Source organism: Canis aureus, chromosome 3 (genome assembly GCF_053574225.1).
Source record: "Canis aureus isolate CA01 chromosome 3, VMU_Caureus_v.1.0, whole genome shotgun sequence".
Taxonomy (NCBI): domain Eukaryota; kingdom Metazoa; phylum Chordata; class Mammalia; order Carnivora; family Canidae; genus Canis; species Canis aureus.
Genome location: NC_135613.1, coordinates 45,964,576 through 46,108,754, shown reverse-complemented (window position 1 = coordinate 46,108,754; position 144,179 = coordinate 45,964,576). Strand labels below are relative to the sequence as shown.

The 144,179-nt window shown below is 39.5% G+C and overlaps 2 long non-coding RNA genes and 3 pseudogenes across 4 annotated transcripts; 3 read left to right on the top strand and 2 right to left on the bottom strand.

Moving 5' to 3' along the window:
• The first annotated feature begins 26,445 nt into the window (after nt 1-26,445).
• Nucleotides 26,446-47,971, top strand: LOC144310772 (protein MIS12 homolog; annotated as a pseudogene). The gene is made up of 2 exons (XR_013376451.1): nt 26,446-27,153; nt 42,189-47,971. The product of XR_013376451.1 is annotated as a protein MIS12 homolog (transcript).
• Nucleotides 32,545-115,095, bottom strand: LOC144310771 (dihydrofolate reductase-like; annotated as a pseudogene). Its single transcript, XR_013376450.1, has 5 exons — nt 114,824-115,095; nt 83,679-83,737; nt 61,463-61,616; nt 56,616-56,707; nt 32,545-33,221 (listed from the first exon to the last, which is right to left on the bottom strand). The product of XR_013376450.1 is annotated as a dihydrofolate reductase-like (transcript).
• LOC144310773 (T-complex protein 1 subunit delta-like) lies at nt 40,898-45,170 on the bottom strand (annotated as a pseudogene).
• Nucleotides 54,626-64,521, top strand: LOC144310774 (uncharacterized). Its single transcript, XR_013376452.1, has 4 exons — nt 54,626-57,140; nt 57,453-57,571; nt 63,099-63,206; nt 64,426-64,521. It is a non-coding gene; the product is annotated as an uncharacterized LOC144310774 (long non-coding RNA).
• A 50-nt stretch (nt 115,096-115,145) lies between the features above and the next one.
• On the top strand, nt 115,146-132,158 carry LOC144310775 (uncharacterized). Its single transcript, XR_013376453.1, has 3 exons — nt 115,146-115,278; nt 117,215-118,279; nt 126,223-132,158. It is a non-coding gene; the product is annotated as an uncharacterized LOC144310775 (long non-coding RNA).
• The last annotated feature ends 12,021 nt before the right edge of the window (nt 132,159-144,179 follow it).

Genomic DNA, 144,179 nt, shown 5'->3' with positions numbered 1-144,179 from the left:
TTTTTTTTATGTTCCCCGAAGGAATGAGACCATATGTCTGTCTTTCTCCAGTTGACTTACTAACTCAGCATAGTTCGCTCCAGTTCTATCCACGTTGAAGCAAATGGTGGGTATTCGTCAAGTGAAATGGCGGAGTAATATTCCAGTGTATATCAGACCACATCTGTACCCATTCATCTTTCGATGGACACCGAGGCTCCTTCCACAGTTTGGTCTTGTGGACATTGCCGCTAGAAACATCGGGGTGCAGGTGTCCTGCCGTTTCACTGCATCAGTATCTTTGGGGTAAGTCCCAGGCAGTGCAATTGCTGGGTCGTAGGGTAGTTTTTTTTTTTTTTTTTTTTTTAACTCTTTGAGGAACGTCCACATAGTTTTCCAGAGTGGCCGTACCAGTTCCCATTCCCACCAACAGTGCAAGAGGGTTCCCCTTTCTCCACAGCTTCTCCAACATGTGTTGTTTCCTCTCTTGTTCATTTCCAACATCCTCACTGGTGTGAGGTGGTATCTCCTTGTGGTTTGGATTTGTATCTTCCTGGTGGCAAGTGATGCGGAGCATTTTCTCATGTGCTTGTTGGCCACGTCTGTGTCTTCCTTTTGGAAATTTCTATTCCTGTCTTTTGCCCATTTCATGATTGGATTGTTTGTTTCTTTGCTGTTGAGTTTAATCAGTTCTTTATAGGTCTTGGATACCAGCCCCTTGATCTGATAGGTCATTTGCAAATGTCTTCTCCCATTCTGCAGGTTGTCTTTTAGTGCTGTTGATGGTTTCTTTGGCTATACGGAAGCTTTCTATCTTGATGAAGTCCCAAGAGTTCATTTTTGCTTTTGCTTCCCTTGCCTTCAGAGATGTGTCTTGCAAGAAGTTGCTGTGGCCAAGTTCAAAAAGCACAGTTGCCTGTGCTCTCCTCTAGGATTTTGGTGGATTCTTGTCTCACATCTAGATCTTTCTTCCACTTTGAGTTTCTCTTTGTGTCTGGAGTCAGAGAGTGGTCTAGTTTCATTCTTCTGCACGTGGCTGTCCCGTGTTCCCAGCACCGTTTATTGAAGAGACTGTCCTTTTCCCAGTGGGTAGTCTTTCCTGCTTTGTCGAATACTAGTGGACCATAGAGTTGAGGGCCCGTTTCTGGGTTCTCTCTATTCTGTTCCGTTGATCTCTGTGTCTGTTTTTGTGCCAGTACCACACCGTCTAGAGGGCCACAGCTTTGCAGTACAACCTGAAATCCGGCATTGTGATGCCCCCAACTCTGGTTTTCTTTTCCAATATTCCCCTGGCTATTCGGGGTCTTTTCTGATTCCACACAAATCTTAAGGTGATTTGTTCCAACTCTCTGAAGGACGTCCATGGGCTTTTGATAGGGATTTCCCTGAAAGTGAAATTTGCCCTGGGTAGCATTGACATTTTCACAATATTAATTCTTGCAATCGATGAGCATGGAATATTTTTCCGTGCCTTTATGTGTCTTGCTCAGTTTCTTTCAGAAACTGAGTTCAGTGTTCTGTAGGGGCAGCCCCAGTGGCGCAGCGGTTTAGTGCCGCATGCAGCCTGGGGTGTGATCCTGGAGACCCGGGATTGAGTCCCACATCGGGCTTCCTGCATGGGGCCTGCTTCTCCCTCTGCCTGTGTCTCTGCCTCTCTCTCGCTCTCTCTGAATGAATGAATAAATAAATAAATCTTTAAAAAAAAAAAAGAAGTGTTCTGTAGTGTTCAGGGTATAGATCCTTTACCTCTTTGGTTAGGTTTATTCCTAGGTGTCTTCTGCTTTTGGGTGCAGTTGTAAATAGGACTGACTCCTGAATTTCTCTTTCTTCAGTCTCATTGTTAGTGTATAGAAATGCCCCTGATTTTTGAGCATTGATTTTGTATCCTGCCACACTGTCGAATTGCTGTATGAGTTGTAGCAAGCTTGGGGCGGAGTCTTTTGGGTTTTCTATGTATCATGTCATCTGCAAAGAAGGAGAGTTTGTTGACTTCTTTGCCAATTTGAATGCCTTTTATTTCCTTTTGTTGCCTGATTGCTGAGGCTGGGACTTCTAGTACTATGTTGAATAGCAGTGGTGAGAGTGGACATCCCTGTCTTGTTCCTGATCCTAGGGGAACGGCTGTTTTCCCATTGGCAATGCTATTTGCTGTGGGCTTTTCATAGATGGCTTTTACATTGCTGAGGAATGTGCCCTGTATCCCTACACTCTGAAGATTTGATCAGAAATGGATGCTGTATTTTGTCAAATGCTTTGTCTGTATCTTTTGATAAGATTTTCCTTGCTTTTCCTCTTGATAGGATTTATGATTTTCCTCTTGTTGATATGATTTATCATGTTGATTGCTTTACCCATATTGAACCAGCCTTGCTTCATGGGGGATAAAACCCATTTGGTTATGGTGAATAATCTTTTTACTTCACTGTTGGATCCTATTGGCTAGCATCTTATTGAGAATTTTTGCATCTGTGTTCATCAGGGATATTGGTGTATAATTCTCCTTTTTTGGTGGGGTCCTGGTTTTGGAATTAAGGTGATGCTGGCCTCATAAAATGAGTTTGAAATATTCCATCCATTTCTATCTTTCAGAACAGCTTTAGTAGACTAGGTATTCTTTCTTTCTTTTCTTTCTTTCTTTATGATAGCCACACAGAGAGAGAGAGAGAGAGGCAGACACATAGGCAGAGGGAGAAGCAGACTCCATGCACCGGGAGCCCGACATGGGATTCGATCCCGGGTCTCCAGGATCGTGCGCTGGGCCAAAGGCAGGCGCTAAACTGCTGCGCCACCCAGGGATCCCTATTGTTTCTTTTTAAAATGTTTGTTAGAAAGAAAGAAAGAAAAAAAACATTTGATAGAATTCCCCTGGGAAAACATGTGGCCCTGGAATTTTGTGTCTTGGGAGGTTTTTGATGACTGCTTCAATTTCCTCCCTGTTTATTGGCAAGTTCAGGTTTTCTATTTCTTCCTGTTCCAGTTTTGGTAGTTTTGGTTTTCCAGAAATGCGTCCATTTCTTCTGGATTGCCTAATTTATTGGCGTATAGTTTCTCATCATATGTTTTTTTAAGATTTTATTTATTCATGAGAGACACACAGAGAGAATGAGAGAGAGAGAGAAAGAGAGAGAGAGAGAGAGGCAGAGACACATACAGAGGAGAATCAGGCTTCATGCAGGATGCCTGATGTGGGAGTCGATCCCAGGACTCCAGGCTCACGTCCTGGGCCAAAGGCAGGGCCAAACCACTGAGCCACCCAGGGATCCCCCCATCATATGTTTTTAAAATTGTTTATATTTCCTTGGTATTTGTTGTCATTTCTCCTTTTTATTCATGATTTTATTAATTTGAGTACTTTCTCTTTTGTTTTTAATAGGGCTGGCTAATGGTTTTTCTATCTTATGAATTCTTTCAAGGAACCAATGCCTGGTTTTGTTGGTCTGTTCTACAGTTCTTCTGGTCTCTATTTCATTGAGTTCTGCTTGAATCTTTATTAACTCTATTCTTCTCCCTGGTGTAGGTTTTTCTTTTTTAAGGATTTTATTTACTTATTCATGAGAGACACACAGAGAGAGGCAGAGACACAAGCAGAGGGAGAAGCAGGCTTCATGCAGGGAGCCTAATGTGGGACTCGATCCCAGGTCTCCAGGCTCTCACCCTTGGCTGAAGGCGGCACTAAACTGCTGAGCCACCCAGACTGCCCTTGGTGTAGGTTTTATTTGCTCTTCTTTCTCCAGTTTCTTTAGGTGTGATGTTACCTTGTGTATTTGAGTTTTTCCAGTCTTTTTGAGGGAGGTTTGCATTGCAATGTATTTCCCTCTTAGGACAGCTTTTGTTTATCCCAAAGATTTTGAATAGTTGTATCTTCATTTTCATTAGTTTCCATGAATCTTTTAAATACTTCCCTTATTTACTGGTTGACCCTTTCATCTTTCAGCAGGATGCTCTTTAGCCCCCATGTGCTTGAGTTTCTTCCAAATTTCTTCTTGTGATTGAGTTCTAGTTTCAAAGCATTGTGGTCTGAAAATATGCAGGGGACAATACGAATCTTTTGGTGTCGGTTGAGATCTGATTTGTGACCCCAGTATGTGGTCTATTCTGGAGAAAGTTCCATGTGCACTTGAGAAGAATGTGTATTCAGTTGTGTTTGGATGTCACGTTCTGTATCTGTGAAATCCATGTGGTCCAGTATATCATTTAAAGCTCTTGTTTCTTTGGAGGTGTTGTGCTTAAATATCTACCAATTGCAGGAAGTGCCATGTTCAAGTCTCCCAGTATATGTGTATTATTATCTACGCATGTCTTAACTTTGTTTATTGATTGATAGACTTGGCAGCTCCCACATTAGGGCCATAAATATTCATAATTTTTAGGTCTTCTTGTTGCATAGACCTTTTAATTATGATATAGTGTCCCTCTTCTTCTCTTACTACAGTCTTTGGGATATACTTTAATTTATCTGATATGAGGATTGCTAACCCAGCTTTCTTTTGAGGACCAGTTGAATGGTAAATTATTCTTCACCCTTTCTTTTCAGGCTGGAGGTGTTCTTAGGTCTAAAATGAGTCTCTTGTAGACAGCAAATAGAGGGGTCTTGCCCCCTCTAGAAGAACATGGCTGCATGTTCTTCTAATTTTGGACCCTGAATATATCCTGCCAGCCCTTTCTGGCCTGCCAGGTCTCTGTGGAGAGGTCTGCTGTTAATCTAATATTTCTCCCCATATAAGTTAGGGACCTCTTATGTCTTGTTGCTTTAAGGATTTTCTTTTTATCTTTGGAACTTGCAAGTTTCACTATTAAGAAACAGTCAACAAAACCAAAAGACAACCAGCAGAATGGAAGAAGATACTTGCAAATGTCTTATCAGATAAAGGACTAGTTTCCAAAACCTATAAAAAACTTACCAAACTCAACACCCAAAGAATAAATAATCCAATGAGAAATGGGTAAAAGACATGAACAGACATTTCTCCAAAGCAGAATGACATATGGCCAACAGACAACATGAAAAAATGGTCAACATCACTCAGTATCAATATCATTGTATTTGATATGTATATGATATTGATATGATATTTGTATCATATCAAATACAATCATATCAAATGCAAATCAAAACCCCAATGAGATACCACCTCATAGACCAGTCAGAATGGTTAAAATGATCAAGTCAGGAAATGACAGAGGTTGGCAGGGATGTGAGAAAGGGGAACCCTCTTACACTGTTGGTGGGAACACAAACTAGTGGAGCCACTCTGGAAAGCAGTGTTGAGGTTCCTCAAGAAGTTGGAAAGAGCTACCCTATGACCCCACTATGGCACTATTAGTATTTACCCAAAGATAAAAGTGTAATCATCCGAAGGGGCCTGTATCCCAATGTTTATAGCAGCAATGTCCACAAATGCTAAACTATGGAAAGAGCCCAGATGTCCATTAACAGATGACATAAGTTATCCATAAGGTGGATAAGGAATATATGTGTATATACACAATGGAATCCTACTCAGCCATCCCAAAAAAAAAAAAAAGAAAGAAAATGTTGTCATTTGCAAAGACATGGATGGAACTAGAGGGTATCATGCTGAGTGAAATAAGTAGAGACATAATTATCATATATCACTGGACATTAAGGAGGGTGCATGATGTAACGAGCACAGGGTATAAGACTGATAAGACAAAAAAAAGACGATAAGTCACTGAACTCTACTTCTGAAATGAATAATACATTATATGTTAATTAATTTAAATTTAAAAAGTAAATAAAAAGAACAATGCTGGAAGTATTACCATACCAGATTTCAAACTATGCTACAAAGCATAGTAACCACCCAGCTAGCTCAAGTAGAGCACGAGAGCTTGGATCTCTGGGTCGTGAGTTCAAGCCCCACATTATGTGTCAAGAATATTTAAAAAGGAAATCTTAAAAAAAAAAAGAATGGTTATGACACTGGCCCAAAAATAGACATGGAGATCAATGGAACAGGATATAAAGTCCAGAAACAAACCCGCACTTATATGGTCAATTAATCTATGACAAAATAGGCAAGAATATACAATGGGAAAAAACAATTTCTTCAGTAAACAGTGTTAGAAAAAACTGGATGGCTGCATGCAGAAGAATGAAACTGAACCACTTGCTTTCACCATATACAAAAATGAACTCAAAACAAAGACCTAAATATAAGTCCTGAAAGCATAAAACTCCTAGAAGGAAACATAAGTAATAATCTCTTAGACTTCAACCTTAGCAGTATTCTTCTGGATCTGTCTCCTAAGGCAAAGAAAACCAAAGCAAAGGTAAACAGTTGGGAGTACATGAAACTAAATGGATTTTGCACAGTGAAGGAAAACATCAACACTTATTCATTACTAAACAAGTGAAGATAGAAATAAGTCATATATCCTAAAGGTGTTAATATCTAAAATATAAAAAGAACTCATAAAACTCAACAGTGAAAAAAATCTCAAACAATTAAAAACAGGGAAGAAGGCATGAACAGACATTTCTCCAAAGACGACATCCAGATGGCCAACAGACACATGAAAAGATGCTCAACATCAATCATCATTAGGGAAATACAAATCAAAACCACAATGAGGCATCACCTCATACTAAGAATGGCTAAAATAAAAAACACAATACACAAGTGTTGGTGAGGACGTGGAGAAAAGGAAACCCTTGTGCACTGCTTGGAATGTACAGTGGTGCAGGCCCTATGGAAAATAGTATGAAAGTTTTTCAAAAAACTAAAAATAGAAATACCATATGATTCAGCCATTCCAATGCTGGGTATTTATCCAAAGAAAAAGAAAATACTAATTCAAAAAGATATATGCACCCTCCATGTTTACCGCAGAATTATTCACAATAGCCAAGGTATGGGACCAACTCAAGTGTCCATCAATAGACGAAAGGATAATGAAGATGTGGTGTACACACTTACATATAGAAGATTATCACTCAGCAGTAGAGAAGAAAGATTTTGCCATTTGTGACAATATGGTTGGACCCAGAGGGCACTGTGCTAAGTAAAATAAGTCAGACAGAAAAAGACAAATACCATATGATTTCACTTCTTTGTGGAATCTAAAAAACAAAACAAATGAATAAAATAGAAACAGACTCATAAATACAGAGAACAAACTGGTAATCAAGAGATGGGAAGAGGGTAAAGGGATGTTAGGTAAAACAGATGAAGAGGTTTAAGAGGTTCAGACTTCCAGGTATAAAATGGGTAAGTCACAGGGATAAAAAGTACTATATAGAGTATACAGTACTATCGTACTAGCTTTGTACAGCGACGGAGGGTAACTACACTTATCAAGGTGAGCATATCATGACATATAATTGTTAAATCACTACGTCATACCCCTGAAATCCATATAATCTTGTATGTCTATTTCAATTTAAAAATAAAAATTGTCAGAATGTTGCCAGCTAGCTATCTCCACAGTAAAGCTACTTAAAACAGTCTTGAGTTAACAATGCAGCCTGGTGATAGTCTCCAGAATCCCTGCGTTTACTGATGGAATGCACATGAACCATTTATGTGCTTGGCTGAGGATGCAATGGGACCAAGCTAGCATCTGTGGGATTATGACTGCAAGCATCTATGTCAGAATCCCACCCAGGCTGAATGATAACGTGGTGACATGAAGCCTCAACAGCCAGCCCACCAAAGCCACACACATGCACTGTTGCTGGGAAACCTGGTACTAAACCCTTAGATAGCTGACCCGCTTCTGAGCTGGGGTTCCCTCCACAGCAGAGGACCTTCCTGATTTTGATCCAATCAATCATAATCAATAATACAAAGACAAATGCAACTGTTTGAGAGTTTTTGAACCTAAATACAAAATAGGTTTTTGTTTATATTCTGACAGTGTAACTCTCCCAGCAACACTTGAGTTAGAAAATGGGAGGAGAAAGAAAAAGGAAAAGCAACCCAAAGTTCTCTTAGGAGGGGGTTTCGAAAGGAGATAATGAAATTATTTGAGGGGACCTGGGTGGCTCGGTTAAGCATCCACCTTTGGCTTAGGTCATGATCCCGGGGTTCTGGAACTGAGCCCCATATCAAGCTTCCTGGTCAGCAGAGAGACTGCTTCTCCTCCTCCCTCTGCAGCTCTCCTCTGTGCTATTTCTCTCTCATGCTTTCTCTCTCTCTCTCTCTCTCTCTCTCTCCCTATCATGTGCTCTCTTAATAAATATTTGAAAATTTAAAGAATCATTTGAAAGCCCCATCTTATTGGCACCTAAGAGAAACAAAAAGGCAACAAAGTGCCCTGGTGGGAACATGCTGATGTCATCTCAAATAATGGCTGAAAAACATCTGAGAATGAATTAAGGAAGAGAAAAAATGCCCTCCAAATAACAGAAAACTGGCATCCCTCATAGAATCTAAACACTGATTTTAAAATGCCATTATTGTATGTGCCACGAAGAAAGAGAACATTAAACTATGACATATAGTAACTATATGACACATATTGACTTCAGAAGTGTTAAAATATGAAAAATGTGCATCTTATAATAAATTTTTTTTAAATCAAAGAAATTCCAAATGCTTAAGGAGGGAAGATGGAAGGGAGAAGGGAAGAGCAGGGATAAATAGTACAATAACAATGTTGAAGGGGTGCCTGGGTGGCTTAGTCGGTTAAGAATCTGCTTTCGGTTCAGGTCACAATCCCAGGGTCTTGGGATCAAGGCCAGCATGAGGTTGCTTGCTTAGTTGGGAGCCTGCTTCAGCCTCTAGCCCTCCTCTCCACTTGTGTGCTCTCTCTGGCACTATCATCTCCCTCTCTTTCAAAGAAATAAAATCTTTTAAGCAATTTTTGAAAATGATAAAAACTATGTAAATATTAAATGAAGTAAATATTTTAGAAACCAAGAATATTAGCCATTACGTTAAGTGTTAAAGGATTAACTAGTTCATCCAAATGGCAGATTACCAGATTACATTAAAAAGTAAAATCTACCCACCCCTGAGTGGCTTAGTGCATTGAGTGTCCCAACTCTTGATTTTGGCTCAGGTCATGAACTCAGTCATGAGATCAAGCCCCACATCAGGATCCGAGCTCAGAATGGAGTCAGCTTGTCCCTCTCCCTTCCCCTCTGCTCCTCCCCAACCTCCACCACCACCACCACCACCACTTGTGTGGGCTGGCACACACTCTCCTTCAAATTGATAAAATCTTTCAAAAAAGTAAAACCTAGCTACATACTATTTATTAGAAACCCTCTAAGCAAATGATAAAGAAAAATGTAAATGGGATGGAAAAGAAGGTAACAAGTGTACACAAAATACAAAAGACCAAGGGTATCAATACTAACATACAAAGAAGTATTTAAGGTTAGAAGCTGCTAAGCAGGATTTTAAAAAGGCAGTATTACTAATAAAGTACTCTCATTAATGAGGTTATACTTCTATAAACTTATATGCAGTAAATAGAGCAGAGATGTACCTAAAGAGAAACATCAGAAGTGCAAAGATAACTTGGTAAAAATTCAATTAAAACTGGAGACTTTGAGGGCTACCTGAGTGTCTCAGTCGTTGAGCACCTGCCTTTGGCTCAGGTCATGATTCCAGGGACCTCGATCAAGTCCCACATCAGGCTCCCCACACGGAGCCTGCCTCTCCCTCTGCGTCTATCATGAATAAGTAAGTTTAAAAAAAATCTTTAAAAAGTTGGAAACTTTGGCTTATCTTTCCTGCAATTGATACACCTAGTACAGAAAAATAAAAGAGATCATATGAGATACCTGGGTGGCTCAGTTGATCAAGCAGCCAAGGCTTGGGTTTGGATCAGGTCATGACCCCCAGATTGAGCCCTGTGTCAGGCTCCCTACTCAGTGGAGTCCTTGCTTCTCCCTTTCCCTCTACCTCTTCCCCTGCTTGTGTAATCTCTCTCTGTGTCGAGTAAATAAAATCTTGAAAAAATAAATAAAAGTGATCATAGAAGTATTGAATAAAGTACTACATATCCTAATAGCTTCTTAAAACTAAACATTCCTCCAAAGAGCACATTTTGTGTTCATTTTTATGTCCCTGAAACACACATAAATATACACTTTTACCCAAAATGTTTAGAAGGGTTGGATTTTTCATACCAAACACGATGATAAGCCTATAAGGTTAGACATTAAAAAGAAGTAACGTCAGAAAAGATGACAGAGGAGAAAGCACCAAGAATTTCTCTTTCTACCTAGACAAGCACTGTAATGCCCTGGCAAAAATTTCTGAAGTAACTATTTTGGAACTCTGGAATCTATTTGAACAATTACAGCTACCAGAGAAAAGCTTGGCTTTTCAAATTGCAAATATTTACAACTTGCAAATTGCAAATTATTTGCAAATTGCAAATAATGTCCGTCACTTAGGATTCAGAAGGATCACGGCTACCTGAACCCCAAGGAGATGACTGTGTGGAGGACAACACCTGTTTTTAGTATGGTTTGCTGGAGCCAGAGAAGCAGAAAGGATTTATGTCTCCAATTACCAAGTTTCTGACTTGACTACAGACTGCTGCTTCTGATTGCAGAGCTTCAGGCACGGAGCCTGGTCAACAGGGATTCAAGCCCCATCAGCTAAAGTGCCCTCTACCATATTTAAAGGGTCACACCTATTTCTTTAAACATTCAAGAATAACCATGTATAGAGGAAGTTAAGAGAACTGCTGCACATGCCCAGGAAAATATACAGGCTAAGAAAAGACCTGTAAAACCTTAACTTTCACCATATGCTCATCCCTGCATAGACATACTCTGTAAAAATTACAGAGCAAACCCTAGAGAAAAAGGAGATAGTGATTTCCAGAGTTATCACAGGAGATTGGAATGTCCAGTTTGCAACAACAACAAAAAATCACAAGGCACACAAAGAAACAAGAAAACATCCTCCATTCAAAGGAAAAAAAAAATAAATCAACAGAGAACATACATGAGGAAACCTGTATATCAGACTTATGAAATAAAGACTTTGAAAACAACAGTGTTAAAGATGCTCAAAGAGCTAACAGATAATGTGGACGAGCAAGAAAATGAACAATACATGGAATGTGTAACAATAAAGAGATAATTTTTAAAAAGAGCCAAAAAGAAATTCTGGAGCTGAAAGGTAAAATAACTGAAGTGAAAAATGCACAAGAGGGGTTCAAAAACAGACATGCACAAGCAGGATAAAGATACAGCAATGGACTGGTACATTCAGAGTGCTGAGAGGGGAAAAATACTTAGCAATCAAGAATCTTATATTTGGTTAAACTTTTTTTTTTTTTAAACAATGAGAGAAAGGGGGCACCCAGGTGGCTCAGTTGGTACAGCATCTGACTCTTGATTTTGGCTCAGGTCATGATCTCAGGGTTGTGAGATCGAGCCCTGTGTTGGGCTCCATGTTGGTTTGGGCATGAAGCCTGCTTCAAATTCTCTCTCTCCCTGTCCTTCACTGGCACATGCACATGTGTACAATCTCTCTCTCTAAAAAAAAAGGGGGGGGAATTAAGATTTTCCTAGATAAACAAAACCTAGGGAGGTATATTTTCCACTTACATGTGGATCTTTGTTTTGATACAATACAGAGTTGTAAGTGTATTTCTCTTATGATTCTCTTAACATTTTAAGCTTTATTTATTGTAAAAATACAGTATATGACATATATAACATATAATTTTTTTTATCCCTCCTCATTTTATCAGTTAGGCTTCCAGTCAATAGTGTAGGCTATTAAGGGGCAGCCCGGGGCTTGATCCGGGAGACCCGGGATCCAGTCCCACATCAGGCTCCCTTCATGGAGCCTGCTTCTCCCTCTGCCTGTGTCTCTGCCCCCTCCCCCCCGGGTGTGTGTGAATGTGTGTGTGTGTGTGTGTGTGTGTGTGTCTATGAATAAATAAATAAATCTTTAAAAAATAGTAGGCTATTAGTAGTTAAATTCCTGGAACTCAGAAGTAGGGGATTATAATTTCTGAGTTCCTTAGATATCATTAAGGATAGTCTTGCCAAAAAGAGGACAGAATGTTGTCACCTCATGGTAACACAAACTGCATGATCTTATGAAATGGGAAAAATTAGACCACTAATGAAATAATGGAACATACTGTACGGCTGACCCACAGGTAGGAATTTCCCCCCATCCAAGCATCAAAGCTTTAATGGAAGTGCTCATTGCACACTGTCTGGAGCCTCAGCAGACAGAGGCCAGCTCTCACCATCCCTCCATGCTCGATGCCCTCCTTCAAGCACAGCTGAAGGCTTCAGGGATTTGTGTTTGTGGGGCCTGAATGCTCCTCCAGAATCTGGCTATCTTATGATTAAATCCTCTTTTAGAAGGTGGACCAGAAATGAATCACCAGAAACTGTTTTTACTTAGACTTCAAAACTTCAAGAAACTTTTAGAATGTAACTCAGTCAGAATTTGGGGACTTCCCTCAGTAGGTATAAGGAGATTCACCAACCAGAATTCCACCTTACTTTATACTCATCCAAGTATTTCCTTTATTTCCCTACTATGTTTCATGAAGGAAGATTATCTTTGTATGACCGACAATACCGAGTTCCATACCTATCACCAAGAAGGTACCAATGATTCTTTTTGTTAAAATGGCCTGACCAAGATGCTAAGCAATTTGTGAGTATTCAACTAAAATATTGTTTTTAATGAGAAATAATTGCTAACTAGAAAAATAATTATAACAGAACAAGGTCCTTAGCCTAAAGTTAAATGACCATGGATAGACAGATTTATAAAATTTACCAAATATCACAGTTTTGACAAAATCAAGATTAACAAATCATTCTCATTGTCTACCTCTAATCAGCTGAGGGCTGGACTATTAACTAGGTATATTAGAATTATGACTCCATACTGTCAGATGACTATACATATGACCAAGCACCCATAGCACTGTCCTAGAAGAAAAAAAATAATCCATTGACTCAAAACACTTGTTCCAGTTACCTGAGGCAAGAGGCTTTGTACTGTATTTGCACATAACTGGTTCTTTGGATTAGTAAGAAATTTTTGAAAGTGATGCCTAGGCAACTTCAGGATAAGTAATATATTCCTATATATAATAAAGTACTATGCTGTAGGACACAATCTGCATAATAAGAATTCAGAAAAACAAATGTAGTCCAAAGTTCCTGAAAAGTAATCAAGGACTTCATGAAAAATTGGAAAGATGATCAAAATCTGGATTGGGAAAAAAAGAAAACAAAATAGGAACAGGGACTTGTAGAAGCAACATACAAGAGAAAAACAGATTAATATGGGGCCAAATTATAAAGCATTTTAAGGATTATTAACTTGAAACTCTGAGGCATAGAGAATATTTATATGTATTGTATACAGTAAAAGCCACTGTACCAAGACACAGGCAGAGGGAGAAGCAGGCTCCATGCAGGGAGCTTGATGTGGGACTCAATTCCAGGACCCCACGATCATGCCCTGAGCCAAAGGTAGATGCTCAACTGCTGAGCCACCTGGGCTTCCCAACAGTTGGCCTTTTTACTTAATGTTCTGATGCCAAGCTGAAGAACTTTTCAAATGAATGACATAAATGCAAGTCCATAAACATTTAAATTTAAGAAACTGTATATCATTGTATATTTAATATAATCTTAGTGATCTCAAAGATACATACACACACTTAGAACAATGTTTCCCTATAGCTAATAGTTAATACTATTTATACATTTTCCAGAAATCAGCAATTGTTGCTTTGAAAAAAACTGATACGATACAAAAGACTTTTTATCGTTTTCATAGAAAATTTGAAGAAAATACATATAAACTTATTCTGCCATGATGTGGGACAATACCCTACAAACTCTCTTCCTTCTCTTGGTCAATTCCCAGAGTACTAGAAGAAAATGATAATACACCACTTATGTGCCTTCTACTATCTCCAGTATCTATGAAATTACCTGAACAAGAAAACAAGTAATAGAGGAATGCCAAAGTCTCAGTAATATAATAACTGCTTCTTGCCACTCAGTTTTTATGAAAACCTAGTACTTAGCAATCATATGGCAAATACAGCAATTTGCATATAAGAAAAAGTAACAGTAACAGGCAACAGTAAATGTGACAAACTTCGACCACACAGAGAATTAATTTTTAATTCTCAAATGTCTGAATAAAACACAGCCATTTGTAATAAGGAATGCAAGCAATACACACTACAGTATTCCTAATAATCGAAATATTATTTTTACTTACTTTTCCTTCCTCTGCAGAAAAATTGAATATCACAGTGAACATGTGTATGCCCCTCATCCAGACTAACCAGTTGTTAACATCAGACCATTTTTATGTTTTCTTTGTTCCTCCATGAATACTTTTTTCCTGTATCATTTAAGAGGAATTTGCAGGTATTTTGATATTTCATCCAGCTACTTTGACATTTTCTGAAAAACCATAAAATTGGGACATACCTGACATGGATCACTAAATGAACCTATAGGTATGCAAAAGGGAGGGACTCCAAGGATGACAAGGGGGGAGAGAAACAGACCCTCATACCAGGCATCCCAGGCACAAGGAAGACAACCCCCGCCCCATGACATTTGGCTTTGAAAACCAGAGGGGCCAAATTTCACAAGTTCTTACAATCACTGGGCCATAACACCTGTAGCTTTCAAAATCAGTGGGCTTTGTAATTTCTAATGGCTGAGTAATATTCCATTGTATACATACCCACCATTTGCTTCAACGTGGATGGAACTGGGGGGTATTATGCTGAGTGAAAAAAAGTCAGAGAAGGGCAAACATTATATGGTCTCATTCATTGGGGAATATAAAAATTAGTGAAAGGGAATAAAGGGGAAATGAGAGAAAATGAGTGGGAAATATCAGAGAGGGTGACAAAACATGAGAGACACCTAACTCTGGGAAATGAACAAGGGGTAGTGGAAAGGGAGGTGGGCTGGGGGAAGGGGTGACTGGGTGACAGGCACTGAGAGGAGCAGTTGACGGAATGAGCACTGGGTTTTATGCTATATGTTGGCAAATCAAACTCCATTAAAAAAAATCAGTGGGCTTGGCTCTGGCAGAGCTGAAAGGGCAAGAGGAAAAGGAGTCCTTGCCTTTAAAGAGACAACACAACAAACAACCCTGCAGAGATACAATATAGAAGCAACAATTTGAAAACCACCTAAGGTATGTGGGAGGGAGATTTGTTGACTAATTTGGGGGCATGTGCTAGAGAAGCAGGAATCTCTGGGAGGCATCAGGAACAAAGGAGCTGGCAGGCACTACTTCCCTTTCCTACTCCCCATCCTAAATACACAAACACTTCTGGGAACCAGTGGGGCAAAGACACTCAGTATGTAACCTGCTAACAGTGCACACTGCCACACGTTCTTCTGCAGACACACTCTTTCTGATATGCTCCTGGCCAGAGCCAATCCAAAGTAGTGCCACAAGCTTAGCACTATGCAAACAGTCCTGACAAGGCCCACCACTACTCCAAAGTGACCTCTGCTCCACAGAGGAAGAAAGATCACCACACACATATCAACACTGTGGTTCCAGCAGTAGGCTGAGGACAGAGAGCTGATTTGACTGCAGATCCCACCCATCAGTGAAAGCTAAGGGGACAACATGGGGAAAGTGCCTACCATCACTCTGGCAAACATGTGGTGTGAATCAACTTAAGCCCAAAGCATCCCCAGACTGCCACATTACAGGGAACACATCCTGTCCACAACAGAAAAAGAGAAACTTCAGATGGCTGCAGTGGAGGCAAAAGCAGCTCAGCCACACACAACACACACAAGAGATACCACTTAAGCACCAGGGTCTGGAAAACAGGGAAACTGCACTGAAGGCAGTTCAAAACCTCTTCTTAATAAGGCCACTACTTTAAAAGCAGGACATGTCGCTGATTGTAGAACCACTTAGAAACAGACAGAGTCAGACAAAATTAGGAGACAGAGGAATATGACCCAAATGAAAGAATAGAACAAACTCAAAGAATAGACCTAAGTCATATTCTTATGGACAATTTAAAGTAATGGTTATAAACATATGCACTAGACTAGAGAAAAGAGCAGAGGACACCAGCAAAACACTTAACAAGGATATAGAAAACATAAAAGAACCAAAGATAAACAATTTAAGGACTAAAATTGAAAATACATAGAATGAATGGATGGAATAAACAGATGAGATAAAGCAGAGGAATGGATTAGCAACCTGGAAGACAGAGTAATAGAAAACAATCAAGATGAACATAAGAATGAAAAAATAATAATACAAATGGGAAAATAGGGATGGCTGGGTGGCTCATTTGGTTAAACGTCTGTCTTCAGCTCATCTCATGATCCCAGAGTCCCAGGATCCAGCCCCTGCTTCCCCCCTCCATCTGTAACCCCCCCCATCCGCTCATGCGCACTCTCTCTCTCTCTCCCAAATAAATAAATAAAATCTTAAAGAAATAGTGAAAATAGACTTAGAGAACTCAGCGATACCATCAAATGCATTAACATTCACATTATAGTAATCCCAAAAGTGAAAAAGAGAGAAAAGGGGGCAGAAAATTTATCTGAAGACATGATAGCTGAAAACATCCCAAATCTGGGGAAGGAAACAGAAATCCAGATCCAGAAGGCACAGACAGCCCCCAACAAAATCAACCCAAGGAGGTCCACACCAGGACACACAGCAATTAAAATGGCAAAAAAAAAAAAAAGTGATAAAGAGAGAATTCTAAAAGCAGCAAGAGTGTTGGGGTGTCTGAGTCACTCAGTCATGTAAGCATGTGGCTCCTGATCTCATATCTCAGCTTAGGTCTCAATTTCAGGGTCAGGAGTTTAAGCCTCCTGTTGGGCTCCATGCCTTAAATAGATAAAAAATAAGATAAATTAAAAATTAAAAAAATAAAGGCATCAAGAAAAAAGAAAACAGTTACATACATGAGAAACCCCATAAAGGTATTAGCAGATTTTTCAGCAGAATTTTGCAGGCCAAATTAACTGGCATGAAAATATATTCAATGTGCTGAAAGGGAAAAAAACATGCAGGCAATAATACTCTATCCAGCAAGACTATCATTCAGAATAGAAAGAGATAAATTTTTCCAAACAAAAATTAAAGGACTTCAAGACCATTAAACTATAAAGAATCATTAAAAGGCAATTCTTCAAGAGGAAAGATCATGAGTAGGAGTAAGAAAAGTAGGAAGCACAAAGCAGCATAAATAAGTGTATCTATAAGAATAGTCAAGATATCCACAAAATAAAAGGATGTTAAACATGATACTTACCTAAAACACAGATATACCTAAAACAGAGAAGGGAGAGAAGGAAAGAATGTGTTGAAACGTAAGGGACCATCCAATTAATGGACTGCTATATCCAGAAGATGTCATACAAACCTAATGATAATCACAAATCAAAAATCAGTAATAGATATGGAAATAATAAAGAAAAAAGGAATCCAAGTACATCACTAAAGAATGTCAGCAAACCATGAGAGAGCAAAAGAAGAAAGTAACAGAGAAAAAGTACATAAACAGGCATAAAACAAGTAACAAAATGGAAATACATACTTCTCAATAATGACTTTGAACGTAAATGGACTAAACACTCTGATCAAAAGACACGTGTGGATAGAGTGGATGAAAAAGCAAGAGCCATCTATATGCTGCCCAATCAAAGACTTATTTCAGACTTAAAGAAACATGGTCTGAATGTCTAATGTTCTAAAGAAACAGATTGAAAATGAATTTATCAATGCTTCTTTGGAAGTGAAAAGAAAGCCAGGGCAGCAATACTTATATCGGACAAAATAGACAATAAAACAAAGACTGTAACCAGACACAAAGAAGGACACTATACAAACATAAAGGGGATAATCCAACAAGAAGATATACCAATTATAAAAATATATGCACCCACAATAGGAGGACCCAAGTATATTAAGCACCTGATAAATATGCAAAATGTAATCAACACTAACACAATAATAATGAGGGATTTGAACACCCCACTTACAGCAATGGGCAGATCATCCAAACAGAAAATCAGCAGTTACTTTGAATGACACACTGGACCAGATGGACCTACAGATATATTTAGAACATTTCAGCTTCAAACAACGGAATACTTTGCAAGCGCACAAGAAATATTCTCCAGAATACGTTACATATTAGACCACAAAACATGTCTTAACAAATTCAAAAAGACTGAAGTCACTCATACCTGAAATATAAGAAATATTGAAAGGGATTATAAGGGAAAGGAAGGAACTGAGTGGGAAAAATTAGAGAGGGAGACAAACCATGAGAGACTCCTAATTCTGAGAAACAAACAAAGGGTTGCGGAAGAGGAGGTAGGTGGGGGAATGGGACAGCTGAGTGATGGGCACTAAGGAGGGCACTTGATGGGATGAGCACTCGGTGTTATACCATATGTTGGCAAATTGAATTTAAGGGAAAAAAAAGACTGATGCCACACAATACATTTTTTCTGACCACAATGCTGTGAAACTAGAACTCAAACACAAGAAACTATTTGCAAAGAACACAAATACACGGAAGTTAACTGACATGATACTAAGCAATAAATGAATCAACCAAGTAATCGAAGAGGATATTAAAAAATACATGAACAATTGAAAATGAAAATACAACACTCCAAAATCTTTGGGATGAAGCAAAAGCTGTTCTAAGGAAGAACTTGATAACAACACAGACCTACCTCAAGAAGTGAGAAAAATCTCAAATAAATAACCTAACCTTACAAATTAAGGATCTAGATAAAGAAGAACAAACAAAACCCAAGACCAGTACAAGGAAGGGAATACTAGAGTAGGAATAAATGAAATAGAAACTAAAAAAACAACAGAGCAGATAAATGAAACCAGAAGCTGGTTCTTTGAAAAGATCAGCAAAATTGATAAATCTTTAGCAGTACTAATTTATTTATTTACTTTTATGATTTTATGTATTTATTCATGAAAGACACATACACACACATAGGCAAAAACATAGAGGGAGGAGAAGCCAGGCTCCATGCAGGGAGCTTGATGTGGGACTTGATCCCTGAACCAAAGGCAGAGGCTCAACCCATTAGCCACCCAGGCATCCCTAGCAGTACTCATTTAAAAGAGAGGGGGGTGGGGGACTCAAAATCAGGAATAAAACAGAGAGAAAAAAAGTGACACCAAAGAAATACAAAGGATTATAAGAGACTATCATGAAAAATTACATGCCAACCAACTGGGACAACCCAAAAGAAATATACAAATACTTAGAAACATAAAACCTCCCAAAAGTGAATCAGAAAAGAACAGGAAAACTGAAAAGAGCTGATTACCAGCAAAGAAACTGAATCTGGGGCAGCCTGGGTGGCTCAGCGGTTTAGCGCCACCTTCAGCCCAGGGCGTGATCCTGGAGACCCGGGACTGAGTCCCACGTCAGGCTCCCTGCATGGAGCCTGCTTCTCCCTCTGCCTGTGTCTCTGCCTCCTCTCTGCTTCTCTCTGTCTCTCTCTGTGTCTCTCATGAAAAATAAATAAAATCTTAAAAAAAAAGAAAAAGAAATTGAATCTGTAATCAAAAAACACCCAATGAAATCTAGGACCTGACAGATTCACAGGCGCATTCTACCAAACACTTAAAGAAAAGTTAGTATCTGTTCTTCTCAAACTATTTAAAAAACTAAAATAGGAAAGAAAGCATCCAAATTCATTCAAACATTACCCTGACACCAAAATCAGATAAAAACACTACAAAAAAAGAACTACAGGCCAATATGTCTGATGAACAGAGATGCAAACATCCTCCACAAAATATGAGCAGACTCAATCCAACAATACAGTTTTTAAAAATTACTCATCAGAATCAAGTGGGGTTTATTCCTGGGATGCAAGAATGGGTTGAAATTCACAAGTCAAACAACATGAAACATCACGTTAACAAGTAAAAGGATAAAAACCATATAAACACTTCAATGGATACAGAAAAAGCACTTGACAAAGTACAGCATCCATTAACGGTAAAAACCCTCCACAAAGTAGGTTTAGAGAGAACCTGTGTTAACATAACAAAGGGCGTATATGAAAAGCCCATAGCAAGCATCACACTCAATGGGGGAAAACTAATAAAAGCTCTCCCCCAAGGTCAGGAACAAGACAAAACGTCTACTCTCACCACTTCTATTCAACATAGTACTAAACGTCCTAGTCACTGCAATCAGAAAACAAAAGAAAAAAAAGGAACCCAAATTGGTAAGGAAGAAGTAAAACTTTTACTATTTGAAGATGACATGATACCTTATGTAGACTATCCGACTCTACAAAAAAAAAAAAAAAGAAACACACAAAGTATTAGAATTGATCAATAAATTCGGTAAGGCTACAGAATACAAAATCGATATACAGAAATCCACTGCATATCTATACACTAATAATGAAGTAGCAGAAAGAAAAATTAAAAAACGCATTTATAATTGCACCAAAAATAATAAAATACCAGGGAATAACTCAGCCAAGGAGGTAAATGACTTGTACTCTGACAACTGTAAGACATGATGAAGGAAACTGAAGACAAAACAAGCAAATGGAAAAATATTCATGCTCATTGACTGGAAGAACATTCTTAGCATGTGCATATGAGCAAAAGCAACATGTAGATTTAATGCAGTCCCTACTAAAATCAATATACCAACAGTGTTTGTCACAGAGGTAAGGACAAACAATCCTAAAATTTGTAAGGAACCACAAAAGCCCCCCAATGGCCAAAGCAATCTTGAAAAAGAATAACAAAACCAGAGGTATCACAACCAGGATTCAAGATATACAGGATGTATATACAGGATTCAAGGATTCAACAAAGCTGTAGTAATCAAAATTATATGATACTGGCACAAAAATAAACACACAGACCAAGAGAACAGAATAGAAAGCTCAGAAACAAACCCACAATTATATGGTCAAATAATCTTCAACATACGAGCTAAGAATATGCAATGGAAAAGATCTCTTCACCAAATGGTGTTGTGAAAACTGGATAGCAACATGCAAAAGAATGAAACTGAACCACTTTCTTACACCAAACACAAAAATAAACTCAAAATAGATTAAAGACCTAAATGGGAGACCTGAAATCATAAAAATCCTAGAAGAGAACAAAGGCAGTAATTTCTCTGATATCGGCTGTAACATTTTTGTAGGAATGTCTCCTGAGGCAAGGGAAACAAAAGCAAAAATAAACTATTGGGACTACATCAAAATAAAAAGCTTCTGAACAGCAAAAGAACAATCAACAAAATATCTGATTAAACAAGAAGATCTAACAAGAAGATCCAACAAGAAGATCCAACAATTGTAAATATTTATGCCCCTAACATGGGAGCAGTCAATTACATAAACCAATTAATAACAAAATTAAACACATTGATAATAATACAAGAGTAGGGGACTTTAACACCCCACTGACTTTAATGGACAGATCACCTAAGAAGATAAACAAGGGCTTTGAATGACACACTGGACCAGATGGACTTCACAGATATAGTCAGAGCATTCTATCATAAAGTAACAGAATACACATTCTTTGTAAGTGCACATAGAACATTCTCCAGAATAGATCACATACTGGGTCAAAATCAGGTCTCAATCAGTGCCAAAAGATTGGGATCAATCCCTGCATATTTTCAGACCACAATGTTTGAAACAACTCAATCAGAAGAGGAGATTTGGAAAGAACTGAAATACCTGGAAGCTAAAGAGCAAATGTGTCAACCAGGAAATTAAAGAATTTAAAGAATTCATGGAAGCAAATGAAAATGACAACACAACCGTTCAATACCTTTGGGATGCAGCAAAGACAGCCCTAAGAAGGAAGTATACAGCAATACAAGCCTTTCTCAAGAAACAAGAAAGGTCTCAAATACACAACCTAATCTTACACTTAAGGGAGGTGGAGAAAGAACAGCAAATAAAGCCTAAACCCAGCAGTAGAAAGTAATAAAGATTAGAGCAGAAATCAATGAAACAGAAAGCAAAAGAATGGCAAAAGAGATCGCAAGACTGGGAGCTTGAAAAAAATTAATAAGATTGATTGATAAGATAAGATTGATAACTCCCTGGCCAGACTTATCACAAAGAAAAAAGACCCAAATAAGTAAAATTACGAAGGAGAGGAAAAGTCACATACAACAAAGATATACAAACAGGGGATCCCTGGGTGGCTCAGCAGTTTAGCCTCTGCCTTTGGCCCAGGGCGCGATCCTGGAGCCCCGGGATCGAGTCCCACGTCAGGCTCCCGGCATGGAGCCTGCTTCTCCCTCCTCCTGTGTCTCTGCCTCTCTCTCTCTCTCTTCTCTCTCTCTCATAAATAAATAAATAAATAAATAAATAAATAAATAAATAAATAAATAAATCTTTAAAAAAAAGATATACAAACAATTCTCAGAACACACTATGAGCAACTATATGCAAGCAAAGTAGGCAATCTGGAGGTTATGGATGCATTTCTAGAAACCTAAGCTACCAAAACTGAAACAGAAAGAAAGAGAACACCTGAACAGACCCATAACCAGCAAAGAAATTGAAGCAGTCATCAAAAATCAACCAACAGACTAGAGTCCAGGGCCAGATGGCTTCCCATGGGGAATTCTACCAAACATCTAAAAAAGAAATAATACCAATTCTTCTGAATCTGTTTCAAAAAACAGAAATGGAAGGAAAAGTTCCGAACTCTTTCTATGAGGCCAGCATTGCCTTGATCCCAAAACCAGACAAAGACCCCCCAAAAAGGAGAATTACAGACCACTATCCCTGATGAACATGGATGCAAAAATTCTCATCAAGATACTAGCCAATAGGATCCAACAGTACAGTGAGAGGATTAATCACCACAGCCAAGTGGGATTTATCCCTGGGCCGCAGCAATGGTCCAACATCCACAAATCAATGTGATACATCACCTTAATAAAAGAAAGGACAAGAACCATGTCATCCTCTCACAAATGCAGAAAAAGCATGTGACAGAGTACAACATCCTTTCCTGATTAAAACTCCACAGCGTAGCGATTGAGGGAACATACCTCCACATCATAAAGGCCATATTCAAAAAGCCCACAGCGAGTATCATTCTCAATGCAGCCTTTCCCCTAAGATCAGGAACATGACAGAGATGTCCACTCTCACCACTGTTGTTCAACACAGTACTGGTCATCCTAGCCTCAGCAATCAGACAACAAAAAGAAATAAAAGGCACCTGAATTGGCAAAGAAGTCAAACTCTCACTCTTTGCAGATGACAAAATATTCTTTTGCATGAAAACCCAAAAGACTCCACCCCCAAATTACTCGAATTCATACAGGAATTCAGCACAGTGGCAGGATAGCAAATCAATGCACAGAAATCAGTTGCATTTCTATACACTAACAATGAGACAGAAGAAAGAGAAATTAAAGAGTTGATCCCATTTACAATTGCACCCAAAACCATAAGATACCTAGGAATAAACCTAACCAAAGAAGCAAAGCACCTGTACACAGGAAACTACAGAACGCTCATGAAAGACATTGAGGAAGACACAAAGAAATGGCAGAAACATTCTGTGCTCATGGAATGGAGAACAAAGATTGTTAAAATGTCTATGCTACTTAGAGCAATCTATAGATTCAATGCAATCCCTACAATTACCATCAACTTTTTTCACAAAGCTGGAACAAACAATCCTAAAATTAGTATGGCAATAGAAAAGACCCCAAATAGTCAAAGTAACATTGCAAAAGAAAACCAATGCTGGGGGTATCACAATTCCAGACTTCAAGCTGTATTACAAAGCTGTGATCATCGAGACAGTATGGCACTGGCACAACAGACACGAGGATTAATGGAACAGAACAGAGAACCCAGAAATGGACCCTCAACTCTATGGTCAATTCATCTTCGGCAAAGCAGCAAAAAATATCTAATGGAAAAAAAGATGGTCTCTTTAACAAATGGTGTTGGCAAAATTGGGAGGCCACATGCAGAAGAATGACACTGGCCACTTTCTTCCATGGTACACAAAAATAGACTCAAAATCGATGAGAGATGGAATCCACCAAAACACTAGAAAATGCAGGCAGCAATTCTATGATCTTGGCCACTGCAACTTTTTCCTAGATATATCTCGAAAGGCAAGGGAAACAAAGGCAAAAGTCAACTATCATCAAGATAAAAAGCCTCTTTTAAAAAAGTAGAATATACCTAGAATTATAAGGAAGAACATAAGCCTGTAATCTTACTAACTAGAGAAGAGTTTTCGGGCACCTGGCTGGCTTAGTCCATAGAGCATGCAACTCTCAATCTCAGGGTTTTGAGCCCCAGGTTGGGTGTAGAGAGTACTTAGATATGAGATCTTTAAAAAGATAAGAGAATAGTCATTGATGATCTATTTATAGTTTTCCAGATTGCTCTCTTTTTTCTTTTCTTTTTTAGATTTTATTTGAGAGAGAGAGAACACGAACAGAAGCAGGGGAGGGGCAGAGGGACAAGAAGCAGACTCTCTGCTCAGTGCCAAGCCTGACGTAGGGCTCGATCTCAGGTCCCTGGGATCATGACCTGAGGCAAAGTTAGACCTTAACCGACTGAACCACCCAGGCACCACCTCAGACTGCTTTCTAAACACCTATACATGTATATATTAATTTTTTGCAAATATGGGATTGAATTGTATATACTATTTCTAGCTTTTAAAAATTAGTATATTATGTTCATTTTTCAATTATAATAATGTAGGTATATGTCATGTTAATGGCTGAACTACATTAGGCACTTTAGATTATTGGAATTTTGCTATTATAAATTTACTGAATTTTATTTATACATTTGGACACCTAGCAGATTACTCTAGTCAGGTAAATTCCTAGGATTAAATTGCTGAGCTAATATTTAAAGACTGTGACATATCACCCCGTTGCTCTTTAGAATATTTGTACCACTTTACAGTCCCACTAGAAGATGTACATGAGAACACCTACTTCTCTGAGCCCTCTCTAACATTTGGTGGTATTTTTAATCTTTGAGTTTAGAAGTAAAAAAATTTGTACACATGCATACATGCCTAGAAGAAAATCTGGAAGGCTATAAACCAAAAGGTATATGGTAGTTACCTCTTGATAGTGGTATTACAGCATTCTTAAAGCTTCCTGTGCTTGAATTAATGGAGTATTTACAGAATTATTCACTACTTATATTTTTGTTGCGAATTTGCTTCTTGCTAATATGCGGATATAAGTGCTTTCTATACACTAAAGATGTTAACTCTTTGAATACTCATTCATTCCATGTGTATTTTTTTCCCATGTGTATTTTGCACCGAGTGTCTGTGTGCCGGGTACTTCTCTAAGTATTGGGAAATGCCAAACAGACATTAAACAAAAAGACATTAAAAATGTACCAGTTTTTTTTAAATGTACCAGTATTATAGTATATTTGAAGGGAAAAGTGCTAGGACAAAATAGAACATAAGGAGGATAATTGGATGAGCTGAGGGAGTCGTCAGCGTGGGCCTCATCAAGGAGTGTAAAATATGAGCAAAGACTTGAAGGAGGCATAGGGCACCTGGGTGGCTTAGTTGGTTAAGCCTCTGCCTTTGGCTTTGGTCATGATCCCAGTGTCCTGGGATGAATCCTGCACGGCTCCCTGCTCCACCGGGGGCCTGCTTCTCCCTCTTCCCCTGCTGCTCCCCCTGCTTTGCATGTACGTTTGCTGGCTCTCTCCCTTATTCTCAAATAAATAAAATATTTTTTTTAAAAAAAGGATTTCCCAGGCTAAACTTCAGGCAACCAGGTGTATAAGCAGGAAGTTTTGTGGACATTAATTGGTTATCACCCATGGCAGCTGTAGAACACACCATTGTTTGTACGTAAACAGTTATAATTTGTTGGGGTCTGCTTTGTGCCCAACGTTTTGAGAGTAATGAGGGTTTTAAAACTAGAAAGACCTAGCATCTATATTTATTGTCGCATTTTCCTGAGTCAGTGCTTAATGTGACTGACAATCCACTCTAAATAGATGAGACAACGAGTGACACCAAGGATTTGCAAAGTTAAGTTTAAATTCAAAATCCATGCCCAACGTAGAGTCACTAAACAGTTGAATCTCTTCAAAATGTAGCGTAAACGTCGAAACTTTTTGAGGTCATATTAGAGCAGATGAAATGAGACACAAGAACGGCAAAGATTGAAAAATCAAAATAAAAGATTACAGAACATTTGAGTTATTTCAGGAGGTGACCGCGGTTACTGACGACGATCCGGGTCTGGGAGGGGTAGACAGGTCCATTTCCACCCATTTGCGTGGAGAAAAGCCCACCCTCCCTTTCCTTAAGCGGAGAGGCTCGGGGATGCCAAGGTTTCAGGGTGGGCAGCCCAGGGCTGGGTTAATGCTGGTCACACAGCGTCAGTAAGTGGCTCTCCGAAGAGAAAAAGACAGTCCCTCCTCCCCCCCCTGCACTCCAGTCGTGCCCTCCGGAGCCGCTCTGGACCCCGGCCGGTTTAATCTGTGTCCTTCTAACGACAGGACCGTTACGGGAAAGAACTGCAAATCAATGAGACCTAAGCTCCCAGCAACAGGGCTCAGCCACACATCCACCCCATCCCGGGCAACACCCAGGAAGGACGCCTGGGGCGGGGCGCGATTGTTTTTTAAGATTTTATTTATTTATTCATGAGAGAGAGAGAGAGAGAGAGAGAGAGGGAGAGGGAGGGAGACAGAGAGAGAGGCAGAGACACAGGCAGAGGGAGAAGCAGGCTCCATGCAGGGAGCCCGACGCGGGACTCGATCCCGGGTCTCCAGGAGCAGGCCCTGGGCTGCAGGCGGCGCTGACCCGCTGAGCCACCCGGGCTGCCCCGGCGCGACTTGGAGCCAGGTCCGCGCCCGCCATCCGCCGCCCCCTCCTCGGCGCTAAGCCCGAGGCGCGGCTCCTCAAGCCCAGGCCCTCCCCGGCCCCTCCCGGGCTCCTCACCCGCTCCCCGCTGGGGCTCGGCCGCTCCCGGCCCGAAGGCACCAGCCCCCGGACGAGGAATGGGCTGGGGTCCGGCGCCCGCCGCCGCAGCCACCCCCAGGCCGAAGCCGCCGGAGAGTTCGCTCGGGGTCTGGTGCGGCCGCAGCGCAACGCCGCCCCCGGAGGCGCTGCGGCAGGGGCCAGCTCTGCAGAGTCCCGCTCTTCGGCGCGGAGGGTAGGGTCTCCCCAGCCACGCACCCCTCCTCGTGGGATGGCCCGGGGCGCCGGGCGGGAGGTAGAGGGTGGGAGGCTGAGGCCAGCGCGGGGGGGTGGCGCGCGCCCGGGGGGGGGGTGCAGGAGGCGCGGGCGTGGGCGGGAGGCGCTGGGCCCTGGGCCGGGCGCAGGGGGCGAGCGCAGCGAGAGGCGCACCGTGGGCGGGGGCGCCTGTCCCTGCTGTTCCACCTGCTTCGCTTGTAGGCTCCCTCGCTTCCTCTCTCCCTCTCTCTCAAATGAATACAATCTTAAAAAGGAAGCACTTGAAGGAGGCGGCTAACCACATAGACGTTAGGAGGAAGAGGATTTTAGGTGCAGGCTGCGCTAAGGTAGGCGCATACCTGTGTTCAAACAGCAGGAAGGAGGCCGCCGCGGGGTGAGCAAGGACTTTGGGAGGTGGAAACCGTTAGAGAGTTATGTCTTCAAAGGTTCACTCTGGTTACGGTGGAGTGAATAGACTGACGGGAGGCAAGTCTGGAAGCAGGAAGACGATTTAGGAGGCTGGATTATCAAAGGGGTGGGATAGGTGGGAGGAGCACCAGGGCCTCATGTTGGGGGCACTTCCATGTTTGCTTGGGAGCAGGGATGGGAGTGGAGACTAAGGATTCGCTGCGGCTGCGGCCAGGAAGAAAACAGAGTCTCAGAAGCCACAGAAAGAACTTCTGTAAAAGAAGAGAGAGGGATCCAATGTGTCCAATGAAATGAGGTCTAGAAGTGACCATTGGAATTAGCACAGGCTAGGTCGTTGGGAACCCTGACAAGTGGTTTTGGTGAAAGAAGGAGGAGGCACAGTAGCCTAGGAGAGCGGGTTCAGGAGTGAATGAGGGGTGAGTATTCGAGATGGTGAGTTTGCTGCGGAATGTAGTGGGGCTTTGGTGGTGGGAGAAGTTACTGCATATTTACGTGGTCATAGGAATGATCTGGAAAAGGAAAATCTGATTCTGTAAAAGAAGGGAATTGGCGGAGCAATGCCTTTACAAAAATAGGAGAAGCCGGGACCCAATGTGCTGTGGAAGGAAATGACTGGAGAGGGAGGACCGTGGATAATTCCTCTTTGTTAGCAGGTAGGAAGGCAGAATGTGTGGGTACATGTGGTGGTAAAAAGCTGGGGAACTTGTCTTTTAGGGCTCAGGGTCTCTCAGTGCAGTAGGAGCCGTGACATCCACTCAGGGTAGAGGAGGAGTAGGGGGGTGTAGACAGTCTTGGGGTGTGGGAGAGTGAACGGAGAGGGAAATAGTGGCATGTCAGACAGCATCAGGGGTCTTCGGGTTGTGTCGTGGATCTAGTGTGATTGTGATGTTTTCTCCAGACCCATTCAGCTGTAGGGGTGCTGGCAAGGTACCAGGGGAGAGTTGGCTTTAAGTAGGCTTGTGGTTTGATGTGAGCAGTGAGGGATGAGGAAGTTGAGGGTGTGTGATTGGCTGTGGGATTTAGGTTGAGGAAGAGGCGAGGATAGCAGAAGGGCAAGAGAGTGTGAGATGTGGTGGTAGGAGTGGATTGGGGGCTTGGGTTGCATCAAAGGATTACAGAGTTGAGGTATGAAGGCAGATGACATGAGGGGTCATAGGTGACTCCAAGCTAGGAGGCTTTAGTAAAGGTGATCTGGAAGTTGCACTGAGGGGACATGCTGATGGAGACACACATTCCATCTCCACGTCAAGTGATTCCAAGGCTGTGGGAGAGACAGACAGTCCCCATTTGACAGTGTTTAAGGGGGGCAGCGTCCTCATAGGACATCCCAGTTTTCCCTGGAGTGCTGAGGTGAATGGGATGTTCACTGGGGGCCTCACAAAGAGCAAAATGGTGCTGATCCAGAGTTTGTTGGGCTGGGTAGGGGGGCTGTGCTTGTGGATCTTCAAATGTCAGCAGTAAGGAGTCCTGGGCTTGGTGAAGGGCATCGTGAAGTTGGTCCCAGTGAACAACTGATGTTGGCAATGAGACAGGAGACATGGGGGCGGGGGTGCGGGGAAGAGAATATTGGAAGTAACCTCTTGACTCTTTGACGTGGGCCAGGAGGTCTGGGACTCGGTCTTGTCTCTCACTGTTAATGGAAGATAGGAGACCCACTAAGGTGGTGTCCTAGATGCGCTGTACTGGTCTCGCTCTAGAATTTCATTGGGTAGAGGTGAGTGCTTTGGGGCTGTTCCTTGCCTCCACTGAGTAGTCTGAAGATGGAGATTGTTAGCCTGAGAGCCAAGACTTCCTGTGGCTGCTGTGATGGTGGGTGCACAGCCTGCAGAGGCATGTTCTTAGTCCATATGTGAAGGATGGCTTCTGTGGCTCCTTCGGGGAGAGGGTAGAATTTATGTTTTAAAAATATCCTTATTCTAACTTTGGAATTAACGAATATTTTATCTGAAGATAGGATTTAAAGATGAAAATAACTTTCACAAAATTTTGAAGGCATTATTACATAGTGTGAGAACCCTGATGTCATTTTGGTACCTGACCATTTGTAACTGAACTTTTTTCTCCCTGGAAACTCTTAGAATCTTTCCTGAGTCTGTGGTGAGTGTCCCCCCTCCCCCGAACTAAATTCTAATTGGCATCAATCCAGAGATTTGTGTGCTTTCATTCTAGGTGATGATTATTACTTTGGTAATTTTCTATTTTTCTTTCTGAGACTACTGTTTTGGATTGCCTGGGTTGGTCTATTTCCAGTATTTTTCCTTTTTTTGTTTGTTTGTTTTTCTTTTGTTTCAGTGCAAACAGACAATGTTCTAGATAAAGTTTCCAAGTTTTTTCCTACTCTTCTATTAAATCATTTGGCAGTCATAATTTTCAGAGCTCTTTTTTTCTGGTCTTTCATTTCTTTTATAATGGCTCCTTTTTGTGGATGTAATAGCTACTTCAATGTTTTCTGAGAATTCTAATTGAGATATTTTTCAAAGTTCTAGAAATTATCCTTGTCTCGAGTGTTGTTTACTTTGTTCATCTTTATTTTTATCTCTCAAGCTGCTCCTTCTCCTGCATTTGATTTATGGCTGTCTTTTAGGTTGCTTGTGTGGGCTCGTGGGTATCCAGGTCTCATTTCTGTTAGGTCCTCATGTGAGCTGGGCGGTTCTTCTGGATGGCTTCATTCAAAAGGGCAAGCAGGCTGAGGAGCCTTACATTCATGCCAGGTGTTTAACGCTGGTGTCACCACCATAGCTCCACTCTGCATGGCCATTTCATATGCCTTTTCTGGAGAAGAGCCTTCCTAGGTGTGCAGCATCATGTTGACTCTGCTGTTTTGTTTGTAAGGGTTGGGGAGCAGGAGTGGAGTACTGCCCGGCATGGGCATCTGACAGACTTTCACTCAACCCCTCCCTCTGGACTCCCTCCTGCCTTGCCTTCCTACTGTAGTCAGGAAACATTTCTGCAGTTCTTCCTGGCAAATTTGTTTTCTGCTTCCAGGCCCTTTTGTTCTTGTTTTGGGCCACAGCTTTCATTTCTTCTACATACCCCATCTGCTTTTCAGATTCTAGAATCTGAGGTAAGCTTGAGCTAGGACTGGTGGCTCGCATCCAGATTGCTTCGCTTTGTTAGATGTCCTTACTGTCATTTTCATGCACTCCTAGAAGTTACTCTTGCCACTTTTACTTGAAGCTGATTTTACTTAACATATGACTTAATTTGAAGAACTTCGATGGGCTAATAAAAGTAAGTGATAGCTATGTACAGTTTTGAGGAATTGGATTTAGGGGGAAGTGGTTAATTTAACTGGCTCTGTTCATCATAATGTTCTAATGGTCAGAACTACAGTTGACCCTTGAACTGCATGGGTCCACTTATATGCCGATCTGTTTCAATAAATATATAGTACTGTAAATGCATTTTCTCTTCCTTATGATTTTCTTAATACATTTTCTTTCCTTTAGTTTATTGTAAGAATATGGTATATAATACATACACAAAGTGTGTGTTACTTGACCGTATATGTTACATGTAAGGCTTCCAGGTAACAGCAGTTGAATTCAGTAGTTAAGTTTTGGGGGAGTCAGAAGTTAGACATGGATTTCTAATTATGCAGGAGGTCAGTGTCCCTAACCCCCATCTTGTTCAGGGGTCAGGTGCACATGCTCTTCTTGGAATGGGGGTGCTTTAAATATAATATAAACCTAAATGTCATGACTTGTTTATTTCATGTCACCATCTTGCCTCCCCACCAGCTTTTATTTATTTATTTACTTATTTATTTTTTAAAGATTTTATTTATTTATTCATGAGAGACACAGAGAGAGAGGCAGAGACATAGGCAGAGGGAGAACCAGGCTCCATGTAGGGACTCGATCCCAGGACTCCAGGATCATGCCCTGGGCCGAAGGCAGGTGTTCAGCCACTGAGCCACCAAGGTGCCCTGGGTCCATCTCTTTATTTAGGATTAATTTCTAGAAGTGGAAGCCCTGGGTCCAAACCCAGAATATTGTGAATTTTAATTGATATTGCTAACTTAAACTCTAAAAAGGTTATGTTAATTTACAAGGCAAAAAAAAAATGCTATTTCTTTGGATACCTAACAATCCACATCTTTGCTAACATGATGGGTAAAATGTGTTTTAATTTTCATTTTTTAATTCAGCGAAGTTTAATTTAGTTTCCATCTTCATAATTTTGGTTTCTAGCATTATCTATTTTAATTACCTTCTTAATTTCTTTTTTTTAATATTTTATTTTATTTAATCATGAGAAATACAGAGCAGGAGAGAGAGAGGCAGAGACACAGGCAGAGGGAGAAGCAGGCTCCATGCAGGGAGTCCGATGTGGGACTTGATCCCGATCTCCAGGATCACACCCTGGGCTGCAGGCGGCGCTAAACCGCTGTGCCACTCGGGCTGCCCACCTTCTTAATTTAGCCATGTGCTGTTATTACTCTTTTTTATAAGGAACTGCCTATTCTTCTTACATCATAACATCCCATGGAATCTCACTGAAGATCTAAAACAGTTTTTAGAGGTCTCAGACATTTCTTTTTAACCTTTAGAAAGGTAGTGTCCTACCTGCCTCTTTACTGTCCCTATGGAATTATTAGAGTTCTCAACTTACTGATTTCCTACTCAGGAAATCAGAACTTTTTCAGAAGTGTGATATAGAGAAATCAAAGTTCCTATTTTGATCTAATTTTCTTTTAATATTTGAGCCCTAGCTTTTCTGTTTTTAACCCATTTCTGAGTTTTGAACAAATCTGTCTAGTCCTATCTTTTTAAGTCCTGGTTTCAACTCATGCTATCAGGGATTGTCTCTCTTTGGCTCTTGGTAGATATGTTACCCTTGGCAGGTGCTGGTCCTTGATGGGCAACACACAGTTATAGCAAGAAATGTTTCACAAATGATGTCTGATATGGTCTAGTTAAGATTAATAAATTCACACTGCTTAGAATTATCCATTGACTTAGATTCAACAAAAGTTTTTTTTTTTCTAATATTAAAATACAGATAGAATTGTTTGGCGGGCGGGGGGGACTAACTTGAAATAAATCAAAAAATATCTTCACATTAATCTTTCTTCTCATATACTTCAAATTTGTACTTAATGCCTTTCTCCTCCTGGACATCAGAAAGAACACCTGGGTATTCTGGCGGAAGTTTATATTTCTCCAAATCAATTTCTGGGAAAAATGTGTCACTTTCAAATTCATGCATAATCCTTGTCACAAATAGTCTAAGATGGCCTGGTTTGTTCATGGCTTCCTTATAAACAGAACTGCCTCCCACTATCCAATCCATGTCCACTTTATTTGCTAATTCTGGTTGCTCAGTAAGTTTTAAAGCATCATCCAGATTTTGGCAAGAAAATGAGCTCCTTGTGGAGGTTCCTTGAGGTCTCTGCTGAGAACTATATTAATTCTGTCCTTTAAAAGTCGATTCTTCTCAGGAATAGAGAACCATGTCTTCCAACCCATAATCGCCAAATTCTGTTTACCTTCCACAGAGGAGTTCGTGGTCATTCTTTGGAAATACTTGAATTCATTCCTGAGCGGGGCCCAGGGCAGGTCCCCGTTCCTGCCGATGCCCATGTCCTGGGACACGACGACGATGCGGTTCAGCGTGCTACAAAAATGAGGGGAAATTGTAAAAAATAAATAACTTACACTTGTGCTTTCTGATTGCTTCTAAGTACTCTATGTTCTCTTTGTCAGAGAAATTAAAGCTAGGTATTTTAAACTATATATTGTATTTTCTGTAGTGAAGATAGCATGTCATTCCAAACTATGTGGTTCAATACTTAAGCCCATGTTATAGAATTGAAGAGTGAAAGTACTTTTGTATGTTTATGTTAAAAAATCTTAATGGATGTTTGTATTTCTCTTGATGAAAAGTGTCAAATATGTATGAAAATAGTGAGAATGGTATTAACTCCCCACACTTAGAAGCAATAAAGGAAAAAAATGGTAAATTGGACTTCTTGAAATTGAAAGCATTTGTGCCTTGAAAGACTTATAAAGACAGTGAAGAGGCAACACAAAGATGGAAGAGAATATTTGCAAACCACATTTATGATAAGGGACTGGCATCCAGAATACATGTGTTACAATTCAATAAAACAAAAAATCAATACTGTAAAATGGGCAAAGAATTTCAATAAACATTTGTCTAAAGAAGTTGTAAAATGACCAATAAACACGAAATGATGTTCAACATCTTTAGACATCAGAGACATATACGGGATCGAGTCCTGCATCAGGCTTCCTGCATGGAGCCTGCCTCTCCCTCTGCCTGTGTCTCTACTTCTCTCTCTGTGTCTCTCATGAATAAATTAAAAAAAAATAAAATCTTTAAAAAATAAATAAAGTAGGTTTTAAAGCCTTGATTAGATTAATAGTCAAGGGTTTTTGGGCATGTGTGTAATTTCTCATACTTCCCGACCCTGACAGTTTTTTTTTTTAACTGACCAGTGATAAGTTCCTATACCATTATTTAGAAATGCTGTATTCTACTTAATGGAAAAATATGGTTAGTTCATTTATTTGCTATTTTTAGGGATTCTTGGGTATTTAGTTGATAAAATAGTTTGGTCTCAATGATTTTTGTTTTCTCAAGCAGACTCACCTATTGATGTTTGTTTACAATCCTGGATAAATAATGAGAACAAGGTAATCTTTCATATGTTATCAATTTCTGGAGTGTTATTGAGAGAGTGCAAGTTTCTATTTCACATGTGCAAGTGTTAAACAGTAGTAATATTAGAAGTCTTGTACTTTAAAAGCAGAAATCCAAGTTAACTGCTTCAAGTAACCAGGATGTGAGTAGTCCCAGTCCAGGGCTTCATGTGTCATCAGGACTTCACCTTTGCCCTACTTCACCCCTTGCTGGCTGCCTCTAGAACAATAGCTCCAGGAGGGAAAGTGTTTCTCTTTGTTTCATTTATTGTATCCTGAGTGCCTGGCACCTGGTTGGTACTCAGTAATTGGTTGAATGATCAAGAGGCTGCCTTCATTTGTGGACAACCGAAGCCTATTCTGTAGGTTGCTTTGAGTTCTGTTGTTTCCTTCCCTGTGCAGAAGCTGCTTACCTGGATGAAGTCCAATAGTTCATTTTTGCTGTTCTCTTGCTTCTGATGATGTGTCTAGTGAGTAGTTGCTACAGCTGGGGTCAGATATGTTGCTGCCTGTGTTCTCTTCTAGGATTTTGATGGATTCCTGTCTCACATTTAGGTGTTTCATCCATCTTGAATGTATTTTTAGGAATGGTGTAAAAAAAGTGGTCTGGTTCCATTCTTTTGCATGTGGCTGCCCCATTTTTCCCAGTATCATTTGTTGAAGAGACCATCTTTTTTCCATTGGATCTTCTTTCCTGCTTTGTCAAAGATGAGTCGAGCAGATGGTTGTGGGTCAATTTCTGGGTTTTCTGTTAAGTATTGATCTATGTGTCTGTTTTTGTGCCAGTATTATACTTGATGACTCCAGCTTTGTAATAGAGCTTGAAGTTTGCTACTGTGATGCTTCCAGATTTGCTTTTCTTTTTCAGGAGTGCTTTGGCTATTTGGGTCTTTTGTGATTCCATATAAATTTTAGGATTGATTGTTCTAGCTCTGTGAAAAATGCTGGGGATATTTTGATAGGGATTGCATTGAGTAATGTAGACATTTTAACAATGTTTGTTCTTCCAGCCCAGGAGCATGGAATGCCATTCCGTTTCATTGTGTCCTCTTCAATTTCTTTCATAAGTGTTCTATAGTTTTCAGAGTACAAATCATTTACCTCATGTTGGACCCCTTTTGGTATCTGAATCTGTTGATAAATGTCTGTAATGAGCACAGTATAAATTTTGGTTTTGGTATATTGCTTAAAATTGGTTCATATATAGTTTAAAAGAGTACATTGAGTACTTTATAGTCTGATGGTTCATATAATCATTTATATCTACTACATAATTATTTCCCATAAGGTTTTGGAATAAGTTATGAAAGGCAAAACTTATGGCTCCTCTGTTACTCATTTTTAAAGGAAATCTGAAGAGAAGAAATTCCTGTGAAGACTATCCAGGCTGCTAATGCAAAACTTAACCCTGTTTATGTTCATGACACAAATGCCAATAAAGGTCATTTTGACTTACTGGGCCTTTTGAAGTGGATGCTGAGTCTCTTCATCAAGATAAGCATTTGGCATCTAATTCAGAAACAGTTTTGCCTATGGATAAACGTTTAGACACTGAAACTCCTAAAGTGATCCATTCAAAAATATGTGGACAAAGCATCTTTGAAGCCTGTTGGTGGCAATGGAATTAATTCCTCTGATAGTCTTTGGTCACCAACTATTAAAAGGCAAAAACATATGAATGTTACAAGTCCACTGATAAAAGTGAAGAACGTAAGTAGGTTTTTAAAAAAAAATAAAAGTAAGAAAATGTATAAAATGTGTATACATTTTGGATAGAATATATTTTCAAGTGGAACATGCCTAATCTTTTGTATTAAAACAGTAAATGTTTTATGGATTAGAAATTGTATCTTTATTCACAGATCTAGTGGAAATGTACTACTCTAAATCTTAGTTTTCTTTTCCATTTTTCCCTGGTTCTCTATAATGGATTTTTTTACTGGGTTATGGCTGGCTTCCCCACCATGAGGGAACTTTTCTTTTGTGGGAATGGATTTTCTTTTTTCTAATTAGTTTTGGGCAGATTTTAGTTCTGCTGATATCTAAGATAAGTCAACTAAGTAAAATTATTTAAGACTATTATATAATTTTGTTTCATGTGTCATTGGATATTTTTGGAATTTTTTAGAAATGGCTCCATCACCGAGTGTGGTCTATCAAAATGAAGAGGACAGATGGGTCACTGACTTGGCATATTACACATTTTTTAATACAGAGCAAGTTTTAAATATGTCTGTAGCTAACAAGATGAATGAAGAATTCATATCTGTTTATAAGTGTATTGATAACCACACTGTTGTGCCATTTTTCGTTGCTTTTGATGGTATTGTGAGATGACTCTGTATATATTGGCTAGCTACACCAAATCACTTTTGGAGTATACATTTGAACCTTGAACAGTGTGGGGGGTTAAGAGATACTCCCTGTGTATTTCAAAATATGTTGTAACTTTTGACTCCCCAAAATGTTAACTGACAGTTTATTGTTTATGTTATTGCTTAAGGCTTCTGGTAAACAGTCAATTAACACTGATTTTGTATGGTACATGTATCTTATATTATATTCTTACAGTAGGGTAAGCTAGAGAGAAGAAGTTAAGAAAATCATGAGGGAGAGAAAATAATACTATATGAAAAAGAAAAATCTGTGTGTAAGTAGACCTTTGCAGTTCAGATTCATGTAGTTCAAGGGTCAGCTCTAATACTGAGCTTATCAGCAGTCTTTATTATTATTTATTATTTTGATTACATTTCTTTTTTTAAATTCAATTTGCCAACATATAGTATAACACCCAGTGCTCATCCATCCCATCAAGTGCCCTCCTCAATGAACATCACCCAGTTACCCCATCCCCCTACTCACCTTCCTTTCCTCAGCCCTTTGTTTGTTTCCCAGAGTTAGGAGTCTCTCATGGTTTGTCTTCCTCTCTAATTTTTCCCACTCAGTTATGCTCCTTTCCCTTTTGGTCCCTTTCTCTATATCTTATATTACACATATGAGTGAACTTATATGATTATTATCCTTCTCCAATTGACTTATTTCACTCAGCATAATAATCCCAGTTCCATCAACATTGAAGCAAATGGTGGGTATTCTTTTCTGATGGTTGAGTAATATTCCATTTTATATGTAGACCACATCTTTATCCATTCCTGGTGAAGGACATCGTGCCTCCTTCCACAATTTGGCTATTGTGGACATTGCTGCTATGAACACTGGGGTGCAGGTGTCCCAGCATTTCACTACATCAGTGTCTATGGGGTAAATACCCAGTAATGCAATTGCTGGGTTGTAGGGTAGCTCTATTTTTAACTTCTTGAAGAACCTCCACACTATATTCCAGAGTGGCTGTACCAGTTCACATTCCCACCAACAGTGCAAAAGGGTTCCCCTTTCTCCACATCCTCTCCAACATTTCATATTTCCCGTCTTGTTAATTTTCACCACTCTCACTGGTGAGAGATGGTATCTCACTGTGGTTTTGATTTGTATTTCCCTGATGGCAAGTGATGCAGAGCATTTTCTCAAGTGTTTCTTGGCCATGTCTATGTCTTCCTCTGTGAAATTTCTGTTCATGTCTTTTGCCCATTTCATGATTGGATTGTTTGTTTCTTGTGTGTTGAGTTTGATAAGTTCTTTATACATCTTGGATACTAGCCCTTTATCTGATATGTCATTTGCAAATATCTTATCCCATTCTGTAGGTTGTCTTTTAGTTTTGTTGGCTGTTTCTTTAGCTGTGCAGAAGCTTTTTATTTCGATGAAGTCCCAATAGTTCAGTTTTGCTTTTGTTTCCCTTGCCTTCATAGATGTATCTTACAAGAAGTTGCTATGGCCAAGTTCATAAAGGTTGTTGCCTGTGTTTTCCTCTAGGATTTTGATGCATTCTTGTCTCACATTTAAATCTTTCATCCATCTTTAAAATAAATTTAATTTTTATTGGTGTTCAATTTGTCAACATATAGAATAACACCCAGTGCTCATCCTGTCAAGTGCCCACCTCAGTGCCCATCACCTACTCACCCCCACCCCTCGCCCACCTCCCCTTCTACCACCCCTAGTTCGTTTCCCAGAGTTAGGAGTCTTTCATGTTCTGTCTCCTTTTCTGATATTTCCCACTTATTTTTTTCTCCTTTCCCCTTTATTCCCTTTCACTATTTTTTATATTCCCCAAATGAATGAGACCATATAATGTTTGTTCTTAAGTCTTTCATCCATTTTGAGTTTATCTTTGTGTCTGGTGTAAGAGAGTGGTCTAGTTTCATTCTTCTGCACGTGGCTGTCCAATTTTCTCAGCAACATTTATTGAAGAGACTGTCCTTTTTCCAGTGGATAGTCTTTCCTGCTTTGTTGAATATTAGTTGATCATAGAGTTGAGGGCCCATTTCTGGGTTCTCTATTCTGTCCCATTGATCTGTTTTGGGGCAGTACCATACTGTCTTGATGATCACAGCTTTGTAATACAGCTTGAAATCCAGCATTATGTTGACCCCAGCATTGGTTTTCTTTTCCAATGTTCCTCTGGCTATTCAGGGTCTTTTATGATACCATACAAATCTTAAAATGATTTGTTCCAATTCTGTGAAGAAAGTCCAAGGTCTTTTGATACAGATTGCATTGAATGTGTAAATTGCCCTGGGAAGCATAGACATTTTCACAGGTTTATTCTTCCAATCTATGAGCATGGAATGTTTTTTCCATCTTGTTACATCTCCCTCAGTCAGTTAAATGTCGAACTCTTGATTTTGGCTCAGGTCATGATCTTGGGGTTGTGAGATTGAGCCTCAGCTGGGGCGCTCAGCCACTCAGTGTGGAGTCTGCTTGAGATTCTCTGTCTCCCTCTGCCTCTGCTACTCCCCCTGCTCATTTGCACTAACTCTTTCTCTCTCAAATAAATAAGATCTATAAAAGAATTATTATTGCTTAGGAAGGAACAAGCCTGAAGCATAAACACATCAAAGATTCTGCAGCTGTGCTCCCTGCTAACAGTGCATTCACCCTGAGCTATTCACTCTTGGCAACTATTTAAAACAGTGAAAGGACATGAACCACCTCCTTCAACCGTAGGTGTTATTTTCAGAGAACAAGAAAATGACTGCTTTGCTCACACTCTGTCTTGAATCAGGTAGTGCTAAGCCTTCAGATTTGGCCATTGCATATCCTTATGCATTTTTAAATTATTTTGTTAATTTTAAGACAATATTGCTTGGACTTTGTAAGGGCATTGAATATATAGATCAATTTGGGGAAAATTGGTGAGATGTTGACTCATGACCTCTAGCCAGGCATAGTTCCTCCTTTATGCAGGTCTTTTTCTCTTGACAATGTTTTGTACTTTTCAGTGTCACACATCTCTTGCCTGATTTAATGCTAAATATTTCATATTTTTTATCTTATTCCAAATAGTATTTTAAAACCCTAAAATATTCTTTGTTATTATTACAAAATGCAATTCATTTTTTGTCATGAATATATATTTCTAAGTAGATTTTATTTTTTAGAACAGCTTTAGATTTACAAGAAAGTTGAGAAGAGAGCACAGAGAATTCACATATATCTGCACCCAATTTCCATCACTGCAAATAACTTGTGTTAGCATGGTACATTTGTCACAATTAATGGATCTATACTGAGGCATTATTATATACTGTAGTCCATAGTTTATTCAAATTTCCTTAGTTTTGTTTGTTTGTTTTTCCCCAATGTCCTTTTCCTGTTCAAGGGTTCCATCCAGAAAACCACATCGCATTTTGTCATGTCTTTTTTATCTTTTCCTGGTTCTAACAGTTTCCCAGACTTTCCTTGTTTCAGATGAATTCAACAGTTTTGAAGAATATTGGTCAAATATTTCGTAGAATGTTCTTGGAATTCAGTTGGATTTTCCCTGATGTTTTTCTCATGATGAGACTGAGTTTACTGAGTTTTTGGAAGATAGACAATCACAGAGTAAAGTGCCATTCTCATCACGTCATACCAAGGGTTGAGCCTATCAACATGAGCTATCATTATTATTGTTCCCTTCATCACCTGGCTAGGGCAAACTTTATCAAGTTTCTCCACTGCAAAGTTACTCTTCCCCCCCCCCCTTCCCCATATTGGACTTTTTAGAAGGAAATCACAGTGTGCAGCCCACCCTTAAGGACTAGAGAGTTATGCTATCCCTACTTGAAGGAAGAGTATCTACATAAGTTTTTGGATTCTTTTGCATGACGAGTTGTCTCATCTTCCCAGTGTATTTGTTTATTCAATCATTTATTTATATCAATGTACACTCATGAATATTTATTTTATGCTTAACTGGGTTATAATCCGATACTATTTTATTTATTTTATTGCTCAACTTTTAGTTTTAGCCATTGGGTACACACATCTCTTTGACATGCCTTCATCAATGTGGATTTGTTGCTCTTGTTAGCACTTTCTTACTTTCTGGTATTTATAAGGTGCTCCTGGAATCTCTGGTCTATTTCTTGTCCAGTCTTAGAATTAACCATTTCTCCAGGGAGTCCTGGTTCCTTTTACTGGAGAATGATATTAGAAGCCAAAATATGAACAATAGGTATAATTGATTTTCTTTTGAAATCAAACATTTAATATTTTAATCAAGTTGTATCAATACAATTTTTCAAGCAAGTGCCAACTGGAAGACCAGGCCTAGGGATTCGTAAAGGAAACAAATCTTCCAAAGAGCAAGAACACCAAGGTGATCTTCTACTCCAGACTCATTGTTAGTGGCCACAGCAGCACCAGTTGACCAGTGTTAATCCGATTACTGAGTGTTTACCACATCATCAATTTTCAGAATGCTCCAGACGGTTTCAGTTGCTAGAGTCAGTGCACTGACTGAAACCAACAAAGGCTGGACAACCAGTTCCTCCAAAATGTTGGAAATACCACCCTTTCGGACATTAATGCCGGGCATTTTTTCTCCTTGGGCATGTCAGTTTCTTAGTTCTGTTACTGTAGAAATGGGATTCAGACCAGCATTTTCAGCTAGTGTAGATGGAATGACTTCCATAGAATCTCCAAAAGCACGAACGCAGTAGGATTCCATCCCACTCAATGTTCGTGAATATTCAGTTAACCGCAGGGCCAATTCTATCCCTGGAGTACCACCTCCTGCAATAAGAGCTCTCTTCTTCACTAAACAGCGAATAACACATAGGGCATCATGAATAGAGTGCTCAGCTTCTTTAATCACCAATTTGTTAGATCCACCAACAACAATTCTGTTTTTCCCTGGGCTTGTACAGCCTGTAATCTTAAGCAGTTTGCCAGAACCATTTAAATTGACCTCCTCAGCTAACTCAGCTGATCCCAGCATGTCAGCAGTGAATTGGTCAATATGAGAGCAACTGGCTTGGTTCCAATTGTCATAAAAATGAATTCAGTGTCTTATCTTTCAATATCCTTAACCACCATAATCTTCATCTTGTTCAGGAAATGTAATGCAAGATCACTAAGAGCATCTCTCAGGATAGATTTCTGTATGAGGAGGACATTACAACCTGTTTTTTAATTTGCTTCACTAAATTGAGAATATAAGCTCTCTCCTCCCGAAGCACTTGATCCATCTGGACGTAGTCAGAAACTACAATTTGATTATCCATATCCGTTTTGGGAGCAGATAAGCAAAACTGAATAAGCCCAATCTTAGCCTTTTCAACTCTGGTTATGCCAGAATTTGCCACCTTCTGAGTAAGTACCAGCCCTTCCACCAGCTCACAGTCATCAATTGTCCCACCAAGTTTCTTAACTATTTTAATGTCTCTAAGATCTACACTAGTGGCGGTGGCTGGGTCAATCACTTTCATCACTGCATTTACACTCATTGGAGAAAGCAGACTGAATACTGAGACACAACCTTTGAGTTCAAGGAAGTGGTAGCACTATTTAATAAAGTTTCTCTGTCACTCAGTTCCACAGGTCGAGACATGTCAGTCAAGATTTCTATACCCTGGTCGGCATCCGGGAAGCCAGCGGCCCCGCCTCTCCGCAGCTGCAGGCGCTGGTTTAAAGGCGGTGGCAGGAAGCCGGTGCACGGTTGGTGTCGTCGCCCTCGCGCCCGCTCGGATTTTTCATAGTCAGAATTAACCAAACAAAATAAGCCAAGATGTCCGTGGACCCGATGACCTATGAGGCCCAGTTCTTCCGCTTCACAGTGCAAACTTGCATGCTGAGAATCTACATTGCATTTCAAGACTACCTATTTGAAGTGATGCAGGCCGTCGAACAGGTCATTCTGAAAAAGCTAGGTGACCTCCCAGGCTGTGAGATCAACCCTGTCCAGGTTCGTAAATGCACAGAGAAGTTCCTCGGCTTCATGAAGGGACGTTTTGATAACCTTTTTGGCAAAATGGAGCAGCTGTTTTTACAGTTGATTCTGTGCATTCCCCCCAAACATTTTGCTTCCAGAAGACAAACCCCAGGAGCTGCATCCTTGTAGTGAGGAAGAGTTCCGGCTCCTCCAGGAGGAAATTGAACAGTTACAGGAGAAGTATAAGACCGAATTAGGTGCTAAGCAGGCCCTTCTCGCAGAATTAGAGGAACAAAAAATTATGCAGGCCCAACTTAAGCAGACTCTGGTTTTGTTTGATGAACTCGAAAATGCTGGCCGAGATCACGGGACTAGTGATTTCAGGGAAAGCCTGGTGTTCCTGGTCCAGAACTCCAGAAAACTACAGACTATTAGGGACACTATGGAACGGGAAGGCAAGAGAATGAAAATACTGTAATTTCTAAGTAGTGACAGGAACCCGTCAGAAAGTAGAATAGGAAGGGATTGATGTGAATGATATTCTGGTGAACTGAATTTTCTTATGGGATTTCATTTATTGGCTCTTTCTTGTACTCCGCACTTCCCTCTGTCTGGCCACACTCTGCTAGGGCATCTACACTACCCTGAACTAATCCTTTGAGCTCATGTTCCCTAGAGACCTCTCACAGGTGGGAAAGGGTTCCTGGTCCAGCAGCATGTCACCGGGCACCAGGACTGCAGCAGCAGAGCCCTCCTGGGCTGGTCAGAGAGATCTGTAAAAGCAGTTCCTTGATCAGGGGCTCCTTGTAACCTTGATCCTTCTAACTTATTCTTTGGATGCGATCAAATGAGAAAAAGGTTAAGTGGGCGGCTTCGTTAGGAACCAGCGACTGCATGGCCGGATGGGTGCTGGCACCACCCGTGGCCTGCTCTCGTCCACGAATTGCCTTACACAGCAAGTTAACCGATAGGAAGAAGCAAATAGAGAAACACCACCCGTGTGATCCTTAGTAAAGAGGAGAGAAGTTGTTTTCGTTCCTAAAATAAATGCTTTCTGTGATCATGGTGTTGGAGATGTGGAGCTGTTTGCTCTGTGGGAGCCTGGTTGGGAAGACCATGGACACAGAAGAGGCAAGTGTGACTGGAGTGGAGGGGCAAGCCTAGAACAGCCGGGAGCAAAGTATCTGAACTGACCACTAGGTATTTATGTCATTTTCCTCCCATACTTTAGTTTTGCCTTGTCCCTAATATTTTTAACTTACTTATTCATACTCCTACGCATCAAATATTTAGTACCCACAGTGCGAAATTTTAGCTGCCTCATACTTGGATTTAGTGGAATCTAATATTTTCTTCTGAAATTAATCCATGGAAGTGTTATATCACCCAGAAAAAGAGCAGAATATCAGTAGCTGCTCCTACGGTGTTGCTTACTTTCCATGTCTTCCAAAAGAACGGGATTTCGAGTTTCTCCTTTATGTAGAAGAGTAACTCAGGGCGTTAATACTTGGAATTAAATATTCATAGATTTAAGATGCCTGTATTCACCTGGAATCTGTTTATTATCAGAGTCTTTTTTTCCAATCCTATACTTGAAATATGTATATATATTGTAAAGGCTTTTGTTTTCAATCTGCTGTTATTATTTTAAGTAATCTCTACGCCCAAGGTGGGGCTTGAACTCATGACCCTGAGATCAAGAGTTGTATATTCCAGGATGCCTGGGTGGCTCAGTGGTTGAGCATCTGCCTTCGGCTCAGGGCGTGATCCTGGGGTCCTGGGATCTAGTCCCGCATCGGGCTCCCTGCAAGGAGCCTGCTTCTCCCTCTGCCTGTGTCTCTGCCTTTCTCTGTGTCTCTCATGAATAAATAATTAAAATAAAGAAAATCTTAAAAATATTGTATACTCCACCAACTGAGCCAGCCAGGCGCCATGTTCGTAGCTTATTTAAAATTTCCTAGTATAGAGGGGCCTCTGGGTGGCTCAGTCGGTTGAGTGTTGAGCTCTTGGTTTGAGCTCAGATCATGATCTCAGGGTTGTGGGATCGAGCCCTGAGTCAGGATCCGCACCCGATGGAGAGTCTACTTGAAGATTCTCTCTCCCTCTGCCCCCTCCCTGCTCACATGTGTGTGCATGCACACTCTCCCTAAAATAAATAAATCTTAAAAAATAAAAAAATTTAAAAAAAGATTTCTATACCCTTTTCTAAAGCCTTCTGGAATGACTCAGAAATGATGGTTGGATGAATCCCTTTCTGAAGAAGCTTGGTACAGGAATCTAAGAGCCAGCAATGATGACCACTGATGTGGTGTCATCTCCTGCTTCTATATCTTGTGCCTTAGACAGCTCCACCAGCATTCTGGCTGCTGGATGTGACACTTGCATTTGTTTAAGAATGGTGGCACCATCATTTGTAATGAATGGTCACATCGCCTTTTCCATCTTGAATCATTTTATCCATTCCTTTTGGTCCAAGGCTTGTTCTAATAGCATCAGCAACAGCTTTGGCTGCGGAATGTTGCTGAAGCGGATCTGGGCCGGCTTGTCATGGTCCTGGTAGGTGGTTTTGCTGTGGCCGCCAGTGGCTGCAGTGGGGCTCCCCTCCAGTGGAGCCACGTTCTCGGGCATGGCCAACTCAGCTGGGTCTCGGTATAATTGATTTTTATTCTTATTTTTTTAAAAAAGATTTTATTTATTTATTCATGACAGACACACACACACAGAGAGAGAGAGAGAGAGAGACAGGCAGCGAGAGAAGCAGGCTCCATGCAGGGAGCCCCACGTGGGACTCGATCCTGGGTCTCCAGGATCAGGCCGTGGGCTGAAGGCAGCCCTAAACCGCTGAGCCACCTGGGCTGCCTATACTTTCTTTTTTAACCTAAGTGTATTATCTGTGAAGAAAGATAGTTTTACTTATTTCTCTTCAATCTGGATGTCTTTTATTTAATTTTCTTTCTTCTTTAAGTCTTAGAGGTTCTAAAATATGTTGTAAATAAGGATATGTCTTTTTATTACTGAGGAAAGTTTTAGGAAAGTATTTAATCTTCACTTTTAAGTATGATGTTTAACTAGAGGTTTTCCATTGATTCCTTTTACCAGGGTGATAGCTTAAGAGTTGTCATTATGAATGGATGTTAGATTTTTGTCAACTTTTTTTTATCAGCTGAGATGATCACATGGTTTCTCTATTTTAGATTGTTAATATGATGAGTTACATTGATTGATTTTCTAATGTAATCTTACACTAATCACTACTAAGTTAATGGCTATGTCCTCCACAAGGCTGCCCTCACTTAAGATGCCAGCCAAACTTTGGGGTCTTTAGGCCACCTGCACTTAGACCAACTGGCTACAAATCCAGAAGGTCCCCACAACCTTCCTCAAGTTCAGTAATTCATGAGAATGACACATACAATTCAGGAAAACTGCTATTATGAGTACTGCTTTACTATAAAGCATGTAGATTAGGACTAGTCAAATAAAAAGATACAGAGTAAGAAGGTCTTGAATACAGAGCTTCCGTGTTCTCTCCCTCTGAAATCAGAGCATCAAGTTCTGTTTTCAACTTATTTTGAGTTTGAGTTTAATGTTGTCTTTCATTTCTGCTAGCCCAAACTATATTTTCTAATTTTCACTATTTTTTATATTTTTTATATTCCCCATATGAATGAGACCATATAATGATTTTCCTTCTCCTATTGACTTATTTCACTCAGCATATACCCTCCAGTTCCATCCACGTATACCCGACATTTTTAAATTCACTTATAGTAAGCATGAACACAGGTGATGATTAGGATGTTTCCACATCTCTGTCAGTTCTGTTGGAACAAGTTGGCAGCCAGCTGCTCAGGGAGTCAGCACCAGAGACTCCATAGCCAGAGCTTCTGAATGTGACTCTGGGGCACAAGCCATTTGTTTGGTAGAACATGGACAAGACTGGATCCTCAAATACAGATTCCATCAAGAAGTGGGTCAGAAGCAAGAAGATAAGTTCTAGGACTATTTCCAGTTGTATTTGGTCCAAAGGAAGCTTTAGCCAAGAGGTCTCATAGACTGGTTTAAAAATATTCATATGATATTGGTCATCAGTCAAGTATCCATGTTCAAACTGGGTAAATTCTAAGAATCAGAGGGGGACCTATGAAATTTTTGCCTGAGATAATAGTTCCAGGCAAATCTGTGTATGTTGTGCTGGTCAGGACACCAGCATGCTAGAAGAAGACCATCTAGCACCTCAAACAGTATTCTCTTCTTTCCCAGAAGAGGGCAATATCCAGTGCCCACTTCAGGCTTCTGCAAATTGTGTGTGTGGGAATCACCTCCATTTCTTTTGCAAGTTCAGGAAGCCTAAAAGACATCTCAGACTTTTGAGTGTTAAGATCCAGAATGATATTATTTATATTTTAAGTTAGAAGAAAGTCCTAGTGTCTTGGTTTCAGTTCAATAGTCTAATAGCCTGAAGCCATTCACATTAACTTTCCTAAGTATCACTTTGCTCATCTGTTAAATGGGGGTAATCTTTCCTGTCTACCCACTCAGTGTTTTTCTGAGTCAAATAAAACAAAGCGGGTTAAAATTCCCCATGAAGTGCATACTGTTGTCAAAGATAAGAGCCCATTTGGGGACATCACTCATTCTTGGTATTAGAGCAATTGAAAGGAGGAAGAGGGTGTGTGTGTGTGTGTGTGTGTGTGTGTACATGCGCATGTGTGTAGGTGTGTGTGGTTGTGAGCTCTGTGGATATCACAGAAAAGACTCAAGCTCTTCCGGTTGAAAGCCTTGGTAGGGGAGGTACTGAGGAAAAGAGAAAGATAGAGATAACAAGGCAGTTCTTCTCCCTAGGACTCCTGGCTCCTGGAAGGACAGTGGAAAAGATGAAGCACTGCAGGAGCCACAGATGTGCAAACAGATGCTCTGGGGTGCCAGTATTTTGTATACTAAGCCAGTGGTATACACCCTGTCCTTGGGATAGAGATCATTCTTTCCTTTTAGGTTTTACAACACATCAGAGAGATTATGGGGGATGATCTGATGCACATTAGGTCCAGAGAACTTCAAAGATAAGAAATGTGCAAAAAAGTGAGACAATTTCAAAGGCCAGGGAAGAAAGAACCAGAAAGCAAGGTTAATAGTAGAAAAATGAGAGGCAAGAAATCCCTTCCTTTGTTTTGGTTCTAAAAATAAAGACCTTTGGATTCCTAACAATAAATTATGAAATAAACTTAAATTCACACTAGAATATCATATTGAATATTGTTATGCAAAATGCTCTGTTTCATTAAGGCTTGGTTTTTTAAAAAAAATATTTAGGCAGAGACAAATTGGGAAGTTCCAGCCATTGCTGAAGGGAGAGGCAGATTGTATTTAAATATTCAATACACTCTTTTTGAGGATATCAATTTCTCTCTTCTTTAATAATAAAGATTTAATTATCAGTTTAAGTATGCCGTACATAGATTTTTTTCTCCTTCATCATGTGGAAGAAAAGTCATTAGAACTTATAAGAATCAAAGCTTGGAGAGAGCAGGGTCTGACAGGCAGTCACAGCAACAAGAAGAAATTCCTCAAGCAACACTGCTCGGAGCCTGGAAATTTAAAGTTTCTAAGCCAAGTTCTTCTGAAACCATGGAACTGAAGTTGCAGGAGGCATTTACTACCTTGATAGACTTTATGACAAATTTTAAGAAAAATGTGGAGGAAGGAAGATTGGAAGGGGAGCACGGTAGCCAAAGCCTGATCTTAAAGCTTTGGAATATATTAAGTGATGACTGACAGACTAATAACAAGAGTTTATTGAGTTCTTATTACCTGGCAAGCTCTGTTCTGTGTTCTTTATATCCATTATCCATTGGCTTATCACAACTACTCCAGGAGGTTTATCTATAATTGGCACCATTTTAGCAGATGAGAAAATTAAGTCTTATGGAGGGCAAATAAAATTTCTAGGTCCACAGAGATAGTAAATAGTAGGACTGAGATTAGGAACCCAGAGGCCATATTGTTAACCACAGTGATAAGCTGTCTTCCATGACAAAAACTTAGAGAACAGGAGAGGATACATTTGATTTGTTATATTTAAGTCTATCTTGAAAGAGGAGGCAAGATGGAGGAAGAGTATGAGTCCTTATTTCATCTGGTCCCCCAAATTTAGCTAGATGACTTTCAAACCACCCTGAACACCTATGAATTCAACCTGAGATGTACAAAAAATAATTGGAATGCTATGGAGAGAAAAAGTGGTCCTTTCTCAAGCCATTCTGCACTGGACAAAAATGACTAGAAGGAAGAATTCACCGCAAAAGAAAGAACCAGAAGCAATACTCTCTGCCACAGACCTAATGGATATGGATTTAAGTACCATGTCAGAGATACAATTTAGAAGTACAGTTATAAAATTACTGGTGGCTCTAGAAAAAACCATAAAGGACTCTTAGAGATTCTCTTACTGTAGAAATGAGATCTAATCCGGCCTAAAGTAAAAAATACTTTAACTGAGATGTAGTCTAAACTGGATGCTCTAACAGCTAGGGTTAATGAGGCAGAAGAGAGAGTGACATAGAAGACAAATTGATGGGGAAGGAAGCTGAGGAAAAGACAGAAAAACATCTAAGAGCCCATTAGGAGAGGCTCTGGGAATTAAGAGGTAATTTGAGAAAGAATAATGTTCGTCTTATTGGGATGCAGAGGGTGTGGATACAGAGGACCAGAAGGTATGTTTGAACAAATCATAGCTGAGAAGTTCCCTAATCTGGGGAAGGAAATAGGCACACAGATCCAAGAAATAGAGAGGACCCCCTCCCCCCATCTACAAAAAGCAATCAACACTCTGACATGTAAGAGTGAAGCTTGCAAATTTCGGAGATAAAAAAGAAAATCCTAAAACAGCTTGAGACAAGAGATTCCTAGCTTACATGGAGAGAATATCAGACACAACCTCTCCATAGAAACCTGGCAGGCCAAAACGAGCTGGCATGATATATTTAGGGTAGTAAACAAGAAAAACATGCAGCCAAGAATATTTTATCCAACAAAGCTGTAGTTCAGAATACAAAGAGACATAAAGATCTTCCAGGATAGACAGAAACTGAAATAATATGTATCCCCCAAAGCAGCTCTGCAAGAAATATTAAGAGGGACCCTGTAAGAGAAGGAGGGAGCCCAAAGAAACAATATGCAGAAACAGGGACTGTATAGGTAATACTATGACACTAAATCCATATCTTTCAAAGTTACTCTGAACGTGAATGGGCTAAATTATCCAGTAAAAAGACACAGGGTATCAGACTGTATAAAAAAGCAAGACCCATCTATATACTGTGTACAGAAGACTAATTTTAGACTTAAGGACACTCATGGACTTAAAATAAAGGGGTAGAGACCCATTTACCATGCAATGGTAAAACTCTTTTCTTTCCTCAAAAAGAAAGCTGAAGTAATAATCTTCATATCAGATAAATTAGATTTTAAACCAAAAACTGTAGTAAGAAATGAAGAGGGATACTATATCATACTTAAAGGGTCTATCCAACAAGAAGATCTAACAATTATAAATATTTATGCTCCTAATGTGGGAGCAGCCAATTATATCAACCAATTAATAACCAAAATAGAGAGACATTTGGTGATAATATAATTATGAGTAGGAAACTTCAACACAACACTCTCAGCAAAGGACATATCACCTAAGCAGAAGATCACCAAAGAAACAAGGACTTTGAAAGACACACTGGACCAAATGGATTTCACAGATATATATAGAACATTCCAACTTAATACAACAGAATACACATTCATCTCAAGTGTACATGGAACTTTCTCCAAAATAGACCACTTACAGGATCACAAATCAGGTCTCAACTGATACTAAAAGAGTGGGATTATTCCCTGCATATTTTCAGACTGCAATGATTTCAAACTAGAACTCAATCACAAGAAAAAATTTGGGAGGAACTCAAACACTTGGGGGTTAAGAGCATACTACTAAAAGATGAATGAGTCAACCAGGAAATTAAAGAAGAATTAAAAAGATTCATGGAAACTAACGAAAATGAAAGCACAACTGTTCAAAATCTTTGGGATACAGCAAAGGTGGTCATAAAAGGGAAATACATCTCAATACAAGCCTCCCTCAAAAAAATTGGAAAAATCTCAAATACACAAGCTAACCTTGCACCCAAAGGAATTGAGAAAAAAGAGCAAATAAAGCCTAAAGCAAGCAGAAGAGAAATAATAAAGATTAAAGCAGAACTCAATGAAATACAGACCAGAAGAACCATAGGACAGATCAACAAAACCAGGATCTGGTTCCTTGAAAGAATTAATAAGATAGTTAAACCCTCAGCCAGATTTATTAAGAAGAAAAGAGAAAAGACTCAAATTAATAAAATCATGAAAGAAAGAGGGGAGATTACAATCGATACTAATGAAATACAAATGACCTTAAAAAAGTGCTATGAGCAACTATATGCCAACAAACTAGGCAATCTAGAAGAAATGGATGCATTCCTCCAAACCTACAAATTACCAAAACTGAAAGAGGAAGAAATAGGAAACCTGAACTGATCAATAACCAATGAGGAAATCGAAGCAGTCATCACAAAAACTCCCAAGATTCACAAGTCCAGGGCCAGATGGCTTCCAAAAGTAATTATACGAAACACTTAAGAAGAAATAATACATATTCTACTAAAGCTGTTTTGAAGGATAGAAAGGGAGGGAATACTTCCAAACTCATTTGATGAGGCCAGCATTACCTTAACCCCAAAACCAACAAAGACCCAATCAAATAGAATTACGGAACAGTATCCCTCATGAAGGCAGATGTAAAAATTCTCACCAAGATACTAGCCAATGGGATCCAACAGTACATTAAGAGGATTAATCACCACAACCAAGTGGGATTTATCCCTGGGATGCAAGGGTGGTTCAACACTCGTAAAACAATCAATGTGATAGATCACGTCAATAAATGAAAAGACAAGAACCATATGATCCTGTGAATAGATGCAGAGAAAGCATTTGACAAAATACAGCATCCATTCCTGATTAAAACTCTTCAAAGTGTAGGGATAGAGGGAACATTCCTCAGTATCATAAAAACCACTTATGAAAAGCCCACAATGAACATCATTATCACGAAGGTAAAACTGAGAGCTTTCCCTAAGGTCAGGAACACAACAGGGATGCCCACTCCCACCACTTTTGTTCAGCATAGTACTAAAAGTCCTAGCCTCAGCAATCAGAAAACAAAAAGAAATAAAAGGCATTCAAATTGGCAAAGAAGAAGTCAAATCCTCCTGCTTCACAAAAGGCTCCACCTCAAGATTGCTAGAACTCTACAGCAGTTCAGCAATGTGGCAGGATACAAAATCAATGCACAGAAATCAGAGGCTTTTCTATACACTGACAATGAGACTGAAGAAAGAGAAATTAAGGAGTCAATCCCATTTACAATTGCACCCAAAAGCATAAGGTACCTTGGAATAAACCTAACCAAAGAGGTAAAGGATCTGTACTCTTAAAAACTATAGAACACTTATGAAAAAAATCAAAGAAGACACAAAGAGATGGGCAAAGATTCCATGCTCATGGATTGAAAGAATAAATATTGTGAAAATGTCTACTCTACCCAGAGCAATTTACACATTCAATGCAATCCTATGAAAATACTGTGAACTTCCTTCACAGAGCTGGAACAAATAATCCTAAGATTTGTATGGAATCAGAAAAGATCCTGAATAGCCAGAGGAATGTTGAAAAAGAAAACTAAAGCTAGGGACATCACAATGCCTGACTTCAAGCTATATTACAAAGCTGTGATCATCAAAACAGTATGGTACTGGCACAAACAGACACATAGATAAATGGAACAGAATAGAGAATCCAGAAATGGACCCTCAACTCTATGGTCAACTAATATTCAATAAAGCAGGAAAGAATATCCCCTGGAAGAAAAGACACTCTCATCAATAAGTGGTGTTGGGAAAATTGGACAGCCAAATGTAGAAAAGTGAAACTAGATCATTTTCTTTTATCATACAGAAAGATAATCTCAAAATGCTTGGAAGATCTAATGGGAGATGAGAATCCGTCAAAATCCTAGAGGAGAGCACAGGCAACAACCTTCTTGAACTTGGCCCTAGTAACTTCTTGCAAGATACACCTATGAAGGCAAGGAAAACAAAAGCAAAAATGAACTATTGGGACTTCATCAAGATAAAAACCTTCTGCATAGCAAAGGAAACAGTTAACAAAACTAAAAGGCAACCTACAAAATGGGAGAAGATATTTGCAAATGATATATCAGATAAAGGGCTAATATCCAAGAGCTATAAGAAACTTATCAAACACCCAAGAAACAAACAGTCCAATCATGAAATGGGCAAAAGACATGAACAGAAATCTCACAGAGGAAGACATAGACATGGCTAACAAGCACATGAGAAAATGCTTCGCATCGCTTGCCATCAGGGAAATACAAATCAAAACCACAATGAGATACCACCTCACACCAGTGAGAATGGGGAAAATTGACGGGAAACAACAAGTGTTGGAGAGGATGTGGAGAACAGGGAACCATCTTGCACTGTTGGTGGGAATGTGAACTGGTACAGCAAATCTTGAAAACAGTGTGGAAGTTCCTCAAAGAGTTAAAAATATAACTATTGACCCAGCAATTGCACTACTGGGTATTTACCCCAAAGATACAGTTGCAGTGAAACACTGGGACACCTGCATCCCAATGTCTATAGCAGCAATGTCCACAATAGCTAAACTGTGGAAGGAGCCATGATGTACTTCAACCGATGAATGGATAAAGAAGATGTGATCTCTATACACAATGGATTATTATTCAGCTATCAGGATGGATACCTACCATTTACTTTGACATGAATGGAACTGGAGGGTATTATGCTGAGTGAAATAAGTTAATCAGAGAAAGACAATTATCATACAGCTTCACTCATATGTGGAATATAATAAGAAATAGTGAAAAAGACCATAAGAGAAAGGAGGGAAGCTGAGTGGGGAAAAATTAGAGAGGAAGAAAAACCACGAGAGATCTTTAACTCTGGGAAACAAAGGGTTGCAGAAGGGGAGGTGGATTGGGGGACATGTTAACAGGCATTAAGGAGGGCACATGATGAGACGAGCACTGGGTGTTATACTATATACTTGCAAATTCAATTTAAATAATATATATATATATATAAAAGAAAAACAAGAGAACTGGGCAAAAAAAATCTGTCTATATCATCCCATCTTTAGATATATGTTATAGTCAAAATCATTTATGGATACAAACATTAACAAAGTTTATTTTAAAAATAATAAAATTCATATACTTAATCTAATCCTATAGCAAATGAATCTTTTACTTTGGATCTTGAAGCAAGTGCTTGTTTTGGATTCTTTAATATTTTATTTCAGATTTTTGAATCAGTATTTGTGATATTAGCCTATAATTAGTCTGTAATACTCCTTTTCTATGGTTATCAGATTTATATCAATGTTATATTTGCTTCATAAATAATTTAAATATTTGTGTTCATAGGTTAGAACAATTTATTTAGCGTTAGAATTATCTGTTCTTTGAAGATTTGGTGGAACTCACCTATGAAAGCATTGAGGCCTGATGCTTTGTGTGTGTGTGTGTGTGTGTGTGTGTGTGTGTGTTGGGGTGTAGAATCTGGATGATTTTCTATATTTGTTTTATTAAAATTAATCTATTTTGGGCACCTGGGTGGCTCAGTTGGTTGAGTGTCTGCCTTTGGCTCAGGTCATGATCCTGTGCTGTGTTCCTGGTTCGGGGGAGTCTGCTTCTCCCTTTCCCTCAAATAAAGGGAAACACTTGTGCTCTCTCTCAAATAAATAAATGAAATCTTTTTAAAAATTAATCTATTTAAACTTTAATTTCCTGATAAATTATCTATTTCACTTTTTCTTTTGTAATGGTAGTCAATTTTAAGATTTCCTCTGTCAGTTGTTTTATACACACATGCATCTATTCTTTCTCAATGTTAATGGTTTATTTATTTGTTAATGTATTAATTAGAGGTGATTTCTTTCTCCTTTAAAAACATAATTAGTTTCTGATTGTGTGTTCAAACCTCTTCCCTTTTACTTTTTTTTTTTTAAAGATTTATTTATTTATTTATGATGGACATAGAGAGAGAGAATGGCAGAGACACAGGCAGAGAGAGAAGCAGGCTCCATGCAGGGAGCCCGATGTGGGACTCGATCCTGGGACTCCAGGATCACACCCTGGGCCAAAGATAGGCGCCAAACCGCTAAGCCACTCAGGGATCCCCTCTTCCCTTTTACTTACGTAAGAATTACTTTTTTGTTATTTTCCTATATTTTTAATTAGAAAGGTAAGTTATTCATGTTCCATCTTTTACTTAAAATGAAGAATTTTAGAAGGTTCAAGAATGTGGAAGGAAACAAGTTTGTTTCTGATGTGAAATTCTTGGTGGAAGAAATGACTACAGGACTATTAAGTACAAGAATGTCTAATACATTATTTATTAAATAATTAATTTAGTTTGTTAGATTGACTAAGTTGTAACCTCCTCTGTGACTCTCAAATCCTCAGTAAATGTCTCTACATTTAATTGGCGTATGTATTAGTGTTTTGGAAAAAGCATGTTAAATGTCACTTAAGGATATTAAATTCCATGGTCAGTATGTCAGAGGGCAGAGGGAAGCAAAGAAATTAAAACGATAGATAAATTGCAGAGGAAGTATTCTGAAAGAACAGAAACCAGAAGGGGGGGAAATCATGGGAATTCACCAAAATGTTGAGAGCTGAGCATTGGACTTTGCACAATAATTAAGATAGAGGATGGAAGGATTTTTACTTGATTATTAAAAGTACTTGGTGACCTCGTGAAGACATCTAGGTTACTAGGTCATGCCTTGCACAAACCCTTCACTGTCTCCAAAATGGGAAGTGTTATTTATGTTTCTATATTCATGGTGTTGAGATTAAAAGTCCATAAAAAATCTAATCCTGGCAATCTTGCCACCAATTCCACATTCTCTTAGTAGATGTCTGAGCTATCTCCTGCCAACTACAGGAGACTAAGGGACATTGTAAACTACATGAGAAATTATCATTTATCAGTAATTCTGAGGAGATTCCATATAATTGGGAGTTTAAAAGAGGCTCTTTGGTAATAGCAAAGTAGAAAAGTACTGGTGTATTTTTCTTCTAATTACTCATATCTCAGTTCAGTTATTTAAAAAAAAAAGAAAATAAATGCTGTCTCTCTGAGCCTATATACAGTTTTTCTACTTATCGATGTCCTGTTTTATCCTCCTCAGTATTAGTTCCTATTAACATCCTATATCCCTACATGATATGTGGAAATAAAGATCTGATCTGTCAGAGGGGCTAATTGCAATTATCCTAACAAGCATCACCCACTGTCCTCTCTGCTGCTTCCTCTTGGCCCCAGCTCTTAGGCATTAGTTGCTTGCACAAGATTGTTCCAAAGCCATCGCCAGAAAGGTAAGCCAACTAGTACTTGGTTCCAGAGGCTTGATACTACCCAATGCTTCTTGCAATAAATCACTGCTCAGTATCTCTGATGGGCCTGCTACCATGCAGGTCATCTCCCTTCCTGACCTTACCTCAAGTCAAGACATGGAACCCCTGCAAGCCTCTGACAAAGGAACAGGCATTGCTCCAAACCCATTTTCCTGCACCATAATTCTCCCAAACACATTTTTATACTTCTCCTAATTTGCAACTAACTCATATCCAACCCCTCTGGATATACTTTCGAGGTCATTTCTTCCACATTTGTATGCACAAGAAAGTGTAATTACCTTGAATCCTAAGTTCTTAGAGATGTATATCTAGTGCCTAGGTATTTCAGTTGGTGAACGCCTTTTCTTTGGCCACAAATCCAGGCTGATCTCAAATTTGTTCTTTCTTTTCACTAGGAAAAATTTAGTTGCATTTTAGGAATGAAGTCTGTTTTATAAGAATCCAGTCTTGAATTGTAGTTCTAGCTCTATTATGGATGTGGAATACGATTCTAACTGTCTTTAAAAAGAGCATTAAAACCTGATGGGTACCAAGGTCTGCTTCCACTGTGAGATCTCCCCATCAGCAGGACATTCCATGGGATCTGCATGCTAAGTGGCATTGTTCTCCTGAGAACTTAGACCTAGGACAAAGTCAAGGATGATAGAGATACTGGATGAGTGTGTCCTGGTCCTCTTTCTTCACTGCATTAGCTGTTCACACTAAACCAGACAGGATCTCAGAACAAATGAGATAGGACTGATGAATCTACCCTGCCATGCTGCCAGCAAATTCTAGCAAAGGCTTACCCACTGCAACCCTGCACAGGACCAGTGGAGGCAGGGTGTAATTGAATACAACATTCTTTTGGAATGCGCAGGTAGGTTCCTGTAGAACAATGCTGTGGTCCATTATTCACCACTCAGCATTTTCCTTTATTAGTAAAGAAGCACAGTTACTTCTGAGCAAGAATATGTTGGAAAAAGGTTCTCCAGAGATTAAGATGTTGTAACCCCAACACTGACCAGATTTTCACTGTTGAAATCTAACCCACGCTTCAAGGCTGAGCTCAGGAAGTTAGTCATGGCTATTCATTGATTCCACCTTTCTTTGAATTCCTATATTGTTTTTTTCTATAAACAGTTTATTTTTATATAAATTATAGTCTGATTTAGATTATTTAGATATTTCAGGGATTAATTAATTTAGTTTCATTCTCTAGACTACCAGTTCTTTAGGGCAGGTAGGATATGCTATCCTTCAGCAATCCTTCCTCTTCCCATACACATACCTCTTAGCAGAGTGATTATGATTAGGCAGTGTTTGGTGTGTACATGTTGAGTTATGCTAGGTTGAATGACTGATTGTCCATTGTGACCACTCACCAGACTGATGAGAGAGGGCGTCCTTCTGGGGAAAATTAGTCAAGCCACTGGAACAAGTCTGTCCCAGATAAAATTACTTTCTTACTCATGTGGAGCTTTTTTTCCCCATCTCAACCATTACGGTAGGTGTGTGGTGGTATTTCATATAGTTTTCTCTGATGGCTAATGAGTATGATATGTTCTTATGTCTATCAGCAATAGTATTCTCTTATGAAGAATCTCTTCATGATTTTTGCCCATTTTTAAGGGTCATCTGTGTTTCCTCTAATTAGCATTCTAGATATAAGCTCTTTTTAGATATGTGTATTGCACATCTGGGTTATATTTCACTCTTAATGGAGTATTTTTTGATAAACACACAGAAGTTCTTAATTATAATTTAACATCTTTTTTGCTTGTTTTCCTTTTTAAAAATCTTGCATAAGTCTTTGGGAAATCTTTCTCTATTTTAAGATCATGAAAATGTTCTTCTGTGTATGCCTCTTAAGTGCTTTATTCACTGGTTTTAAGATTGAGTCTGCAATCCACCCAGTATGGCCATTTTTTTGTTATGGTTTATGGTGAAGGTAAGGATCAGACTTGCCTGACAGTATGGAAATGTCTCTGACTTGCAGGTCCAAAGTCTCCACATAGATGTCTGACTGTCTCAGCAACATATATTAAAAGAATATTAATTTTCCCACTGTACTGAGTGATGCTTATATCATAAATTAAGTGATAATATACTCACGTATCTAATTCTTGGTTCTATTTTGTTCCATTGGTCAGAATATCTATCCTCATACCACCAATTTACTGCTAAACAAGTATTGCTTTACAATAGACCTTGATATCTACAAGAATTATTTGGTTTTGCTCTTCAAAATTACCTTGATTATTCTTTGTCCTTTATATTTCTATATGAATTTTAGACTTGTCAGTTTTACAACCTTCTGGGAGTTTGATTGGTATTGTTTTGAATCTGTAGATTAATATGGAATGATGGCCCTGCTTTCGTGCTGCCCTGTTTCATATAAACAAACCTTTAGAAAAGACAGTTTAAAGCAGAGGCACTGCACATATTTGTTTATAGGCCCATTAGTACACCAGGACTGTGAGCTCATTAAGATAAGCAGACAAAAAAACCATGTGGCTTTATAAACAGCTTGTGCTGACTGTACATGGCTGCCCAAGACCCTGCCTGCTGGCTTTTTACTTTTGTTCTTTTATTTTCTTCATTTGCCAAACCATTAGGGGGATTTGGAGATTGTATTGTTTCAATGAGAACTCTGAATTTGAACCCCAGAGCAGGCCCCCCAAAGCCATTTCAGAATCCCTATTGGAAATATTTCATTGTTGCCGTTGCCTTCAAACCATTTAAAAGCAGTTCATGGTAAAAACAGAAAAAAAGGTCAGCCCAAGCATCAAGGAGCAAGACATATTACAGTTATCTTTAAGAGAGGTAGCAGAAAGAAACTTAACAGAGCATACATACCCTTCCTTGCAAATGATCTTCTGAGCTATGCTCTATACTTTCCCAGATTGTTACTTTTCCCTTGCTAGACTGGCAGATTGCCTGGCCACAAAAATGCATTTGGAACATCATGCAGGCCAAACAAACAGGAGTTAATGGGAATGCAGATGGAGGAGGACCCAGTAGTTACACACTTTTACCCCTAAGGTCTTTGCCCTTGAAAGAGAGGCAGCAAAATGCTTCAGCAATCACATTTGCCCTCCACTCTTCCTGCCTGCAGAACATCCTCACAATGAAAAATGATTTGCACAAGTAATCTCTGCAGGGTACACAGTGCGTGGGCAAGATCTATCTGAATGTAGGGAATAATATTTTACCTCCAACTTTAAATTTTTTTCAAGCATTAGAAGTTGAAATACTTGCATAATGAGTTATCACATAAACTCAGATTCTATCATTAACATTCTATGTTGTACCACATATCTATCCATCTATCTTCACATTCTACCCACCTATCAAATTAGCCTGTTGTTGCTTTACAAAACTAATAATAGACATTAAGGAAACGCCTTTCTGGCAAAATAAAGTAGCAGGGATTGACTAAAACAATGAAAAAGTGGACAAACATGAAATATTTTTAATGATTTTATTTATTTATTCACAAGAGGCAGAGAGAGAGAGGGAGAGAGGCAGAGACACAGGCAGAGGGAGAAGCAGGCTCCATGCAGGGAGCCTGATGTGGGGCTTGATCCCAGGTCTTCAGGATCACACCTTGGCCCAAAGGCAGGCGCTCAGTCGCTGAGCCACCCAGGGATCCCCAAACATGAAATATTTTTAAGGCACTCTGGAAGGCAGCATGGAATAATGATCTCTAGGATATATAAAACAAGGAGATGAGCCCTACAGTAGACCTAGGTTACTACCCCAAGGATGTTTCCAGGCTGCAATGCAAAATGACAGAAACCAGACTGAGACTGGCTAAGACTCTGCATTGCAGAGATGGAGCTGACAGTCTGGAGAGATCCAAACAGAGTTCACAGAATTGAGTGCTAGAAAGGAGACAGATGTCCAGAGATGAAACTCCCACAGATCTGCAAAGGGTTCCCCTTGGGGACTTGGCTGAATACTACTCAGTATATACAGGTGAGAAAACTATTCAAGATCACAAAAAGATCCCCCCCTCACTAAAGCAAAACAAAACACCTTAAAGTTAAAAGTGCCCAGAACTCACAAAAAGTGAGGAATATGAACTAGTCTTACCAGTCCTACTAGAAAACCTCACTATTCATTCATACGGCATTGGGTACACAGAAGGGTCTTGCCTCTATGGTTGGGAATACTCCGTCCTATGCCCAGAAATTGTGTTCTCTCACCCAGCAAACTTTATAAAGCAAGGCCCAGAAATAATAAAATATTTTCAAGTGGGCAGGCCAGGTGGCTCAGCGGTTTAGCGCCACCTTCAGCCCAGGGCCTGATCCTGGAGACCTGGGATCGAGTCCCAAGTCATGCTCCCTGCATGGAGCCTGCTTCTCCCTCTGCCTATGTCTCTGCCTCTCTCTCTCTTTCTCTGTCTCTCTGTCTCTGTGTCTCTCATGAATAAATAAATAAAATCTTAAAAAAATATTTTCAAGTAACTTAATTGTGATCCAGAACAAAGCTCAAAAATATGTTTGGAATAGAAAACTAACACTCTCAAATATAAAATTCACAATGTCTGCAATCCAATGAAAAAATACTATGCATGAAAAAACACTAAATATTATTCACAATAATGAAAAGAAATAAAGAGTAACCTAAAAGGGGTGTTGTTAATGTGAGACTACCAGAAATAGCAAAGTAAATAGAGCTATTTATAATAGCTGGGTTTCTTCTCCAGAGACTCTTATTAAAGAGAACTGTGTAATCTCCAGTCAATTTTAAAGAAAAGCAATGTTTGCTTCCCTTTGAAGGAAATCTGCCTGCATCTTTTGGGTACTTTGCAACAATATAGTATTGATTCCTCTTCAGTTTTTCTTTACTGTTTTTGTCTTATTGTGGTGACATTGTGATGGTACTCATTTGGCGATCTCTGTCCCAGCCAGCATAGAAAAGTAGGAAGCTCCTGGTCAGACACCACCACTTTTAAGATTATTGGAGGCCTCCATAGTACTGAAGAGGATACAGAGGTGGCCAGAGAGTCAGCACAACCCACAAAAGGTCCCTTGTACCTAGTAGGAAAGCACAAGGACAGTGACCAACAAGGCTGCATGTGATAATGATGATAAACATGTCATTGTCCACACATCGAACATGCCAACCAGAGGTGGGAATTAGACAATCAGGTTACAATCCAAGTTTTGATGCTATAAACCTGTTTTTTTTTTTAAATCTAAAAACTGGCTTCAGAAGTTAACTATTTCTCCAGATCAGCATTTGACTTAACAAATTAACTTATACTAAGTGACTAGCAAGGCCTCTGATACATTATAGTCAGTTAATATATATTAGCCTTCCAAAATCCCCTTGGAAACAACCCATCCATTTTTCTTTTGTAGCATTGTCAGGGGGTATAAGTATATACCTGTTAGTAATCAGTGTCAGGAGAAACCAGTGTGTCCTATGCCTCTCTCTGTTCCTGAAATGTACTTCTGATTCTGGAAGCAATGATGAGAGGGATGCATTCATACCTCCTCACAAACAAAGGCCTGGTCTTTCATGATGGCACATATGGGTTTCTGAAAGAGCCAAAACAGCAGGTGAAGTAACTTTAACAAACACCAGGAGATGCTGTGTGATGCTATTTGAAGCCACTAACTAGTGCTAAAGCATAAACTTCCACCACCTGTCTTCAGATGGACAGGCTTCATGATACAATTATACTCTAGCTCATTTTGGGATTGGACTGAGGTTAGACTTTTTTCTAAGAACTTATTTTTTAGAGCAGTTTTAGTTTAACAACGCAATCGAGAGGAAGGTACTAAGATTTCTCATATAGCCCTGTCTCTACACATGCAAAGAACTCCCCCTCATTATCAATATCACTCATCAAAGTGGTACATTTTTTAAACCAATAATAAACCTATATTAATACATTATAATCACTCAAAGTCCATAGTTCACCTTGGGGCTCATTCTTGGTGTTATACATTCTGTGCCTTTGGACAAATGTAAAAAGATATGTGTTTATCATCACAGTGTCATATAAAATATTTTCACTACCCTAAAAATCATGTGTTCCGTTTATTCATCCCTTCCCCACCAGCCAACCCCTGACAACCACTGATCTTTTTAATTGTCTCCATAGTTTTGCCTTTTCCAAATATCATATAGTTGGAATAATACAATATTATATACATATGTATACAATCATACAGTAACCTTTCCTGATTGGCTTCTTTTGCTTAGTAATGACTAATTTCTTGATGTCTAGTTTCTTTTTAGTTCTGGGAAATAGTCCATTCTCTAGATGTATGACAATTTGTTTATCCAATTGAGTACTGAAGAACATCTTAGTTGCTTTCAGGTTTCTAGCACCTATGAATAAAGCTCCTATAAAATAAAGCTGCTATAAAAATAAGGTTGCGTTTGGGTGCAGGATCTTTGTGGATTATTTTTCAATTCTTTTGGGTAAATACCAAGGAACACAAGTACAGGATCATATGGCAAAAATGTGTTTAGTTTGGTAATGAACCACGAGACTGTTTTCCAAAGTAGCTGTACCATTTTGCATTCCCATTAGTGATGCATGAAAGTTCCACACCTTTGCCAGCATTTCATCTTGTCAGTGTTCCAGATTTTGACTTTTCTTTTTTTAAATAAATTTATTTTTTATTGGTGTTCAATTTGTCAACATACAGAATAATACCCAGTGCTCATCCCGTCAAGTACCCACCTCAGTGCCCGCCACCCAGTCACCCCCACCCCGCCCACCTCCCCTTCCATCACCCCTAGTTCGTTTCCCAGAGTTAGGAGTCTTTCATGTTCTGTCTCCCTTTCTGATATTTCCCACTTATTTTTTCTCCTTTCCCTTTTATTCCCTTTCACTATTTTTTATATTCCCCAAATGAATGAGACCATATAATTTGTGTCCGATTTTGACTTTTCTAATAGGTGTGTAGCAGTATCTCATTAGGTCAGACTTTCAAAAGTACCTTTTTTGTGTCTGTATACCTCACTTATTTTCTCTCTCTTACCCTGTTTCCCTTACTCCCTCACAGGTATTTCCTCAGGGTAGTCTCTCAATGAGTTACTTCCACAAGAATTCCTATCTCAAGCTCTAGGAACCTGACCTGAGATTGATAGAGTGACAAAGTCTAGTTCAAAAAGTAAGACTTTCAACAGCTACATGGATATTTCCAAATAGCTCGATGTTTTTGCCTTTAGTAGTCAAAATATCTGGATACTTGTCTGCCAGTGTTTGGCATTCATTTTAAAGAAGCCAAGAAACTGGGGTTTGTTAGACAAATGAATGGTTGGTGTACCAGTATTTCAGGCTTTGAACCTCTCACACTGGAATCTTCTAGCCTCAGGGCTGTAACACCATAGCACATGTTTGATCTAGAAGAATGGTGCTGGGAAATCTATGTATAAGTGTATGAAATCTGTCCCTCCTAACTTGTTCCTCCTCTTCTGGTCTGTATTCCATCCTTCATCCTGGCACCAGATTAATTTTTCTCAGAGCTTCACATAATCAGATATTAAAACTCCATGTGTTTCCTGGGAAAGAGAAGTAACATAAATGTATAAATTTGTGGTCATAAAACAATAGGGTGGGTAATTCCTATAGCAAACTTGTGATGAGCATGCCCTACCTACAGAGAATAAGTTAATTTTTAAATGATAATAAAACAGTTTCTTGAGCAAAACATCTGCTCATCCTGAGGTCTGTGATTTTGTGCTCCTACTGTTTTATATCATGACTGTGTTCAAATGTCTGGAATATCTTCTACCTAGCTTTATGGAAGTACCCATATTTATCTGGAATCTGGGCACACAATGTCTTCAATGGTTGACCCCAGCCTACCTTCCCAGTTTTTTCTTCCCTCTGCTTCTATGTATCCTCCAATATTCCTGTTGAACTCTGCTGTTGACTATTCCTCCAAGTAGGCAGCACTTTGTCATCTGATTCTGCTTATGTCATCCTTTTTGCTTGAAATATTCTCTCAATGCTTTGTTTACTGAAATATGACTGTTAGAATCCAGAAGCTGTCTCATCTACATCCTTCAACAATTAGGCTTTTCTAATTACTCCTACAGAGTGTATTTCTACTTTTCCCTAATATTTACATAGCCCATTAGAGAAAAATTTTATTCACTCCTTGAAGCCATTTTATATATTCTTACCACCAATTTACAAATGAAGAAATTAAAATATTGAAGGCTAAGTGAGTTGACTAAGGCTGTATGGTTATCATCTTAACAAACCACCTTTCTATGAAATTTTACTTGGGCTTGCATACCCAGTATTTGTATACCAAACTATACCTTTACTATTGGTTTTATGAGCATGTGCCTTACCTTTCCCATTTTTTTTACAATCCACAGGACTTCTCACAGTGCTTGGATCATAGTAGAAGATCAACGAACACTCAAGATTTGAATAAAGTTTATGCTAAGTAGAATGTGTGTGTGTGTGTGTGTGTGTGTGTGTGTGTGTGTAGGGTGAACAGGGAAAAACATCTACAGCAACCTGGGGTGATCGGAGGGGGCGGGGCTTGTAAGCTTAGAGATGTTTCAGATAACACAGTGTCATTATTTTCCCCAAATTGGGCATTGACAGTTGAAACTGGCATAGCTGGTTCCCCTAAACTTGTTTTAAAAAGTACAAAAACAAAAAATATCTGGAATTTCCTCATTGATGGTGACTATCTGCCACCCTCTGGCCATTTCTATCTTTATTTTTTATTTTTATTTATTTATTTTGTATATTTTTTATTGGAGTTTGATTTGCCAACATATAGTATAACACCCAGTGCTCATCCCATCAAATGCCCTCCTCAGTGCCAGTCACCAGTCCCCCCATCCCCCCACCCACCTCCCCTTCCACTGCCCCTTGTTCCTTTCCCAGATATAGGATTCTCTCATGTTTTGTCACCCTGTCTGTCATTTCTATCTTTAACTCACCACTGGATCCACCTCTTTTCTTATCACCTGCTTGCATGCAAACCAACCCTTCAATACAGTAGAAGCTTTGCTGATGCCCAGCAATGCCATGATTTCTGGAGTAAAAATGAATCTGCTTTGTAAAAGTTCTTTTTTAAAAAATATTTATTTATTTTTTATTGGAGTTCAATTTGCCAACATATAGCATAACACCCAGTGCTCATCCCATCAAGTTCAGAAGTTCTAAGGAAAAAAAAAAGGCATTGGAAAGATTGTGTGTATGTGTGTTCAGGCTGAACACAAGTGTCTATGCACACCCAATTATCAGGTTTTTTTTTTTCAGAAGACATCAATAGCAAAGTTCCACTGTGTTATCAGTGAGATGAGTCCCACATGATGAAATGGTCTCCATAGAAATGATTTATCATGCTTTGCAAAAATAGCTTGTTCTGAACGTGAGAAAAAAATGAAATAGTACCTTGAATCCCATGTGACCTCTCCCCACTGCTAATTTAGCCTATGAGCATCTGAGTCATGGTTTGGATAGGAGCACGAATTTAGGAAATAAGCTCTATTCCATACAAGTTCTGTGGAAGAGCCAAGAGATATGCATTCCTGGGAATCTGGGACTTGGTTCCTATCATTTATTTGTTCCTTTTCACCAGAGACCCCAGAGGATGTGAGCTCTCTGGATCTAGACACTGTACCTTAAGAGTCATGATAGCTGTCATTTTTTTGTGTGCATAGCATGCACTGTATAACCATTCTAGATAATTAGCTCATCTAATTCTCATAGGAACCTTAAGTATGAGAGTAGTGTTATTAGGCCCTTTCTTATAAAGAGCTTCTGTTCAGATTGATTGTGCAATTTAACCAAAGTCTTTCACAATCAATACAATAGTTAAGAGTAGAACCCAAGTCAATAAACTATACTTTATTGACTCTGGGCATTGCACAATCCATTCTTCTGGTAGATGTTCAGATGAATGAATGGATCTAGGAATAAATGAGTGAGGATAGGAAGATGTTGATTAAAGTCTTGTTAACTATCAAGAGTCTACTCAAGGCTGGGGGCAGGTTGTGGGGTTCATACCATAGATCTATCATATACTCATGCTGGTGAAAGCCTTGCTAAATAAATTGCTTAAGCAAATCTCTCCAGCACCTACCTAATACATTGATTGATAGCCCCTGGGAGAACAATTCACTTAGGTCAGCTAAAGCTGAACCACTCAACCTAAATTCAGAAGTGCATGGAGGCATAGTTTCCCCCAGCCAGAAGCTCCATGTAAGGGCTCTGGATTCTCAGTCACTGGCCCTGATCTAACTCAGCCTTTTTTTCTGGCTCTGGCTCAGCCCTAGCCAGATGGAAGATATTTCTGAAGATGTAGGGTAGTTTAGGAGCTGTGGCTTCCAGATAACAGAAGTGCTAAGTGGGCTTTCGAATACCACACCAGAGGGACTAATGGGGTGTGAAATTTTCAAGAACTATGATTTCTTCCTGGGAGAAGAGGATATTAAAAAAAGTCATCTCTGCTTTGTCTAGGTGTTGGTAAGCACTGATTTTTTTCTATCCGTGGTCTTTTGATGAAATTGCCATGCCTGAGGACATCAAACAGACTTACCACCCAGACAGGACATAGTCTTGTCCAATTCAGATGTACAGGGCTCTCTGTTTCTTTTATTCAGCCATAGGAGGTGCAGTTTATGTTCCTCATGGAAACAAGGCCAGAGTCCCAGTCATAGAAGTTACAAAACAATAGGGAAGACCTGGTATCCACCCGTCAGATCTGAGCACACGATAAATATCTTTCCAGCTCTTCTCTATGACTCCTGTTACTACATTTTTACTCTAGACACCCATAACTCATAGTCATTACCTCTGATGTGACAGAGAGTACTGAGACCAGCTATAAAACAGTGGCGATTGCAAGGCCCAGGATGGCTGGTTCCTGCTTCTTGAGAGAATAGTAGAGAGAAGCCTCAGGATATAGGGGACACATAAACTGGCTACAGTGTGGTCTGTTCTTTCATCTTTGGCAAAGCTGGTAGTTTATGGATCCTAGAGTAAAGAGAACAGAATTATTATTTCTGATATTTTGCAGTATAAAAATCAGGAAGATTTTTCACCTGTGCTATGTGCAAAGTTCTGATGAGGTTCTTTTTATCAAGTCTTGGCCCTAGAGACTCTTATAAACTATGTGGCAGAGGGACATGTAAAAACTGAATATATTTAAAGACCTAAATATAAGATCTGAAACCATAAAATTCCTAAAAGAAAACCTAGCCAGTAATCTTTTGGACATTGGCCTTAGCAACCTTTTTCTGAATATGACTCCTCAGGTAAGGGACAAAAAAAAAAAAAAAAAAAAAGGCAAAAATAAACTGTTGGAACTATATCAAACTGAATAAGTTTTTGCACAGCAAAGGAAACTGTCAACAAAACAAAAAAGGCAACCTACTGGATGGGAGAGGGTGTTTGCAAATAATATATCTGATAAGGAACTAATATCTAAAATATACAAAGAACTCGTACAGCTTAATACCAAAAACAAGAAAACAAATAATCTGATTAAAAACTGGGCTGAGGACTTGAATGTACTTTTTTTCAAAGAAGACAGAGAGGTGATCAACAGACACAGAATGCTCAATATCACTAATTGTTAGAAGAACACAAGTCAAACCCACAATGAGATATTGCCTCACACATGTAGGATGGGGGTTCTGGGATACCACAGTTTAACCAAGTCCACACAGAAAAAGGCTTAGTTCCCTGTGAAAGCAGCTTGGGCAGGACTTTCATTTTTGTAAGACTTTATGTCATTTACTATTTTAATTCTGGATCTAGCAATAACATTCCTGATATGGAACTGTGCCTTTGGGATGAAATAGCTCCCTATTTGAAACACTTCATTTTATTGGACTCCTAACAACTCACAGAGTGTCTTTAAAAAGTAGACATCTATCTTGAAGCAGCACAAATAGTGATGAAAACATGGTGCTGAAAGTTCCAGGTCCAAAAAGAACTCTGGGAAAGATGGCTGAGATAGTGTCATCACCATCTTCTAACTGTGGCTACATTCTTAAACCAGACCTGGGGAAAAGAATTATTCCTATAGACTTTCACTCCACCCCCAAATCTTCAACATTAAGTGCTGAGATTTTTTTTAAGTGCCAGAATATCTGTGAATCACTAGGTCTTGAAATGAAAAGTCTTCTATTTTCACACTACTCCTTAGGCATCTACCCAGCAAAATAAGCTAATGAGGAAAAGCTGGCCACGTTTCCTACAGGATTTAAGACACATACTCGTTTCCAAGAGTGGGCAAAAGATGATTTTGTGATAGCTTTAAGTAAAGATTAAATAAATCTGTGAGTCCGCAAGGCCTCCAGCAGGAATCTCTATTGAGGGGGAAAATGTTTTCTCTGTTTACAGACATCCTAGCAGTGACCTTTGCTATACAATTACTGGAGTACTTTCATACACTGCTAAAATTCTGGGTGGGTTTTTTTTTTTAAGATTTTATTTATTTATTTATGAGAGACAGAGAGAAAGAGAGAGAGGTGGCGCTAAACTGCTGAGCCACCAGGGCTGCCCTAAACTTATGACTCAGGGAGCATTTGTTCAATGGGTTCCAACCCTGTTGATTTTATTCATGGCAAGAAACTAAGTCTCTTCTAAGAAACCGAGTGGAATGGGTGAGGGCAAGGATTTGAGTGAATAAAATAGCTGATATTTGGAATGTGAATGAATTTCCATCCCAGCACAGTTTTTGTTTGTGTTTTTGCTTTTCTGTCTTTTTTTTAAGACTTTCTGAGGAACCTGCTATTCAAGATGGACACCTGATTGGAAGTTACAGGCATGGGCTGATGTGAGAGGAGGAGGAGAGGAAGGAGAGAGGCAGACAGACAAGGATGAAATCAGGAGGATATGAGATAAAGACAGGATATGAGGTGATGAAGACGGTGAAATAAAAGATGAAGCTGAGAAAGGGGGAGGCAATAAGTAGAAGTGAAAATAAAAGGAAAAAATTAAAAAGCATATATGTATAGAGGGATTGGAAGGGAATTAGGGAGAGAAAGGTGATACAAAGTGTGTTCCAGTGAGAGAAGCGAGAGGGAGAAAACAGAGTGCAAGTGAAAGCCTTCAAAAGGGAGAGAAGTTGGGCAGCCCAGGTGGCTCAGCGGTTTAGCGCCGCCTTCACCCCAGGGCCTGATCCTGGAGTCCCGGGATCGAGTCCCATGTCAGATCCCTGCATGGAGCCTGCTTCTCCCTCTGCCTTTGTCTCTGCCTCTTTCTCTGTGTGTGTCTCTCATAAATAAATAAAATCTTTTAAAAAGGGGGGGGGGCGGGGGAGAAGTGATTATAAAGACAAAGAGGAAGGGAGTCATACCTGAGAGCTAAGTAGAAGAAAAACAGCTAGCACAAGAGAAAGCTCTCCATGGGCAGGGATGGAGGGATGTTGGCTGGTCCAGAGAAAACTGGGGTCTTCTCTTTCCTCTGATGTCCTGGACGTTTATCCCATGTTACAACCCCAAGCTGATGAGTTAGATGGTGAGGTGAAAATAATGGAAATGCCTCTACTTCATGCAGGTGGCCAGACTGCAGTGTGATTAACAATTCGAGAGATTGTTTTTCCAACTTTGATGCATATCTAGCATATGCTTAAATTTTTTTTTATTAAAAAAAAGTTAATCCCTTCATGAAATTGAATTGTGACTACCTTGTTTAGATGACAGTGCCCTCTTTGGGGGCTGAGGCTCTGAGCCTGGGCATGCAGGGTTAGAAGTAAACCTCTTCCAAGAGGAGGTTCACTTTGGTTTCCTCTCCTAGCCTGCCTTTTGGGGCTAAGTGCTTAGCATTGTAGGAAAAAGTTGGCTGCAACATTAATGTTGTTCTTAGAGCCAGGGCCCATGGTAGGGACAGAAGTCTTAGGAGAGGATCTGGAGGGACCATGATGCTTATAAGACAATGTATTCTGAACTCCTGCACACTAGCAGGTCCAGATCTACAAAGCCATGGAACTCAGCATTAATCATGGTGTATTAGCAGAAAAGCTCATGAATAAGAAGGCATGGTCCTGATTATCAACTCAGACAGGCATGAAAATTCCTGCTTGAAAACTCACCACAGTATCATCTCATTGGTATTGTGCTTCTTGAAGAGAACTACAGTCTGATAATACAAAGTGATAAGGACCAGCCCCTCTCTGAAAAAGGAGATCCTCAGGCTGGGGTCAGGGTTTCCAAAGGTCATCAGATCCAGTCAACTGCCTCCAACTGGACCCCACACCCGTGGACTGGGAAGGACAGGCAAACACAACTCAGGGAGATGAAGTGGGAAGGCTGGAGCTACCATCCCACTCTATTGCATGCTCACCAAGCCCTTTTGTCCAATGAAATAATCTTGGTTATAACTACAGAGATCTGAATATTAGGGGAAACTTAGAAGTCAGTCCTCTCTGGATTTGTCATTAGAAAACCAACATTTGAGTTAAAGTCCTTCCTTTAACCAGTGGGATATCTTTTATTAAAAACTCAATCTTTAGGGTTCCCTGGGTGGCTCAGCGGTTTAGCGCCTGCCTTTGGCCCAGGGCGCGGTCCTGGGGTCCAGGGATCGAGTCCCGCATGGGGCTCCCTGCGTGGAGCCTGCATCTCCCTCTGCCTGTGTCTCTGCCTCTCTCTATGTCTATCATGAATAAAAAAAAAAAAAAAACCTCAATCTCTCTGAGCCTCAGTTTTTTCACCTGTAAAGTGGCATGATGATGCATTGTGGAAATTAAGGGCAACACAGGGCCAATGTCAACACCCTTCCAGTATATAATTGGTGACAATATATAAAAGCTTTATCATTACTGTCTTTAAAGAATCTGACGAGGGATCCCTGGGTGGCGCAGCGGTTTGGCGCCTGCCTTTGGCCCAGGGCGCGATCCTGGAGACCCGAGATCGAATCCCACATCGGGCTCCCGGTGCATGGAGCCTGCTTCTCCCTCTGCCTGTGTCTCTGCCTCTCTCTCTCTCTCTGTAACTATCATAAATAAATAAAAATTTAAAAAAATTAAAAAAAAAGAATCTGATGATCTAAACAAAAATTCATGAAAACCACATTTCAGTTAGCTCAATGAGGAAGAAACAATTCTTTCATAAGTGCTGTTTTGGATTATGCTGAATTTATATGTACCCTTCCCTCTGCCCACCCCACCCCCCCGCCCGGGTATTTCCTCATACTCTGTATCCCAACATTCCCCAGGCAGATCCTAAGTAAACTTTGTGGTCAAGAAGAGGCCCTTGGTCATAAGGCTGCTTCCCCTGTAATGGTAGAAGCGTTCATTCTCCCACTCCCCCTCCACTTGCGTGACTAAAATTGAATTAATAGAATTCAACAGATTAAGAAAAGTAATGTCATCCCACAACTTCATTACCTTGTAAGAGATAATGGCAACTCCAGATCCCAGAGGGCAATTACAAAACTATAGCACATCATTCATGAATAAACCAAATACATCCACCCCCTTCCTGAGCTGATTTTCTGCCACCTTTCTGCAGTGCTTCAGAGAGAGCCTTTCAGCTCAGGGGTGCAGTGAGCCTCCCTTCTCAGCCCTCTACCTTCTCCTTTCTTAATCATCAGCAGGGATGACTGCTCTTTCAGCCATAGCATGTGAGGGAGAACTCAGTGCATAGCTGCATGTCAAGTGCCTATCCAATAATTATATATTACCTTTGCAAAAAATGTAATTTATTGTCTTAGGGATGCAAACTACAATAAGGGCTAGGATGCAGCTGTGCCTCATGAGTAACTAAATCTCAGATATTGCCAGGCACCAGGACTATTTAATCTTTCATGTATGCTCCTTGCAGATTGGCTTCTGTCCCTCAGATAGACATCTTCTACATGGCTGAATTCAACCTGGCCCCTGGATATGTGCCATTAGGTGTGACAAAAACTTTATCACCAGTGAGGTACTGAGGCTTGTTCTCTTATGCTTCAAGCTAAAGTATCAATAATAATAATAATAATAATAATAATAATTTTTTTTAAAAAAATCTCTAACCTATCTAGCTTAGGTCAAGGGTCTGGGTCTACTTTTAGAGCCATGACTACGTCCAGGGAAGCTGGATCAATAAAAATATGGCATCTCTTTTGGAAACCACAGTGTTGGAGTGATGAAAGAGGGACCTATTCCCAGTAGGAGAGGAGAAGGTAAGGTGTACTTTCTTGGAAACTCTAAGACCAAGCCAAAAAAAATCTATTATGATAGTGTAAGGATTTTTCAGAGACAAATCTAATGAAGATAGTTGCTTTTAATGTCAGGCCACCCTAAATGGGATTTTCTGCTTTGTTTGCCCATTTCTCCATTGCAATCACAGAAGCTTAGTTTTTTTGTGTTCACAGTGTTGATGTTGGATGAACTGGAAGAAATGGGACACTAAGTAACTCACCAACTGAAGATAGGGTCACTCTGACTTTGCAAACTCATTCTTTCCTACTTAAACTTTAATGATTGAGATCTTCAAAGCTGAACACTAGGCTCCTTTTTTTTCTCACTTTTTATTGAGGATATCACTTTTATTGAGGATATCATTCAAGTCATTATATACCATTATAAATATATGTAAGTGACACAGAGACATTTTTTTTTTCAGGACACAATTTATCTCTGAGCTCTAGACATATATAGTCAAATGCCTTCATGATTTCTCTCCTTGAATGTTTCTAAAGCACACCAAATTTATCATGTAAAAACTATATTCATGACCTTCACCAAATTCTCTCAACTAGTCATCATCCACTGTGACCTAACAGATTAAATACAAATATTTTTCATCTGGTGTCATGAACCTGAAGCCTTCTTCTCCTTTAGCCCCTATACCTAATTCATTACCAAGACATTTACTAATTAAACACTTCTTCAAAATATCCATTCCTCTATGTATCAAATACAGTTTTAGTACAAGCTATAATTACTTTCTGCTTGAATTGCTAAAATGGCCTCTATTTGGTCTAATGTCCAACATTCCCACCTGCAGCAAAAGTGACCAGTTCAAAACTAAATAAAAGGACTTTGCTTACATTGTTAAAAATTCTTCAATGCTTACATTAACCTGAGGATAAAGCAAAAAATATTTCATGTTTCCGTGTGAAGCAGGTAGAAGTAAAGTTGGAGCCCCATACAGATTCAAATGCATTGAGTCCTGCATGACCCTCAATGACAATTTCAGCATGAAGGCCAATAGAAAACATTTGGGACATAGGACTCTTATCTTAATTGGCCTATACTCAAAGGATATCAGAGGTTTTTGATCTTGGGCATCTGACCCTTTAAGCAGTACTACATAAAGTATGTAAAGCATGGTTTCTGCTTAATTGTAGAAATGGATCCTTAAAAACTGACATACGTGAAAAGACTCCAATCATAAAAATCAGAAAGATTCCCAGACATAAATAAAACATAGCTCAGAGACCTAAAATAAACCAGGCTCTGATGCAATATATAACTGTATGTGTGGAGGTTGTGTAGATGCATGTGAATATTGAGGAGAGATATCAAAGATAGCAAGGAGCTCATGTGAATTTCAAGTCCCCTAGAAATAATTTTGCTGTCAAAGTTTCAGATCAGCAAATATTAAGTTGTTTAATAAGCCATTTAACATAGTAGGTAAAAACATGGGCTCAGGAATACCTACCTCCAAACCTGGCTCTTGCATTTACTGCTGCACTCTGGGCAAGTTACTTAAACTACTTGTGCCTTATTGTTATCAATTATGAGAGGAGTGATGATAATAGTATCTACTTTATTGGATATATTCAGAAGATTAATTAATTTATGTAATTTAAGGGCATTCCATGTTCTAATCCCTGGATCCATGACTATCTTACTTATGGTGAGGAGACTTTACATCTATGATTATGATTAAGGGACTTGAGTTGAGAAAACATGAGGTACTGTATTTGAAGGATACTTTGACAATGAGAGCTTTTAGATCTGGAATAGCAAAAACTCTCATGCTTCTTCTTCCCTATTAACAACTGACTATAGTCTCTTTCCCACTCTACCCCACCCATCTACCCTGAGTTGAAACATAAACACTGAATGTTTCTCCACTCAATCCCCAGCTGACCACCACCAGCCAATTGGTACTGGGAGATAAAACTAAACTAATTTACCTCCTTTTAGTTAGATGTGGCTAAAAGGCATTTCAGGTGGAGGGAACAAGAGTGGAGGGTCAAGCAGCAAAGCCTCAGCTATAAGGAAGCCTGAGAAGAATAGAATAATAATAATACTGATAATAGATAAATAGCATTCATTTTGTACTTGTTATATAATAAGCACCAGATACCTCAATTCTTATGACTCTGTGAGATAGGTACTATAATTACTTCTGTAATATGGATGGGGAAATTAAGCAATGGAGCAATAAATATCATGCACAAAGATGAATGCCTGATAAGCAATAGATTTGGTAGATCTGAGATTCAACTTTTGGTAGTTTTGCTCCAGAGTCTGCTCCTTAGCCTCTGCCATACTCTGGGGATAGACCTGGGTTATATTGTGGAGTGTCTTGAATGACAGGACCTATCCTATAGGCAATGGGTAATTACAAGAGGTTTCTGAATGGAATGCGATTATGCCAGAGCTGTGCTCCAGAAAGACTGATCTAGCATTATCCTGTGGATAGGCTCAGTAAACCACAAAAAGGAATGAAGAGCTAGGAGGAGGATCCCTAGCTCTTAGAATGAAGATCCAAGAAGCAGCATTTGGGAGGGAGAGGTAATAACTCGAGTTGGAAGAGGTACTTAAAAAAAATTAAAAAAAAATTAAAAAAAAAAAAAAAAAAGGAAGAGGTACTTAAACTGCTCAGCTGGGAATCACTTTAGAAAATTATCGGTCCAAACTTTGAACTGAGCACTGGGAAAATCAGTTTATGTAGCTATAAAAGCCTAATGCAGGTGGCTAAGTTGATTGCTTTGATAGTTTCTAAACTGAGTAATACCATGTTAGAGAAAGGGAGGCTGTCTCCTTCAGGATGAAATATATTTGTGTTAATTGCACAGACATAAACATAAAGAATTAAAAGACTCAGAGAGAAAAAGAACCTCATAAAATTGATAATGGTTTTCTAGTATAAATCTCCAGGATGCGAGGGTATCAGGGCATGCTGAGATGATTCAGTTCAGTATCCCTTCCCTCTCTGCTGATGGCTACTCTAGACATGGCTGGTAGACAAACTAGATCCATAGCCAAACCCACAATTGTCATAGTAATTCCAAGACAAAGAAAGTTTGGGAGGACATATTACCCAGCCTAGTTTAAAGAAACTATTTTTCCTCAGATAGAAGAGTATTTACCCCTTTACTTAAATATACATACATATATATGTATATATATGTATGTTTATAAAGATTAAACCTCTTTAATGGTTTATTCTCTGTGACATTCACTTACATATCCCACATAGCCCTAGCAGACAAATATCTGTTTTCTTAGTATAACTTATCCCCTTGGAGGCACAATGCATTAGGCATTAAAGACAGTAGAAAGATGATCGTGCTTGGATTTATAGATTGTGAGACCCACTCAAATTCATCTAAAGGCTTCTATGCCTCAGTTTCCTCATCTGTAGGGTAGGCATAAACATTTGCTTGCACAATTGAAAGGTAAAATGAAAGACTGGATGTGAAAACTGTTTTGTAAACTGTAACACATCCACACAAATGTCAGTGCTGTTGTTATTTTTGTTGCTGTCATTATCCCCCTAAGGCTCACATAGAAAGGGTATTCTACATAGAGAGAAAATTGTGTATGAATGCATAGATCTTGAAACAGGATGGCAGGATCAGTGAGTGTCCAAGAATTATTTGAAATCACAGTGTATGTGCTCACTAGGGGAAGAGTTGGGGTCAGTATGAGTCAGTCAAGGACTGTGTGTGCCCTGCCAGGTAGCTACCAGGTGTTGAACTGAGCATTGAGTGTTGACCTTTGTCCAGATCAGGTGACATCCTGACCATCCCAACCTGACACATCTCCCCAACTCCATGATGGTTTTTACCTATTTTAACTCAACTTTCAGCTCTAGCAGAGACCATTTTTGTCTTCTGGGATGATGCTTGAGGATCCGGGATGACCTGTTCTGCTATGGAAAGATGGGCCTCTCTTCTGCTTGAGTCAAGTCCCTGCCCTAGAACTCATCAACATGTGTTAGTCTCCTTCAGATCAGGAAGGAGGCTGACAACAATAGGGGAAGAGACGATGATCAGAAGAGCTTATCTCTTATGATCTCATGGATAGGAGGAGGGAAAAGTTATTTATTAGATTTCTAATATGCTTTGCAAGTACTTTAATATTCATATAAGTATAAATCAGTATTGTTATTTCCATTTTTATAGATGAGGAAATAAGGCTGAGAGATGCCATATAAGATTCCTAAGCTACAACTGAGAGAGTGTGGGATATGTAAGTGAATGTCACAGAGAATAAACCACAACTCAAGTCTTAGTCTTCATTTTGCTCCATGGCAGAGAAGTATGATAAAAACTGCCATACAGGGACGCCTGAGTGGCTCAGTGGTTGAGCATCTGCCTTCAGCTTAGGTCATGATCCTGAGGTCTTGGGATCGAGTCCCACATCGGGCTCCCTGCATGGAGCCTGCTTCTCCCTCTGCCTATGTCTTTGCCTCTCTGTGTGTGTGTCTTAAATAAATAAATAAATAAATACTCTTAAAGAAAAAGAAAGACTGCCACGCAGGAATAAAGTCTTCTGGGATCTATCAGGAGAAGGTCTATAAATTGGCACTCATGGAAAATGAGGTGGCAGGGATTCACAGCACTGATGGTAAGGTCCCATTCATGCCACTTCCCTCCTTGCCTCTCCACTGTCTCTCAGATTCTCTCCTGCCCTTCCAGTGGATTCTTTACCCTGGAGACAGATAGATATCAAAGCACTTGGTCTCAAGCCTTACACAAAACAAAGGCTCAACAGCCGCTAGCTGTTATTTTCTAAATAAGAGTGAAACTCAGGCAGTGGATTATCTTCTTTAAATACCTTCTATTACTTTCTACTCCTATTCATAAGAAATTCCTCATTTCGGGCCATTCTCACTTGTGCACCCTTTTCCTTGTTCAGGCTGAACAGTTGCACTTTTGACAACATTCCCAAATTCTTTGCTCCCATGTCTTAGCCTTGTGCTGCTTAGTCTGTGAATTGTTTACCAGATCAACTTCTCAGACACATAGTGTCCATTCAGCTGTCACTTCCTCATAGAAATCTTCCCTGACTCCTACTCTGGTTTTCATTCTGTGTGTTTTGTGCTCCTTCCATCCTAACATTCCCATAGCTTACAGCCATTATTTGTGTATTTATCTTCCTGGGATATAGTGACTTCCTCAGTCATGGACCATGTCTTATTGACATTTCATCCCTAGTGCCAAGCCTGAAGACCCATAGTGGATGCATAGGGTATGTTTATAGAGGAAAAGAATACTTTTCTCCAGTGGAAAGGCTCTTTGCTCCTTCACTTTTTGCCTCAATAACTCTTCTATATCACCATTCTTCAAGGCTGGGGTTAGTTTTCCACATCTTCCATGAAGTTTACCTCACCTCTCTCTCCTTCCTATGAGGACAAATACACTCTTTTCCCCCTGAGTTCCCGTCTGCACTGGTAGCCAAACTATATGCCACTGTAAGTGTAAGAAGGAAGAAGAGGCTTTTTTTCTGTTCAGAATTAAAACCAAATAGATCTTAATGACTGTGTTTGTATCACTGTGACACTGGATTTTAGTAAGGCAAGTTTTTTGGAAGAGTTATAGAAATGTAAGGGTGCCATAGTTATCCAAATTCACATATAGCCTTTTACTGGAAACATTTTGAGCACATGCTAATAAGAAATTGTGTGCTCATCAGTAATGCAGCATTATGTCAGGATGCTGTAATAGGAAAGTACACTAATTTTTGCACAGTCACTTCCTTGGGGAAGGTGACACCTAAACAAATTCAGAAAGATTGTTCTCAATTAGATTTGAAATGGAGTTCCCTGAGGACCAGACACCTTCTCTGAAAAGTGTTGCATATAAACAAGTGGAAATATATTCATGAAACTGTGTTGGTCTGCTCAAAAGGTGTTGGGATGGTTTAGAAGAGTAATTGAGGTACCTGTTTCCCACAGTGAAGATCTGATTGTTCTTACTGCTCCTTTGAATTTAGACTACTAATGTAGCTGAACCATGGGCAGCTTTCCAGGGTTTGGAAAGAAAACTTCTCACTACCTGGAATGCCTGCTTTTCACTCTTACCTAAGCTAGAAATGAATTTCTGTTCAGCCATTTCATTAGAGTCTGCTAGTGTTCACAGTTTAGCCCACCCCAACACACTTTTCCATGACCAACAACTTGGAATTTAACTACAGACTGCATTTTAATGTTCTGTAACTGAGGTGTGCATGTGTATGATAGTGGCACCTCAACGTAAGGCCTTCGAGAGCTGGATCATGATTTCTGCTTCAGTATTTAGGGCATAATTTTCACTTTTTTCCTCTGGTCTATTTTTGGGAGCATTTGTGTAAATTTCATGTTACATTTTCCTTCAGTGACTGGAAGGGCTCACTGGTAAAGACATGTAGTCCTAAACGTGTATGTGTATAGGTTTTAAATCATGTATTTAACTTCTTTAATACTTATTAGAAGTAATCTGACTTTTCTCATTATTTTGTGTGTGTTTCAAGTTATATTTTTCTAGGAATCTGTCCATACCATCTAATTATTCAAATTTACTAGCATAGCGTTATTCAAATATTATTTTATTAGAGTTTTATTGTCTCTACTAATGTCATCTTTTTCAATCCTGGTAGTATGAAATTCTTTATTCTTTTTTTAAAATCAGTCTCTGTAGGACTTATTTACTTTATGAATCTGTTTTTTTAAAAAACAACTTTTGACTTTCTTGACCAGATTTACTAAACATTTGCTTCTCTTTCACCAATTTCTGCTTTTACATTTAATATTTCCTAAGGTTTGCATTTAAACACTTAGGACTGTACCAGGCACATAGTAACCACTCAATAAATGTTAGTTTTATTAATGTAAAGACTAGTACTAGAGACTCAGCTCAGGGTGTGTGTTATTAGGGTTTATTAGAAACTAGAACTTTGGGGCTTCTGGATGTCTCAGTCAGTTAAATGTCTGCCTTTAGCTCAGATCCTGATCTCAGGGTCTTGGGATCAAGCCCCACATTGGGTTTCTTGTTTAGCAGGGAGTCGGCTTCTCCTTCTCCCTCTCCCTCTGCTCCTCCCCTCTACTTGTGTTCTCACTCTCTCTTAAATAAATAAATAAATAAATAAATAAATAAATAAATAAATAAAATCTTAAAAAAATAAAAGGAAAGAAAAACTAGAACTTTTACCATCTCCTACATAAGGAGACCTCCGAAAATTTTCAATCTATTTGGCTACATCAAGGCTTTTATTCTAATATATATTATGCAGATACATTCTTTCCATTGTTCTTCATTTCTTCTGGAACCTTTGTGTTTCTAGTTGGGGGCATTTTCTTTCTGCTGAAAATCTCCTTAAGTATCCATGGATCTTCTAGTAATAAATACTTACATTTATCTATATCTAAAATGTTTTACTTTCATCTTCATATCTGAAGCATTAGAAGTGGTTTTCTCTTAATATTTCAAAGTTGCCATCCTAGTGTCTTCCAGTTGCTATTGTTTCTATTGAAACATTAGCTGATAGTGTTATTTTTGTTCATTCCTTCTGGAGGAAAATTTCCCTTTTCTCCTGCTTATAAGTATGTTTTCCTTTAGGGGCATTTGGGTGGCTCAGTTGGTTAAGCACCTGACCCTTGATTTTGGCTCAGGTCATAATCTCAGGGTCATGAGATCAAGTCCCATGTTAGGCTCCACACTCAGCTTGGGGTCTGCTTGAGATTCTCTCTTTCCCTCTGCCCTACTCCCCACTCACTCATTCTCTCTCAAAATAAATAAACAGATTCTTTAAAAAATATTTTATTTTAGTTTTTAGCAATTCAGGTTTGATGTATCTTTGTGTCTTTTAATTCTTGAAGTTCTTTCACTATTCTTTATATTCTCCAAATGAATGAAACCATATAATGTTTGTCTTTCTCCAATTGACTTACTTCACTCAGCATAATACCCTCCAGTTCTATCCATGTTGAAGCAAATGGTGGGTATTCATCTTTTCTGATGACTGAGTAATATTCCATTGTATACATAGACCACATCTTTTTTATCCATTCATTTGTCGATGGACACCGAGGCTCCTTCCACAGTTTGGCTATTGTGGACATTGCTGCTATAAACATTGGGGTGCAGGTGTCTCAGAGTGGGAATTATCAGAGAGGGTGACAGAACATGAGAGACTCCTAACTCTGGGAAATGAACAAGGGGTAGTGGAAGGGGGAGGCAGGTGGGGGGATGGGGTGACAGGGTGACGGGCACTGAGGGGGGCACCTGACAGGATGAGCACTGGGTGTTATACTATATGTTGGCAATTCAAACTTCAATTTCGAACGATTATTTCCTCATATAATATTTTACCCCATTCTGTCTTTTTTTGTACACATACAGGTACACATACATGCATATACATACATGCATGTTGTACACATATGCATATATATGTAGGCATATACATTCACCATTTCCCATATATCTCCTAAGCTAGTTTCTATATTTATATGTTTTATCTATGTTTAAATCAAGATATATCATTAATACCTTCTTCAATTATGCTTAATCTGCTATGAAACTAATTTAGTTTGAATTTCTTAATTCTATTTATTGTCTTTACCTTTATAATTTGTCTCTTTTATAAATTCTACTTCTCAGGTAAAAATCTGTACCTTGTTATCTAATTTTTAAAATATATTCATTATATTTGTTTTAAACTCCATGTCTGAAGGGGAAGTGGGCAGGGGGTTGGGGTGACTGGTTGATGGGCAATGAGGGGGGCACTTGGCGGGATGAGCACTGGGTGTTACGCTATATGTTGGCAAATTGAACTCCAATAAAAAATTTAAAAAATAAAAATAAAAATAAATAAATAAAATAAATAAATAAACTCCATGTCTGATACCCACTAGCATCTATTCATCTTATGGGTCTACTTCCCATGTTGGTGGGCTTTCTGTTTACTTCTTTTTCAGTCACATAATCTTTTCTCCTAGTATTACTGGCAAGCAGGCAAGCATTCATTGACTATCAAATGTGTGTATGAAAAATTGTAAAGATCATTCAAATTCTGGCTGATAGTATCTTTCTCCAGAATGAGATTATACCTGCCTCTAACAGATAATTAGGATAAAAAAATAACCTTAATTTAGTCAGAAAGTAGGGTCATTTCAAACAGAACTTCAGACATTTTAAGGGTTTTTTTTGTCTCTACTTCATCTTAACTCTGAGTGCATAACCCTCTGTGGGTCCCAGTGTAACATATGGGCTGCTTGGTGGCCTTTTGTCCTTAGTAAGCTTTGAACTCCCATTTTGTTTCCCTATCTCCATTAGACTTCCAGAATCTCTACTTGTCTTCTAAGCTTCTTATTTTCCATGTGTCTGCTTATTTTTATGGGCATTCAGTAACCATTTAGGGAGTGGCAAATGTTCAGATAAAATCAGTACTAAATGTTGTCTCTGAATCTCTTTTTAAGATCTTGATCCCTCAATTCTTTCCTTATTTTGAGCTCTCTAATGCTTTCAATTCCCCCCCACACACACATTTTGACAAGCTTTTCTAGTCATCTTTGATAGAATGTTCTGCTGATACTTATTTATTGTTACCAGAAGCAAAAATTTTATTTTTTAGTCTAGATCATGAAAAATCATAGGAATTTTGGTATTCTGGAGATAATGTGATAAAAAAAAAGAGTTATATCATGGGGCACCTGGGTACCTTAGTTGGTTGAGCATCCAACTCTTGGTTTTGGCCAGGTCATGATGTCAAGATCACAATATCAAGTCTTGTGTCAGGCTCCATGCTGAGTGGAGAGCCTGCTTAAGATTCTCTCTCCCTCTCCCTCTTCCTCTCCTGCTTTCTCTCTGTCTTTCAAGTAAATAAAATATTTTTTAAGAGAGTTACATCAGACTTTTAATCTGATGGTAGTATGGAGGGCCATTTGATAGTAATCTACAAAAGTAAATTAATAGGGGATGGTCATAAATATAATAAGAGTTTTTATTAAGTATTCGGGATATACTAAGTGCTTAGTGTGTTTTCCTTCTTGCCTTCAGTATTTCAGTATTTTCCATAAAATTAATTCAAATAAATTCAAAGGTTATTTTGGTCCTCAATTAAGTGTAAAATAGGGAAGACTGACTGAGAAGTAGTTAAAAACTCACATTCCTGAACTATTTTTATAAGTAAAAAAAGAAATAATGAACTTATATGGGAAAACACATAGTTTTTGTGTTTCTGGTCAATGTCAGTGTCATACTGAAGAGTGAATAAAAAAAATCATCCCTCTCAGTAGAATGAACGTTTAAATACAGATAGATAGGCCTATAGATAAATGATAGATAGGTAATAGAGAAAGACAGATACAGATGTAGATATATAGACATATATAGAAACACAAATGCACACACACAAACCTGGGGAAAGAAGGACAGATTGGGGAAATCATTCTGAGAGAACAAAAGGAAGGAGCTGAGTTTGGAAGATGAGTAGGAGTTAGACATATAAAGGATAAGAAAAAAGCTTTGTAGATTAAGTACAGAAAAACTTGACAGCAAGCTCTGTTGGGAGATCCAAGTTTTCCAAATTTTAAATTTTCACTTAAAAGCTTAGATTTATCAACAATACACAACATCAGCTGCTTTCCTTGAAGTTTCATTAATGTTTAGAAAATATCCTATCCCATGAAAAGAAAAATCACTTGGCCAGCTTGCCAACCAAGTAATAGTGTGTGTGGTTTTCCTCAATATAACTATTATGCTTCGACACACATCAGAAGTGTTTAAGGTATATTCCCCATTTTACTTTACAGAACATGGAAAGATAATCACTCAAGGAATGAAATTTAGTAACATTTATAATTTATAATTTTTACTGCTTCATCAAGGACATCTTAGAGGATAACTGGCTTATTTTATTATATTTTATTTTTTAAAAGATTTTATTTATTTATTCATGAGAGACAGAGAGAGAGGCAGAGGCACAGGCAGAGAGAGAAGCAGGCTCCATGCAGAGGCACAGGCAGAGGGAGAAGCAGGCTTCATGCACAAGCCCGACGTGGGACTCGATCTGGGGTCTCCAGGATCAGACCCAGGGCTGAAGGCGGCACTAAACCACTGAGCTACTCAGGCTGCCCAATTAGCTTGTTTCATATTCTGGGTTCTGTTTTGTTGTTATTGTGCATATGTGGCACTGACGAGTACCATGACTATACTGTGGGACCACTATCTTGATCCAGAGCATGGGACCAAGGGTTGTCTCCAGCTTTGATTTTATCCCCTCAGTACAAATGTCAGACTAGCTGTATTATGAAGACTTGAGAATTGCTGATGTTAGGACTTAGAATGTAGAAAAAATCCTCTCTCTTCTCCTCCTCCTCCATTTCCTGCTCCTCCTGTTTTCCCCCCTCCTTCATCAGTCTGCTGTCCCTGAATTTTACAGACACCTTTCTTATGAGTAGGAAGTGATGGATGCTAAACCATCTGTAGATTGGAGAATATTCTGGCTCACCACTGGTTCTGACTCCTTTTTCCAGTGTCTGCTCTGCATTGACTCATCCAACCTTCATGCTGTCAAAGCAAATAAAATAAGAGAATGTCAGTGCTAGGGGAGGAGGGGCAAGATGGCAGAAGAGTAGGGGTCCTCAACTTACCTGGCCCCACCAACTTACCTAGATAACTTTCAAAACATCCTGAACACCTATGAATTCAACCTGACATTTAAAGAGAGAAAAGCTGGAATGCTACAGAGAAAAAATAATTTCACTTCTCACAAGATAGGAAGGCAGAAAAATAAATAAATAAATAATAAATAAATAATAGGGGAGGGGCACCACGAGTAGCAGGGCAGAACAGAAGGAAAGCCCAGCCCTGCAGAAGTGGGAACTTTAAAAATACACCCTGGATTTTTCCCAACAGAAAAGTGTTTAGGAGGTAAACCGAGGAACATCTCAAGAGCCACAGTGAAGCCTCAAGATTCCCAGAGTCACTAATAGAGGAAGTACACCCGGGGGGAAAGCTCACCGCAAACCTCAGGCCAATATAGGTAAAGGGCTGGAGCACTGCAGCCTTCCAGGCATTTGGGAGAAGCCAATCAGTTAGGTGGGCCAGCTCTGGACAGGTGGCTGTACCCTGTTCCCTGCAGGACACACAGCCCCCAAAGCATGGGTCCAGCAGCACAGCTCCTCAGATACCAGGGCACCCAATTGGACAAAGCCAATGATGCTGCCTTCCCCCTGGGACAGGCAGAAGCAGGGAGGGCACAGGACGGCAAGAACTCTCCTGCCACTGGGCACCCCCAAGCTGTGCAGATCAGTCCACACACACTTGCCCCAGGAGCATCTAGGCCAATGTGGACTGGGAGCTGTGGTTAGTTACTCATGGGGAGCTCAACTCCAGAGTTGGAAATCTGGCCACCACCATTTTGTTGTTTTTCCTCCTTGTTTCACCTTGTGCCTGGGAAGGGAAGTGTTGCCAGAAAACAAAAGCCTCACAGGGTAAACAGCTCACACAAAGCCGGGTAGCCAGCAGAGGGTGGAACATATCTGCCCAGGAACAGACTCCTGAGAATCAGGACAGCAAACCCCTCTCCTGGGAAGAACTGCTGGAAGCACAATGAAAGAGCAAGTTTATTGACCAAGCAGCGCTGGAAGGCTCCAGGACAGAGGGAAAATTGAGGGAAAATAGTATCAAGGGAAAAGGTTCCCCCTTTTTATTTTTTCCTTTTTCCATTACAACTCATTTTTTATATCAGACTAAAAATTTCCAATTTTTTCTCTTTTCCTACTTTAACTACAATATATTACCAGCTCTTCATTTTTAAGTTTCTTCCTTTTTGACTTTTATATTTTTACAATTATATGTCTTAGATATATTTTTCACTTCTTGATTCCCTTCAACGTTTTCAATTTAATTTTGGAAGATATATGAGATATGGGTTCTTCTTCTTCTTCTTCTTCTTCTTCTTCTTCTTCTTCTTCTTCTTCTTCTTCCTTCTTCTTCTTTTGTTTTCTCTGCCTCATTTTGGTCTACAATGGCAGAAGTTAATACCTTCTAAAAAATGGCCAGCATACATCCAGAACCAAGTGGAATACCATGCTGGTTCATCTGTGAGAATATATTCTCTCTTCCTTCCCATTCTGTCCCCCTCGTTTATATTTTTCATGTTTTGATTGTCAATTTTGGGGCTTTCTCTAAATATTGCTGGTTTAGGGCAGCCTGGGTGGCTCAGTGGTTTAGCGCTGCCTTCAGCCAAGGGGGTGGTCCTGGGGGCCAGGGATTGAGTCCCACATCAGGCTCTCCCTCTGCCTGTGGATCATGGAATGGAGCCTGCTTCTCCCTCTGCCTGTGTCTGTGCCTCTGTCTGTCTCTCTGTGTGTGTGTCTCTAATGAATAAATAAATTAAATCTTTAAAAATAAATAAATAAATATTGCTGGTTTATATAAATTTGAGATTGAGCATCTTCTAATATACATAACAAAATATACTCAGAACCAAGAGGATCACCCTTCAGGACCCCTGAGGTAGACTATATTCTCTCTCCACTACCATGTCTTTACCAACACCATCCCCAAGCCACCCTTTTTTTTTTTTTTCATTTTTTTCTCTTTTTCCTCTACTTTTTTTCTTTTTTCTTCTTGTTTGGGGCTTTAAGCCTTTTATCATCTACTACTTGGTTTTAAAACTTGTTTTTCACTTTACTGGTCCTTTTGTTTTATTTTGTTCTGACCTTTGTTTCATTTTCTGGTCTCAGACCTCATCAGAAACATCTAGGGGTGGATTTTACTTGGGTCGTGGTTCATGTTTTTGACTCTGCTCGCTCCTATAGCCACTCTGCACTGAACAAAATGACTAAAAGGAATAACTCACCACAAAAGAAAGAACTGGAAAGAGTATTCTGCCACAGTTACAGAATATGATTTTTAATTTGATGTCAGAAAGCCAATTCAGAAGCACAGTTATAAAGCTACTGGTGACTCTGGGAAAAAGCATAAAGGACTCTAGAGACTTCGTTACTGCAGAATTGAGATCATATCAGGTTGAAAACAAAAATAAATTAAATGAGATGCAATCCAAACTGGATGTCGTAACTGCTAGGGTTAATAGGGTGGAAAAGTGTGTGAGTGACATAGAAGACAAGTTAATTGTAAGTAAGGAAGCTGAGGAAAACAATTAAGAGACCATGGGGAAAGGCAAAGGGAAATAAATGATAGCCAGAGAAGGAAGAATCTTTGTATAACTGGGGTTGCAGAAGAGGCTGAGAGGGAGAGAGGGAGACACAAAGTATATTTGAACCAATCATAGTGAAGAATTTCCCTAATTTGGGGAGAAAAACAGACATTCAGATCCAGGTGTTAAAAAGGTCCTCCCCCACCCCAAAATTAATAAACACCATTTAATACCTTGATATTTAAAGATGACACTTGCAAATTCCAAACATAAAGAGAAAATCCTTAAAGCAGCAAGAGACAAGAGATTCTTCACTTATATGGGGAGAAATATCAGACTAACAGCAGACCTCTCCACAGAGACCTGGCAGGCCAGAAAGGGCTGGCAGAACATATTCAGGGTACTAAAGAGAACAACATTCAGCCAAGAATACTATATCCAGCAAGGCTCTCATTCAGAATAGGAGGAGAGATAAAGAGCTTCCAAGATAGGCAGAAACTGAAAGAATATGTGACCACCAAACCAACTCTCCAAGAAATATTAAGGGGGACCCTGTAAAAGAAAGAGGAAGCCCCAGGAAATAATCCACAAAAACTGGGACTGAATAGATTTTACGATGACACTAAATCCATATCTTTCAATAGTTACTCTGAATGTGAATGGGCTAAATGATCCCATCAAAAGATGCAGGTTTCGACTGGATTAAAAAAAAAGCAAGATCCATCTATGTACTGTCTACAAGAGACTTATTTTAGAGCTAAGGACACTTGCAGCCTGAAAATGAAAGGGTGAAGAACAATTTATCATTCAAATGGTCCTCAAAAGAAAGCTGGGTGCGGTAGCAATCCTCATATCAGATAAATTAAAGTTTATCCCAAAGACTGCAGTAAGAGATGAAGAGGGACACTTCATCAAGTATATCATACTTAAAGGGCCTATCCAACAATAAGACCTAACAATCATGAATATTTATGCCCCTAATGTGGGAGCTGCAAGTATATCAATCAATTAACAACCAAAGACATACTTCAATAAAAATACACTAATAGTAGGAGACTTCAACATGGCACTTTCTGCAAATGACAGATCTGCTAAGAACATCACCAAAGAAACAAGGGCCTTAAATGACACACTGGACCAGATGGACTTCACAGATATTTACAGAACTTTCCATCTGAACGCAAGTGAATACACATTCTTCATGTGTACACAAAGTGCACATGAACCTTTCTCCAGAATAGACCACATACTGGGTCACAAATCAGGTCTCAACTGATACCAAAAGATTGAGATTGTCCCCTGCATATTTTTAGACCACAGTTCTTTGAAAGTAGAACTCAATAACAAGAAGAAATTTGGAAGAAACTCAAACACAAGGAGGTTAAAGAGCATCCTACTAAAAGATGAATGGGTCAACCAGGAAATTAGAGAAGAATTAAAAAGATTTATGGAAACTAATGAACATGAAGATACATCGGTTCAAAATCTTTGGGATACAGCAAAAGTGGTGTTAAGAAGGAATACTTCTCAGTATAAGCCTCCCTCAAAAGAAACTGGAAAAACTCAAAATACAAGCTAACCTCACACCTAAAGGTATTGGAGAAAGAGCAGCAAGTAAAACCTACACCAGGCAGAAGAGGGAGATAATAAATATTAGAACATAACTCAATGAAATAGAGATCAGAAGAACTGTAGACAGATCAACAAAACCAGGAGTTGGTTCTTTGAAAAAATTAATAACATACGGGCTCCCTGTGTGGAGCCTACATCTCCCTCTGCCTGTGTCTCTGCCTCTCTCTCTCTCTCTCATAATAAATAAATAAAATATTTTTTAAAAAAGAATTAATAACACAGATAAACCATTAGCCAATCTTATTAAAAAGAAAAAGAGGGATCCCTGGGTGGCGCAGCAGTTTAGCGCCTGCCTTTGGCCCAGGGCGCGATCCTGGAGACCCAGGATCGAGTCCCACGTCGAGCTCCCGGTGCATGGAGCCTGCTTCTCCCTTTGCCTATGTCTCTGCCTCTCTCTCTCTCTCTCTCTCTCTCTGTGACTATCATAAAATAAAAAAGAAAAAGACTCGAATAAAATCACAAATGAAAGAGGAGAGATCACAATGTATACCAAGAAAATACAACTGATTTTAGAAAAGTATTATGAGCATCCATATGCCAACAAATTAGGCAATTTAGAAGAAATGGATGCATTTCTGAAGTACAACAAATTATCAAAAATGGAATAGGACAAAACAGAAACCATGAACAGGCCAATACCCAGGGAGGAAATTGAGGCAGTCATCAAAAACCTCCCAAGACACAAAGCCCAAGGCCAGATGGCTTCTCAGGAGAATTTATCAAACATTTAAAGAAGAAATAACACCTATTCTACTAAAGCTGTTCTGCAGGATAGAAAGAGATGGAATACTTCCAAACTCGTTTTATGAGGCCAGCATCACCTTGAATCCAAAACCAAAGACCCACCAAACAAGGAGAATTATAGACCAATATCCCTGATGAATTCGGATGTGAAAATTCTCAACAAGATACTAGCCAATAGGATGCAACAATACATTAAGAAAATTATTCACCATGACCAATCCCATCCTGGGATTTTTCCCCAGGATGCAAGGTTGGTTCAACACTCATAAAACAATCAATGTGATAGATCACATGAAGAAAAGAAAAAACAAAACCACATGATCCTCTCAATAGATGCAGAGAAAAATTTGACAAAATACAGCATCCATTCCTGATCAAAACTCTTCAGAATGTAGGGATAGAGGGAACATTCCTCAGCATCGTCAAAGCAATCTACAAAAAGCCCACAGAAAACATCATTCTCAACAGGGAAACCTGAGAGCCTTTCCCCTAAGATCAGGAACAAGACAGGGATGTCCACTCTTACCATTGCTATTCAATATAGTACTAGAAGTCCTAGCCTCAGCAATCAGGCAACAAAAAGAAATAAAATGCATTCACATTGACCAAGAAAAACTCAAACTCTCCCTCTTCGCAGAGGACATGATACTGTATATAGAACACTCAAAAGACTCCACCCCAGGATTGCTAGAACTCATACAGCAATTCAGCCATGTGCCAGGATACATAATCAATGTCCAGAAATCAGTAGCATTTCTATACACTAACAATGAGAATGAAGAAAGAGAAATTAAGGAGCCAATCCCATTTACAATTGCACTCCAAAGCATAAGGTACCTAGGAATAAACCTAACCAAAGAGGTAAAGGATCTATACCCTAAACACTACAGAACACTTCTGAAAGAAATTGAGGAAGACACAAAGAGATGGAAAAATATTCCATGCTCATGGATTGGAAGAATTAATATTGTGAAAATGTCTATGCTACCCAGGGCAATTTACACATTCAGTGCAATCCCTATCAAAATACCATGGTCTTTCTTCACAGAGTTGGAACAAATCATCTTAAGATTTGTGTGGAATCAGAAAAGATCTCAAATAGCCAGAGGAATATTGAAAAAGAAAACCAGAGTCAGGGGCATCACAATGCCAGATTTCAAGTTGTACTACAAAGCTATGATCAACAAGACAGTGTGGTACTGGCACAAAAATAGACACATAGATCAATGGAACAGAACAGAGAACCCAGAAAAGGGCCCTCAGATCTATGGTCAACTAATATTGGACAAAGCAGGAAAGACTATCCACTGGAAAAATGATAGTTTCTTCAATAAACGGTGCTGGGAAAATTGGACAGCTACGTGCAGAAGAATGAAACTAGACCATTCTCTTACACCAGACACAAAGATAAACTCAAAATGGATGAAAGATCTAAATGTGAGACAAGAGTCCATCAAAATCCTAGAGGAGAACACAGGCAACACCCTTTTTGAACTTGGCCACAGCAACTTCTTGCAAGATACATCTCTGAAGGCAAGGGAAACAAAAGCAAAAATGAACTATTGGGACTTCATCAAGATAAGCTTTTGCACAGCAAAGAAACAGTCAACAAAACTAAAAGACAAGCTACAGAATGGGAGAAGATATTTCCAAATGATATGTCAGATAGAGGGCTAGTATCCAAGATCTATAAAGAACTTATGAAGCTCAACACCCATGGAACAAACAATCCAATCATGAAGTGGGAAAAAGACATGAACAGAAATTTCACCAAAGAAGACATACACATGGTCAAAAGCACTTGAGAAAATACTCATCCCTTGCCATCAAGGAAATACAAATCAAAACCACAATGAGATACCACCTCACACCAGTGAGAATGGTGAAAATTAACAAGACAGGAAACAACAAATGTTGGAATCAATGTAGAGAAGGGGTTACTTACCCTCTTGCACTGTTGGTGGGAATGTGAACTGGTACAGCCACTCTAGAAAACTGTGTGGACCTTTCTCAAAGAGTTAAAAATAGAATTACCCTAAGACCCAGCAATTGTAGTACTCGGGATTTACCCCAAATATACAGATGCAGTGAAAGACCGATACATCTGCACCCCAATGCTTATAGCGGCAATGTCCACAATAGCCAAACTGTGGAAGGGCCTTGGTGTCCATTGACAGAAAAATGGATAAAGAAGATGTGGTCTATGTATACAATGGAATATTACTCCGCCATTAGAAATGACAAATACCCACCATTTGCTTCAATGTTGATGGAACTAGAGGGTATTATGGTGAGTGAAGTAAGTCAATTGGAGAAGGACAATCATTACATGGGGTCACTCATATGGGGAATATTAAAAATATGAAAAGGATTATAGGGGAAAGTAGAGAAAATGAGTGGGAAAAATCAGAGAAGGTGACAGAACATGAGACCCTCCTAACTCTGAGAATTGAACAAGGGATAGTGGAAGGGGAGGTGGGCTGATGGATGGGGGCACTGGGTGATGAGCACTGAGGGGGGCATTTGATGGGATGAGCATTGGGTGTTATACTATGTGTTGACAAGTCAAACATCAATAAAAAATATACAAAAAATATAAAAAATAAAACAGTTAAGATATATATGTAAAGAGAGAGAGAGAGAAGATGTGGTCTATATATACAATAGAATATTACTCAGCCATCAGAAAGGATGAATACCCACCATTTGCTTCAACGTGGATGGAACTGGATGGTATTATGCTCAGTGAAATAAGTCCATCGAGAAGGACAGTCGTCATACAGTTTCACTCATACAGGGAATGTAAGAAATAGTGAAAGGGATTATAGGGGAAAGGAGGGAAAATGAATGGGAAAAATTAGAGAGGGTATCAAAACATGAGAGACTCCTAACTCTGGGAAATGAACAAAGGGTAGTGGAAGGGGAGGCAGGCAGGAGGTTGGGGTAACTGGATGATGGGTACTGAGGACGGCACTTGATGGGATGGGCACTGGGTGTTATAGTATATGTTGGCAAACTTTAATGGAAAAAAAAGAGAATGTCAGTGCTAAAGTTTTTCCAGGCATTAATATTTCTTGTGCACAGATGAAAAATTTAAAGATCTTTTCTAAAGCTTCCTTGTACATTTTTCACTTCATATCACAGCAGCCTTGAGAAGCAAGTAAATATATACATTTTTGTTGTTTTAGTTATAAAGAAACCTAGGCTCAGAAAGGCTAAAGGTCATGGCAAAAAAATCCAACCTTAGTTACTCCTTAGTTACCCCTGTTTTCCCCTCTGAACATCCCAGTTCTCAGGGCAAATAAACAATGTCTCTTCCTCCGGTCCAATACAATCATATTCAGATCCATGTGTAGTCAACAGAAGAATGTCCTTAGCTACCGCAACATTTCTAAGAGCTTGGTTTGGGCTTGAACAGCAGCCCAAGAGTGGTATGTGTGAAAAAACACAGACAGGATCTTGGTTTGGAATGTCCTTGCATTCCTCTCTCCCTCTCTTTCCCCTCTGCCTCTCCCACCCTTCAAACTGTCAGAGCCAGATCAAGTCCCTGACATGCTCTGCCTCTAGAATTTTCTGAGGATGGCAACTAAGTGGGCTGGAGACAATAACTCGTCTACTGTGTTAGTCACCTCCCCAGTGGGGACAGCAGAGAGGCCCGACTACCAATGAATCCCCCTAACAAAATGCTTCTCAATGTGTAGACACTTTAATGAGCCCACCCAGATTTGTGGCCTGACATCAGGGCAGAGGGAACGAGAATAATTAGATGCCCTTATCACAGGTCTAGGAAGAAATAATGCACATGGTCAGAGAGCAGCTGGCTAAACAAGACCATAAACCTTTCATTGGAAATCAATTTCTGCTTTGTGATCACCTGGTCTCTGGAGACGTGTGATTGGCAGGTGCTGAGGGTGGAGATCAGAGGGAAAAAGGAGAGAGACATCTGTGTGCAGCTGCAGAGATGAGTATCAACACACTGCTGCATTTCCCAGAGCAGAACCTCTAGCTTTCTTCAGTGGCTATCCCTTCAGATACCAGATATGAAATGGCTTTCAGGATTTGGTGAATTTATCCCTTTGCCTTCAACACCTGATCTCTCCTGGTAGGGATGGGAGGTGAACTAGGTTTTCCAGTTTCAATAAAGATTCTGAGCAAAAGTATTCTCTCTGACTCTGTGAAAATGGATCCTAACGACTATAGAAGGGCCTAAATCCTTCTCAGGGTTTCAGTGTCTCCATCAGGTAATGCAGACTGTATTCAGAGTGGGTGGAAGACAAATGTCCCAGTCTTTGAGATAGGTTATTAACCTTAATCAGAGGAAACTAATTTTTCAGTATATAGCAACGACAGTTACAACAAAAAACAGGAGTTCACAAATAAGCATCTCCCTTCATATGTAACAAGTCTGGTTTCATACTCTAGGAAGCACAGCTTATTTCAGAAAAAAATTGAATTAAAGGCACATCAGGGAGCCTGATGAAGATAACAAGGACCACGGCTGGAACCACAGGCAATCCTGTGGACTTGTTTCCTTGATGTTGAAATGAAGGGACAGAATTTCTGACCTCTGGGGGTGTTTCTAATTTTAGTCCATCAGTCATTGAAGCTCCCTGTTTTTCTTCCTCTAATATCCCTGAACTGCTCTGATCACCACTTTGATCAGTAGCAGTTTAGAAGGTGGATGGGCAAGACAAGGGGGGACATTTAATTCCTCTCTTGGCTCCTAGAATGATTGTGACCTCAGGCTCAGGGAGAAGGGCTGGATTTGTAGATTATGAGGCGGCTTGGGATTTTCAATGAATACCCATTATTCTAAGTCTTTTATTCTTAATGGACTATTTAAAATATAATCTTTGTATCTTTTAGGCTTTGAAAGGTTGTGGAAACCCCTGTGAACAAAGAAATAATAATTCTTTTCACTGAACAGATATGGTGAAATGAAATATTTCTTTCTTATCACTCTTATTTCTATGCCCCAAGTTTTTGAGGGAACTTGTGTGACCACAAAGAGTTTTTCCCTGAGTAATACTTTTTTAATCTTGTGTTTCTGAACTACAGATGGATTTGTGCTGTCCTTAGCACTTTCCTCCTCAATTATCTTTGTAACAAAATGAGAGATCTAGATGGGAATGGGAGACCCATTTTTGGAGCTACTGACTAAATAGGGGCTTTCCTAAATTATTTTTAGTTGAGAATTTAATAATATTCACTGAATGTGGAAGAAAGCAGTGTAGTCTTCTTTTCCTTCTGACAACAGCATAGTAAAGTTTGGTCTGTTTCTGGTGGAATATAAAGATGTATGAGTCAACTGGGCCCTGAAGAGTTGAGTGAACCCAAATTAGGGGTGTTAGGTGAAGTGGCACTCATCCTGGCAGGTAGGCAGTAAATTAAGCATGCATTGGATCAACAGATCGAGGGGAAATATCAAGTGAGAAATCAGGTAGGTGTGCAGGTATAGCAGTGATAGCTAGAACAAATAGGGGTCAGAAAATTCAGCCTATAGGATAAGTCTCTTCTGAATGAAGATGCAAAGCTGGCAATGTCAAGCCTGGGGACACTAGGTAATTTAGGCAAGAAAACCATGGAGAGAAAATGAGTGGGAAATATCAGAGAGGGTGATAGAACATGAGAGACTCCTAACTCTGGGAAACGAACAAGGGATACTGGAAGGGGAGGTGGATGGGGAGATGGGGTGACTGGGTGACAGGCACTGAGGGGAGCACTTGACAGGATGAGCATTGTATATGTTGGCAAATTGAACTCTAACAAAAAACATACAAAAATTTTTTTAAAAAAAGAATACCATGGGGAGTATATGTATCAGGGCACCAGTATCCTGAAGTTACATCTTGCCCTAGATCAGTTGCTTTAGTTTAGCATAAAGTTGTTCTTGATGACTTCTTGATCATTCTATCTCCCACTGCCTATCTGGTACAAAACAAAAATAAAATTCTTAATTTAAAAATGAAGAATAAGTGAAAAAGGAATGTTAATGCATGTTAACATCATTACTGCTGACACTTCATATTCTAGGTCCTAATTCTCTCCTTGTTTCCCTGTTCTGTTCTTTGCCTGAGACTGTATCTTGCGGCTGACGTCATGATGCTGTCCTCTCCTGCCTTCTTGTTCTTACACTGTTACAACTACACTGTTATAACTAAACCTGGTTCTGACTAAGTCTCCATCCTGCTGTCTGATCTGTTTGAAGGTGAAAATAATTTCTCTGCCCTTTTATTCTCCTTGAACTTTTCTAAGAGGAAGAGATGCTGATCTGATTGGTCAAAGACAAGATTACTGACCAGGGAATGTTTAATAGAGTTTGCAGGGTCATTGGACATGTAAAAAGGGGATGTTCTCTTTTCTTCTCTAATGGATTTTCTCACATTCTTTGTTCTTTCCTCTCTCATTTTTATCTTATTTTTCTACAGATATTTATTGAGGTCTTTATTTGTTCCACAGGTATTTGCTATGTGCCAAACATCATGCTAAGGGCTAGATATGTAATGGAAAATTAAACAAAACAAAACAAAAACAAACAAAAAACAAATGCAAAACAGATTTGATCCTGCCTGCTGTGGTCTGAATGTTTGTGTATCCTCAAAATGTGTATATTATGATCCTAATGCCCAACAGATGATATGAAGAGATGTGTTCTCTAGCAGGCGATGGAGTCATGAAAATGAAGCCCTCATGAATGAGTTTAATGTCCTTTCAAAAGAAGCCTGAGAGCTCCCTTGCCTTTTCTACCATGTGAGGATATAACGAGAAGTATGTGACCCTCATCTGACCATGTTGGAACTCTTTTTTTTTTAATTTTTTAAAGGATTTTATTTATTTATTCATTCATAGAGATGCAGAGAGAGAGAGAGTGAGGCAGAGACACAGGAAGAGGGAGAAGCAGGCTCCATGCAGAGAGCCTGACGTGGGACTCGATCCCAGGACTCCAGGATCATGCCCTGGGCTGCAGGCGGCGCTAAACCACTGCGCCACCGGGGCTGCCCCATGTTGGAACTCTTATCTCAGATTTCCAGCCTTCAAAACTGTGAGAAATAAATGTTTGTTGTTTGTAAGTAATCTGGACACTGTCCTTGTAGGGATTTCAGTCCAGTGAGGAAGATATACATCAAGTCATTAAAAGTAAATCTAAAATTTATTTTTATTTTATTTTATTTTTACGGCATTTTCTTTTTTATTGAAGTATAGTTGACAATGTTAAATTAGTTTCAGGTGTACAACGTAGTGATTTGACAAAATTATGCTGTGCTCACCACAAGTGTAGCTACCATCTATCACCATACAATGCTATTATAATATTATCGACTATATTTCTATGCTATAACTTTTATCCCTGTGGACTTAACTTATTCCTTAACCGGAAGCCTGTATCTCCTATCACCTTCATCCATTTTGCCCATCCCTCTGCCCCCTCCTCTCTGGTTACCATCAGTTTTTTCTCTGTATTTATGGGCCTATTTCTTTTTTCTTTTCTTTTTTTTTTTTTTTAATTGGAGTTCAATTTGCCAACAAATAGCATAACACCCAGTGCTCATCCTATCAAGTGCCCCCCTCAGTGACCCTCACCCAGTCACCCCCACCCCCAGTCCACCTCCCTTTCCACCATCCCTTGTTCGTTTCCCAGAGTTAGGAGTCTCTCATGTTCTGTCTCCCTTTCGGATATTTCCCACTCATTTTTTTCTCCTTTCCCCTTTATTCCCTTTCACTATTTTTTTATATTCCCCAAATGAATGAGACCATATAATGTTGGTCCGTCTCCGATTGACTTATTTCACTCAGCATAATACCCTCCAGGTCCCTCCACATCGAAGCAAATGGAAGATATTTGTCGTTTCTAATGGCTGAGGAATATTCCATTGTATACAAAAACCACATCTTCTTTATCCATTCATCTTTCGATGGACACCGAGGCTCCTTCCACAGTTTGGCTATTGTGGCCATTGCTGCTAGAAACACCGGGGTGCAGGTGTCCCAGCGTTTCATTGCATCTGTATCTTTGGGGTAGATCCCCAACAGTGCAATTGCTGGGTCGGAGGACAGATTTATTTTTAACTCTTTGAGGAACTTCCACACAGTTTTCCAGAGTGGCTGCACCAGTTCACATTCCCACCAACAGTGCAAGAGGGTTCCCCTTTCTCCGCATCCTCTCCAACATTTGTTGTTTCCTGTCTTGTTAATTTTCCCCATTCTCACTGGTGTGAGGTGGTATCTCATTGTGGTTTTGATTTGTATTTCCCTGATGGCAAGTGATGCGGAGCATTTTCTCATGTGCTTGTTGGCCATGTCTGTGTCTTCCTCTGTGAGATTTCTGTTCATGTCTTTTGCCCATTTCATGATTGGATTGTTTGTTTCTTGGGTATTGAGTTTAATAAGTTCTTTATAGATCTTGGATACTAGTCCTTTATCTGATTTATACGTCATTTGCCTGGAGGTGGGTAAATACTGACCACTGTTCAACAAAGGAAAAGATATTAGTCATGTGGGAGTTAAGGCTCTGTGAATCCAGGTGTTGACTGGTCATATGGACAGTGAACCCTGAAGAATAACGCTAAGAGATGAGAGTGGAAGTGTTAGATATGGAGTAATGATGTCTATTGAAAAAAACTGAATTAAGAATACATACATTTCTACACATCATCAAACAGACTAGAATAAAAGCAATCTATGGATATGTTAGAGGTCTTTATTTCTACTTAAACAGTTCTCTCTTATGCACTGAATTTAAGCCTAAATACTGTACCTGGTACAGACCAGCTCAGTTGGCTTGCACCCAGACTGAAATTAATACTGGATAGAAGGGAAACAATTATCCCATTAAAAAACAATTACAACCATCCCCTCTCTTCTAGCCACTGCCTTTCTCAGATAGCTGCTATTTTGACTACATGATTATTGCACTTAATATTCAAGTTTCAAAGTAATTTCAGGAAGCAATTTCTATTAATAAAATGAAAATGTATACATCTTGTCTCATTTACCAATACATTTCCTACTGATCTTTACTTTGTTTTATATTTTTACAAAGTTTTTTTTAAAGGTTTTATTTATTTATTCATGAGAGACGCAGAGAGAGAGGCAGAGACACAGGCAGAAGGAGAAGCAGGCTCTTCACAGGGAGCTGGATGTGGGACTCAATCCCGGATCCTGGGCTCACACCCTGAGCCAAAGGCAGCCACTCAACCGCTGAGCCACCCAGGCGCCCCTATTTTTACAAAGTTAAAAAGGTATTACTATCTCAAATACTCCTTGTTAACCTTTCTAGGCATAACCAACTAATATGCTGAATAGACTTGAACTTTATAACTTTCTTTTTATTGTTTGGAAGCAAACCCAATTAGCAAAGGATCAGAATTTTTCCAGCTCAAAACTTTTTTTTATAATAAATTTATTTTTTATTGGTGTTCAATTACCAACATACAGAATAACACCCAGTGCTCATACCGTCAAGTGCCCCCCTCAGTGCTCGTCACCCATTCACCCCCACCCCCCGCCCTCCTCCCCTTCCACCACCCCTAGGTCGTTTCCCAGAGTTAGGACTCTATGTTCTGTCTCCCTTTCTGCTATTTCCCACCCATTTCTTCTCCCTTCCCTTCTATTCCCTTTCACTATTATTTATATTCCCCAAATGAATGAGACCATATAATGATTGTCCTTCTCCGATTGACATATTTCACTCAGCATAATACCCTCCAGTTCCATCCACGTTGAAGCAAATGGTGGGTATTTGTCATTTCTAATGGCTGAGGAATATTCCATTGTATACATAGACCACATCTTCTTTATCCATTCATCTTTCGATGGACACCGAGGCTCCTTCCACAGTTTGGCTATTGTGGACATTGCTGCTAGAAACTTTGGGGTGCAGGTGTCCCGGCGTTTCATTGCATCTGTATCTTTGGGGTAAATCCCCAACAGTGCAATTGCTGGGTCATAGGGCAGGTCTATTTTTAACTCTTTGAAGAACCTCCACACAGTTATCCAGAGTGGCTGCACCAGTTCACATTCCCACCAACAGTGCAAGAGGGTTCCCTTTTCTCCACATCCTCTCCAACATGTGTGGTTTCCTGCCTTGTTAATTTTCCCCATTCTCACTGGTGTGAGGTGGTATCTCATTGTGGTTTTGATTTGTATTTCCCTGATGGCAAGTGATGCAGAGCATTTTCTCATGTGCTTGTTGGCCATGTCGATGTCTTCCTCTGTGAGATTTCTCTTCATGTCTTTTGCCCATTTCATGATTGGATTGTCTGTTTCTTTGGTGTTGAGTTTAATAAGTTCTTTATAGATGTTGGATACTAGCCCTTTATCTGATACGTCATTTGCAAATATCTTCTCCCATTCTGTAGGTTGTCTTTTGGTTTTGTTGACTGTATCCTTTGCTGTGCAAAAGCTTCTTATCTGGATGAAGTCCCAGTAGTTCATTTTTGTTTTAGTTTCTTTTGCCTTCGTGGATGTATCTTGCAAGAAGTTACTGTGGCCGAGTTCAAAACGGGTGTTGCCTGTGTTCTCCTCTAGGATTTTGATGGAATCTTGTTTCACATTTAGATCTTTCATCTATTTTGAGTTTATCTTTGTGTATGGTGAAAGAGAGTGGTCTAGTTTCATTCTTCTGCATGTGGATGTCCAATTTTCCCAGCACATTTATTGAAGAGACTGTCTTCCTTCCAATGGATAGTCTTTCCTCCTTTATCGAATATTAGTTGACCATAAAGTTCAGGGTCCACTTCTGGGTTCTCTATTCTGTTCCATTGATCTATGTGTCTGTTTTTGAGCCAGTACCACACTGTCTTGATGACCACAGCTTTGTAGTACAACCTGAAATCTGGCATTGTGATGCCCCCAGATATGGTTTTCTTTTTTAAAATTGCCCTGGCTATTCGGGGTGTTTTCTGATTCCACACAAATCTTAAAATAATTTGTTCTAACTCTCTGAAGAAAGTCCATGGTATTTTGATAGGGATTGAATTAAACATGTAAATTGCCCTGGGTAACATTGATTTTTCACAATATTAATTCTGCCAATCCATGAGCATGGAATATTTTTCCATCTCTTTGTGTCTTCCTCAATTTCTTTCAGAAGTGTTCTATAATTTTTAGGATATAGATCATACCTCTTTGGTTAGGTTTATTCCTAGGTATCTTATGCTTTTGGGTGCAATTGTAAATAGGATTGACTCCAAATTTCTCTTTCTTCAGTCTCATTGTTAGTGTATAGAAATGCCACTGATTTCTGGGCATTGATTTTGTATTCTGCCACGCTGCCAAATTGCTGTATGAGTTCTAGCAATCTTGGGGTGGAGGCTTTTGGGTTTTCTATGTAGAGTATCATGTCATCGGCGAAGAGGGAGAGTTTGACTTCTTCTTTGCCAGTTTGAATGCCTTTAATGTCTTTTTGTTGTCTGATTGCTGATGCTAGGTCTTCCAGTACTATGTTGAATAGCAGTGGTGAGGTGGACATCCCTGTCTTGTTCCTGATCTTAGGGGAAAGGCTCCCAGTGCTTCCGCACTGAGAACGATATCTGCTGTGGGCTTTTCGTAGATGGCTTTTAAGATGTTGAGGAATGTTCCCTCTATCCCTACGCTCTGAAGAGCCTCTTCCTCTGCCCTAGCCCCTCCGAGCTGCTCCCGCCCCGCAGCCCCCTCCGCGGAGCCGCCCCCGAGCCCCTCCGAGCTGCTCCGGGTCCCGCCGCCCGCGCTGCAGCCCTTAGGGAGCTCGGCGCACTCTCCCGGGGCGCAGGTGTCTGTTAGTGTCCCCGGGAGCCCGAGGGCATCCCCGCCCTCCTGGGTCCTGCTCCAACTCCCCGCGAGCCCCTTTCCGCCCGGGAAGGTCGGTGCAGCTCCTGCTCCTCCGGGACGGGGCTCTCCTGTCCTGGGGACACTCGCCCCGGCCTCAGCCCGGCTCCTCGCGGGGCCCCTCCCCCTTGGAGGCCTTTTGTTTCTTTCTTTCTTTTTCCCCGTCTTCCTACCTTGATAGAAGCGCGAACTCTTCTCACTGTAGCATTCCAGCTGGTCTCTCTTTAAATCTCAGGCCGAATTCGTAGATTTTCAGGATGATTTGAAGGCTATCTAGGTAATTTGGTGGGGACAGGTGACTTGGGGACCCTACTCTTCCACCATCTTGCTCCTCCCCTCCAGAGTTTAGCCTCAAAATTCTTTTAAAGTAGAAGAAATGGTGGTGATATTTTAAAGACCCTGGTGTTCCTTATAACACATGAGTTCAAGTGTGCAGTTTGCAAAGTCAGTCAAGGAAAATGTGTTCCAGCTGCAAAAGTTTTTAGAAACCCACGTACAATTCTCATGATCGCTGTTTTACAGCTACATTGGCACTATCTCACTAGCTCCTGGTCATGGTCTAATATATATAGTCTGAAAATATATTGTGGACTAGCCCCTGGTCATATAATATATGTAGTCTGAAAATAAACAACCACATTCAATTAAAGCTCTTGCTTGAGTGCCATATTCTGCTTTTATGCACCGCTATATAGCACTAATCTGCAAGCTCCCAGAAGGAAATGGATAGTGACTGCCCTTTAATCTTTGCATCTCAGGTGTAATTATAATAGTAGATAAAATTATTTGACTATTTGTGAAAGGCATTGTTAAAGCATTTAACTGTATTCATAGTTAATCTACAATATAATCTTCTAAGGTAGGTATTACAGTTGTCCTTACTTTAGAAATACAGATTATTGAGATAGGCTGAAGTTAACAAATCTGCTCACAGATACAGCCAGTCAAAGTGTCAGCACCAGGATTTGTATGTAATTGTCTGACTTCAAAATGAAGAAGCTATGGCTGGAGCCTAGCCCTACAAGGCTGAAAAGTGATCATCTTTCTGGTCTACATTTAAGGGTGATAAAAAGCCAACTAAAGATTTGTAAGAGAATTTAAGAAAAATAAAGACACAATGACACTCGCGGTGCCCTTTCCTGGGCCTGTTGGCTTAGGGAGAGTCCTGCTTGGGAAGAGAAAGCAGTTTCCGGAGGCATGTGACTTGTTTGATTCAGAGAGGATTCAGGTCTATCTCTTAGCAGTGAGCCCATCCCAGTTCTGACAAGTTTATTTCTCAAACTTTTTTACTCTACACTGCCTCCAAGGAATCAGTTTATTGCATCTAGTTGATCCCTCCAATATTGAAAGGATCTTTTGGGGTCCTGTTTTGATCAGTATCTTCATTCTGGTCCTTTATAAGGCAATAAAAAAGAATTGGGTTTGGCTGAGAACATAATGTGCATCAGGCACTGAATTTTATAAAAAGTCTGACCTCAGCTTAGAACAGGGAGGGCAGCCCGGTGGTGCAGTGGTTCAGTGCCGCCTGCAGCCTGGGGTGTGATCCTGGAGACCCGGGATCGAGTCCCACGTCGGGCTCCCTGCATGGAGCCTGCTTCTCCCTCTGCCTGTGTCTCTGCCTCTCTCTCTCTCTCTGAATAAACAAACAAACAAACAAACAAATAAATAAATAAATAAATAAATCTTAAAAAATAAAGAACAGGGAGTTAATGGATTCCCCTATTAAAGGAGATAAGGAAGTCTATGTTTCCTCCTGAAATAACTGAAGCGATCCCCAAACTTGAGTGAATCTCACATTGTAATGAAGTCCTCAGTGGAAGGGGACCTTTCAAGACCATCTGCTTTCTCTGTCCCTTTATGTCTACCGTATTTTAGCTTGAAACTCTTCTTTTGTCCCATGGCACACAGCCCTCTCCCTTCTGGACAACATTTGCTAACTTCCTTTTCTCTCTTCACCGTCAGAATACTCCCATATTCCTGAAGAGTAGTTTGCATGACTCCTTTCTCAGTGGTACCTGGTCTGACCATGAGACACCTGCATTCCCTGGTCATGGTCACGTTCCAATTCCACTGATCCCTCTACTCCTCCCCAGGAGAGGTCCTGGGTACAGGTAGTTACCTAGTAGAGAACAGCAATGGCTTCCATTTCTTGCCACTTCTAACCTACCAGTAATGCCTCAGTCAAATGATTTCTCTAATCTTTGATACTGCTCTGTGAATAAAAAAAAATCCCTATAGTTATAATAACTAGGAAAAATAGGCAATGCTCACTAGAAGATAGGGATTTTTTTCTTGCATAATCTCATTTGATGCTCACACAATCCTGAGAAGTAGGTACCACCATGGTTTTCATTTAAAGGTGAAGAAACTGAGGATCAGAAAGGTAAATGTTTTACTTAAAGTCCTACCGGAAGGTAGACTAGATATAAATCTAGGCAAGCTGGCAAAGTATGCCCTCTTAATCACATCTCTGACTTCATGGTATGGATCTCAATGAAGTAGTATGGATCGGTCCCACGACATTTACTGCTGAAAAAAGACTACATTTGTTTCTATATCTATATCTATATCTATATCATCTATATCTATATCTATATCTATATTTGATTTTATGCCTGTATTTAATTTGATGCCTATATTTGTATATTTCTAGGAAAAATCTGGAAAGATAAATATCAAACATTAACAGATAGCATGGCGTAATGCTAGAAAATTGTACTATCAATGGTGTGACAAAACTAGATCATTTTTCAGGACTCCACTTTACTTAAAGTAAGCAAAAATGGATTTTTATTGGCTTAAGACTAAAAATCCCACAGATAAACTTAACTAAGCATATTTTGTCCAAAGAATAATCAAGATCATCCCCCTTATTGCTCTATATCTTTTGTTCTGCTGTACTCTTGACTTTATTCTTCCTGAGACAGAAAAGCAAGCAGTATCAGGCTCATGTGGGCCCTTAAAATTCATATTTCAAGTCAGTAGAAGAAAGACTTATGTTTTCCTATGTCCTATAATCAATCTCATAAGAGACTTCCTTACTTGGTTCACATGTCCATACTGAGCCTTTCACTGTGTCCTTGGGGAAGGAGTACTTTCATGGACCAAATAGGAGCTACATGACTGTGTGAAAGGAGGGAACCAGTAAAATTCTGAGGGTTAGAGAATCTGTGTACCTTCCATTCGCCTTTCTCAAACTTGTTCCTATAATTGTTAGAAAATGTGTGTGCTTATATTTATATATACATATGTGTGTATATAAATATTATACACACAAAGATGTGAGAACTAGGCAGTTGCAATGGATACTCTCTGGCTAGTAACAAGCAGCACAATTTGAAAACATAAAACAAGTCCAACTGAAATTGGTCAAATGGCAGTTCTTATTTCATTAACTGGGTATTATTGTTCTAAGAAACAATAGAGGTCTATTTTTCAGCTTGTGATTTTTATCGGGAAACAAAGTCAGAAGTTTCTTTAGGCATTCCCTGATCTGTTTTGGGGCTGCTGTTAAATAGGGAAGAGGCATTGAATTTATTTTTTTTTCTTTCATTTTTTAAATTGAAGTTCGATTTGTCAACATATAGTATAACTCCCAGTGCTCATCCCGTCAAGTGCCACCCTCAGTGCCTGTCACCCAGTCACCCCATCCCCCCAACAACCTCCCCTTCCACTACCCCTTGTTCAATTCTCAGAGTTAGGAGTCTGTCGTGTTCTGTCATCCTGTCTGATTTTTCCCACTCATTTTCCCTCCTTTCCCTTATAATCTCTTTCACTATTTCTTAAATTCCCCATATGATGACTGTCCTTCTCCGATTGACTTACTTCACTCAGCATAATACCCTCCAGTTCCATCTACGTTGAAGCAAATGGTGGGTATTTGTTGTTTCTAATGGCTGAGGAATATTCCATTGTCTACATAGACCACATCTTCTTTATCCATTCATCTGTCGATGGACACTGAGGCTCCTTCCACAGTTTGGCTACTATGGACATTGCCGCTATAAACATTGGGGTGCAGGTGTATCGGCTTTTGACTGCATCTGTATCTTTGGGGTAAATCCCCAGTAGAGCAATTTGCTGGGTCATAGGGTAGTTCTATTTTTAACTCTTTGAGGAACTTCCACACTATTATCCAGAGTTTCTGTACCAGTTCACATTCCCACCAACAATGCAAGAGGGTTCCCCTTTCTCCATGTCCTTGCCAACATTTGTTATTTCCTGTCTTGTTAATTTTCACCATTCTCACTGGTGTGAGGTAGCATCTCATTGTGGTTCTGATTTGTATTTCCCTGATGGCCAGTGATACGGAGGATATTCTCATGTGCTTTTTGGCCATGTGTATGTCTTCTATGTAGAAATTTCTGTTCCTGTCTTCTGCCCATTAAATGATTATATTGTTTGTTTCTTGGATGTTGAGTTTAATAACTTCTTTATAGATCTTGGATACTAGTACTTTATCTGGTAAGTCATTAGCAAATATCTTCTCCCATTCTGGAGGTTGTCTTAAGTTTTTTTGACTGTTTCTTTTGCTATGCACAAGCTTTTTATCTTGATTAAGTCCCAATAGTTCATTTTTGCTTTTGTTTCCCTTGCCTTCATAGATGTATCTTGCAAGAAGTTCCTGTGGCCAAGTTCAAAGAGGGTGTGATCTGTGTTCTCCTCTAGGATCTTGGTTGATTCTCATCTCACATTTAGATCTTTCAAGCATTTTGAGTATATTTTTGTGTCTGGTGTAAGAGAATGGTCCAGTTTCATACTTCTGCATGCGGCTGTCCAATTTTCCCAGCACAATTTATTGCAGAGACTGTCCTTTTTTCAGTGGACAGTCTTTTCTGCTTTGTTGAATATTAGTTGATCATAGAGTTTAGGGCCCATTCTGGGTTCTCTATTCTGTTCCATTGATCTCTGTGTCTGTTTTTGTGCCAGTACCACACGGTCTTGATGATCACAGCTTTGTAGTCCAACTTGAAATCCGGCATTGTGATGCCCCTGACTCTGGTTTTCTTTTTCAATATTCCCCTGGCTATTCAGGGCCTTTTCTGATTGCATACAAATCTTAAGATGATTTGTTCCAAGTCTCTGAAGAAAGTCCATGGTATTTTGATAGGGATTGCATTGAATGTGTAAATTGCCCTGGGTAGCATAGACATTTTCACAATATTAATTCTGCCAATCCATGAGCATGGAGTATTTTTCCATCTCTTTGTGTCTTCCTCAATTTCTTTCAGAAGTGTTCTGTAGTGTTCTGTAGTAAATGGGACTGACTCCTGAATTTCTCTTTCTTCAGTCTCATTGTTAGTGTATAGAAATGTCACTAATTTCTGGGCACTGATTTTGTATCCTGCCACCTTGCCAAATTGCTGTATGAGTTCTAGCAATCCTGGGGTGGAGTCTATTGGGTTTTCTATGTACAGTATCATGTCATCTGCAAAGAGGGAGAGTTTGAGTTTTTCTTGATCAATGTGAATGTCTTTTATTTCTTTTTGTTGTCTTAGTGCTGAGACTAGGACTTCTAGTACTTTGTTGAAAAACAGTGGTGAGAGTGGCCATCCTGTCGTGTTACTGATCTTAGGGGAAAGGCTCTCAGTGTATCCAGATTGAGAATGATATTTGCTGTAGGTTTTTTGTGGATGGCTTTTAAGATGCTGAGGAATGTTCCCTCTATCCCTACAGTCTTAAGAGTTTTGATCAGGAATGGCTGCTGTATTTTGTCAAATGCTTTCTCTCCATCTATTGAGAGGGTCATATTGTTCTTGTTTTTTTCTCTTCTTGATGTGATCTATCACACTGATTATTTTACAAGTGTTGAACCACCCTTGCATCCTAGGGAAAAAAATCCCACTTGGTCATGGTGAATAATCTTCTTAATATACTATTGGATCCTATGGCTAGTATCTTGGTGAGAATTTTTGCATCTGTGTTCATCAGGGATATTGGTCTATAATTCTCCTCTTTGGTGGGTCTTTGGTTTTGGATTCAAGGTGATGCTGGCCTCATAAATGAGTTTGGAAGTATTCCATCTCTTTTCATCTTTAGGAACAGCTTTAGTAGATTCGGTGTCATTTTTTCTTTAAACGTTTGATAGAATTCCCCTGGGAAGCCATCTGGCCATGGACTTTTTGTCTTGGAAGGTTTTTGATGACTACTTCAATTTCCTCTCTGGATGTTGGCCTACTCAGATTTTCTATTTCTTCCTGTTCCAGTTTTAGTAATTTGTGATTTTCCAGAAATGCATCCATATCTTCTAGATTGCCTAATTTATTGCTTATTTAGCGTTGCTCATAATACATTTTTAAAATTGTATTTCCTTGGTATTGGTTGTGATCTCTTCTCTTTCATTCATGATTTTATTCATTTGAGAGTTTTCCTTTTAATAAGGCTACGGATTTTCTTATTAATCCGTAATATTATCTTATTCTTTCTGGATATACTTGGCAGCTCCCACATTAGGGACATAAATATTCATGATTGTTAGGTCTTCTTGTTGGATAGGCCCTTTAAGTATGATATAGTGTCCCTCTTCATCTCTTACTGCAGTCTTTGGGATAAACTTTAATTTATCTGATATGAGGATTGCTACCCCAGCTTTCTTTTGAGGACCATTTGAATGGTAAATGGTTCTTCATCCTTTCATTTTCAGGTTGGAAGTGTCCTTAGCTCTAAAATGAGTCTCTTGTAGACAGCAAATAGATGGGTCTTACTTTTTTATCCTGTCTGAAACCTGCATCTTTTGATGGGATCATTTAACCCATTCACATTCAGAGTAACTATAGAAATATATGAATTTAGTGTCATCGTAATACCTATTCAGTCCCTGCTTTTGTGGATTATTTCTTTGGGCTTCCTCTTTCTTTCACAGGGTCCCTCTTAAAAATTTTTGCAGAGTTGGTTTGGTGGTCATATAGTCTTTCAGTTTCTGCCTATCTTGGAAGCTCTTTATCTCTCCTTCTACTCTGAATGGCAGCCTTGCTGGATAAAGTATTCTTAGCTGCATGTTCTTCTCATTTAAGACCCTGAATATATTCTGCCAGCCCTTTCTGGCCTGCCAGGTCTCTGTGGAGAGGTCTGCTGTTAATCTGATATTTCTCCCCATGTAAATTAAGAATCTTGTCTCTTGCTGCTTTCAGAATTTTCTCTTTATCTTTGGAATTTGTGAGTTTCACTATTAAATGTCAAGGTGTTGAATGGCTTTTATTGATTTTGAGGGGGGACCTCTCTATCTCCTGGATCTGAATGCCTGTTCCTCCCCCCCCCCCAGTTAAGGAAGTTCTAAGCTATGATTTGTTCAAATATGCTTTATGGCTCTCTGTCCCTCTCGGCATTTTCTGCAGCCCCAATTATCCGTAGATTTTTCCTTCTAGGCTATCATTTATTTCCTTTAGCCTTTCCTCATGATAATTTCATTGTTTTTCTCTTTCTTTCCTCAGCTTCCTTACTTGCCATCAATTTGTCTTCTATGTCACTCATTCTTTCTTCCATCTCAGTAACCCTCATTGTTAGGACATCCAGTTTAGACTGCATCTCATTTAATTGAATTTTAATTTCAGCCTGATTAGATCTAAATTCTGCAGTAAGGAAGTCTCCTGATCCTTTGTTTTTTTTCCAGAGCCACCAGTAGCTTTATAATTGTGCTTCTGAATTGGCTTTCTGACATTGAATTGTAATCCATATTCTATAACTCTGTGGCAGAGGGTACTGTTTCTGATTCTTTCTTTTGTGGTGAGTTCTTCCTTCTAGTCATTTTGCTCAGTGCAGAGTGGCTGTATGAGCAGGCTGAGTCAAGAATATCAACCACGACCTAAGTAAATTTCACCCTAGATGATTCTGATGAGGTCAGAGGCCAGAAAATGAAAACAAAGATCAGAAGAAAATAAAACAAAATTTGTTTTTTGAAAAACAAATTAAAAAAAAAGTAGTAAAAAATAAAAGGCCAAGAATCCCAAAGAAGAAGAAAAAATAAAAGAAGAGATAAAAACAAAGAGGAGAAAAAGAGAAGAAAAAAAGTGGGGGACTGGGAGAATGTGGTGGTGAAGAAGCTATTGTGGAGGGAGAATGTAGTCTACCTGAGGGGTCCTAGAGGGTGATCCTCTTGGTTCTGAGTGTATTAAGTTCTGTATGTTAAAAGATGCTCACTCCCAAATTTACATTAACGAGCAATACTTTTAGAGAGCCCCAACACTGACCACCAAAACATAAATGAGATAAACGAGTGGGGCAGAATGGGAAGGAATAGAGAATATAATCTCAAAGAATGAACCAGCACGGTATACCACTTGCTTCTGGGTGCACACTGGTCATGTTTTAGAAGGTATTAACTTCTGCCATTGTAGAACAAAATGAGACAGAGAAAACAAAAAAGACAAAACAAAAAAACATATCTCGTATATCTCCCAAAATTAAATTTAGTATGTTGCAGGGAATCTAGAAGTGGGAAATATATCTCAGACATGTAATTGTAGAAATATGAAAGTCAAAAAGGAAGAAACTTAAAAATGAAGAGGTAGTAAAATATTGTAGTTAAGGTGGGAAAAGAGAAAAAAATTGGAAATTTTTAGTCTATTATAAAAACAAGTTGTACTGGAAAAGGGGTGAAAAAAAGGAGGGGAACCCTTTAGTTCTGTATACTATAAATCCCTCAACTTCCCGTGGAGCTTTCCAGCGCTGCTCGATCAAGAACTTGCTCTTCCCCTGTCTTCCAGCTGGTCTTCTGCGGGAGGGGCCTGCTGTGCTCACTCTCAGGTGTGTGTACCTGGGGGAGCTGCCCTGGTCCCGCCAGGTGCACGACTCAGTGGGAGCTGCTTACCCCTGGAGGCCCGTGTTCCCTGGTGGTCCCGCCCCTCCCAGGCTCACAGTGACACCAGGAGGAACAACACTGGCGTCGGCCAGCACTCCAGCCCTGGCGTCAGCTTCTGCAGTAACTGCGCAGCTCCCAGTCCGCACTCGCCTGGGCTTGGGGGGGGGGGGGGGGGGGGCTGGCCTGCACAGCTCCGGGGCGCCCAGCGGCAGGAGATTTCTCGCTGTCCTGTGTCCTCCCCGCCTCCGCCTGTCCTGGAGGGAGCTCAGGCTTGTGAGCTGTGTCCCCTGGTGCCCTGGGATCCAGGCCTGCGCCGCTGGAATCCGCCCGGCTCCGCCCAGGCCCCGCCGAGTCCGCGCTCTAGCCTTTTACGGAGATCGGCCTGTGGGGGAGGGGCACTCTCGCCCGGGGCCCACTTCCCTCCGAGTGACCCCAGGAGACCGAAGGCTTCACTGTCCCTCCTGCGATCCTGGCCGGTTTCCCCGCTGAGCACTTTTCTGTTGGGAAGAATCCAGTGTGGATTTTTAAAGGTCCCGCTTCTGCCGGGCCGAGCTTTCCCGTCCCCAAGGCTCTCGCCGCCCGGACTTAGCCCAGCTCCTCGCGGGGCCCCTCCCCGACTTGATTCTTTTTAATTTAATTTTTTCTGCCTTCCTACCTCGTTAGAAGCAAAACCCTTCTCTACGCAGCGTTCCAGCTGTTGTCTCTTTAAATCTCAGGTCAAATTCATAGGTGTTCTGGATGTTTGGAAGTTATCTAAGTAAGTTGGCGGGACCAGATGAGTTGAGGACCCTTCTTCTGGTATCTTGCCCCCTTTTTTTTTTTTTTAATTTTTGATGTTTAACTTTAATTTTAGTTAACTTATAGTGTAATATTAGTTTCAAGTGCACAATTTAGTGATTCCATACTTCCATACAACCGCAAGTGCACTCCTTAATGCAAGGATTAATTCCCATCACCTTTTAGCTCATCTGTCACTCTTTCTCTCTCTTTCCCCTTTGATCATTGTTTTCATATCTTAACACAAATGAGTGAAATAGTATGGTATTTGTCTCTCTTTGACTTATTTTGCTTAGCATAATACTCTTTCTAGACTTTACCACTTCTTTAAATGTTTGGTAGAATTCACTCATGAAGCCATCTGGTCCTGGGTTTTTGTTTTTTGTGAATTTTTTTATTACTAACTCAACAGCTTTGCTGGGAATTGTTCTATTCAAATTTTCTATTTCTTTATGCTTCAGTTTTGGCAGGTTATATGTTTCTAGGAATTTATCCATACACAAAAGTAAATTGAAAAACTAGAAATTTCATTCTTTGGCATGTGTCTATCCAGTTTTCCCAACACCATTTACTGAAGAGACTATCTTTTTCCCACTGGATATTCTTTCCTGCTTTGTCAAAGATTAATTGACCATATAGTTGTGGGTTCATTTCTGGGATGTCTATTTTGTTCTATTGATCTATGTGTCTATTTTCCTGCCAGTACCATAGCGTTTTCATCACAACAGTTTTGTAATATAACTTGAAATCTAGAAATGGGAAGCTTCCTACTTTGCTTTTCTTTTTCAAGGTTGCTTTGGCTATTTGGGGTCTTTTGTGGTTCCATACAAAGTTTAGGATTGTTTGTTTTAGCTTTGTGAGAAATGCTGGTGGCATTTTGATAGGATTATATTAAATGTGTAGGTTGCTTTGACTAGTAAAGACACTTAATATTCTTCCAATCCATGAGCATGGAATATCTTTCCATTTCTTTGTGTCATCTTCAATTTCTTTCATCATTGTTTTCAGAGTACAGGTCTTACAGCTGTTTACTTAGGTTTATTATTAAGTATCTTATTTTTTGTTTAATTCTAAATTTTGTTATTAATTTCTTAGTTTCTCTTTCTGTTGCTTTATTACTGATGTACAGAAGTGCAACAGAATTCTATGCATCAATTATGTATCCTGTGACTTTACTGAATTCATTTAATAGTTCTAACATTTTTTGTTTGTTCATTTTTGGAGTTTTCTGGGTTTTCAATATATAGTGTCATGTTATCCATTTCTTCTTGGTTGTCCTATTGGCATATAGTTTTTCATAATGTTCTCTTATAATCCTTTATATTTCTATGGTGTTAGTTGTTATTCCTCCTCTCTCATTTGTAGTTTTAGTTATATGAGTCCTTTATTTATTCTTGATAAATCCAGCTAGAGGTTTATCAATTATATTAATTTTTTCAATGAATAAGCTGCTGGTTTCATTGATCTGTTCTATTGTGTGTGTGTGTGTGTGTTCTGTGTGCTTTGTTTTGGGCTTTGTTATTTTGTTTTAGTTTTTATACCATTTATTTCTGCTATACTCTTTATTATTTCCTTCCTTCTGCTTGTTTTAGTTTTCATTTATTGCTCTTTTCCCAGGTCTCTTAAATGAAAGGTTAGGTTATTCACTTGAAATTCTTCTTGCTTTCTGATGGAGGCTTGTATTGCTATCTTTGTCCCTCTTAGGAGCACTTTTGCTGCATCCCAAAGGTTTTGGACTGTAATGTTTTCATTTTCACTTGTTTCTAGTACTTTATAAATTTCTTCTTTTATTTTCTGGTTGACCCATTCACTGTTTAGTAGCATCTTATTTAACCTCCAGGTATTCGTTGTCTTGTGCAGAATTTTTCATGTGGTTGACTTCTAGTTTCATATAGCACTGTGGTCAGAAAAGATGCATAATGTGACTTTGAGCTTCTTGAATTTCTTAGAGCTGGCTTTGTGGCCTAATATCTGATCTATTCTGGAGGTTGATCTGTGTACTCTTAAAAAGAATGTATTCTGTTGTCTTAGGATGGAATATTCTGAGTTAGTTAAATCCATTTGTTCCAGTTGTCTCTATAGATCATTGTAAGTTTGTTGACTTACTGTTTAAATGATCTGTCCATCCATGTAAATGAGGTGATATAATTCCCTATTACTATATTATTGTCAATTTATTTCTTTATGTTTATTATGAATTGTTTTATGTATTTGGGTGCTCTCATTTGGGATGCATATACATTTATAACTGTTATATCTTCTGGTTGGATTGTCCCCTTTATTATTATATAGTGCTCTTCTTTGTTTCCTATTATAGACTTTGTTATAAAGTCTATTTTGTCTAATATAAGTAGTGGTACTCTGGCTTTCTTTTGACACCAATTTGCATGATAGATATTTCTCCATCCCCTCACTTTCAATCTGCAAGTGTCTTTTGGTCTAAAATGAGTCTTGTAGGCAGCATATAGATGGATCTTGTTTTTTTTTAAACCCATTCTGTCACCTTATGTCTTGTGAGTGGAGCATCTAACCCACTTATATTCAAAGCAATTATTGATAGAAATGTATTTATTTCCACTTAGTTGTTTCATAATTGTTTTATTGTTCTCTAATCCTTTCTTCTCTTGATCTACTTCCATTTTTCTGGCTTTCTTTACTTGGGTTTCTTTCTCATTATTTTTTGCATATCTATTACTCTCTTTTGATTTATGATTACCATTAGGTTTGTATTTAACAACTAAACATAGCAGTGGATATTAAATTGATGATCATCAGGGGCACCTGGGTGGCTCAGTTGGTTAAACGTCTGCCTGCCTTCAGCTCAGGTCATGATCTCAGGATCCTGGGATTGAGCCCTTCATAAGGTTCTCTGCTCATCAGGCAGTCTGCTTCTCCCTCTCTCTGCCCCTCTCCCCATTCATGCACATTCTCTCTCTTTCTGTCCCAAATAAATAAATAAATAAATAAATAAAATCTTTTTAAAAAATTGATGGTCATCAACCAATTCTTTACTCCTCTCCATGTTTTAGTTATATCTTGTCATATTTTACATCCTTTTATTTTGTGAGTTCCTCAGCTGATATTTTACAAAAATATTCATTTTTACTGCTTCTGTGTTTCAGATCTTCATACTGTCATTTTTGTTCTTTCTTTTCCACCCAGAGTTCTCTTTAATATTTCTTGCATGACTGGTTTAGGAGTCATGAAGTCCTTTGATTTTTGTTCTGGGAAACACTTTATCTCTCCTATTCTGAATAGTAGTTTTGCTGGATAGTAATTTTGGCTGCAGACCTTTCCCATTCAGCACTTTAAAATATATCATGCCACTCCTTCTGACTTGAAACGTTTCTGAAAAAAAAAAAAAAAATCCCCCGATAGCCTTATGTTACCGTCTTGTCTTCCCGCTTTTGAATTTTTTTCTTTAATCACTATATTTTGCCATTTTTATTGTAATGTGTCTTGGTGTGGATCTTTTATTCATTTTGTTGGTAGTCCTCTGTGCTTCTTGGATCTAGATATCTGTTTCCTTCTCCAGATAAGGAAAACTTTTAGCTATTAGTTCTTCAAATAAATTTTCTGCTCCCTTTTCTCTCTCTTCTTCTGGAACTTCTATAATGTGAATGTTATTATGTTTGGTGGAATTACTGAGTCCCTAAGTCTATCCTTGTTTTGCATAATTTTCTTTGTTTCTTTTGTTCAATTTGATTGCTTTCCATTATTCAGTTTTCCAAGTCATTAATTTGTTCCTCTGCTTCTTCCAGCCTGCTATGTAATCCATCAAGCATATTTCTTCTGTTATTTGTTAAGCTCTGTATCTCTGCTATGTTATTCCTTATCCCCCTGTTAAGAGTCTCATTCATGTACTTTACTCTTTTAAGACCAGTGAGAATCTTTATGATCATTACTTTAAATTATCTATCAGGCATCGTACTTATATCTGTTTCATTTAGTTCTCTGGCTATGGACTTGTTCTGTTCTTTCATTTGGGACAAATTCCGCTTTCTTCTCATTTTGTCTAAGTCTATGCCTGCTTCTGTGTGTTAGGAAAGTCAGCTACTTATATTCTTAGGGAAATAACTTCATGAACAAGAACTCCAAGGTTGGAGATGTGTTGCTGTCAAGGGTTAGGCCTAGTCTTCTGAAAGAGGTACCCACTGTCCTGGGACTGAGGAGAATGTCACTAGGAAGGACGATTCCCCCAGAGCCTGGTAGGGTGGGACTTAGTGTAAGAAAATTAGGTAGTAGTTTTGGCACTGTGCTGGTTGCCACAGGTGGCTCTGTGTTAATACTAAAGGGCAGGTGAGGGAAAAGGTTCTGGTAAGTTCCTTTGTTCCTGGAAGGGTTTCTCTGTGAATGCTACCTCTCTGGGACATGCTTCAAGAAGAGCAAATAACCTCCCTACTGTGTGCCCTAGGCATTCTTTTGATTGCTATTTCCACACTATATGTCTGCAAACAGTTTGCCTTGCCTTCTTTCCAAGATTAGCACCAATGCCTCTGCAGTCTCCTGGAGCCAAATCCATTGACCTTTAAAACTCTAGGCTTTAAATCCTGCTGGTTACAAGAACTCTCAAAATTGGGCCCCTCTTGCTTTCCAAGATAATTGCTATGAGGATTCATCTTCCTCCCTCTGTGCTAGTCTGCCTCTCTACCCTTTCTGTGACCACAGCTCCCACTCCACTGCAACAGTCATGATCCTTTTCTCTCCTAAATGATGTCTCCCCCCTTCATACCTTCTTCAATGTGGCCTCTTCTCTACCTTTTAGTTGTGGAGTTTGTTCTGCTAGTCTTCAGGTCTATTTCTGAGGTATTTAGGATGATTTGATAGTTATCTAGTTGTATACATGAGTCAAGGTAAGCCTGCAGTCCTCCTAGGCTGCCACTATCTTCCCTGGTCCTGCATATCTATTTCTTGGAGGTAGCAGAAGGTTCTTAGGGGGTAAGCTGCTTCATGCTTGATAATTCTGTGGTCCCCAAACAAGCAAGTATTGAGATGTCCAGGGCTCTTTTTAGAACCAAGATTGTTATGTCATAGCATAAATTCCATGCAGAGAGGACCAGAGTCCTCCTGGTTGGCTAGGAGGGACCACTCAGCCCTAAGGACAACATTCAGTCACCCAGCGGTTTGAAGAGATGCTGTTTACTCCTCCCAATCCTCAAATTTCAAAGACAGGGACTGTTGGCAGGGGTATGTGTAGAGAATTAACTTTACCCAAAGAGAAGTCTGGCCTTTGTTCTCAGCCAGTGGGAGGTGATCTCAGGTCCCTGGATTGTCCTGCTTGATAGGACATTGTGTTTATCTGAGAGCTTTGGCCACTGACAGTCTAGCAATGTGATTTGTGATGGGACTGTTCACACAGCATGATTATGATTTGGGCACATGGTATTTGTGTCCCCATTCAGAGGAACTAAAGACTAATGGTGTCAACCTGACCTCTGGGAGGACAAAAGCCTAAAAGTCGTCCACTTAGGCAGCATGTGGCTGAGCCCCAACAAAACCCTGAACATAAAGGCTCTGGTGAATTTTCCTGGTCATCACCATACTGTGCATGTTGTTATGCATCTTGGCCATACAAGGCTTGGCTTGCTAGCCAAGATTCCACAGGGAGAGAAAAAGACTGGAACTACTCCTATACATACCTTATATGGCTCTTCCCTTGGTTACGTCTAATTTAAACCCTAACCCTGCAATAAATTGTGTCTGAAAGGGATGCCTGAGTGGCTCAGTCAGTTAAGCATCTAACTCTTGGTTTTGGCTAAGGTCATGATCTCAGAGTTGTAAGAACAAGCCCTGCATCATGCCCCACACTCAGCAAGGAGTCTGCTTAAGATTTTCTCTCTCCCTCTCCCTTTTCCCTTTCCTCCTCTTTAAAATAAAAAAATGGGGGGATCCCTGAGTGGCTTAGCGGTTCAGTGCCTGCCTTCGGCCCAGGGCATGATCCTGGAGTCCCGGGATTGAGTCCCACATCGGGCTCCCTGCATGGAGCCTGCTTCTCCCTCTGCCTCTCTCTCTCTCTGTTTATCACAAATAAATACTATTTTTAAAAAATTAATAAATCTTTAAAAATATTAAACTGAGTCTGTGAGTATAGCCATTTTCACTGAGTTCCATGAGTCCTTCTAGCAAATTATCGAAATTAAAGGTGGTTTTGGGAACCTCTCAAAACTTGCAATTCATGTCAGAAGTATAAGTAGTCTTCTGGGGACTGTCCACTCAGAATGAAGCTTGGTTAATCTTGGGTAAGATCCGTACACAAGAGTAAAAACTGGATAAGATACAAGGGCATGTACACTGAAAAATCTGTGAGAATGTGAACTTAGGTTCAGTAGTCTCATCCCTGTGTCATTTCAGGGGTGGGGACTGGATGGAAGGTGGGTGGACCAAATAGGATCAAATCACGGCGACATTTAAAGAGGATAAATAAATAAATAAATAAATAGTCTAGAAGAAGTGATGCATGGACATACACACATTCACATATGCATAAACACATATGCATGCACATAGACACATATTCACACACGCATATACATTTACACAGAGAAACATACCTGTGTACACATACAAACATGCACACATTCATACCAGACCCTTGAAGGAACAGAGAAAGTGAGTTACCCACTTACTCCTATTCTGGGCATACAAAATTGTGTTTTCAGATTCCTCAAATATTTACGAAGGCCCCCTCCAAGCATAGGTGTAGAGATTCACTCAGGGCAGGAGAGTATGAGGACATTAGGAGGGTAGAGGTAACACAGGGCATTACAGGCCTGGCAGGGAGGCTAAGAGGGCCATGTTTAGCTTATGTCACAGCACGATGAACATGAATCCCTGTCAACTGCAGCCCTAGCCACGGATTAATTGGAATTCCAGCCACGGAGGCTTCTCAGCAGCCAGTGAGGAAGGGGCTGTTCTGCCCAGATTAAGTCACTTCTATGGTCAGGGATCCAGAAGAACCCTAAAATACAGCAATAACTTAGAACAGCAGCCAAAATAAAGTGCATTTCTTCCCAAAGATGCCAAGAAGACAAAGGTGTTTGCTTTGCTAATCTTGAGTTTTGCTCAGAAACATTTAACTAAAAAATGAGGGAAACCACAGTAGTAATATAATTTTCTTTTAAAGCTTTCCTCTAGGGGAATGGGTCAATATAAGTCCAGGACTTCTGAGAGACCAGTCCTGTCTGATGAGGGGAGCATGGAAGGAATGAGTGGAGTCTGCACTGACTGCAAGATGATGGTGTCTAATGAAGAGTATGCCCAGGCTCAACACTGCACTCAGCTCCTACAGCCCACAATCTTGTTTCTGCCTGAAGTCCCCAGCATGGCTTTCAGTGCCTCCTCTAGAAACCAAAAGCTTGCTTTCCACCTTCAGCACACTCCACTGCTCTCAGACATGTTTTGTTTCAGCAGCACTAGCTCCTCCTGGAGCTGAGCCTGTTCTATCTATCTCTCCTTCCTGGATATTCAGGCTTTCAGAGTCCATGCCAGCTCTCCCTTACACAGCACCCAGTTGGCCTAGCCCCACATAATGACAGCTCATCTCACCCCCTTCCCTTGGACCTGGAGGATGGATAAAAAACTGAGTAGCTATTGGTTGACACTTACCATATCTTCTGTACCTTGTTTACAACTAGACTACAGATAAGCAGTTAGAACTGCACAATCTTAACTCAGACTTATTTTATGTCCCTAACAAGTTCCCCCAACTCCCAGCTCTGAAAAAAAAAAAAAAAAAAAAAACAGAAAAAGAAAAAATATGCAAAATTAAGTGCAAGGCATTCGGTTAGAAATTGTACACACAATGTTTACTTGTTTACTGCCATCTTCATAACAACCCTATGAGAATAGTATTACTCTCAATATTTCCACTGTATGAATGAGCTATTGTTCAGGGTCATGCCACTTGGGCTTTTATTACCGAAGGATAGAATCTCTGTTTCTGTCCTCTCTCTCTCTCTCTCTCTCTCATTCTCTTTTTCTCTCCCTCTCTCTTTCTCTCTCTCTCTCTCTCTCACGCACACACACACACATACACACACACACCTTTGCAAATGGTGGAAATTCTTTTGAACTAAAATATAAACCTTTGCCAAATCACTGCAAATTTTAGAACTTGCCTTTTGCTCTAACAGGTTCCTTACTTTACTGAACTCTTGTGCCAGTGAATGTCCTGGACTGTCTGAAAAGGGTGAGTAATTAGCAAGTAAAAAAATATTTGATTAACAAGGCTGCTTACACTAAGATTAAAGAGTAAGGGCCTTAGGATGAATTCCAAAGAGGAGGAAATGGCTTGGAGGGGGTTTGAAAGGGATGGGGTGGGTAGGTGTCAGCTCACAGCCCTGAGAAGTAGGCAGTCACTTAGGGAAAAGGAACTGTAAAAGTCATAAAGAAACCTTGAGTTCGAGAGGGGACAGACCAGGGCCAGTCCATTTATATGAAAAATTAAGTTTCATAGTAACCTTGTGTAAAGGACAAATCTATTTCAGTTTTTATTTCCTCCCCATTTGTACTTGATGTAGCCACAAAGCCATAAACCCTCAGTTGGCAACTCACCTTCTCTCTCAATTCATCTGATGTGATTCTGTCTCATTACTTATCTCCCAAAGTGGTGGCTTTTAAGAAATGCTGGTAACTCCCCTTTCCTTCCTGCCCCCTTAAGCCCACCCCACCCCTCTGTTTGTGCCTTGGAACCTGGGAGGTGAGCCCACTGATTGAGGAGAGATCTCTCTGGGGAAATAGGCCTCAGGGAGGAATCCCAGTTTTAGGAACTGTCTCTTTCCTGGCCCTTGTTTCCCACAACTCAGGCTTCCCACCTGGGCCAGCATCTGACGAACCTGTCACAGTGGTCCTACATTTTCTTTGGGCCAGCCTGAGCCAGGAGCAGTAGGACCATGAGCTGCCAGGGTTCTCTGTCTGCAGTTAGTCTGCTCTGGTGGTCAATCAATGTGGCACTGGGCAGAACGGGAGGATTTACACATGGGATGGCTGGACTTATGCATATAATGCCTTGGTTGCCCTTGTGGGCTATAGTGTTCCTGCAAGGACAGCTCTGATCCCACTGTCTCACAATCCTACTCCCCCCAGATGTATCTCATAACATCTGGGGAGATTACTCACCCACCACACTTAGGATCATGACACTTAGCAGGACTGAAATTTCCATTTTACACAAAAGGCACATTAGTTTAGCTGCATGCATGATCCTTAGTTAGAACAAATAGTCTTAGCCACACAAAAAAATAAAATTGATGATTCACTGACAAATAATAGCGTCTGAAAACAACAGATGTACTTAAAATGAAGATATACTTCATTTTTTCTTTCCCAAAACACTTCTGATTGAATAATATAATGATTAAGCTGCTAGTTTCCAAAATGTTTTTAAGAGTTTATGAAGCGATCTTTCCTCTGAGCTGTCCAGGGAGGATCTGGAGTGGTGGTGAAGTTGAGAAAAGTGGAGTCTTTTAGCCTAACGGCCTCTGGTGGTTGGAAGAGGGAGAGCCTGGGAGTTTCCAGGACTGGGGTGCAGGGTGTATGGTGAGGTTGGACTGAGGTCCCAGGGTAGGCCCTGAACTAAATATTCATCAAAGCAGTGACCAGGCAGGGGAGCTTGCTGCTTTCTACCACCCTAAGCCAGAACCAGAGGCCACTGTCCTGAGCTGCAGCCGTGGGGATTTCGAGTAGACCTCAAGGCGGACTCCAAACTTCATCCCAGGCCTAGAGTAGGGCAAGCAGCCCTAAGAGGCTGAGCCCAGCAAAGATCAAGTGACCAAGGCTTGTACTATGTCAGTGAGGTCTGCTCTGAAGAAAATATGCACTAGATGATCCCAAAAGCCCTGGAAGAGCAAAGAAGCGTGGATGGTGAAGGAAGAAGGTCAGTAGGTGGATGGTGGATGAGGTGGGAGGAACCTGAAACAGAGACTCCCTTGAGGCTTTTAGTTAAATTAGTGCATCTACTCCTTCCTTCCTCCACCCCACTCCCTGCCCCCGTCAAAATGATTTCAGGTCCTGGTCTTCTCCGACAATATGATATCATCCCTGTAAGAAAGTTGGGTATTTGGAGAGGGGGCAGGAGGGACAGTGTGGAATGAGGAATTCTGGGTTCTGCTTCTCCTTGAGGCATGGATATGAGTGTGCTATGAGCCAGTCAGCCACACTCTTCATGGCCTGCCATTTATTTTATCTTCAACACTCAAGAAGCACTGAGGTCCTTCCTACAGCCTCCCCTGACCTTACCCTCCTCTCTGTATGTACTGGGAGGGATGGCTCAACTTCATATTAATGGAGTCAAAGTTGAGTCTTCTTAAAACAAAGTATAGTGTCCAAAACCTAATGGGTCTCCATGTGAAAGAAAGAGTAGGCCAGAGTAGGAATTGGGGGGAAGATGACGACCAAGAAGTGGGAATTTGCTAGATGTCAGGAACAGGAATGGATATTCTACCTGCAATGTCTTAAATACCAGGAGGTCAGGAAACTGGTACTATTTCTAGAATTGTTGCTTCCTGGTGTGTAATCTTGGGCAAATCATGTTTCTTCTCTGGGCCTGTTTGCCTCATCTGAAAACTAGAACTCCTCCAGGAATCAATCCCTCCATCCTAAAAGTTAATGTTGGGCTGCCATTTTGGATGAAGCACACTCAGAAATCACCCCACGTTATCTCTGAAGACAACTCTATGTCAGGCTATTAGAGCATGAAGGGACCTTAGAGTCTCCTAGTGCAGTGCTCCCAAAATTTAACCTTACAGAAAATCTTCAGGAATGTTCATGTAAATGCAGATTCCTGCACCAGTGCCTCTCTACTAAATCCTCATCTTCTGGAGTAGGGTAAGCAAGTCTGTATTTGCCAGTAACTCCCCAGATGACTCTATATCCCTGGATCAGCCCCTGTCCATGGACACCTATTTGGGAATCACACTGATTCAGCATACACTCTTTATGACAAAGATGAGAAAGTGGGACCCCAGGCACATCATCTAGCAGCTACAAGCCCAAGTCCTCCTGCCCCACCCTGCTGCCTCAGCAAAACTGCACTATCACTTCTACCCACTAGAGGGCTCCCTCCTCAGCAGAGTCCCAGTCGCTGCCAGTCTCGCTTGTCCTTACAAATCTCCATAGAAGCTCCATTGTACAATAGCATTTGCTTTGAGTGCTTTGATAATTTTGTGCTAATCTAGTCGTGATTCATTAAAGTTGGAAGTTTGGTGCCGGCCTCACTTTGGTGTTTGAGAAGCCCAGGATGGAAACTGGCACATGCTGGTTTCACTGTCCTCATCTTAGGCAAAGAGATCTTTTTCAAAAAACTAATTTAATCATGTCAGCCTTTTACTCAGAATACTTTTATGGCAGTTGATCTAGGATTAGGATTAAAAACAACAACACAGCTGACATAGCGTTGTATGATTGTTTCCCTTTACCTTATGAGGAAAGTGATTCTCTTAAACAGTGCCTTTTTACTTGAGGTTCACTCTGCCTAAAGTTTTGCTTCCCTAGGTCTTCACCTGGCTGGCTCCTTTGCCTCACTCATGTCTGTGCTCAGTGTCACATCCTCAGAGGTTTCCTCTTGATTATAGCCCCAGACACAAGTTTTTTATGCCACCACAATGTTTTAGTTTGTTTTTATTTTATTATATATATATATATATATATATATATATATATATATATATATATCTTTTTACTGAATTTCGATTTGCCAACATATAACACCCAGTGCTCATCCTGTCAAGTGCCTCCCTCAGTGCCCGTCACCAGTCTTCTCATCCCCTCACTTTTCTTCCCTTCCATACCCCTTGTTCATTTCCCAGATATAGGAGTCTCTCATGTTTTGTCACCCTCTCTAATTTTCCCACTCATTTTCCCTCCTTTCCCCTATTATCCCTTTCACTATTTCTTATATTCCCTGTATGAGTGAAACCATATAATGATTCTCCTTCTCCGATTGACTTACTTCACTCAGCCTAATATCCTCCAGTTCCATCCACATTGAAGCAAATGGTGGGTATTCATCCTTTCTGATGGCTGAGTAATATTCCAGTGTATATATAGACCATATCTTCTTTATCCATTCATCTGTTGATGGACATTGAGGCTTCTTCCACAGTTTGGCTGTTGTGGAGATTGCTGCTATAAACATTACAATTACCACTCCTTGAAATTCTCTCTCTCTCTCCTTCTGTCACCGCCCCCCCCCCCACACACACACACATTGTTGTTTGATGGTATTGCTTTCCTCCAGTTAGTGAATTCCATGAGGGAAAGATCTTTGCTGTCATAGTCAAACCTGTGTCCCCAGAACCCAGGACTCTGTACATGGCAGGTACCCAGTAAAGAAAAAGCACCTGGGTGATTCAGTCAGTTGTCTCCTTTCAGCTTAGCTCATGATCTTGTGGTCCTGGGATCCAGTCCCACATCTGGCTCCCTGCACAACGGGGAGTCTGCTTTTCCCTCTGCCCCTCCCCTCCTCATGCTCTCTCTCTCTCTCTCTCAAATAAATAAATAAATAAATAAATAAATAAATAAATAAAATTTTGAAAAAGAAAAGAAGAAACCAAGGATGTAGTAGTGTAGGCCAGGAGCACAGATTAATTCAACCTGTCACTGAGGCTTTTGAAGTTCAGTGGGAAAGATAGTCCCATAAACAATACATTGTCCAGCCCTGCAATAAGTGATTTGAAAGAGGGATAAAAATTACTCTTTAGGAACATGGATGGGACATCTGCAGGGATGTTAGGGAAAGCTTCATGCAAGAGGAACAGTTGAGCTCATCTTCAAGATGAGTTGGAATTCACTTGGTGGAGAATGAAGGAAGGCATTTCAGGCAGGGGGAAGAAAAAGTGAGAGGTGACTTTGATTTGAAGATAAATGAAGAGTAAGTGTAAAATAAGGAAGAGAGTGATAAAAGTGAAAGAAGCAATGTTGGGTGGAAAACCTAGGGATGAAGGAATAGAAATAGCCTAGGTTTTGAAAGCTCTGCATGCTCTCAGAATTTTCAAAGTGATTCTCAAGGCACTGGGGAGCCAAGAAAAAGCTCAATACATAGATCAAATTGCTTTTGTAATTTGTTTTATTGTTTTGTTTTCTTCAATCAGAGAAATAATTTTATTTTATGAAGATTATAATGGTAGTTGTGGTGAAAGAAGGAGTTGAGGGAGGTGAAACCAAAGTCAGGAGACATCTAAGAGGGTGTTATAATAACTCTGGCAAGAAATGACGAATGGTCCAAATTGGAAAAGATCGTGTTCAATAAAGGGAGACAGAACACGAGAGACTCCTAACTCTGGGAAACAAACTAGGGGTGGTAGAAAGGGAGGTGGGTGGGGGGTGGGGGTGACTGGGTGATAGGCACTGAGGGGGGCACTTGATGGGATGAGCACTGGGTGTTATTCTATATGTTGGCAAATTGAACACCAATAAAAAATAAATTTATAAAAAATGATTGTGTTCAATAAAGTGAATTGGACAAAATTAATCATTTACCATAAAATTTGACAGAACATGATATATTAGAGTTCACCAGAGAAAAGAAATAATAAGACAGACGGATGCTTAGATACTTAAAGATAGGTAGATAGATATAAAGAGAATATTGATAAGCAATTGGCTCATGCATTTGTGTAGGCTGAGAAGTCTCATGATCTGCCATGTGTCATCTGGAGACCTAGGATTGCTGGTGATGTAATTCCAGTGTGAACACTATGGCCTGAGGATCAGGAGGGCCAATCGTTTCAGTTTCAGTCCTAACACATGAGAAGACTGATGTTCCAGCTCATCCAATTAGGCAGAGACTGAATTCTCTCTTCTTATACCTTTTATTTCATTCAGGACTTCAATGAAATAGAGGATACCTAGCCACATTGTGGAAGGAAATCTGCCTTACTCAGTCTACTGATTCTAATGCTAATCTCATCTAGAAACACTTTCACAAACTCACATAAAAATAATGTTTAACTAAATATCTGGGCACCCCATGACCCAGTCAAGTTGACACATAACATTAACCATAGTTGGTGACTTGTTTCACCCATTTGTTAATTCTTAAATCTAAACTTAATCTCTACCAAACTCCTAAAGTCCACATTTGTGTGGTTGAAGTTGAATCTACTGCAGGGCAAATTCTTGTCCTTTGGTTTACTTCTCACTAGAGCTGGACAACCTGTTAAAGACAAACAAAACAAAACAAAACTCATGACATTAAAATTTGTATACATTTAAAGAAGATAAGTTACCTCAGAATTATTATTTCTAAACCTAGGTTTAAAATTTTCAGAGCCAAGAATTTTTTTTATAATATGTGAAACTGCTTCTTGACAGAACAAGGTATGTTTTTAAAGTCTTGAAGTACAAGAAGAAGGAAGTGACTGAATACAGAGATAGTCTTTATGTTTGTAATGCCAAAAATGACAACCTCTGCTTCAACTATATTTCTTGCCCCCTGTTTATAGAACCACAAAATGCATTGGCTTCTTTGCCTTCTCATACTATTTTATCTAAATAAGGGCATGTTGAAAGAAATAGAGAAGAGAGGATATAATAATATATACTGACGTTCAGTATGTATAAAACACAACCCTATAAAAATCATTCTGATTTTTGGAGTGAGGAAACCAAGGCTCAGAGCAATTATGTCATTGTACCAGCTAGTACACGGGTCATGTACATGAATTAGGCTGGGTGTATAGAATTGTATAGGCCAAATTTGGAATTTAAAAGAACTATTTATGGAATTAGTTGTTTTTTTGTTATCTTTTTATTTTGAAATAATTTCAAATTACTGAAAATTTGCAAGAATTATAGAAGGCAACTTGTGCCTATAAAGATTCCCCAATGTTAGAATCTCATTACATTTCCCTTTTCTCTCTCTATAGACAGCTATGTTTATTTTTAACTACATTTTATTGTAATAACTCATTCTTGTGGAAATACCAGAGAAAGGGAAAATGAAAAAATTGACAAACTACTGTTACCAATTTCTCATATGCCCTTTCAGAAATAGCCTATATATACAAATATATGCCCCTTGTTTAAAAATAAAACATGTTATAGACATTGATTTGCATCTTTCTTTTTATGCTTGGAAAAATAGCTTAGAGATAACTTCCCATGTAAATACATACTTCTTTATTTTTAACATCTGTATCCAATTAGATAATTGAACTTTAATTTAGCCAGCCTCAATATTTATGTATAAATACCTAGAAGGAAAATATGCCCTCCCACCAATTTTTAAAACAAAAATGAAGATACTCAAATTTTCCATTTATAAACCATTATCTAGAGGATGAAACCTCAAATGAATAACTCTAAAGATGGCTAATCTATAAGGAAAGGCTAATATTAGACTGACCCTGCCTTGTGGGTAACTCCATCTATAGTTTTTCTTCTTTCTCTGTACTCTAGTGAGTTCAACCAAATGGGATTACCACAGATTATTCATTTATTATTTCTAAAATAATTAAATCTATGTATTTTACTTGTAAATATTCCTTATCCTTTCAAATAGGAAAGTAAAATGCTGTCACATGTAACAATAAATGGAATGAATTTACAATTAAAAACAAAAGGAGTTTGAAAATTGTTCAGATTTCCAAATTTTCTTGTCTACTTTAAGTATGATCTCATTATTATAATTTTACGTGGCTAAAATAACTTGAGTCTTTTGTGAACCATCATGAAACATTGAGTTATTTCTTTTAAACTTTGTGTTTAACTTGTTCTTTTAAAATATTTTAAGATATTTTCTTAAATCAAAAATTAAGGTCATTGATTTTAGTCCTTTCTTTTTTTTCTAATGTAGTTCTTTAGTGCTATCAATTTCTCTGTAAATACTGTTTTAGCTCAATCTCACAAGTTTGATGATTTTCATTTTTCTTTAGCTCAAAATAGTTTCTAATTTCACTTATTTCTTTTTTGAAGTGTGTTCTTTCTTTCCTTGATTTGTGTTTATTTTTATAAGTCTCAAGGTAATATTGGTCAGTGTTCTTTCCTGTGCTATTTTTTTGGGAGTTTGTGTTAGATTGATATGAATCTTTGATACAATTGAAGGGGAGCCAGAAAATGCCACCTCAAAACATGCCTCTTTTTCTTTTTCTTTTTCTTTTCTTCTCTTTACTTCGTTCTTTCTTTCTTTCATAGGCTCCACACCCAACATGAGGATCAAACTCAGGAAACCAACATTAAGAGTCACATGCTCCACTGGCACCATGTCTCTCTGATATAAGGATTATCCTGAACTGATTATTTTCAAGAAAGAGCAGAAACAGAAGAAGCTACTGAGTAGAAAACTGAGTAGAAGTTACTTTTTTGTAAAAGATATTTATATTTATGAGGTAAACCACCATTTGTAAGGGTTTCTTCCTCTCTGTAACAGGAAGAAATGGATAACTAAATCTTTAGAAATCCTTATCAACAAGATTCAAGAGACTTCATGACTGCAAAATTTAGATCTAAAAAGGCCAAAATTAAAAATCAATTAAATGAGATGCAATCCAAACTGGAGGTCCTAATGACAAGAGTTAATGAGGTGGAAGATAGAGTGAGTGACATAGAAGACAAGTTGATGGCAAGGAAGAAAGATGAGGAAAAAAGAAAAGAACAAAAGACCGTGAGAAAGGTTAAGGGAAATAAATGATAGACTCAGAAGGAAGAATCTACGGATATTGGGATTCCAGAGAGCCCTGAGAGGGACAGAGGGCCATAAAAAATATTTGAACTAATCATAGCTCTGTAGAACTGTAGAACTTCCCTAATTTGAGGAGGGAAACAGGCATTCAGATCTAGAAGATAGGGAGGGTCCCCCACCCAATCAATAAAAACCATTCCACACCTTGACATTTAATAGTGAAACTTGCAAATTCCAAAGATAAACAGAAAACTCTTAAAGCAGCAAGAGACAAGATTCTTAAGTTATAGGGAGAAATATTAGATTAACAGAAGACATCTCTACAGAGACGTGGCAGGCCAGAAGAGCTGGCAGGATATATTCAGGGTCCTAAATGAGAAGAACATGCAGCTAAGAATACTTTATCCAGCAAGGCTGTCATTCAGAATAGAAGGAGAGATAAAGAACTTTCAAGATAGGCAGAAAATGAAAGAATATGTAACCACCAAACCAGCTCTGCAAGAAATTTTAAGAGGGACCCTGTAAAAGAAAGAGGAAGCCCAAAGAAATAATCCACAAAAACAGGGATTGAATAGGTATTACGATGACACTAAACTGGTGTATTTCAAAACTTACTCTGAATGTGAATGGGTTAAATGATCCCATCAAAAGACGCAGGGTTTTGGACTGGACAAAAAACCAAGACCCATCTATATACTGTCTACAAGAGACTCATTTTAGAGCTAAGGACGCTTCCAGCCTGAAAATGAAAGGGTGGAGAACCATTTACCATTCAAATAGTCCTCAACAGAAAGCTGGGGTAGCAATCCTCATATCAGATAAATTAAAGTTTATCCCAAAGACTGTAGTAAGAGAAGAAGAGGAACACTATATCATACTTAAAGGGTGTTTCCAATAAGAAGACCTAACAATCATGAATATTTATGGACCTAATGTGGGAGGTGCCAAGTATATCAATCAATTAATAACAAAAGTAAAATCATACTTAGATAATAATACATTAATAGTAGGACACTTCTACACGGCACTTTCTCTTTTTTTTAAGATTATTTATTTATTCATGAGAGACACAGAAAAAGAGAGGCAGAGACACAGGCAGAGGGAGAAGTAGGCTCCATGCAAGGAGCCCGACGTGGATCTCCATTCCAGGTCTCCAGGATCAGGCCCTGGGCTGAAGGCAGTGCTAAACCACTGAGCCACCCGGGCTGCTCTACACAGCACTTTCTACAAATGACAAAACTTCTAAGCACAACATCTCCAAAGAAATAAGGGTTTTAAAGGATACACTGGACCAGATGGATTTAACAGATATTTACAGAACTTTCCATCCAAACGCAACTGAATACACATTCTTCTCAAGTACATATGGAACTTTCTCCAGAATAGACCACATACTGGTTCACAAAGCAGGCCTCAACCAATGCCAAAAGATTGGTATTGTCCCCTGCATAGTTTCAGACCATAATGCTTTGAAACTAGCACTCAATCATAAGAAGGTATTGGGAAGAAACTCAAACACGTGGAGGTTAAAGAGCATCCTACTAAAAGATGAATGGGTCAACCAGGAAATTAGAAAAGAATTAAAACGATTCATGGAAACTAATGAAAATGAAGCTACAACTGTTCAAAGTCTTTGGGATACAGCAAAAGCAGTGCTAAGAGGGAAATACATTGCAATACAAGACTCCCTCAAAAAATTGGGAAAAAACCCTCAAATATACAAGCTAACCTTGCACCTAAAGGAGCTGGAGAAAGTCCAGCAAATAAAACCTACACCAAGCAGAAGAAGAGAGATAATAAAGATTCGAGCAGAACTCAGTGAAATAGTGACCAGAAGAACTGTACAACAGATAAACAAAACCAGGAGTTAGTTCTTTGAAAGAATTAATAAGATAGATAAACCATTAGCCCACCTTATTAAAAAGAAAACAGAAAAGACTAAAATTAATAAAATCATGAATGAAAGAGGAGAGATCACAACCAATACCAAGGAAATACAAACGATTTTAAAAATGTATTATGAGCAGCATAATGGATGCATTTCTAGAAAACCACAAACTACCAAAACTGGAACCAGAAGAAATAGGAAACCTGAACAGACCAATAACCAGGGAAGAAATTGAAGCAGTCATCAAAAACCTCCCAAGACACAAAAGTCCATGGCCAGGTGGGTTCCCAGGGGAATTCTATCAAAAGTTTAAAGAAGAAGTAATACCTATTCTACTACAGCTGTCTGAAGGATAGAAAGAGATGGAATACTTCCAAACTTGTTTTATGGGGCCAGCACCACCTTAATTCCAAAACCAGACAAAGACCCCACCAAAAAGAATTATAGACCAATATTCCTGATGAACACAGATGCAAAAATTCTCAACAAGATACTAGCCAATAGGATCCAACAGGACATTACGAAGGTTATTCATCATGACCAAGTGAGATTTATCCCGGGGATGCAAGGCTGGTTCAACACTCATAAAACAATCAAAGTGATAGATCATATCAACAAGAGAAAAAACAAGAACCATAGGATCCTCTCAATAGATGGAGAGAAAGCATTTGACAAAATACAGCATCCATTCCTGATCAAAACTCTTCAGAGTGTAGGGATAGGGGAACTTTCCTCAATATCTTAAAAGCCACCCATGAAAAGCCCACAGCAAATATCATTCTCAATGGGGAAACACTGAGAGCCTCTCCCCTAAGATCAGTAACAGGACAGGGATGTCCACCTCACCACTGCTATTCAACATAATACTAGGTTGTTGTCTAGCCTCAGTAATCAGACAACAAAAAGAAATAAAAGGCATTCAAATTGGCAAAGAAGAAGTCAAACTCTTCCTCTTTGCAGATGACATGATACTGTACGTAGAAAACCTAAAGACTCCACCCCGATTGCTAGAACTCATACAGCAATTTGACAATGTGGCAGGATACAAAATCAATGCCCAGAAGTCAGTGGCATTTCTATACACTAACAATGAGACTGAAGAAAGAGAAATTAAGGAGTCAATCCCATTTACAATTGCACCCAAAAGCATAAGATACCTAGGAATAAACCTAACCAAAGAGGTAAAGGATCTATACCCTAAAAACTACAGAACACTTCTGAAAGAAATTGAGGAAGACACAAAGAGATGGAAAAGTATTCCATGCTCATGGATTGGCAGAATTAATATTGTGAAAATGTCAATGTTACCCAGGGCAATTTACACATTCAGTGCAATCCCTATCAAAATACCATGGACTTTCTTCACAGAGTTGGAACAAATTATCTTAAGATTTGTATGGAATTAGTAAAGACCTCGAATAGCCAGCAGAATGTTAAAAAGAAAACCAGAGTCAGGGGCATCACAATCCTGGATTTCTTTTTTTTTTTTAACTTTTATTTATTTATGATAGTCACAGCGAGAGAGAGAGAGAGAGAGAGAGAGGCAGAGACACGGGCAAAGGGAGAAGCAGGCTCCATGCACTGGGACCCTGATGTGGGATTCGATCCCGGGTCTCCAGGATCGCGCCCTGGGCCAAAGGCAGGCGCCAAACCGCTGCGCCACCCAGGGATCCCCAATCCTGGATTTCAAGTTGTACTACAAAGCTGTGATCATCAAGACAGTGTGGTACTGGAACAAAAACAGACACATAGATCAATGGAACAGAACAGAGAACCCAGAAATGGGCTCTCAACTCTATGGTCAACTAATATTCCACAAAGCAGGAAAGACTATCCACTGGAAAAAGGACAGTCTCTTCAATAAATGGTGCTGGGAAAATTGGACAGACACGTGCAGAGGAATGAAACTTGACCATTCTCTCACACCAGACACAAAGAGAAACTCAAAATGGATGAAAGATCCAGATGTGAGACAAGATTCCATCAAAATCCTAGAGGAGAACACAGGCAACACCCTTTTTGAACTTGGCCACAGCAACTTCTTGCAAGATACATCTATGAAGGCAAGAGAAACAAAAGCAAAAATTAACTATTGGAACTTCATCAAGATAAGAAGCTTCTGCACAGCAAAAGAAACAGTCAGCAAAACTAAAAGACAACCTACAGAATGGGAGAGGATATTTGCAAATGACATATCAGATAAAGGACTAGTATCCAAGATCTATAAAGAACTTATTAAACTCAACAGCAATGAAATGAACAATCCAATCAGAAATGGGCAAAAGAGGGATGCCTGGGTGGCTCAGCAGTTGAATGTCTGCCTTTGGCTCAGGGCGTGATCCTGGAGTCCCCGGATCGAGTCCCACATTGGGCTTCCTGCAGGGAGCCTGCTTCTTGCTCTGCCTATGTCTCTGCCTCTCTCTCATGAATAAATAAATAAAATCTTAAAAAAAAAAAGAAATGGAGAGAAAATGAGTGGGAAATATCAGAGAGGGTGACAGAAAATGAGACTCCTAACTCTGGGAAACGAACAAGAGGTGGTGGAAAGGGAGGTGGGCGGGGGTTGGGTTGACTGAGTGACGGGCACTGAGGGGGGCACTTGATGGGATGAGCACTGGGTGTTATGCTATATGTTGGCAAATTGAACTCCAATAAAAAGAAATTAAAAAAAAAAAGAAATGGGCAAAGACATGAACAGAAATTTCACCAAAGAAGACATACATATGACCAATAAACACAGGAGAAAATGCTCCACATCATTTGCCATACAAATGGCAAATAAAAAAATAAGTAGGGAAACACAAATCAAAACCACAATGAGATATCACCTCAGACCCGTGAAAATGGTGAAAATTAACAAGACAGGAAACAACAAATGTTGCAGAGGATGTGGAAAAAGGGGAACTGTCTTGCACTGTTGGTGGGAATGGGAACTGGTGCAGCTACTCTGGAAAACTGTGTGGAGGCTCCTCAAAGAGTTAAAATTAGAGCTACCCTATGATCCAGCAATTGCACTGCTTGGGATTTACCCCAAAGACACAGATGCAGTGAAAGACCAAGACACTTGCACCCCAATATTTATAGCAGCAATGTCCACAATAGCCAATCTGTGGGAGGAGCCTTGATGTTCTTTGACAGATGAATGGATAAAGAAGAGGTGGTCTATATATACAATGGAATATTACTCCATTTGAATATTTGAAATTACGAATACCCACCATTTGCTCTGCCATGGATGGAAATGGGGGGTATTATGCTGAATGAAGTAAGTCAATCAGAGAAGGACAATAATCATCATATGGTTTCATTCATCAAGGAATAGAAGAAATAGTGAAAGGGATTATAAGGGAAAGGAGAGAAAATGAGTGTGAATAATTAGAGAGGGTGACAAAACATGAGACTCCTAACTTTGGGAACAGAACAAAGGGTTGCGGAAGGGGAGGTGGCTGGAGAGTTGGGGTAACTGGATGATGGGCACTGAAGAGGGCACTTGATGGGCTGTGCACTGGGTGTTGTACTATTTGTTGGCAAATCAAACTTCAATAAAAGCAAAATAACAAATAAAAGGAATAAAATAAAATAAAATTACTGATCCTATGTTGTATGAATTTCACCTCAACACAAACAAATACATCTATGTACTAGATCTAAATACTACCTATGTCATAACGTTGTGAGATTCAACATAAAATAATTATTAACTGGCAGTGCTGTGTAACAGGCATTTTTCTGGAGGCTTGGAAACATGACAAAGCAAAAAACAGATCCTGCTTCTACCTTCATAATTTTGAGTCCAGAGAGAGGATATAGACAAGTATACAGATAATTTGAATCCTACAGTACATGTGTCAGAGGAAGTCCAGAAGGCTTAGGGATCACAGAAGGGGCCTTTATCTGGATTTGGAGTCCCTGGGAGATTTTCTAGAGGAATACTGAGATAGTATTTGCAAAAAGCCTGGAAAAAAGCAAGTTTTCAACACTTTATATTTGTTTATGATTACTATGACCACATGATCCTGAAAAAGCTAGATAGCTTTCCTCTGGTTTGTCTGCTGACATATTATGCAAGCTCCACAAGCCATTGCCCTCCATGTATCCACAAAAGCCTTGGATGACTCCTTCTCCTTGCTGGAACACACCTTCTCAGAGAAGGACCTCTTCAGGTAGCTCCTTGCTCTCCAACACTGCTTATTAACTGTGTGCATAAAGGGAGCAAGTGTGCCTTAGCAGGAAGCTTCTGTCATGAATGCAGTGGTGATGACAGAGCAAACATGGCCATGGGAGGAAGTCACATCCTGAGGTCCTGATGGACCTCAGATTCCCCAGAGAGAGAGAGACTGAGAAAGAGATGGCAAGAGCTGGTTCTCAGGCAGACCACCCAGAGACAACTGAGACAACTGAGCTACGGAAGGAAGTGTGGAAGGAGGCACCCAGGAGAAGGAGTTATATCACTTCATAGATGTGTTCCCAAAGAGCCAGCCTGGTATTCTTTCCCAGGGCCACCTGTGGAAGAGTTACAGGATAGTGTTGCTGTAACTATTCACACATTAACTGTTCTCAGCACACACTTTTCACAAGCAGTGCCCAAGAACACGTGAGCTGCAAGCTTGGGAAAGGGCACAGAGGTGAAAGAAGAGGGTAGTCAGAACAGTAGAGGCAAATCACTGAAAGCTTAAGTTGGCCCGTGGCAACATAGTAAGGTGGGGGAAGGATGTCTTTGACACACACGAAAGCCCCTCTCCTCTGACACTGCCCTCTGTCCCTCCTTCCTGAATTCCTATAAAGAGGAGACATGAGGGTGTTCCATGTTATGAGTTCCATATCTACCAGAATCTAGCAGTATGGGAGTTGTTTTCCAATAGCATTAATTCTCTACTACAGATGACACGGCCTTGTTACAGAGTCCCAAGACTCACTTTATTGTGAGATTCTCACTGAAGGTTCCTGTAGACTCCATAAAGCATATTTTCTCACCTGTGATATCTCTGATAACATAGGATCTGCCAGATTACCTATGTGCAAATGGTTAGACAGTTTGCACTAAAGCTTGGACCTGGAACAAAGCCTATTTCTGCCCTTGAACTTGAAGGCAGACTTTGAGTGCAGACTTGAAGCTGTCAGCTTTTTGTGTCATCTGTATATAGGCCAGGAAAATATGGTTAGGTGCAGAGTATGCTACTTCCAGAAGAGACACACTAGCTGTTGTGCTTCCTTATTCTTTGTAGAATGTGCACAATGCAATAATTTGTCTTTTACTTTAGAGAGTGTATCCTGGAATGATCCTGATTTCTTGATCCCTACAGGAATAGCAGATGCTCCCGAATTTCTATAGGGCTTATCTCCCACCCTATAAAGTGCACGCTTCAGATACAGAATGTCTATATCGTCCAGATTTTTTCACACGAGGCAAGAGAGCCCTGACACAAAACTATAAATGTGTATCATTGTTGACCTCATGTGAATACAAAGTGTTTATCTTTTTTCTTCTGATTAGATTAGAAAATGGGGGAATCCCTGGGTGGCTCAGTGGTTTGGCGCCTGCCTTTGGCCCAGGGCGCGATGCTGGAGTCCCGGGATCGAGTGCCGCGTCAGGCTCTCTGCATGGAGCCTGCTTCTCCCTCTGCCTGTGTCTCTGTCTCTCTCTCTCTCTCTATCATGAATAAATAAAATCTTAAAAAAAAAAGATTAAAAAATGAAACATAAATCAAATACGCCTAAAGTTGTGTTAATCTGCTGTATGGGGTCTCTGTTGCTAACAGGATGATGAGTGAGCCAGATATATATAAAAAAAAAAAAGAAATTTATAGAAACATATTCTGAGATGGATTTTGAGATACAATGTGTTTATTGGAAATCAGCTTCAGGGAAGGAAAGGGACATGAAGTAGGAAAAGAAAAAGGAAGACGTTGAACTGCAATAGACGTACAACAAAGCCCTAACAAATCTAGATCTCTGGAGTAGGTATTGTTCATCAGAGTTTCCATTATTAATCTAAAATGACCCAACTTTTATCCCTTCCCCTCACTCAGTCACCAGACACAGCTGTCTGGGAAGGTCCTGCCATCAGACAAGGTATCTATCTGAAAATGATGGAGACACTGAAGGGGCTAACATCTGGAGACTGTCTACTGATTAAACTCACTGCAAGAAACTGTAAATGTCAAAATTTAGTTGCTGATCAAATTAGGAACTACTCTGCTTTCAAAATTCTGATTATTATTTGATATCACAAGTGCCTTTGCTGTTTCGGTCACAGATGGCTGGGTTTGCTGTTACTGGCAGCCGGAAGTACTCACGGCTGTTAAAGTAGAACAAAATATGCCATCCCAAAATATACCACTTTGGTATGTTGATCATTTTGAATTAAAATTGCTTACAAAACGGTCTGGTTCAAGAAAGATATTGGTACCCTCTTTTGTCCCCCTGAAATCAGGAAATAAATTTCTACTCTGAAAGATACCATTCCTATGCCAGTATCCTTGCCACCAGAGATAGGGACTTTAGAGCCAAGAAGTCTGTATAAATAAAGCTTGTTGCTTCTTTACCAATTTATTACCCCAAGCCCAAGCCCCTTTGGCTTTTCAATTCTTTAAAAATTTATTTCTTGTCTAGTAGGTATAAAAATTGTCTGCTTTGGGTACTTCTTTGAGTCTCATATGTTTAATTGGTATGAAATTAATTTTTTTCTCCCTTTGCTGTCCATTTAATTATTAGGCCATCCAAAGAACCTACCTAGCAGGAAAGAAGATTTCCACTCCTACACAATACAGCAGCAAACCCTTCTGCAAAGATGGGCTCTAGCAGCAGACCTCTATGTTTGCCATGCTTTGAAATGATCCTTCTCTCCTAACCAAATTGGCCTTTGAAGAGAAGCCTTGAAGGGTAATGGTTCCACTCTATGAGAAGGGCAGGTCATAAACATGGAAAGCAGACAGACAAAGCTTGTGTCCTTTCATCTCTATACTTCTATCTCTGCCTTTAAATCCCACCCATACTGATATGGGAGTGTGTAAAGCCAATAGTCTGGAGCAGGTGGGGGTTAGATTGTAAAGATCATGAGCTACATCATGGATGGCTTTTCCTGTCACCAGTGAGGAATGAGACATTTGTGTGCATGGGTATGTTCAGAAGTTAAGATTCTGCTCCTCTAGGACACATCAAATCTCAGTGAAATCCTCATTTCTGAAGTTAAATTTCACTTACAGTCTCAAGGGTAAGTGAGGGCAGGGCTTGTTATATGCCACCTCCACATAAATGCTGAATTGAATGGTTTTGAATCATTTGTTTCAAATAAGCTGCTGAGTTTTCTGTTTCATTTTGTTGTGTTTTTAACTAGCTTTTGGCTTTTAAAACAGTATTAATTTTATTTTTCTCTAAGTTTTTTTCTAGTCAGCTAAACTGCAATCTTTCTGATAGCAGAAATAGACTTTTAATGGAGTGTGGAAAGAGCCTTGCATCTTCCAAGTACCACTCAGAAGTACAACTTCTTCCTCATTGAAGTTCTAAAACTTAAAAACACTGTGTCAAAATTAGTAATTAACTAGGAGAGCTTAACAGCAAACTTGACAAACAAAAGAAAGGATCAGTAAGCTTAAACCTTCCAATATAAATTGTCTAAATTGAAATGCCTGGAGGAATAAAAAATAATTATAAAAGAACAATGCCTCAAGGAAAAACATCAAATGGGCCCATCATGTGTAATTAAAGTCCCAGAAGAAGGGGAGAGATAGAGTTAAGAAATGTTTGAAAAGATACAACAAACTCAGGAAACTTCAAGCAAAGAAAGTCACATGTAGACACAGCATAGCTGATTTGCTGAAGATAATATATTGATAGCTGGGGGAAAAAGACTTTCTGTTAAGTAGCATAACAATAAGAATGATGACTGACTTCTAATTAGAAATATCACATGCCAAAAAAAAAAAAAAAGAAAGAAATATCACATGCCCAAAGACAATAAAATATCTTCGAAGTACTGAAAAAAAATAAATTTGTTAATCTAGAAATCTATACTCAAAAAATTCTTTACAAATAAAGGCAAAATAAAAATATTGTCATATAACAAAAATGGAACAAATTTCAATGGACCATCACTAAAAGAAATAGTAAAGGGAAATTATCCCAAATGGAAGCCCCAAATTTTAAACAGAATTGATAAGCATAAGAAAGAGTAAATATGTAAAGAAATGTAAAATCAATCTTATAAATTAAAATCTTTGTTGAAAGCAATTATAACGTAGGATTTTTAGTATACGAGGAAATAAAATATAAGGCAAGAATAGCATCAAGCACAGAAGGTGGTGAATGAAATTATACTATTGCAGTGCAATTATGATACATGTGAACTGGTGTAGCATTAATTGGAGTGGACTGTAACTAGTTAATGATATACATTGAAATTCGTATAGCTGCTGAAAGAGCTAATACAGCTAAAGTGTAAATAGAGGGAATAAAAGCAATTAATGAATCCAAAAGACAGAGAAGGTGAAAAGGGGAATAAGAAACCGTCCAAATCATCCACATGCAGAATGAAACTAGACCACTCTCTTTCACCACACACAAAGATAAACTCAAAATGGATGAAAGATCTAAATGTGAGACAAGATTCCATCAAAATCCTAGAGGAGAACACAGGCAACACCCTTTTTGAACTCGGCCACAGTAACTTCTTGCAAGATACATCCACGAAGGCAAAAGAAAAGCAAAAATGAACTATTGGGACTTCATCAAGATAAGAAGCTTCTGCACAGCAAGGGATACAGTCAACAAAACTAAAAGACAACCTACAGAATGGGAGAAGATAGTTGCAAATGACATATCAGATAAAGGGCTAGTTTCCAAGATCTATAAAGAACTTATTAAACTCAACAGCAAAGAAACAAACAATCCAATCATGAAATGGGCAAAAGACATGAAGAGAAATCTCACAGAGGAAGACATCGACATGGCCAACATGCACATGAGAAAATGCTCTGCATCACTTGCCATCAGGGAAATACAAATCAAAACCACAATGAGATACCACCTCACACCAGTGAGAATGGGGAAAATTATTCACAAGGCAGGAAACCACAAATATTGGAGAGGATGCGGAGAAAAGGGAACCCTCTTGCACTGTTGGTGGGAATGTGAACTGGTGCAGCCACTCTGGAAAACTGGAGGTTCCTCAAAGAGTTAAAAATAGACCTGCCCTATGACCCAGCAATTGCACTGTTGGGGATTTACCCCAAAGATACAGATGCAGTGAAACGCCGGGACACCTGCACCCCAATGTTTATAGCAGCAATGTCCACAATAGCCAAACTGTGGAAGGAGCCTCGGTGTCCATCGAAAGATGAATGGATAAAGAAGATGTGGTCTATGTATACAATGGAATATTCCTCAGCCATTAGAAACGACAAATACCCACCATTTGCTTCAACGTGGATGGAACTGGAGGGTATTATGCTGAGTGAAGTAAGTCAATCGGAGAAGGACAAACACTGTATGTTCTCATTCATTTGGGGAATATAAATAATAGTGAAAGGGAATAGAAGGGAAGGGAGAAGAAATGTGTGGGAAATATCAGAAAGGGAGACGGAACATGAAGACTCCTAACTCTGGTAAATGAACTAGGGGTGGTGGAAGGGGAGGAGGGCGGGGGGTGGGGGTGACTGGGTGATGGGCACTGAGGGGAGCACTCGACGGGATGAGCACTGGGTGTTATTCTGTATGTTGGCAAATTGAACACTAATAAAAAATAAATTTATAACAAAAAAAAGAAACCGTCCAAATATAAAATAAATAGCAAGGCATTAGTGTTGCATTCAACATTTTTTGTGATCATATTGAAAAAATGGGCTTAACCACTCTACTCAAAAGACAGATTGTTAGAGTGGGTTAATAGCAGAAACAACAACAGCATACTAGCTACTCTTTAAATATAAGCACATAAACTGACATAAAAAAGGAAAATATACAATAAGACACCAATAATAAAAATAAATAAATTATTAGAACTTCACTGATAGCAAAGTAGATTTCAAGATAAAATGTTTCACCAGAAATGCAGAGGGATACTTCAGAATGATAAAATTATTAATTTATCAGGAAGAAATAGCAATCGAAAATACGTAGAAACCAATAAGATAGTTTTATTTTTTTAAAAGATTTTAATTATTTATTCATGAGAGACACACAGAGAGAGAGAGGCAGAGACTCAGGCAGAGGGAGAAGCAGGCTCCATGCAGGGAGCCGGACTTGGGACTGGATCCCGGGTCTCCAGGATCACGCCCTGGGCTGACGGTGGCGCTAAACCGCTGAGCCACCAAGGCTGTCCCAATAAGATAGTTTTAAAATATCTGAATCAAAAATTGAATAAATTAGAAGTAGAAATTGACAAATCCATACTCAAGTTGATCATTAGAATACTCATCTCAAGAATTGACACAGTGTGCTGATGAAAAAGCAATAGCTGGCTAACCTTAACTGGAATACTTCTGAAACTAGGGATAAAAGAGTCTGTTTGGGGACGCCTGGTGGCTGGGCAGTTAAAATGCCTGCCTTCAGCTCAGGGCATCATCCTGGAGTCCTGGGATTGAGTCCCACATCAGGCTCCCTGCATGGAGCCTGCTTCTCCCTCTGCCCATGTCTCTGCCTCTCTCTGTGTGTGTCTCTCATGAATAAATAAATAAACTCTTTAAAAAAAAAGAGTCTGTTTGTTCACAAATTATAATTTAGAAAAAAGCACCCCCGGTTGGACCCAGGGAGTGACAGCTGCAACCAGAGTCACAACCCCTTATTCTCTTCTCTTTAGTCTCACAAGACATTGATTGCAATGTCCTAAGTGCTGCTTAAGACTGACTATCTAAAATTTTCCTTTCTTTTCGTCTTCATCATGCCTGAATATTAGCCAAGAATAAAACTTCCTGTATTTGTTCCTTTCAGGACAAGCTGATACAATGTTTTTTAAAGTTTGTGAAATCCTAAGTATCAAGTATATTATACTCCACTAAACAAAATCAACATTCAACCATATTTGAGATCAGCCCTTATCTGCCTTGGGTCCCTTGTGAAGCTGCTATGAGACAGTATTTTTAAGATTCTAAAAGGTCTTTCATTTGTGTGACGGGGCTTATAAAGCCACAACTTAAAATAAGTCAAATCTTAAAGGGTTTTACAGTCACTTACCTATTAGGCGGGAAGCTGGGCGTGAGTGACAGGAAGATGGACCTCAGAAGTCCTAAGGGTGAACCCCAACCTAGGGCTGCCAAGGGACTACCCCATCCCTCTTATCTAGCAGTAGGTCTGTAGTTACAATATATCCGGGCAGGGGAAGAGTTAAGTTTGTTGCACTTGTTGCACTTGCGCAGAAAGCATCAACTTGTTCTTATTTGACCTGTATGTCTAGAACAGAAATAATGTTGTGGTTTCATATCCCCTGCAGGTATTTTGGATACATCTTGGGAAAGGATATGCACAGTTGGCTAATTATTATGTAATTCAGGCCTGTCACTCAAATGTTGTAACCCTAGGACCCACCCAAAAGAAAAAAATTAATATAAACCTTGAGTTTCCAGGGCCTTTGTCTCGCTTCACTGGCCTGCTCCTCCCTTGGTGTACACTTTAATAAAACTGCTCTGTTTTGGGCAGCCCAGGTGGCTCAACAGTTTAGTGCTGCCTTCAGCCCAGGGTGTGATCCTGGAGACTCAGGATCGAGTCCCGTGTTGGGCTCCCTGCATGGAGCCTGCTTCTCCTTCTGCCTGTGTCTCTGTCTCTCTCTGTGTGTGTCTGCATGTGAGACACACACATGCATAAATAAATAAAATCTTTAAAATGAAAACTGCTCTGCCTTACTTTCATTTCTCCTGTAATTCTTCACTGTGGCAGTAAAAAGAACAGAGGCATCTTTCCTCTTCCATTACATTTTCTGTAAAATACCTAGCTTCATCTTTACCCCCAGATATTTCCCTAGTACAGTCTGGATTAGGTCTTTGCCCTTTAGGACCTTTCTTACTTTGAAATCTTTTGTTGCAACTAACTGAGAATGGGATATTTTATTTTCTACTAATTTCTACTACTAACCAGGATTTTCAACTAATCCTGGTTCCTAGATTTCCTCTAAATTTTGTTTTAAATGAATTATTCCTTCATATTGTACTTCATAGCTCATATCTCTCTATCTGTGCTTTATCGTGTATAGCTAATCAATTTACTATTTTTGAATTCTTCCTGGCAATTTTTTTGTCTAGATCCAATAGCTTATTAAGTACATTTTTACTTTCCACATTACCACAGGCATATTTGTTAAACTTTCCACTACTACACAACGAGATTCCCCTTTCCTGTAGTTTCAATAACATTTTTATTTAGTTTATATTTCTGAAGCCCTCACCAGCATCTTTGTCAAAGTCTATAGGCTTCTGTTAAATCCTTCTAACATTTCATCCACTGCCTGGGCTAAAACCACATATCTTCAGTTTCAGATATGGCAGCCCTCTAACTCCAGATACCCACTTTTGCTACCGTTACTAACTTTTTTCCAGTTAATATTGTTGCATTACAATTACCCTATACATCATCAGTTTAAAACAACCATGTTACTCTGCTCACAGTTTTGTGGGTCAGAAATTTGGAGAGCTCGGCTGAGCTGTTACTGTTTTAGGTCTCTCATACAGCTGATATTAAATGTCATCTGGTGCTACAATCATTTTAAGATTCAACTTGGCTGTAGTTACAAGAGGTCTCCCTCACATGGCTGGCTGTTAATGGAAGTTTTTGGCTGGGAGGTGGGCTTGAGCTGTTAACCAGAGCACTTGCATGTGACCTATTCAACACTGTAAATTTTTTGTAGTCTAAATTCTTACATGATAGCTGGTAACTAAAGAAAATTAGGTATAGAGACACCAGGGTGGCTCAGCGGTTTAGCTCCTGCCTTCAGTCCAGTGTGTGATCCCGAGGTCCTGGGATCAAGTCCCGCATCAGGCTCCCTGCATGGAGCCTGCTTCTCCCTCTGCCTATGTCTCTGCCTCTCTCTCTCTCTCTCTCTGTCTCATGAATAAACAAAATATTTTTTAAAAAAGAAAATTAGGTATAAACATCATGATCTCTTCTGACCTAGGCTCAGAAGTTATATAGCATCATTTTTCTTTTTTTTAATAGCGTCATTTCTACCACATTTTGTTGCTTAAAGTAGTCATAAGCCTGCACAAATTCGAGTAGAGGCGAGTTAATCCACATCTCTTTCTAGGACATATGAAAACTGCCATATAACAGTCACTCCATTTCACAAATAAGAACACATCCCAGTTATTTGGTAAGTTAGTGGCAGAGACTAGAATAAAGCCCATGCCTACTGAATGTTTTATAATCTATTTGGGAAGTGACTGAGGACAGAGTTCTAATGACTATGAGAGTGGCCCTGAAGATCCAAATCCCTAATCTCTCCTGGGGCTAAGTCTTGGCAATGTATTTATTTTTTCCCTAAAATGCTTACTATTTAAAATGCTAAAATGTTCCCTTATTTAAATTTAAAAGGGATATGGAGAATCTCACCTCTGGCAATGACTTCTTTCCTGCACCCAAAGAGGGCAAGTTTTGATATCTAAACGCATCCCACATGGAGCAGCCATTACCCTTTTTTCCTCTTCTTCTTGGAAGGGGAGCAAGAAGGAAGATGAGTTTTTTGTTGTTGTTGTTTTTGCTTGCTAAAAATCAGTGGGGTTCTCTATAAAATCCTCAATTTTGTTCTTCTAGCCTTTAGGCAATCTATGAAATTGAAGCAAATACTGTGTCAGTCAACATCACTTTGAGCGGAGAAAGTTGCAACCCTTGAAATCAAGGGAAGGCTAAAATGTACATGTTGACTGAGAGTATGGGCTCTGAAGGCATCATATGTGAAAACCCTCTCCCACAAATGAGTCATTTCTGAGCTCCCTTCCAATTGTTATCATTATTATAACAAGTTATGTCTGACTTGTCAATGTAAGCATTTTTTCCTGGTCTTTTAGAAAATTCATACATGCTTGCTCACCTGGAGTGTATGAGAATTTTTAAGATAATAAGTGGTAAGAACTCCAAACAAAGGAATTTGAATACTTTTCAGAAAAGTGACAAAAATTAGTAAGATAACAGCTTGAATAAAATTTTGAAACACTTTGCAATCTGTGCTATTTTTAGTCATCTTAATGGACCTGATAGTCAACACAATTCCTAGAAAACCAGAAACGAACTGAGGTTGAATCAGCAATAAACTCCACTTCAACCAATACACTGGCAAGCCCAATTCAACAGCCAATCATTTTTCCTCATGATATTTGTGTTTTTTGCATTTATAAGTCCTACCCTTGCCTTAGATATTGGATATGGTCTTTATAGGGATGGTGTCCTTTGTTTATATTTGTAGAAGAGTGCAAAGAGTGCATCTTCAATGATATAAAGTTCTTGTCTCTAGAAAATCCTTGATGGTTAATCTGAGGATACTATCCCACAGAATTTAAATATCTTTATTGAATTTTCCTACTTTTCAGGAATCTGAATTTTCAACATTTCTCATGGCTATTATTTTTCCTTAATTATTGTCAATTGCAATTATTTTTGAACACTAGTAATAACAGATACATGATAATCAAGATGTTTCCAACAATGATGCCCTTGATTCAGCCAAAAACAAAAATCCACAAATATTAAGCAATACAAAAGTGATGTAACCTGAGGCATAGAGAGGCAAATACAAGCAACCAAAGCTTCCAGAGACTTAACTCTATAACAGAGACTGCAGTGCCATTCCATCACCTTCTTGAGTTTCCAAGAATTGAGTGTCCTGCAGTAAACATTATATAGCCCATCAGAGCTGCAATATCACCTGGTCAATCATTTCATTTTGCATGTGGGAAAACTGCAGCCCAAAAGATCATTTGTTAATATCACTCAATGAAGTCTTTGTAGGAAAGCTAACTTGTGGGTTAGGAAGACAGGTGTACCTAATGTGCAGCTCATGTGTAGTATTCCAAGATAAGCTTTACAGATTAAAACTTTTGTCAAGCAAAATGACAGCCAGCTGCAGCCTTTGGGACTAAAGATCTAGCAAAGGGTTGATTTGTATTTATCTTTCAACCAACTATAAATCCCTTGGGAAGGTGCCATGAGAGACTCTGTGTTTTAATGAGAATATTAGAAGATTTAGAGAGAGAAAGATCTGGTTCAATTTTCATATCTTCCAGTCAAAAGAAGTGTGACTTGGGGGCAAATTATTAATGTCTCAACTTTTGGTGTAGATCCAAATCCTCTGGGGAAATTTATTGAAAATCCAGAGACCTTACCCTGTAAATGTTTTATATATTTATTCTTAAAGGAAAAACACTATGCCAGGTGCAAGGGAGATATTGTTAAGGCAGCCATTGGTGCTTGCCCCTTGGAGGGAGGAGATAATCAATAAATCATTTGCATTATATACTCATGTGCTATAATAGTGAGAAAAGAGGATGCTTTGGGTTAAATATGTAAAATATAAAACTACTAAAAATTTCAAACTACTGTATCTCAGAAATTTAAAGAAAGAATAACTAACATGGGTTTGGAAAGTAATATGTAGAAAGTAACATC